This window comes from Dendronephthya gigantea, unplaced genomic scaffold (assembly GCF_004324835.1).
Source record: "Dendronephthya gigantea isolate DGI-Jeju-01 unplaced genomic scaffold, DenGig_1.0 000023F, whole genome shotgun sequence".
NCBI classification, from domain to species: domain Eukaryota; kingdom Metazoa; phylum Cnidaria; class Anthozoa; order Malacalcyonacea; family Nephtheidae; genus Dendronephthya; species Dendronephthya gigantea.
The window spans coordinates 1,500,982-1,645,160 of record NW_021163033.1 but is presented as its reverse complement, the minus strand read 5'-3'; the positions used below and the strand labels follow the sequence as shown (position 1 = coordinate 1,645,160).

The following is a 144,179-nucleotide window of genomic DNA, read 5'->3' as shown; positions in this document are numbered from 1 at the left end:
AATATGAAGATTCACTAATGATCGGGCAGTGTGTGTGTGTTAAGAGTCCTTCTTCCCAAGTTCCTAATTAAACTTGTCTGAAAACTTCTAGTCGAATATCAGGAGCATCACGTTCACATTTGCCTTAGTCTCGTATATCACCACATGAATTGATCGTAAAGTTTTCTTCCACATTACGAACATTGTAACATGGCCTGTTGTTAAGTATTTCATTCGTTTTTATGTTTCAATTTTACTAAACGCAAAGATAAAGAAAATTACAAAAAAGTTATACAAACCCTCAATTAGCACAGCTATATTGTAGGCGGGAAGTTTAAGATTATACAATTACTTAATGGTTTCCGTGTTTGGATGGCCTGATCCAAACACGCGGGGATGTTGCTCGAGTTAATATGAATTTCGGGTCGGGAAATTATGGAGAAAGAACAAAAAATTACACTCCAAAAATAGTACTAATATAGCAGACGCGAATTTAAATTTCATTAACTCGTCTTGAACTCGCGCATGCGCATGAACCATGTCCCAAAATGCCTAATTTTCAGGCAGAAATATTGCGCGCCGGCTCGAAGATTAACAGTTGTCAACTGCTCCTCAACATTGTTGAGCTTTTGTCTCACACAGAGACTGAAAGCAGCTTTCCTATTAGTTGCAAGGATCGAGCTAAGTGCATTACTCTTCGAATACATCCATGCTGTCGTATGATGATATCGTGTAGTCAACAAACAAGAGCATCACGTTCAACTTTACTTAAGTCTAGTATATTACCAGAAAATCCGATCGCTTATTTAGTTCTTTCCCACTATTTAAATGGTGTTTTCATATTCAGTATTTTATGGCTTCCATACTTCGTCATCCTTTGGTTTAACTGTGTCTACAAATTATTTGAAGGCTATTAGGAATTTATTGTATTCAGCACCTGTCCATATCGACTTCTCATTGCAAAGTTTTTTCCGAAAGATAATACAATTTGCGGCTCAGGATTGACCTCAATGGTGTTAAAACAACTGCCTATATCAGATACAGAATTGATAAAAAATAAATCTTCTGGAAGTTTTGAGTGAAAGGCCCATATCGGGATAGTAATTCTGTTTCATTTAGTTGTTTTATCACATCTAAAGAGCAGTTACTTAAAATGACGCTGCCACGCAGCTCCCTGGTTATCGTGGAACGTGTCTTACAAAACTTTATAATTATCCTCCAAGACACCAATTCTTAGAGTCGCGGTCAGTATATAATTCCTTCTGATAATCCATTAATGAACTGATGATCTTTCAAGTCGAATTGAGATCCTTTGACACAGGGGCGGATCTAGGATTTTTCGCACGTTAGTCAAAACTGAAGTACTGAACCCGAAATTTATACAAAAATTATACGCGAAAAGTACATGGGTACTTTAAAAATGTTTAAATGTTTACTGAGACTTCAATTTTGGTAGCAGAACACGTGTGTCGAAATAACGGGCAATAATAGGAAATTACATCCATGGAATAAAATTATAAAAACATGAATGCGGTCATTTTTTAGCCTGAATAATATTCATAACTGTTACAACATAAGCTAGTATTGCTCCAAGCTATGCTACATGCCAAATATTATGTGCTTAAGTGCCGCTTACTAATGAATGAGCCAGACTCCCGCAAAGAAAAGGCAAGCCAATGAGGAACCAGTATTAGCGCTTCACCAGCCAATCGGAAACGCCTAAATATCGCAGATGAGTCAGACCCCCGCAAAGATGAGACAAACTCTTTCTAAGCCAATCAAATGCCTAGTATCAGAAGCCGATGAGCCAAAATTCAAGCGGGCATCCGCTATTATGACTCATTTACCGAGGGCTCAAAAGTCAGTGACCAGGCAACTGCACGAAGCTTAATAACTTTTAACTGGACTGTTATTTTATCGCGTGACTATTTTCGCTTACTGGGGCTGGTTGTTCGAAAGGCGTTTATAGCTTAAACGGTGGATAAGTTCAAAATGGAAAACAAAATTATCTATTTATTGAACAACTGAGCTGAAATCAGGGGCGGATCGAGCATATTCTCTGACCGGTGCATCGTCCTGAGTCTCGCATAAATAGGGGGGTCCGGGGCATTCTCCCCCGGGAAATTTTGAAATCTAGGACCCCGCAAATGCGATTTCCTGCGTTTTGAGCGAATAGTTTGCAAAAAATACACGAATAAAATGAAGAAAAAAACCACTGTTATTTCGCACAAACAGTCAACCACACACGGACAAACAGCATGCTCTTATCTGGATTTCATCACCACCGATCTCAGCGACAACCACGAATCACGAGTTCACCTCACACAATCTCCACTCATTACCACGAGGTATGCTTGGAGCATGATGAGACATAACTACAGTTTTGAACGAAAAACAAACGAAAGGGACTTGTCCGGAATGGCAATAACGGGCATTCATTCTGGCCATAGCATTCCACACATATCCACATTGCACCAAGGTTTTGCAAAATAAACAAACAAACAGATTCGTACCATATTAAAATTATAATTTTCAAACCATAACAATTTACATTCCACAATTCCTATTACAGACTCACTTCAACTGTTATAAATAAAAAATCTTCAACCTTGCAACATTGCCAATCATCTCACTTTCAAAAAGCACCTAACAACATTTGGAATAACAATTTTTTACTAAAACAATGCATAAAACTCCTGTTTATTAAAGAGCTCAGTGCTAGTAAGGTCTCTCCAATGCTGGTGAGGTCTCTCCATAAATAACAAAGATCCTCTTTGCCACAAAGTAACTTGGAACAAGCCCTATATAGACAAGTTCCATTGCCTTTGGTCCTAAATGCATAAAAATGCATTATATATTATACGCCATCATAAAATTCTAAGGATTAAGATCATTTAAGGAACATGCACAATTTAAATTATCTGCAATATTTTTTAATTATTAACAAGATCAAAAACACATATAATAGTTTGAACATAAACCTTCTACAGTAATTATGATATTGTTTTAAAAAGGCATAAGTTTAATAATATTACCTAAAGGACATAAGTTGTTCTAATGTTCATTTATATACTGTATGGTCCTTGACAATAAATTTATAATCACCGTGTACAAAGGACAAGTCAATTATTGTCAAATGTCAATATTGCTACAACCTTCTGGGTTCTTACCATGATATAATTCTATTGCAAAATATTAATATGAATTTAATATTGATATTATGCAATTGAGAATGACAATTTATAACTTTGCCATTCTAAGCATAATAAATAGAGTGTTAGTTGTTATAATTAACAGCAATATATATTTAATCATAGTATATATTTTTGTTTATTTAATGCTTTTGAGTAATATCTAATGTAACTAGATTTGAGCAGCTGCAAGCCTGTGGCTGTGCCTAGAACTAAAAATATGCCACACTGTTGACTGCCCTCTACATATATCAGAATATGAATCATATCATATATACAACAATATAATATATATACAACTACATACAGCTTAATAGTTAATAGACAATAGTTAATACTATATAATATAAAGCTATTGTTGGGCCAATGTTGGCAAAATTAGAATATTATTCTTTACTTATTATCATTACTGCAATAAATAGTCAATAATACTAGGATACCAAAATAACCAAACTACCCAAGTACTGACAGTAATGTAAACAAATACTCACTTTAGACTCACTCTAGAGCTCGGTGTTACCCACGCTGTCACGTTTCGGTGATATGCTTCGGAATATAATTCACTGGCAATATCTCTTTCAACTTTGCCAACTTTAAAGGGATTCGAAACCTTCGATTTCGACAGGGGAGTGGAAACTTTCATTTCAGCACCACGCCGTACTGCCTCAATATCGGACAGCTTATTGTGTTCAAGCAAAGAGCAAAGATCGCACTCATTTGCATCGACATTTGCATCAACATTTGCATATCTTCACTTGCCGCCATGATACAGCATGGCAATGACAAAATACGACGTCACAGTGGCTGAGATGCACCGGTGCGTGTGCCCACGGTCTCAAATTTTTGGCGAGATGCACCGGTCAGCAGCTTAAAAACGGCCCCAAAACAATAGATTTGTGATGTCACAGTGGCTGGCTAGCGATGCACCGGTGCATCAACCGATGCATCGCTAGCCACTGTGACGTGACCACAGATAGCTCACTGACCTCTATACATATTTATGCATATATATTATGAGATATATCCACTGGATATATCCCGCGTCAGATTTCCCCAGATATTCTTGGCGCGACATTTCAAACGCTTTTATGTTATTATGCGATTTTTTGACGGCGGCAGCTACTGCCCAAAGAGTAGGCGTTGTTAAAAAGCAGGCTATATTCGCCGATTTTTTCTCGCAAAAAGATTTAGATATTATTTAAAAACTATTTTGGCGCACCTATCATTTAGTTTCGCTATAGTTTGAAAGTTTTATTTTTCAGAAGGTTTGAGAAATCTGACCGATGCATTCGCATCGGATGCACCGGTCTAGATCCGCCCCTGGCTGAAATATTTCGATGTAAATAGTTTAATTGTCAATGGAAGTACATATTAATGCATAAGATGCAGGTTCACTCATTCACAAGTGTTTTTAGACTTTGGCTTATCCACCGTTTAAGCTAACGCATTTCGAACAACCGGCCCCTGAAGTTTTAAATATTTCGCATGACTCATCTCACAACCCCAAGATTCGCCCCTGCTTTGACAATTAATCTTGCTTCAACATTTTGCATGCCATTTTGCAAACATCGTGCTAATTTTAATAACTAGGAATACACAGAACAAGATGGCTTATTTTTAGGAACACGTGCATGTTATAGCAACCCATGCAGAGAGGGATATTAAAGGTTAAGAGGGCTTTCGTTAGAGCTACACAAGATCAAACGCACTCCTTCTGAAATGAAGTCATATAGATATTAATGGTGAATGAAACACTGAAAGGTTATTCAACAAGAAAATTTCAATTAAAAATGATGAGAGATCCATAATTTCTGCAACTATTTTATTGTATAATGACCTTATCATAATTATATGTTTTTGATTAATCCATGAATATATACACACATTATATATAGGTATTGTTGTGAGTTTTTCATCAAGGGATCACACCTTATCAATGGGCATATATCAATAAAAATGCATGCATAGGTTCTGTTTAAAAGTCAGTTTCATTAACGGTCGTCGGTCTACACGTTATCAATACGCACTCGTTCACCGTCCAATGTTTCCTTATAGATGAAGTATTGAAGTTTCAATTGCATGTTATTTCTAGTCTAGAGCCATATTTGATTAGGATCGAGGTCGTTAAAATGCTAAATATCAAAGAAACTTTTTAAAGTATAAATTAATATTTCTACAATAAAGTTATTTTCGGGCGAATGTTAACTACAAATTTCTTAATTCTTTAGCAGACCAAGTCGTCAATCTACAAGAACAACGCGTGTCATTTTACTGTACACAGTAACCGCTTGATTTTCTTGTGGCTTCATTCCGACTGGAACAACGCTTCCAAAATGCCAGCATTTTTTTTATCAAATATCCCATATATAAGAGGATTTATTGCATGCGATCCAGCGATGCGCACAACAATGAACAGTTGGTAAACCCAATTTGGAAATTTCACACGAAAATTAGTATCATTTGGATGAAGAACAGTATAAATCACTGTACTTACTCCGAAACAAAGAACGGTCCCAAGACAAACAAGAAAAGTTCGTCGATTTTGAACATATCTGCTTCTTACTGCGTTTGAATACACACGCTTCATGTGTTTGTTTTGTTTGATGAGAGCTCGACCAATTTTATAATAAACCACGGCCATAAAGACTGTTGGGAACAAAAAAAAAACATACTTTATAACCGAAAGAGAAATACAAAAACCAGGCATTATGGATGATTATGAGACAACCTGGTACGAGTGCTCCATAGCATGCGACCAGGCCAAGAATGTAGCCCAAACCACAGACAATTTTCAATTTTCTTCTGCTGATGGCAGGTTTCAAGGGTGAACAGTAGCGCGATAACGAAAAACTGCAATGATCAACATCATGTATATTCCTGCGACAAGAAAAGCATCACGTATACCGAAGACCAGGCAATATGCGTTGGAATAACTTACAACCAACCGACCTAGAACGTTAATGTAATATAACAAATGCACAACACAGTATACCAGATCACAGATCGCGAGGTGTATGACAATAAAGTAATAATTGTTCTTTAACAATTTCTTTTGTCGCAATATGGAGATGATGACCAAAATGTTGCCGAGAATTCCAAATGCAAGAACTGAAATATAGCAATACGCGAAGATAACCCATTCTTCTGTCTTCCCATCGCCCTTTGAAGATATGTGAATTTTGACTTTCGTTCTTAATATAAATAATTCAAAACAAAACTGACAGCTCGTTTACGACAGTTCTTTTTCATAACAAACTCAACAAATGACGAATGCAATAATTTTAACACGATATATGAAAAAATACCAGATGTGTTCCACCAATGAGAACCAAAACACGTAAAAATACTCAAATTCAAGAGCATTTAAGTTACTACTCTATTAATGCCTGCATGTTGTAAATATTCATGAACAGGTGAATCATGCGCAATTGCTGAACTTGTGTCATAGGTGTTTCAGGCATCAAAGGTTTTCTGCCACACATTCAACTATACATATGCATGTAACTACATCGTTAAATAAAGATTTTTTGTGTAAATATTTTCAATATGAAGATTCACTAATGATCGGGCAGTGTTTGTGCGTGTTAAGAGTCCTTCTTATCAAGTTCTTAAACTTGTCTGAAAACTTCCAGTCGAATATCAGGAGCATCACGTTCACATTTGCCTTAGTCTCGTATATCACCACATGAATTGATCGTAAAGTTCTCTTCCACATTATGAACATTGTAACATGGCCTGTTGTTAACTATTTCATTCGTTTTTATGTTTCAATTTTATTGAATGCAAGGAAAAAGAAAATTGAGTTTGAAAATTAACAGTTTTCAAAACTGCTCCTCAACATGTTGAGCTTTTGTCTCGCACAGAGACTGAAAACAGCTTTCCTATTAGTTGCAAGGATCGAGTTAAGTGCATTACTCTTCGAATACATCATTGCTGTCGTATGATGATATCGTGTAGTCAACAAACAAGAGCGTCACGTTGAACTTTACTTCAGTGTTGTATATTACCAGAAAATCCGATCGCTTATTTAGTTCTTTTCCACTATTTACATGGTTTTTTCATGTTCAGTATTTTATAGCTTCCATACCTTGTCATCATGCTTGCATGGGGTTTGACTGGGTCTACCTATTTGATATTTGAACACTAATAGGAATTTATTCTATTCAGCACCTGTTCATATCGGCCTCTTATTGAAATGTTTTTGCGAAAAATAATACAATTTCAGGCTCAGGATTGACCTCTAAATATTTAGGTCCTATCTTGCCTCACAAAACTTCCCTTGAATGGTGTTAAGACAACTGCCGGAGATATAGAATTGATAAAAAAGAAATATTCTTGACGTTTTGAGTGAAAGGCCCATATCGGGGTAGTAATTCTGTTTTATTTAGTTGTTTTGTCACATCTGAAGAGCAGTTTCTTAATAAAGGCGCTGCCACGCGGCTCCTTGGTTATCATGGGACGTGTCTTACAAACGTTATATCCTCCAAGACACCAATTCTTAGATTCGCAGTTAGAATATAATTCCTTCTGATAATCCATTAATGAAACGACCTTCCAAGTCGAATAGGGATCTTATTACAATTAATCTTGCTTCAACATTTCTTTGTGGGCCATTGTGCAAACATCGTGCTAATTTTAATAACTAGGAACACGCAGAACAAGATGGCTTATTTTTAGGAACACATGCATGTTATAGCAACCCAACGAGAGGAATTAAAGGTTAACAGGACTTTCGTCAGAGCTACGCAAGATCAAAACGCACTTCTTCTGGAATGAAGTCTGAGATAAATGGCAGGGAAACATTGAAAGGTTATTCGTACAAGAAAATGTCAAAAATCATAAGAGATCCATAATTTCTGCAACTATTTTATTGTATAACAAGCTTATCATAATTATATATTTTGGATTACTTCCATCACAATATACACACGATTATATAGCTAGGTATTGTTGTAAGTTTTTTAACAGGGGACCACACGTTATCAATGAGCATATATCTATTATAACTGCATGTATAGGTTCCGTTTAAAAGTTTTCATTAACGGTCTACATGTTATCAATAAGCACTCGTTCACCGTCCAATATTTCTTTATAGATCAAGACAATTCTACTTTTTTTAATTGTTATTTTTAGAGCCACATCTGATCAAGAGATCGTTAAAATGCTAAACTTTTAAAAATCTTTTAAAAGCATAAATTAATGTTTTTACAATAAAGTAATTTTCTTGCGTATGTTTACTACAAGTTTCTTAATTCTTTGGCAGACCACGTCGTCAATCTACAAGAACAACGCGTGTCATTTTACTGTACACAGTAACCGCTTGATTTTCTTGTGGTTTCATTTCCGACTGGAACAACGTTTCCAAAATGCCAACAATTTTTTGTCAAATATCCCATATATAAGAGGATTTATTGCATGCGATCCAGCGATGCGCAGAACATAAAACAGATTAACAACGTTAGCTGGTAAAGGATGACCACCAATAATTCCCATTTGAAGAAAAACAGTATAGGGCACGGTACTAACTCCGAAACAAAGAACGGTCCCGAGACAAACAAGAAAAGTTCTTCGATTTTGAACATATCTGCTTCTTACTGCGTTTGAACACACACGCTTCATGTGTTTGTTTTGTTTAATGAGAGCTCGACCAATTTTAAAATAAACCACGGCCATAAAGATTGTTGGAAACAAAAAAAGACATGCGAAGTAACCGCTATGGAAATACCTAAACCAGGCGGCATCGCGGTCGAAGACTCTGAAACAATCTAGTACGTGTAATCCATAGCCTACGATCAGGCCAAGAATGTAACCCAAACCACAGACAATTTTCAATTTTCTTCTGCTGATGTCTGGTTTCAAGGGATGAACGGTAGCGCGATAACGAAGAACAGCGATGACCAACATCATGTATATTCCTGCGAAAAGAAAGACTAGAAGTATACCTAAGACCAGGCAATATGCTTTGGAATAAATAACCGCGCGAACTAGAAAGTTAATGTGATGTAGGAAATCCATAGCACACCATCCCAGATCACAGATCGCGAGCTGTAAAACAATAAAGTAGTAGTTTTTCTTTAACAATTTATTTTGTCGTAATATGGAGATGATAACCAAAATGTTGCCGAGAATTCCAAATGCAAGAACTGAAATATAGCAATATACGAGGATATCCGCCCATTCTGGGTTCCCCATCGCTCTTTGAAGATATGTGAATTTTGACTTTCGTTCTTAACATAAACAATTCAAAACAAAACTAACAGCTCGTTTACGACAGTTCTTTCTCATAACAAACTGAACGCGACAAATGGCAAATGGAAAAATTTTAACACGATTTTTGAAAAATACCAGATGTGTTCCACCAATGAGAACTAAAACACGTAAGTATGGTCGACGATTTTATGCAAAATACTCAAATTCAAGAGTATTTAAGTTACTACTCTATTAATGCCTGCATGTTGTAAATATTCATGAAAAGGTGAATCATGCGCAACGCTGAACTTGTGTCATAGATGTTTCAGGCATCAAAGGTTTGCTTCCACACATTCAACTATACATATGTATGTAACTACATCGTTAAATAAAGATTTTTTGTGTAAATATTTTCAATATGAAGATTCACTAATGATCGGGCAGTGTTTGTGTGTGTTAAGAGTCCTTCTTCCCAAGTTCCTAATTAAACTTGTCTGAAAACTTCTAGTCGAATATCAGGAGCATCACGTTCACATTTGCCTTAGTCTCGTATATCACCACATGAATTGATCGTAAAGTTCTCTTCCACATTATGAACATTGTAACATGGCCTGTTGTTAACTATTTCATTCGTTTTTATGTTTCAATTTTATTGAATGCAAGGAAAAAGAAAATTGAGTTTGAAAATTAACAGTTTTCAAAACTGCTCCTCAACATTGTTGAGCTTTTGTCTCGCACAGAGACTGAAAACAGCTTTCCTATTAGTTGCAAGGATCGAGTTAAGTGCATTACTCTTCGAATACATCATTGCTGTCGTATGATGATATCGTGTAGTCAACAAACAAGAGCGTCACGTTGAACTTTACTTCAGTGTTGTATATTACCAGAAAATCCGATCGCTTATTTAGTTCTTTTCCACTATTTACATGGTTTTTTCATGTTCAGTATTTTATAGCTTCCATACCTTGTCATCATGCTTGCATGGGGTTTGACTGGGTCTACCTATTTGATATTTGAACACTAATAGGAATTTATTCTATTCAGCACCTGTTCATATCGGCCTCTTATTGAAATGTTTTTGCGAAAAATAATACAATTTCAGGCTCAGGATTGACCTCTAAATATTTAGGTCCTATCTTGCCTCACAAAACTTCCCTTGAATGGTGTTAAGACAACTGCCGGAGATATAGAATTGATAAAAAAGAAATATTCTTGACGTTTTGAGTGAAAGGCCCATATCGGGGTAGTAATTCTGTTTTATTTAGTTGTTTTATCACATCTGAAGAGCAGTTTCTTAATAAAGGCGCTGCCACGCGGCTCCTTGGTTATCATGGGACGTGTCTTACAAACGTTATATCCTCCAAGACACCAATTCTTAGATTCGCAGTTAGAATATAATTCCTTCTGATAATCCATTAATGAAACGACCTTCCAAGTCGAATAGGGATCTTATTACAATTAATCTTGCTTCAACATTTCTTTGTGGGCCATTGTGCAAACATCGTGCTAATTTTAATAACTAGGAACACGCAGAACAAGATGGCTTATTTTTAGGAACACATGCATGTTATAGCAACCCAACGAGAGGAATTAAAGGTTAACAGGACTTTCGTCAGAGCTACGCAAGATCAAAACGCACTTCTTCTGGAATGAAGTCTGAGATAAATGGCAGGGAAACATTGAAAGGTTATTCGTACAAGAAAATGTCAAAAATCATAAGAGATCCATAATTTCTGCAACTATTTTATTGTATAACAAGCTTATCATAATTATATATTTTGGATTACTTCCATCACAATATACACACGATTATATAGCTAGGTATTGTTGTAAGTTTTTTAACAGGGGACCACACGTTATCAATGAGCATATATCTATTATAACTGCATGTATAGGTTCCGTTTAAAAGTTTTCATTAACGGTCTACATGTTATCAATAAGCACTCGTTCACCGTCCAATATTTCTTTATAGATCAAGACAATTCTACTTTTTTTAATTGTTATTTTTAGAGCCACATCTGATCAAGAGATCGTTAAAATGCTAAACTTTTAAAAATCTTTTAAAAGCATAAATTAATGTTTTTACAATAAAGTAATTTTCTTGCGTATGTTTACTACAAGTTTCTTAATTCTTTGGCAGACCACGTCATCAATCTACAAGAACAACGCGTGTCATTTTACTGTACACAGTAACCGCTTGATTTTCTTGTGGTTTCATTTCCGACTGGAACAACGTTTCCAAAATGCCAACAATTTTTGTCAAATATCCCATATATAAGAGGATTTATTGCATGCGATCCAGCGATGCGCAGAACATAAAACAGATTAACAACGTTAGCTGGTAAAGGATGACCACCAATAATTCCCATTTGAAGAAAAACAGTATAGGGCACGGTACTAACTCCGAAACAAAGAACGGTCCCGAGACAAACAAGAAAAGTTCTTCGATTTTGAACATATCTGCTTCTTACTGCGTTTGAACACACACGCTTCATGTGTTTGTTTTGTTTAATGAGAGCTCGACCAATTTTAAAATAAACCACGGCCATAAAGATTGTTGGAAACAAAAAAAGACATGCGAAGTAACCGCTATGGAAATACCTAAACCAGGCGGCATCGCGGTCGAAGACTCTGAAACAATCTAGTACGTGTAATCCATAGCCTACGATCAGGCCAAGAATGTAACCCAAACCACAGACAATTTTCAATTTTCTTCTGCTGATGTCTGGTTTCAAGGGATGAACGGTAGCGCGATAACGAAGAACAGCGATGACCAACATCATGTATATTCCTGCGAAAAGAAAGACTAGAAGTATACCTAAGACCAGGCAATATGCTTTGGAATAAATAACCGCGCGAACTAGAAAGTTAATGTGATGTAGGAAATCCATAGCACACCATCCCAGATCACAGATCGCGAGCTGTAAAACAATAAAGTAGTAGTTTTTCTTTAACAATTTATTTTGTCGTAATATGGAGATGATAACCAAAATGTTGCCGAGAATTCCAAATGCAAGAACTGAAATATAGCAATATACGAGGATATCCGCCCATTCTGGGTTCCCCATCGCTCTTTGAAGATATGTGAATTTTGACTTTCGTTCTTAACATAAACAATTCAAAACAAAACTAACAGCTCGTTTACGACAGTTCTTTCTCATAACAAACTGAACGCGACAAATGGCAAATGGAAAAATTTTAACACGATTTTTGAAAAATACCAGATGTGTTCCACCAATGAGAACTAAAACACGTAAGTATGGTCGACGATTTTATGCAAAATACTCAAATTCAAGAGTATTTAAGTTACTACTCTATTAATGCCTGCATGTTGTAAATATTCATGAAAAGGTGAATCATGCGCAACGCTGAACTTGTGTCATAGATGTTTCAGGCATCAAAGGTTTGCTTCCACACATTCAACTATACATATGTATGTAACTACATCGTTAAATAAAGATTTTTTGTGTAAATATTTTCAATATGAAGATTCACTAATGATCGGGCAGTGTTTGTGTGTGTTAAGAGTCCTTCTTCCCAAGTTCCTAATTAAACTTGTCTGAAAACTTCTAGTCGAATATCAGGAGCATCACGTTCACATTTGCCTTAGTCTCGTATATCACCACATGAATTGATCGTAAAGTTCTCTTCCACATTATGAACATTGTAACATGGCCTGTTGTTAACTATTTCATTCGTTTTTATGTTTCAATTTTATTGAATGCAAGGAAAAAGAAAATTGAGTTTGAAAATTAACAGTTTTCAAAACTGCTCCTCAACATTGTTGAGCTTTTGTCTCGCACAGAGACTGAAAACAGCTTTCCTATTAGTTGCAAGGATCGAGTTAAGTGCATTACTCTTCGAATACATCATTGCTGTCGTATGATGATATCGTGTAGTCAACAAACAAGAGCGTCACGTTGAACTTTACTTCAGTGTTGTATATTACCAGAAAATCCGATCGCTTATTTAGTTCTTTTCCACTATTTACATGGTTTTTTCATGTTCAGTATTTTATAGCTTCCATACCTTGTCATCATGCTTGCATGGGGTTTGACTGGGTCTACCTATTTGATATTTGAACACTAATAGGAATTTATTCTATTCAGCACCTGTTCATATCGGCCTCTTATTGAAATGTTTTTGCGAAAAATAATACAATTTCAGGCTCAGGATTGACCTCTAAATATTTAGGTCCTATCTTGCCTCACAAAACTTCCCTTGAATGGTGTTAAGACAACTGCCGGAGATATAGAATTGATAAAAAAGAAATATTCTTGACGTTTTGAGTGAAAGGCCCATATCGGGGTAGTAATTCTGTTTTATTTAGTTGTTTTATCACATCTGAAGAGCAGTTTCTTAATAAAGGCGCTGCCACGCGGCTCCTTGGTTATCATGGGACGTGTCTTACAAACGTTATATCCTCCAAGACACCAATTCTTAGATTCGCAGTTAGAATATAATTCCTTCTGATAATCCATTAATGAAACGACCTTCCAAGTCGAATAGGGATCTTATTACAATTAATCTTGCTTCAACATTTCTTTGTGGGCCATTGTGCAAACATCGTGCTAATTTTAATAACTAGGAACACGCAGAACAAGATGGCTTATTTTTAGGAACACATGCATGTTATAGCAACCCAACGAGAGGAATTAAAGGTTAACAGGACTTTCGTCAGAGCTACGCAAGATCAAAACGCACTTCTTCTGGAATGAAGTCTGAGATAAATGGCAGGGAAACATTGAAAGGTTATTCGTACAAGAAAATGTCAAAAATCATAAGAGATCCATAATTTCTGCAACTATTTTATTGTATAACAAGCTTATCATAATTATATATTTTGGATTACTTCCATCACAATATACACACGATTATATAGCTAGGTATTGTTGTAAGTTTTTTAACAGGGGACCACACGTTATCAATGAGCATATATCTATTATAACTGCATGTATAGGTTCCGTTTAAAAGTTTTCATTAACGGTCTACATGTTATCAATAAGCACTCGTTCACCGTCCAATATTTCTTTATAGATCAAGACAATTCTACTTTTTTTAATTGTTATTTTTAGAGCCACATCTGATCAAGAGATCGTTAAAATGCTAAACTTTTAAAAATCTTTTAAAAGCATAAATTAATGTTTTTACAATAAAGTAATTTTCTTGCGTATGTTTACTACAAGTTTCTTAATTCTTTGGCAGACCACGTCATCAATCTACAAGAACAACGCGTGTCATTTTACTGTACACAGTAACCGCTTGATTTTCTTGTGGTTTCATTTCCGACTGGAACAACGTTTCCAAAATGCCAACAATTTTTTGTCAAATATCCCATATATAAGAGGATTTATTGCATGCGATCCAGCGATGCGCAGAACATAAAACAGATTAACAACGTTAGCTGGTAAAGGATGACCACCAATAATTCCCATTTGAAGAAAAACAGTATAGGGCACGGTACTAACTCCGAAACAAAGAACGGTCCCGAGACAAACAAGAAAAGTTCTTCGATTTTGAACATATCTGCTTCTTACTGCGTTTGAACACACACGCTTCATGTGTTTGTTTTGTTTAATGAGAGCTCGACCAATTTTAAAATAAACCACGGCCATAAAGATTGTTGGAAACAAAAAAAGACATGCGAAGTAACCGCTATGGAAATACCTAAACCAGGCGGCATCGCGGTCGAAGACTCTGAAACAATCTAGTACGTGTAATCCATAGCCTACGATCAGGCCAAGAATGTAACCCAAACCACAGACAATTTTCAATTTTCTTCTGCTGATGTCTGGTTTCAAGGGATGAACGGTAGCGCGATAACGAAGAACAGCGATGACCAACATCATGTATATTCCTGCGAAAAGAAAGACTAGAAGTATACCTAAGACCAGGCAATATGCTTTGGAATAAATAACCGCGCGAACTAGAAAGTTAATGTGATGTAGGAAATCCATAGCACACCATCCCAGATCACAGATCGCGAGCTGTAAAACAATAAAGTAGTAGTTTTTCTTTAACAATTTATTTTGTCGTAATATGGAGATGATAACCAAAATGTTGCCGAGAATTCCAAATGCAAGAACTGAAATATAGCAATATACGAGGATATCCGCCCATTCTGGGTTCCCCATCGCTCTTTGAAGATATGTGAATTTTGACTTTCGTTCTTAACATAAACAATTCAAAACAAAACTAACAGCTCGTTTACGACAGTTCTTTCTCATAACAAACTGAACGCGACAAATGGCAAATGGAAAAATTTTAACACGATTTTTGAAAAATACCAGATGTGTTCCACCAATGAGAACTAAAACACGTAAGTATGGTCGACGATTTTATGCAAAATACTCAAATTCAAGAGTATTTAAGTTACTACTCTATTAATGCCTGCATGTTGTAAATATTCATGAAAAGGTGAATCATGCGCAACGCTGAACTTGTGTCATAGATGTTTCAGGCATCAAAGGTTTGCTTCCACACATTCAACTATACATATGTATGTAACTACATCGTTAAATAAAGATTTTTTGTGTAAATATTTTCAATATGAAGATTCACTAATGATCGGGCAGTGTTTGTGTGTGTTAAGAGTCCTTCTTCCCAAGTTCCTAATTAAACTTGTCTGAAAACTTCTAGTCGAATATCAGGAGCATCACGTTCACATTTGCCTTAGTCTCGTATATCACCACATGAATTGATCGTAAAGTTTCTCTTCCACATTACGAACATTGTAACATGGCCTGTTGTTAAGTATTTCATTCGTTTTTATGTTTCAATTTTACTAAACGCAAAGATAAAGAAAATTACAAAAAAGTTATACAAACCCTCAATTAGCACAGCTATATTGTAGGCGGGAAGTTTAAGATTATACAATTACTTAATGGTTTCCGTGTTTGGATGGCCTGATCCAAACACGCGGGGATGTTGCTCGAGTTAATATGAATTTCGGGTCGGGAAATTATGGAGAAAGAACAAAAAATTACACTCCAAAAATAGTACTAATATAGCAGACGCGAATTTAAATTTCATTAACTCGTCTTGAACTCGCGCATGCGCATGAACCATGTCCCAAAATGCCTAATTTTCAGGCAGAAATATTGCGCGCCGGCTCGAAGATTAACAGTTGTCAACTGCTCCTCAACATTGTTGAGCTTTTGTCTCACACAGAGACTGAAAGCAGCTTTCCTATTAGTTGCAAGGATCGAGCTAAGTGCATTACTCTTCGAATACATCCATGCTGTCGTATGATGATATCGTGTAGTCAACAAACAAGAGCATCACGTTCAACTTTACTTAAGTCTAGTATATTACCAGAAAATCCGATCGCTTATTTAGTTCTTTCCCACTATTTAAATGGTGTTTTCATATTCAGTATTTTATGGCTTCCATACTTCGTCATCCTTTGGTTTAACTGTGTCTACAAATTATTTGAAGGCTATTAGGAATTTATTGTATTCAGCACCTGTCCATATCGACTTCTCATTGCAAAGTTTTTTCCGAAAGATAATACAATTTGCGGCTCAGGATTGACCTCAATGGTGTTAAAACAACTGCCTATATCAGATACAGAATTGATAAAAAATAAATCTTCTGGAAGTTTTGAGTGAAAGGCCCATATCGGGATAGTAATTCTGTTTCATTTAGTTGTTTTATCACATCTAAAGAGCAGTTACTTAAAATGACGCTGCCACGCAGCTCCCTGGTTATCGTGGAACGTGTCTTACAAAACTTTATAATTATCCTCCAAGACACCAATTCTTAGAGTCGCGGTCAGTATATAATTCCTTCTGATAATCCATTAATGAACTGATGATCTTTCAAGTCGAATTGAGATCCTTTGACACAGGGGCGGATCTAGGATTTTTCGCACGTTAGTCAAAACTGAAGTACTGAACCCGAAATTTATACAAAATTATACGCGAAAAGTACATGGGTACTTTAAAAATGTTTAAATGTTTACTGAGACTTCAATTTGGTAGCAGAACACGTGTGTCGAAATAACGGGCAATAATAGGAAATTACATCCATGGAATAAAATTATAAAAACATGAATGCGGTCATTTTTAGCCTGAATAATATTCATAACTGTTACAACATAAGCTAGTATTGCTCCAAGCTATGCTACATGCCAAATATTATGTGCTTAAGTGCCGCTTACTAATGAATGAGCCAGACTCCCGCAAAGAAAAGGCAAGCCAATGAGGAACCAGTATTAGCGCTTCACCAGCCAATCGGAAACGCCTAATATCGCAGATGAGTCAGACCCCCGCAAAGATGAGACAAACTCTTTCTAAGCCAATCAAATGCCTAGTATCAGAAGCCGATGAGCCAAAATTCAAGCGGGCATCCGCTATTATGACTCATTTACCGAGGGCTCAAAAGTCAGTGACCAGGCAACTGCACGAAGCTTAATAACTTTTAACTGGACTGTTATTTTATCGCGTGACTATTTTCGCTTACTGGGGCTGGTTGTTCGAAAGGCGTTTATAGCTTAAACGGTGGATAAGTTCAAAATGGAAAACAAAATTATCTATTTATTGAACAACTGAGCTGAAATCAGGGGCGGATCGAGCATATTCTCTGACCGGTGCATCGTCCTGAGTCTCGCATAAATAGGGGGGTCCGGGGGCATTCTCCCCCGGGAAATTTTGAAATCTAGGACCCCGCAAATGCGATTTCCTGCGTTTTGAGCGAATAGTTTGCAAAAAATACACGAATAAAATGAAGAAAAAAACCACTGTTATTTCGCACAAACAGTCAACCACACACGGACAAACAGCATGCTCTTATCTGGATTTCATCACCACCGATCTCAGCGACAACCACGAATCACGAGTTCACCTCACACAATCTCCACTCATTACCACGAGGTATGCTTGGAGCATGATGAGACATAACTACAGTTTTGAACGAAAAACAAACGAAAGGGACTTGTCCGGAATGGCAATAACGGGCATTCATTCTGGCCATAGCATTCCACACATATCCACATTGCACCAAGGTTTTGCAAAATAAACAAACAAACAGATTCGTACCATATTAAAATTATAATTTTCAAACCATAACAATTTACATTCCACAATTCCTATTACAGACTCACTTCAACTGTTATAAATAAAAAATCTTCAACCTTGCAACATTGCCAATCATCTCACTTTCAAAAAGCACCTAACAACATTTGGAATAACAATTTTTTACTAAAACAATGCATAAAACTCCTGTTTATTAAAGAGCTCAGTGCTAGTAAGGTCTCTCCAATGCTGGTGAGGTCTCTCCATAAATAACAAAGATCCTCTTTGCCACAAAGTAACTTGGAACAAGCCCTATATAGACAAGTTCCATTGCCTTTGGTCCTAAATGCATAAAAAGCATTATATTATACGCCATCATAAAATTCTAAGGATTAAGATCATTTAAGGAACATGCACAATTTAAATTATCTGCAATATTTTTTAATTATTAACAAGATCAAAAACACATATAATAGTTTGAACATAAACCTTCTACAGTAATTATGATATTGTTTTAAAAAGGCATAAGTTTAATAATATTACCTAAAGGACATAAGTTGTTCTAATGTTCATTTATATACTGTATGGTCCTTGACAATAAATTTATAATCACCGTGTACAAAGGACAAGTCAATTATTGTCAAATGTCAATATTGCTACAACCTTCTGGGTTCTTACCATGATATAATTCTATTGCAAAATATTAATGAATTTAATATTGATATTATGCAATTGAGAATGACAATTTATAACTTTGCCATTCTAAGCATAATAAATAGAGTGTTAGTTGTTATAATTAACAGCAATATATATTTAATCATAGTATATATTTTTGTTTATTTAATGCTTTTGAGTAATATCTAATGTAACTAGATTTGAGCAGCTGCAAGCCTGTGGCTGTGCCTAGAACTAAAAATATGCCACACTGTTGACTGCCCTCTACATATATCAGAATATGAATCATATCATATATACAACAATATAATATATATACAACTACATACAGCTTAATAGTTAATAGACAATAGTTAATACTATATAATATAAAGCTATTGTTGGGCCAATGTTGGCAAAATTAGAATATTATTCTTTACTTATTATCATTACTGCAATAAATAGTCAATAATACTAGGATACCAAAATAACCAAACTACCCAAGTACTGACAGTAATGTAAACAAATACTCACTTTAGACTCACTCTAGAGCTCGGTGTTACCCACGCTGTCACGTTTCGGTGATATGCTTCGGAATATAATTCACTGGCAATATCTCTTTCAACTTTGCCAACTTTAAAGGGATTCGAAACCTTCGATTTCGACAGGGGAGTGGAAACTTTCATTTCAGCACCACGCCGTACTGCCTCAATATCGGACAGCTTATTGTGTTCAAGCAAAGAGCAAAGATCGCACTCATTTGCATCGACATTTGCATCAACATTTGCATATCTTCACTTGCCGCCATGATACAGCATGGCAATGACAAAATACGACGTCACAGTGGCTGAGATGCACCGGTGCGTGTGCCCACGGTCTCAAATTTTTGGCGAGATGCACCGGTCAGCAGCTTAAAAACGGCCCCAAAACAATAGATTTGTGATGTCACAGTGGCTGGCTAGCGATGCACCGGTGCATCAACCGATGCATCGCTAGCCACTGTGACGTGACCACAGATAGCTCACTGACCTCTATACATATTTATGCATATATATTATGAGATATCCACTGGATATATCCCGCGTCAGATTTCCCCAGATATTCTTGGCGCGACATTTCAAACGCTTTTATGTTATTATGCGATTTTTTGACGGCGGCAGCTACTGCCCAAAGAGTAGGCGTTGTTAAAAAGCAGGCTATATTCGCCGATTTTTTCTCGCAAAAAGATTTAGATATTATTTAAAACTATTTTGGCGCACCTATCATTTAGTTTCGCTATAGTTTGAAAGTTTTATATTTTCAGAAGGTTTGAGAAATCTGACCGATGCATTCGCATCGGATGCACCGGTCTAGATCCGCCCCTGGCTGAAATATTTCGATGTAAATAGTTTAATTGTCAATGGAAGTACATATTAAATGCATAAGATGCAGGTTCACTCATTCACAAGTGTTTTTAGACTTTGGCTTATCCACCGTTTAAGCTAAACGCATTTCGAACAACCGGCCCCTGAAGTTTAAATATTTCGCATGACTCATCTCACAACCCCAAGATTCGCCCCTGCTTTGACAATTAATCTTGCTTCAACATTTTGCATGCCATTTTGCAAACATCGTGCTAATTTTAATAACTAGGAATACACAGAACAAGATGGCTTATTTTTAGGAACACGTGCATGTTATAGCAACCCATGCAGAGAGGGATATTAAAGGTTAAGAGGGCTTTCGTTAGAGCTACACAAGATCAAAACGCACTCCTTCTGAAATGAAGTCATATAGATATTAATGGTGAATGAAACACTGAAAGGTTATTCAACAAGAAAATTTCAATTAAAAATGATGAGAGATCCATAATTTCTGCAACTATTTTATTGTATAATGACCTTATCATAATTATATGTTTTTGATTAAATCCATGAATATATACACACCATTATATATAGGTATTGTTGTGAGTTTTTCATCAAGGGATCACACCTTATCAATGGGCATATATCAATAAAAATGCATGCATAGGTTCTGTTTAAAAGTCAGTTTCATTAACGGTCGTCGGTCTACACGTTATCAATACGCACTCGTTCACCGTCCAATGTTTCCTTATAGATGAAGTATTGAAGTTTCAATTGCATGTTATTTCTAGTCTAGAGCCATATTTGATTAGGATCGAGGTCGTTAAAATGCTAAATATCAAAGAAACTTTTTAAAAGTATAAATTAATATTTCTACAATAAAGTTATTTTCGGGCGAATGTTAACTACAAATTTCTTAATTCTTTAGCAGACCAAGTCGTCAATCTACAAGAACAACGCGTGTCATTTTACTGTACACAGTAACCGCTTGATTTTCTTGTGGCTTCATTTCCGACTGGAACAACGCTTCCAAAATGCCAGCATTTTTTTATCAAATCCCATATATAAGAGGATTTATTGCATGCGATCCAGCGATGCGCACAACAATGAACAGTTGGTAAACCCAATTTGGAAATTTCACACGAAAAATTAGTATCATTGGATGAAGAACAGTATAAATCACTGTACTTACTCCGAAACAAAGAACGGTCCCAAGACAAACAAGAAAAGTTCGTCGATTTTGAACATATCTGCTTCTTACTGCGTTTGAATACACACGCTTCATGTGTTTGTTTTGTTTGATGAGAGCTCGACCAATTTTATAATAAACCACGGCCATAAAGACTGTTGGGAACAAAAAAAAACATACTTTATAACCGAAAGAGAAATACAAAAACCAGGCATTATGGATGATTATGAGACAACCTGGTACGAGTGCTCCATAGCATGCGACCAGGCCAAGAATGTAGCCCAAACCACAGACAATTTTCAATTTTCTTCTGCTGATGGCAGGTTTCAAGGGATGAACAGTAGCGCGATAACGAAAAACTGCAATGATCAACATCATGTATATTCCTGCGACAAGAAAAGCATCACGTATACCGAAGACCAGGCAATATGCGTTGGAATAACTTACAACCAACCGACCTAGAACGTTAATGTAATATAACAAATGCACAACACAGTATACCAGATCACAGATCGCGAGGTGTATGACAATAAAGTAATAATTGTTCTTTAACAATTTCTTTTGTCGCAATATGGAGATGATGACCAAAATGTTGCCGAGAATTCCAAATGCAAGAACTGAAATATAGCAATACGCGAAGATAACCCATTCTGTCTTCCCCATCGCCCTTTGAAGATATGTGAATTTTGACTTTCGTTCTTAATATAAATAATTCAAAACAAAACTGACAGCTCGTTTACGACAGTTCTTTTTCATAACAAACTCAACAAATGACGAATGCAATAATTTTAACACGATATATGAAAAAACCAGATGTGTTCCACCAATGAGAACCAAAACACGTAAAAAACTCAAATTCAAGAGCATTTAAGTTACTACTCTATTAATGCCTGCATGTTGTAAATATTCATGAACAGGTGAATCATGCGCAATTGCTGAACTTGTGTCATAGGTGTTTCAGGCATCAAAGGTTTTCTGCCACACATTCAACTATACATATGCATGTAACTACATCGTTAAATAAAGATTTTTTGTGTAAATATTTTCAATATGAAGATTCACTAATGATCGGGCAGTGTTTGTGCGTGTTAAGAGTCCTTCTTATCAAGTTCTTAAACTTGTCTGAAAACTTCCAGTCGAATATCAGGAGCATCACGTTCACATTTGCCTTAGTCTCGTATATCACCACATGAATTGATCGTAAAGTTCTCTTCCACATTATGAACATTGTAACATGGCCTGTTGTTAACTATTTCATTCGTTTTTATGTTTCAATTTTATTGAATGCAAGGAAAAAGAAAATTGAGTTTGAAAATTAACAGTTTTCAAAACTGCTCCTCAACATGTTGAGCTTTTGTCTCGCACAGAGACTGAAAACAGCTTTCCTATTAGTTGCAAGGATCGAGTTAAGTGCATTACTCTTCGAATACATCATTGCTGTCGTATGATGATATCGTGTAGTCAACAAACAAGAGCGTCACGTTGAACTTTACTTCAGTGTTGTATATTACCAGAAAATCCGATCGCTTATTTAGTTCTTTTCCACTATTTACATGGTTTTTTCATGTTCAGTATTTTATAGCTTCCATACCTTGTCATCATGCTTGCATGGGGTTTGACTGGGTCTACCTATTTGATATTTGAACACTAATAGGAATTTATTCTATTCAGCACCTGTTCATATCGGCCTCTTATTGAAATGTTTTTGCGAAAAATAATACAATTTCAGGCTCAGGATTGACCTCTAAATATTTAGGTCCTATCTTGCCTCACAAAACTTCCCTTGAATGGTGTTAAGACAACTGCCGGAGATATAGAATTGATAAAAAAGAAATATTCTTGACGTTTTGAGTGAAAGGCCCATATCGGGGTAGTAATTCTGTTTTATTTAGTTGTTTTGTCACATCTGAAGAGCAGTTTCTTAATAAAGGCGCTGCCACGCGGCTCCTTGGTTATCATGGGACGTGTCTTACAAACGTTATATCCTCCAAGACACCAATTCTTAGATTCGCAGTTAGAATATAATTCCTTCTGATAATCCATTAATGAAACGACCTTCCAAGTCGAATAGGGATCTTATTACAATTAATCTTGCTTCAACATTTCTTTGTGGGCCATTGTGCAAACATCGTGCTAATTTTAATAACTAGGAACACGCAGAACAAGATGGCTTATTTTTAGGAACACATGCATGTTATAGCAACCCAACGAGAGGAATTAAAGGTTAACAGGACTTTCGTCAGAGCTACGCAAGATCAAAACGCACTTCTTCTGGAATGAAGTCTGAGATAAATGGCAGGGAAACATTGAAAGGTTATTCGTACAAGAAAATGTCAAAAATCATAAGAGATCCATAATTTCTGCAACTATTTTATTGTATAACAAGCTTATCATAATTATATATTTTGGATTACTTCCATCACAATACACACGATTATATAGCTAGGTATTGTTGTAAGTTTTTTAACAGGGGACCACACGTTATCAATGAGCATATATCTATTATAACTGCATGTATAGGTTCCGTTTAAAAGTTTTCATTAACGGTCTACATGTTATCAATAAGCACTCGTTCACCGTCCAATATTTCTTTATAGATCAAGACAATTCTACTTTTTTTAATTGTTATTTTTAGAGCCACATCTGATCAAGAGATCGTTAAAATGCTAAACTTTTAAAAATCTTTTAAAAGCATAAATTAATGTTTTTACAATAAAGTAATTTTCTTGCGTATGTTTACTACAAGTTTCTTAATTCTTTGGCAGACCACGTCGTCAATCTACAAGAACAACGCGTGTCATTTTACTGTACACAGTAACCGCTTGATTTTCTTGTGGTTTCATTTCCGACTGGAACAACGTTTCCAAAATGCCAACAATTTTTTGTCAAATATCCCATATATAAGAGGATTTATTGCATGCGATCCAGCGATGCGCAGAACATAAAACAGATTAACAACGTTAGCTGGTAAAGGATGACCACCAATAATTCCCATTTGAAGAAAAACAGTATAGGGCACGGTACTAACTCCGAAACAAAGAACGGTCCCGAGACAAACAAGAAAAGTTCTTCGATTTTGAACATATCTGCTTCTTACTGCGTTTGAACACACACGCTTCATGTGTTTGTTTTGTTTAATGAGAGCTCGACCAATTTTAAAATAAACCACGGCCATAAAGATTGTTGGAAACAAAAAAAACATGCGAAGTAACCGCTATGGAAATACCTAAACCAGGCGGCATCGCGGTCGAAGACTCTGAAACAATCTAGTACGTGTAATCCATAGCCTACGATCAGGCCAAGAATGTAACCCAAACCACAGACAATTTTCAATTTTCTTCTGCTGATGTCTGGTTTCAAGGGATGAACGGTAGCGCGATAACGAAGAACAGCGATGACCAACATCATGTATATTCCTGCGAAAAGAAAGACTAGAAGTATACCTAAGACCAGGCAATATGCTTTGGAATAAATAACCGCGCGAACTAGAAAGTTAATGTGATGTAGGAAATCCATAGCACACCATCCCAGATCACAGATCGCGAGCTGTAAAACAATAAAGTAGTAGTTTTTCTTTAACAATTTATTTTGTCGTAATATGGAGATGATAACCAAAATGTTGCCGAGAATTCCAAATGCAAGAACTGAAATATAGCAATATACGAGGATATCCGCCCATTCTGGGTTCCCCATCGCTCTTTGAAGATATGTGAATTTTGACTTTCGTTCTTAACATAAACAATTCAAAACAAAACTAACAGCTCGTTTACGACAGTTCTTTCTCATAACAAACTGAACGCGACAAATGGCAAATGGAAAAATTTTAACACGATTTTTGAAAAATACCAGATGTGTTCCACCAATGAGAACTAAAACACGTAAGTATGGTCGACGATTTTATGCAAAATACTCAAATTCAAGAGTATTTAAGTTACTACTCTATTAATGCCTGCATGTTGTAAATATTCATGAAAAGGTGAATCATGCGCAACGCTGAACTTGTGTCATAGATGTTTCAGGCATCAAAGGTTTGCTTCCACACATTCAACTATACATATGTATGTAACTACATCGTTAAATAAAGATTTTTTGTGTAAATATTTTCAATATGAAGATTCACTAATGATCGGGCAGTGTTTGTGTGTGTTAAGAGTCCTTCTTCCCAAGTTCCTAATTAAACTTGTCTGAAAACTTCTAGTCGAATATCAGGAGCATCACGTTCACATTTGCCTTAGTCTCGTATATCACCACATGAATTGATCGTAAAGTTCTCTTCCACATTATGAACATTGTAACATGGCCTGTTGTTAACTATTTCATTCGTTTTTATGTTTCAATTTTATTGAATGCAAGGAAAAAGAAAATTGAGTTTGAAAATTAACAGTTTTCAAAACTGCTCCTCAACATTGTTGAGCTTTTGTCTCGCACAGAGACTGAAAACAGCTTTCCTATTAGTTGCAAGGATCGAGTTAAGTGCATTACTCTTCGAATACATCATTGCTGTCGTATGATGATATCGTGTAGTCAACAAACAAGAGCGTCACGTTGAACTTTACTTCAGTGTTGTATATTACCAGAAAATCCGATCGCTTATTTAGTTCTTTTCCACTATTTACATGGTTTTTTCATGTTCAGTATTTTATAGCTTCCATACCTTGTCATCATGCTTGCATGGGGTTTGACTGGGTCTACCTATTTGATATTTGAACACTAATAGGAATTTATTCTATTCAGCACCTGTTCATATCGGCCTCTTATTGAAATGTTTTTGCGAAAAATAATACAATTTCAGGCTCAGGATTGACCTCTAAATATTTAGGTCCTATCTTGCCTCACAAAACTTCCCTTGAATGGTGTTAAGACAACTGCCGGAGATATAGAATTGATAAAAAAGAAATATTCTTGACGTTTTGAGTGAAAGGCCCATATCGGGGTAGTAATTCTGTTTTATTTAGTTGTTTTATCACATCTGAAGAGCAGTTTCTTAATAAAGGCGCTGCCACGCGGCTCCTTGGTTATCATGGGACGTGTCTTACAAACGTTATATCCTCCAAGACACCAATTCTTAGATTCGCAGTTAGAATATAATTCCTTCTGATAATCCATTAATGAAACGACCTTCCAAGTCGAATAGGGATCTTATTACAATTAATCTTGCTTCAACATTTCTTTGTGGGCCATTGTGCAAACATCGTGCTAATTTTAATAACTAGGAACACGCAGAACAAGATGGCTTATTTTTAGGAACACATGCATGTTATAGCAACCCAACGAGAGGAATTAAAGGTTAACAGGACTTTCGTCAGAGCTACGCAAGATCAAAACGCACTTCTTCTGGAATGAAGTCTGAGATAAATGGCAGGGAAACATTGAAAGGTTATTCGTACAAGAAAATGTCAAAAATCATAAGAGATCCATAATTTCTGCAACTATTTTATTGTATAACAAGCTTATCATAATTATATATTTTGGATTACTTCCATCACAATATACACACGATTATATAGCTAGGTATTGTTGTAAGTTTTTTAACAGGGGACCACACGTTATCAATGAGCATATATCTATTATAACTGCATGTATAGGTTCCGTTTAAAAGTTTTCATTAACGGTCTACATGTTATCAATAAGCACTCGTTCACCGTCCAATATTTCTTTATAGATCAAGACAATTCTACTTTTTTAATTGTTATTTTTAGAGCCACATCTGATCAAGAGATCGTTAAAATGCTAAACTTTTAAAAATCTTTTAAAAGCATAAATTAATGTTTTTACAATAAAGTAATTTTCTTGCGTATGTTTACTACAAGTTTCTTAATTCTTTGGCAGACCACGTCATCAATCTACAAGAACAACGCGTGTCATTTTACTGTACACAGTAACCGCTTGATTTTCTTGTGGTTTCATTTCCGACTGGAACAACGTTTCCAAAATGCCAACAATTTTTGTCAAATATCCCATATATAAGAGGATTTATTGCATGCGATCCAGCGATGCGCAGAACATAAAACAGATTAACAACGTTAGCTGGTAAAGGATGACCACCAATAATTCCCATTTGAAGAAAAACAGTATAGGGCACGGTACTAACTCCGAAACAAAGAACGGTCCCGAGACAAACAAGAAAAGTTCTTCGATTTTGAACATATCTGCTTCTTACTGCGTTTGAACACACACGCTTCATGTGTTTGTTTTGTTTAATGAGAGCTCGACCAATTTTAAAATAAACCACGGCCATAAAGATTGTTGGAAACAAAAAAAGACATGCGAAGTAACCGCTATGGAAATACCTAAACCAGGCGGCATCGCGGTCGAAGACTCTGAAACAATCTAGTACGTGTAATCCATAGCCTACGATCAGGCCAAGAATGTAACCCAAACCACAGACAATTTTCAATTTTCTTCTGCTGATGTCTGGTTTCAAGGGATGAACGGTAGCGCGATAACGAAGAACAGCGATGACCAACATCATGTATATTCCTGCGAAAAGAAAGACTAGAAGTATACCTAAGACCAGGCAATATGCTTTGGAATAAATAACCGCGCGAACTAGAAAGTTAATGTGATGTAGGAAATCCATAGCACACCATCCCAGATCACAGATCGCGAGCTGTAAAACAATAAAGTAGTAGTTTTTCTTTAACAATTTATTTTGTCGTAATATGGAGATGATAACCAAAATGTTGCCGAGAATTCCAAATGCAAGAACTGAAATATAGCAATATACGAGGATATCCGCCCATTCTGGGTTCCCCATCGCTCTTTGAAGATATGTGAATTTTGACTTTCGTTCTTAACATAAACAATTCAAAACAAAACTAACAGCTCGTTTACGACAGTTCTTTCTCATAACAAACTGAACGCGACAAATGGCAAATGGAAAAATTTTAACACGATTTTTGAAAAATACCAGATGTGTTCCACCAATGAGAACTAAAACACGTAAGTATGGTCGACGATTTTATGCAAAATACTCAAATTCAAGAGTATTTAAGTTACTACTCTATTAATGCCTGCATGTTGTAAATATTCATGAAAAGGTGAATCATGCGCAACGCTGAACTTGTGTCATAGATGTTTCAGGCATCAAAGGTTTGCTTCCACACATTCAACTATACATATGTATGTAACTACATCGTTAAATAAAGATTTTTTGTGTAAATATTTTCAATATGAAGATTCACTAATGATCGGGCAGTGTTTGTGTGTGTTAAGAGTCCTTCTTCCCAAGTTCCTAATTAAACTTGTCTGAAAACTTCTAGTCGAATATCAGGAGCATCACGTTCACATTTGCCTTAGTCTCGTATATCACCACATGAATTGATCGTAAAGTTCTCTTCCACATTATGAACATTGTAACATGGCCTGTTGTTAACTATTTCATTCGTTTTTATGTTTCAATTTTATTGAATGCAAGGAAAAAGAAAATTGAGTTTGAAAATTAACAGTTTTCAAAACTGCTCCTCAACATTGTTGAGCTTTTGTCTCGCACAGAGACTGAAAACAGCTTTCCTATTAGTTGCAAGGATCGAGTTAAGTGCATTACTCTTCGAATACATCATTGCTGTCGTATGATGATATCGTGTAGTCAACAAACAAGAGCGTCACGTTGAACTTTACTTCAGTGTTGTATATTACCAGAAAATCCGATCGCTTATTTAGTTCTTTTCCACTATTTACATGGTTTTTTCATGTTCAGTATTTTTAGCTTCCATACCTTGTCATCATGCTTGCATGGGGTTTGACTGGGTCTACCTATTTGATATTTGAACACTAATAGGAATTTATTCTATTCAGCACCTGTTCATATCGGCCTCTTATTGAAATGTTTTTGCGAAAAATAATACAATTTCAGGCTCAGGATTGACCTCTAAATATTTAGGTCCTATCTTGCCTCACAAAACTTCCCTTGAATGGTGTTAAGACAACTGCCGGAGATATAGAATTGATAAAAAAGAAATATTCTTGACGTTTTGAGTGAAAGGCCCATATCGGGGTAGTAATTCTGTTTTATTTAGTTGTTTTATCACATCTGAAGAGCAGTTTCTTAATAAAGGCGCTGCCACGCGGCTCCTTGGTTATCATGGGACGTGTCTTACAAACGTTATATCCTCCAAGACACCAATTCTTAGATTCGCAGTTAGAATATAATTCCTTCTGATAATCCATTAATGAAACGACCTTCCAAGTCGAATAGGGATCTTATTACAATTAATCTTGCTTCAACATTTCTTTGTGGGCCATTGTGCAAACATCGTGCTAATTTTAATAACTAGGAACACGCAGAACAAGATGGCTTATTTTTAGGAACACATGCATGTTATAGCAACCCAACGAGAGGAATTAAAGGTTAACAGGACTTTCGTCAGAGCTACGCAAGATCAAAACGCACTTCTTCTGGAATGAAGTCTGAGATAAATGGCAGGGAAACATTGAAAGGTTATTCGTACAAGAAAATGTCAAAAATCATAAGAGATCCATAATTTCTGCAACTATTTTATTGTATAACAAGCTTATCATAATTATATATTTTGGATTACTTCCATCACAATATACACACGATTATATAGCTAGGTATTGTTGTAAGTTTTTTAACAGGGGACCACACGTTATCAATGAGCATATATCTATTATAACTGCATGTATAGGTTCCGTTTAAAAGTTTTCATTAACGGTCTACATGTTATCAATAAGCACTCGTTCACCGTCCAATATTTCTTTATAGATCAAGACAATTCTACTTTTTTTAATTGTTATTTTTAGAGCCACATCTGATCAAGAGATCGTTAAAATGCTAAACTTTTAAAAATCTTTTAAAAGCATAAATTAATGTTTTTACAATAAAGTAATTTTCTTGCGTATGTTTACTACAAGTTTCTTAATTCTTTGGCAGACCACGTCATCAATCTACAAGAACAACGCGTGTCATTTTACTGTACACAGTAACCGCTTGATTTTCTTGTGGTTTCATTTCCGACTGGAACAACGTTTCCAAAATGCCAACAATTTTTTGTCAAATATCCCATATATAAGAGGATTTATTGCATGCGATCCAGCGATGCGCAGAACATAAAACAGATTAACAACGTTAGCTGGTAAAGGATGACCACCAATAATTCCCATTTGAAGAAAAACAGTATAGGGCACGGTACTAACTCCGAAACAAAGAACGGTCCCGAGACAAACAAGAAAAGTTCTTCGATTTTGAACATATCTGCTTCTTACTGCGTTTGAACACACACGCTTCATGTGTTTGTTTTGTTTAATGAGAGCTCGACCAATTTTAAAATAAACCACGGCCATAAAGATTGTTGGAAACAAAAAAAGACATGCGAAGTAACCGCTATGGAAATACCTAAACCAGGCGGCATCGCGGTCGAAGACTCTGAAACAATCTAGTACGTGTAATCCATAGCCTACGATCAGGCCAAGAATGTAACCCAAACCACAGACAATTTTCAATTTTCTTCTGCTGATGTCTGGTTTCAAGGGATGAACGGTAGCGCGATAACGAAGAACAGCGATGACCAACATCATGTATATTCCTGCGAAAAGAAAGACTAGAAGTATACCTAAGACCAGGCAATATGCTTTGGAATAAATAACCGCGCGAACTAGAAAGTTAATGTGATGTAGGAAATCCATAGCACACCATCCCAGATCACAGATCGCGAGCTGTAAAACAATAAAGTAGTAGTTTTTCTTTAACAATTTATTTTGTCGTAATATGGAGATGATAACCAAAATGTTGCCGAGAATTCCAAATGCAAGAACTGAAATATAGCAATATACGAGGATATCCGCCCATTCTGGGTTCCCCATCGCTCTTTTGAAGATATGTGAATTTTGACTTTCGTTCTTAACATAAACAATTCAAAACAAAACTAACAGCTCGTTTACGACAGTTCTTTCTCATAACAAACTGAACGCGACAAATGGCAAATGGAAAAATTTTAACACGATTTTTGAAAAATACCAGATGTGTTCCACCAATGAGAACTAAAACACGTAAGTATGGTCGACGATTTTATGCAAAATACTCAAATTCAAGAGTATTTAAGTTACTACTCTATTAATGCCTGCATTTGTAAATATTCATGAAAGGTGAATCATGCGCAACGCTGAACTTGTGTCATAGATGTTTCAGGCATCAAAGGTTTGCTTCCACACATTCAACTATACATATGTATGTAACTACATCGTTAAATAAAGATTTTTTGTGTAAATATTTTCAATATGAGATTCACTAATGATCGGGCAGTGTTGTGTGTGTTAAGAGTCCTTCTTCCCAAGTTCTAATTAAACTTGTCTGAAAACTTCTAGTCGAATATCAGAAGCATCACGTTCACATTTGCCTTAGTCTCGTATATCACCACATGAATTGATCGTAAAGTTTTCTTCCACATTACGAACATTGTAACATGGCCTGTTGTTAAGTATTTCATTCGTTTTTATGTTTCAATTTTACTAAACGCAAAGATAAAGAAAATTACAAAAAAGTTATACAAACCCTCAATTAGCACAGCTATATTGTAGGCGGGAAGTTTAAGATTATACAATTACTTAATGGTTTCCGTGTTTGGATGGCCTGATCCAAACACGCGGGGATGTTGCTCGAGTTAATATGAATTTCGGGTCGGGAAATTATGGAGAAAGAACAAAAAATTACACTCCAAAAATAGTACTAATATAGCAGACGCGAATTTAAATTTCATTAACTCGTCTTGAACTCGCGCATGCGCATGAACCATGTCCCAAAATGCCTAATTTTCAGGCAGAAATATTGCGCGCCGGCTCGAAGATTAACAGTTGTCAACTGCTCCTCAACATTGTTGAGCTTTTGTCTCACACAGAGACTGAAAGCAGCTTTCCTATTAGTTGCAAGGATCGAGCTAAGTGCATTACTCTTCGAATACATCCATGCTGTCGTATGATGATATCGTGTAGTCAACAAACAAGAGCATCACGTTCAACTTTACTTAAGTCTAGTATATTACCAGAAAATCCGATCGCTTATTTAGTTCTTTCCCACTATTTAAATGGTGTTTTCATATTCAGTATTTTATGGCTTCCATACTTCGTCATCCTTTGGTTTAACTGTGTCTACAAATTATTTGAAGGCTATTAGGAATTTATTGTATTCAGCACCTGTCCATATCGACTTCTCATTGCAAAGTTTTTTCCGAAAGATAATACAATTTGCGGCTCAGGATTGACCTCAATGGTGTTAAAACAACTGCCTATATCAGATACAGAATTGATAAAAAATAAATCTTCTGGAAGTTTTGAGTGAAAGGCCCATATCGGGATAGTAATTCTGTTTCATTTAGTTGTTTTATCACATCTAAAGAGCAGTTACTTAAAATGACGCTGCCACGCAGCTCCCTGGTTATCGTGGAACGTGTCTTACAAAACTTTATAATTATCCTCCAAGACACCAATTCTTAGAGTCGCGGTCAGTATATAATTCCTTCTGATAATCCATTAATGAACTGATGATCTTTCAAGTCGAATTGAGATCCTTTGACACAGGGGCGGATCTAGGATTTTCGCACGTTAGTCAAAACTGAAGTACTGAACCCGAAATTTATACAAAAAATACGCGAAAAGTACATGGGTACTTTAAAAATGTTTAAATGTTTACTGAGACTTCAATTTGGTAGCAGAACACGTGTGTCGAAATAACGGGCAATAATAGGAAATTACATCCATGGAATAAAATTATAAAAACATGAATGCGGTCATTTTTTAGCCTGAATAATATTCATAACTGTTACAACATAAGCTAGTATTGCTCCAAGCTATGCTACATGCCAAATATTATGTGCTTAAGTGCCGCTTACTAATGAATGAGCCAGACTCCCGCAAAGAAAAGGCAAGCCAATGAGGAACCAGTATTAGCGCTTCACCAGCCAATCGGAAACGCCTAAATATCGCAGATGAGTCAGACCCCCGCAAAGATGAGACAAACTCTTTCTAAGCCAATCAAATGCCTAGTATCAGAAGCCGATGAGCCAAAATTCAAGCGGGCATCCGCTATTATGACTCATTTACCGAGGGCTCAAAAGTCAGTGACCAGGCAACTGCACGAAGCTTAATAACTTTTAACTGGACTGTTATTTTTATCGCGTGACTATTTTCGCTTACTGGGGCTGGTTGTTCGAAAGGCGTTTATAGCTTAAACGGTGGATAAGTTCAAAATGGAAAACAAAATTATCTATTTATTGAACAACTGAGCTGAAATCAGGGGCGGATCGAGCATATTCTCTGACCGGTGCATCGTCCTGAGTCTCGCATAAATAGGGGGGTCCGGGGCATTCTCCCCCGGGAAATTTTGAAATCTAGGACCCCGCAAATGCGATTTCCTGCGTTTTGAGCGAATAGTTTGCAAAAAACACGAATAAAATGAAGAAAAAAACCACTGTTATTTCGCACAAACAGTCAACCACACACGGACAAACAGCATGCTCTTATCTGGATTTCATCACCACCGATCTCAGCGACAACCACGAATCACGAGTTCACCTCACACAATCTCCACTCATTACCACGAGGTATGCTTGGAGCATGATGAGACATAACTACAGTTTTGAACGAAAAACAAACGAAAGGGACTTGTCCGGAATGGCAATAACGGGCATTCATTCTGGCCATAGCATTCCACACATATCCACATTGCACCAAGGTTTTGCAAAATAAACAAACAAACAGATTCGTACCATATTAAAATTATAATTTTCAAACCATAACAATTTACATTCCACAATTCCTATTACAGACTCACTTCAACTGTTATAAATAAAAAATCTTCAACCTTGCAACATTGCCAATCATCTCACTTTCAAAAAGCACCTAACAACATTTGGAATAACAATTTTTTACTAAAACAATGCATAAAACTCCTGTTTATTAAAGAGCTCAGTGCTAGTAAGGTCTCTCCAATGCTGGTGAGGTCTCTCCATAAATAACAAAGATCCTCTTTGCCACAAAGTAACTTGGAACAAGCCCTATATAGACAAGTTCCATTGCCTTTGGTCCTAAATGCATAAAAATGCATTATATATTATACGCCATCATAAAATTCTAAGGATTAAGATCATTTAAGGAACATGCACAATTTAAATTATCTGCAATATTTTTTAATTATTAACAAGATCAAAAACACATATAATAGTTTGAACATAAACCTTCTACAGTAATTAATATTGTTTTAAAAAGGCATAAGTTTAATAATATTACCTAAAGGACATAAGTTGTTCTAATGTTCATTTATATACTGTATGGTCCTTGACAATAAATTTATAATCACCGTGTACAAAGGACAAGTCAATTATTGTCAAATGTCAATATTGCTACAACCTTCTGGGTTCTTACCATGATATAATTCTATTGCAAAATATTAATATGAATTTAATATTGATATTATGCAATTGAGAATGACAATTTATAACTTTGCCATTCTAAGCATAATAAATAGAGTGTTAGTTGTTATAATTAACAGCAATATATATTTAATCATAGTATATATTTTTGTTTATTTAATGCTTTTGAGTAATATCTAATGTAACTAGATTTGAGCAGCTGCAAGCCTGTGGCTGTGCCTAGAACTAAAAATATGCCACACTGTTGACTGCCCTCTACATATATCAGAATATGAATCATATCATATATACAACAATATAATATATACAACTACATACAGCTTAATAGTTAATAGACAATAGTTAATACTATATAATATAAAGCTATTGTTGGGCCAATGTTGGCAAAATTAGAATATTATTCTTTACTTATTATCATTACTGCAATAAATAGTCAATAATACTAGGATACCAAAATAACCAAACTACCCAAGTACTGACAGTAATGTAAACAAATACTCACTTTAGACTCACTCTAGAGCTCGGTGTTACCCACGCTGTCACGTTTCGGTGATATGCTTCGGAATATAATTCACTGGCAATATCTCTTTCAACTTTGCCAACTTTAAAGGGATTCGAAACCTTCGATTTCGACAGGGGAGTGGAAACTTTCATTTCAGCACCACGCCGTACTGCCTCAATATCGGACAGCTTATTGTGTTCAAGCAAAGAGCAAAGATCGCACTCATTTGCATCGACATTTGCATCAACATTTGCATATCTTCACTTGCCGCCATGATACAGCATGGCAATGACAAAATACGACGTCACAGTGGCTGAGATGCACCGGTGCGTGTGCCCACGGTCTCAAATTTTTGGCGAGATGCACCGGTCAGCAGCTTAAAAACGGCCCCAAAACAATAGATTTGTGATGTCACAGTGGCTGGCTAGCGATGCACCGGTGCATCAACCGATGCATCGCTAGCCACTGTGACGTGACCACAGATAGCTCACTGACCTCTATACATATTTATGCATATATATTATGAGATATATCCACTGGATATATCCCGCGTCAGATTTCCCCAGATATTCTTGGCGCGACATTTCAAACGCTTTTATGTTATTATGCGATTTTTTGACGGCGGCAGCTACTGCCCAAAGAGTAGGCGTTGTTAAAAAGCAGGCTATATTCGCCGATTTTTTCTCGCAAAAAGATTTAGATATTATTTAAAACTATTTTGGCGCACCTATCATTTAGTTTCGCTATAGTTTGAAAGTTTTATATTTTCAGAAGGTTTGAGAAATCTGACCGATGCATTCGCATCGGATGCACCGGTCTAGATCCGCCCCTGGCTGAAATATTTCGATGTAAATAGTTTAATTGTCAATGGAAGTACATATTAAATGCATAAGATGCAGGTTCACTCATTCACAAGTGTTTTTAGACTTTGGCTTATCCACCGTTTAAGCTAAACGCATTTCGAACAACCGGCCCCTGAAGTTTAAATATTTCGCATGACTCATCTCACAACCCCAAGATTCGCCCCTGCTTTGACAATTAATCTTGCTTCAACATTTTGCATGCCATTTTGCAAACATCGTGCTAATTTTAATAACTAGGAATACACAGAACAAGATGGCTTATTTTTAGGAACACGTGCATGTTATAGCAACCCATGCAGAGAGGGATATTAAAGGTTAAGAGGGCTTTCGTTAGAGCTACACAAGATCAAAACGCACTCCTTCTGAAATGAAGTCATATAGATATTAATGGTGAATGAAACACTGAAAGGTTATTCAACAAGAAAATTTCAATTAAAAATGATGAGAGATCCATAATTTCTGCAACTATTTTATTGTATAATGACCTTATCATAATTATATGTTTTTGATTAAATCCATGAATATATACACACCATTATATATAGGTATTGTTGTGAGTTTTTCATCAAGGGATCACACCTTATCAATGGGCATATATCAATAAAAATGCATGCATAGGTTCTGTTTAAAAGTCAGTTTCATTAACGGTCGTCGGTCTACACGTTATCAATACGCACTCGTTCACCGTCCAATGTTTCCTTATAGATGAAGTATTGAAGTTTCAATTGCATGTTATTTCTAGTCTAGAGCCATATTTGATTAGGATCGAGGTCGTTAAAATGCTAAATATCAAAGAAACTTTTTAAAAGTATAAATTAATATTTCTACAATAAAGTTATTTTCGGGCGAATGTTAACTACAAATTTCTTAATTCTTTAGCAGACCAAGTCGTCAATCTACAAGAACAACGCGTGTCATTTTACTGTACACAGTAACCGCTTGATTTTCTTGTGGCTTCATTTCCGACTGGAACAACGCTTCCAAAATGCCAGCATTTTTTTATCAAATATCCCATATATAAGAGGATTTATTGCATGCGATCCAGCGATGCGCACAACAATGAACAGTTGGTAAACCCAATTTGGAAATTTCACACGAAAAATTAGTATCATTGGATGAAGAACAGTATAAATCACTGTACTTACTCCGAAACAAAGAACGGTCCCAAGACAAACAAGAAAAGTTCGTCGATTTTGAACATATCTGCTTCTTACTGCGTTTGAATACACACGCTTCATGTGTTTGTTTTGTTTGATGAGAGCTCGACCAATTTTATAATAAACCACGGCCATAAAGACTGTTGGGAACAAAAAAAAACATACTTTATAACCGAAAGAGAAATACAAAAAAGGCATTATGGATGATTATGAGACAACCTGGTACGAGTGCTCCATAGCATGCGACCAGGCCAAGAATGTAGCCCAAACCACAGACAATTTTCAATTTTCTTCTGCTGATGGCAGGTTTCAAGGGATGAACAGTAGCGCGATAACGAAAAACTGCAATGATCAACATCATGTATATTCCTGCGACAAGAAAAGCATCACGTATACCGAAGACCAGGCAATATGCGTTGGAATAACTTACAACCAACCGACCTAGAACGTTAATGTAATATAACAAATGCACAACACAGTATACCAGATCACAGATCGCGAGGTGTATGACAATAAAGTAATAATTGTTCTTTAACAATTTCTTTTGTCGCAATATGGAGATGATGACCAAAATGTTGCCGAGAATTCCAAATGCAAGAACTGAAATATAGCAATACGCGAAGATAACCCATTCTGTCTTCCCCATCGCCCTTTGAAGATATGTGAATTTTGACTTTCGTTCTTAATATAAATAATTCAAAACAAAACTGACAGCTCGTTTACGACAGTTCTTTTTCATAACAAACTCAACAAATGACGAATGCAATAATTTTAACACGATATATGAAAAAATACCAGATGTGTTCCACCAATGAGAACCAAAACACGTAAAAATACTCAAATTCAAGAGCATTTAAGTTACTACTCTATTAATGCCTGCATGTTGTAAATATTCATGAACAGGTGAATCATGCGCAATTGCTGAACTTGTGTCATAGGTGTTTCAGGCATCAAAGGTTTTCTGCCACACATTCAACTATACATATGCATGTAACTACATCGTTAAATAAAGATTTTTTGTGTAAATATTTTCAATATGAAGATTCACTAATGATCGGGCAGTGTTTGTGCGTGTTAAGAGTCCTTCTTATCAAGTTCTTAAACTTGTCTGAAAACTTCCAGTCGAATATCAGGAGCATCACGTTCACATTTGCCTTAGTCTCGTATATCACCACATGAATTGATCGTAAAGTTCTCTTCCACATTATGAACATTGTAACATGGCCTGTTGTTAACTATTTCATTCGTTTTTATGTTTCAATTTTATTGAATGCAAGGAAAAAGAAAATTGAGTTTGAAAATTAACAGTTTTCAAAACTGCTCCTCAACAATGTTGAGCTTTTGTCTCGCACAGAGACTGAAAACAGCTTTCCTATTAGTTGCAAGGATCGAGTTAAGTGCATTACTCTTCGAATACATCATTGCTGTCGTATGATGATATCGTGTAGTCAACAAACAAGAGCGTCACGTTGAACTTTACTTCAGTGTTGTATATTACCAGAAAATCCGATCGCTTATTTAGTTCTTTTCCACTATTTACATGGTTTTTTCATGTTCAGTATTTTATAGCTTCCATACCTTGTCATCATGCTTGCATGGGGTTTTTGACTGGGTCTACCTATTTGATATTTGAACACTAATAGGAATTTTATTCTATTCAGCACCTGTTCATATCGGCCTCTTATTGAAATGTTTTTTGCGAAAAATAATACAATTTTCAGGCTCAGGATTGACCTCTAAATATTTAGGTCCTATCTTGGCCTCACAAAACTTCCCTTGAATGGTGTTAAGACAACTGCCGGAGATATAGAATTGATAAAAAAGAAATATTCTTGACGTTTTGAGTGAAAGGCCCATATCGGGGTAGTTAATTCTGTTTTATTTAGTTGTTTGGTCACATCTGAAGAGCAGTTTCTTTAATAAAGGCGCTGCCAGCGGCTCCTTGGTTATCATGGGACGTGTCTTACAAACGTATATCCTCCAAGACACCAATTCTTAGATTCGCAGTTAGAATATAATTCCTTCTGATAATCCATTAATGAAACGACCTTCCAAGTCGAATAGGGATCTTATTACAATTAATCTTGCTTCAACATTTCTTTGTGGGCCATTGTGCAAACATCGTGCTAATTTTAATAACTAGGAACACGCAGAACAAGATGGCTTATTTTTAGGAACACATGCATGTTATAGCAACCCAACGAGAGGAATTAAAGGTTAACAGGACTTTCGTCAGAGCTACGCAAGATCAAAACGCACTTCTTCTGGAATGAAGTCTGAGATAAATGGCAGGGAAACATTGAAAGGTTATTCGTACAAGAAAATGTCAAAAATCATAAGAGATCCATAATTTCTGCAACTATTTTTTGTATAACAAGCTTATCATAATTATATATTTTGGATTACTTCCATCACATATACACACGATTATATAGCTAGGTATTGTTGTAAGTTTTTTAACAGGGGACCACACGTTATCAATGAGCATATATCTATTATAACTGCATGTATAGGTTCCGTTTAAAAGTTTTCATTAACGGTCTACATGTTATCAATAAGCACTCGTTCACCGTCCAATATTTCTTTATAGATCAAGACAATTCTACTTTTTTTAATTGTTATTTTTAGAGCCACATCTGATCAAGAGATCGTTAAAATGCTAAACTTTTAAAAATCTTTTAAAAGCATAAATTAATGTTTTTACAATAAAGTAATTTTCTTGCGTATGTTTACTACAAGTTTCTTAATTCTTTGGCAGACCACGTCGTCAATCTACAAGAACAACGCGTGTCATTTTACTGTACACAGTAACCGCTTGATTTTCTTGTGGTTTCATTTCCGACTGGAACAACGTTTCCAAAATGCCAACAATTTTTTGTCAAATATCCCATATATAAGAGGATTTATTGCATGCGATCCAGCGATGCGCAGAACATAAAACAGATTAACAACGTTAGCTGGTAAAGGATGACCACCAATAATTCCCATTTGAAGAAAAACAGTATAGGGCACGGTACTAACTCCGAAACAAAGAACGGTCCCGAGACAAACAAGAAAAGTTCTTCGATTTTGAACATATCTGCTTCTTACTGCGTTTGAACACACACGCTTCATGTGTTTGTTTTGTTTAATGAGAGCTCGACCAATTTTAAAATAAACCACGGCCATAAAGATTGTTGGAAACAAAAAAAGACATGCGAAGTAACCGCTATGGAAATACCTAAACCAGGCGGCATCGCGGTCGAAGACTCTGAAACAATCTAGTACGTGTAATCCATAGCCTACGATCAGGCCAAGAATGTAACCCAAACCACAGACAATTTTCAATTTTCTTCTGCTGATGTCTGGTTTCAAGGGATGAACGGTAGCGCGATAACGAAGAACAGCGATGACCAACATCATGTATATTCCTGCGAAAAGAAAGACTAGAAGTATACCTAAGACCAGGCAATATGCTTTGGAATAAATAACCGCGCGAACTAGAAAGTTAATGTGATGTAGGAAATCCATAGCACACCATCCCAGATCACAGATCGCGAGCTGTAAAAACAATAAAGTAGTAGTTTTTCTTTAACAATTTATTTTGTCGTAATATGGAGATGATAACCAAAATGTTGCCGAGAATTCCAAATGCAAGAACTGAAATATAGCAATATACGAGGATATCCGCCCATTCTGGGTTCCCCATCGCTCTTTGAAGATATGTGAATTTTGACTTTCGTTCTTAACATAAACAATTCAAAACAAAACTAACAGCTCGTTTACGACAGTTCTTTCTCATAACAAACTGAACGCGACAAATGGCAAATGGAAAAATTTTAACACGATTTTTGAAAAATACCAGATGTGTTCCACCAATGAGAACTAAAACACGTAAGTATGGTCGACGATTTTATGCAAAATACTCAAATTCAAGAGTATTTAAGTTACTACTCTATTAATGCCTGCATGTTGTAAATATTCATGAAAAGGTGAATCATGCGCAACGCTGAACTTGTGTCATAGATGTTTCAGGCATCAAAGGTTTGCTTCCACACATTCAACTATACATATGTATGTAACTACATCGTTAAATAAAGATTTTTTGTGTAAATATTTTCAATATGAAGATTCACTAATGATCGGGCAGTGTTTGTGTGTGTTAAGAGTCCTTCTTCCCAAGTTCCTAATTAAACTTGTCTGAAAACTTCTAGTCGAATATCAGGAGCATCACGTTCACATTTGCCTTAGTCTCGTATATCACCACATGAATTGATCGTAAAGTTCTCTTCCACATTATGAACATTGTAACATGGCCTGTTGTTAACTATTTCATTCGTTTTTATGTTTCAATTTTATTGAATGCAAGGAAAAAGAAAATTGAGTTTGAAAATTAACAGTTTTCAAAACTGCTCCTCAACATTGTTGAGCTTTTGTCTCGCACAGAGACTGAAAACAGCTTTCCTATTAGTTGCAAGGATCGAGTTAAGTGCATTACTCTTCGAATACATCATTGCTGTCGTATGATGATATCGTGTAGTCAACAAACAAGAGCGTCACGTTGAACTTTACTTCAGTGTTGTTATTACCAGAAAATCCGATCGCTTATTTAGTTCTTTTCCACTATTTACATGGTTTTTTCATGTTCAGTATTTTATAGCTTCCATACCTTGTCATCATGCTTGCATGGGGTTTGACTGGGTCTACCTATTTGATATTTGAACACTAATAGGAATTTATTCTATTCAGCACCTGTTCATATCGGCCTCTTATTGAAATGTTTTTGCGAAAAATAATACAATTTCAGGCTCAGGATTGACCTCTAAATATTTAGGTCCTATCTTGCCTCACAAAACTTCCCTTGAATGGTGTTAAGACAACTGCCGGAGATATAGAATTGATAAAAAAGAAATATTCTTGACGTTTTGAGTGAAAGGCCCATATCGGGGTAGTAATTCTGTTTTATTTAGTTGTTTTCACATCTGAAGAGCAGTTTCTTAATAAAGGCGCTGCCACGCGGCTCCTTGGTTATCATGGGACGTGTCTTACAAACGTTATATCCTCCAAGACACCAATTCTTAGATTCGCAGTTAGAATATAATTCCTTCTGATAATCCATTAATGAAACGACCTTCCAAGTCGAATAGGGATCTTATTACAATTAATCTTGCTTCAACATTTCTTTGTGGGGCCATTGTGCAAACATCGTGCTAATTTTAATAACTAGGAACACGCAGAACAAGATGGCTTATTTTTAGGAACACATGCATGTTATAGCAACCCAACGAGAGGAATTAAAGGTTAACAGGACTTTCGTCAGAGCTACGCAAGATCAAAACGCACTTCTTCTGGAATGAAGTCTGAGATAAATGGCAGGGAAACATTGAAAGGTTATTCGTACAAGAAAATGTCAAAAATCATAAGAGATCCATAATTTCTGCAACTATTTTATTGTATAACAAGCTTATCATAATTATATATTTTGGATTACTTCCATCACAATTACACACGATTATATAGCTAGGTATTGTTGTAAGTTTTTAACAGGGGACCACACGTTATCAATGAGCATATATCTATTATAACTGCATGTATAGGTTCCGTTTAAAAGTTTTCATTAACGGTCTACATGTTATCAATAAGCACTCGTTCACCGTCCAATATTTCTTTATAGATCAAGACAATTCTACTTTTTTTAATTGTTATTTTTAGAGCCACATCTGATCAAGAGATCGTTAAAATGCTAAACTTTTAAAAATCTTTTAAAAGCATAAATTAATGTTTTTACAATAAAGTAATTTTCTTGCGTATGTTTACTACAAGTTTCTTAATTCTTTGGCAGACCACGTCGTCAATCTACAAGAACAACGCGTGTCATTTTACTGTACACAGTAACCGCTTGATTTTCTTGTGGTTTCATTTCCGACTGGAACAACGTTTCCAAAATGCCAACAATTTTTTGTCAAATATCCCATATATAAGAGGATTTATTGCATGCGATCCAGCGATGCGCAGAACATAAAACAGATTAACAACGTTAGCTGGTAAAGGATGACCACCAATAATTCCCATTTGAAGAAAAACAGTATAGGGCACGGTACTAACTCCGAAACAAAGAACGGTCCCGAGACAAACAAGAAAAGTTCTTCGATTTTGAACATATCTGCTTCTTACTGCGTTTGAACACACACGCTTCATGTGTTTGTTTTGTTTAATGAGAGCTCGACCAATTTTAAAATAAACCACGGCCATAAAGATTGTTGGAAACAAAAAAAGACATGCGAAGTAACCGCTATGGAAATACCTAAACCAGGCGGCATCGCGGTCGAAGACTCTGAAACAATCTAGTACGTGTAATCCATAGCCTACGATCAGGCCAAGAATGTAACCCAAACCACAGACAATTTTCAATTTTCTTCTGCTGATGTCTGGTTTCAAGGGATGAACGGTAGCGCGATAACGAAGAACAGCGATGACCAACATCATGTATATTCCTGCGAAAAGAAAGACTAGAAGTATACCTAAGACCAGGCAATATGCTTTGGAATAAATAACCGCGCGAACTAGAAAGTTAATGTGATGTAGGAAATCCATAGCACACCATCCCAGATCACAGATCGCGAGCTGTAAAACAATAAAGTAGTAGTTTTTCTTTAACAATTTATTTTGTCGTAATATGGAGATGATAACCAAAATGTTGCCGAGAATTCCAAATGCAAGAACTGAAATATAGCAATATACGAGGATATCCGCCCATTCTGGGTTCCCCATCGCTCTTTGAAGATATGTGAATTTTGACTTTCGTTCTTAACATAAACAATTCAAAACAAAACTAACAGCTCGTTTACGACAGTTCTTTCTCATAACAAACTGAACGCGACAAATGGCAAATGGAAAAATTTTAACACGATTTTTGAAAAATACCAGATGTGTTCCACCAATGAGAACTAAAACACGTAAGTATGGTCGACGATTTTATGCAAAATACTCAAATTCAAGAGTATTTAAGTTACTACTCTATTAATGCCTGCATGTTGTAAATATTCATGAAAAGGTGAATCATGCGCAACGCTGAACTTGTGTCATAGATGTTTCAGGCATCAAAGGTTTGCTTCCACACATTCAACTATACATATGTATGTAACTACATCGTTAAATAAAGATTTTTTGTGTAAATATTTTCAATATGAAGATTCACTAATGATCGGGCAGTGTTTGTGTGTGTTAAGAGTCCTTCTTCCCAAGTTCCTAATTAAACTTGTCTGAAAACTTCTAGTCGAATATCAGGAGCATCACGTTCACATTTGCCTTAGTCTCGTATATCACCACATGAATTGATCGTAAAGTTCTCTTCCACATTATGAACATTGTAACATGGCCTGTTGTTAACTATTTCATTCGTTTTTATGTTTCAATTTTATTGAATGCAAGGAAAAAGAAAATTGAGTTTGAAAATTAACAGTTTTCAAAACTGCTCCTCAACATTGTTGAGCTTTTGTCTCGCACAGAGACTGAAAACAGCTTTCCTATTAGTTGCAAGGATCGAGTTAGTGCATTACTCTTCGAAATACATCATTGCTGTCGTATGATGATATCGTGTAGTCAACAAACAAGAGCGTCACGTTGAACTTTACTTCAGTGTTGTATATTACCAGAAAATCCGATCGCTTATTTAGTTCTTTTCCACTATTTACATGGTTTTTTCATGTTCAGTATTTTATAGCTTCCATACCTTGTCATCATGCTTGCATGGGGTTTGACTGGGTCTACCTATTTGATATTTGAACACTAATAGGAATTTATTCTATTCAGCACCTGTTCATATCGGCCTCTTATTGAAATGTTTTTGCGAAAAATAATACAATTTCAGGCTCAGGATTGACCTCTTAAATATTTAGGTCCTATCTTGCCTCACAAAACTTCCCTTGAATGGTGTTAAGACAACTGCCGGAGATATAGAATTGATAAAAAAGAAATATTCTTGACGTTTTGAGTGAAAGGCCCATATCGGGGTAGTAATTCTGTTTTATTTAGTTGTTTTATCACATCTGAAGAGCAGTTTCTTAATAAAGGCGCTGCCACGCGGCTCCTTGGTTATCATGGGACGTGTCTTACAAACGTTATATCCTCCAAGACACCAATTCTTAGATTCGCAGTTAGAATATAATTCCTTCTGATAATCCATTAATGAAACGACCTTCCAAGTCGAATAGGGATCTTATTACAATTAATCTTGCTTCAACATTTCTTTGTGGGCCATTGTGCAAACATCGTGCTAATTTTAATAACTAGGAACACGCAGAACAAGATGGCTTATTTTTAGGAACACATGCATGTTATAGCAACCCAACGAGAGGAATTAAAGGTTAACAGGACTTTCGTCAGAGCTACGCAAGATCAAAACGCACTTCTTCTGGAATGAAGTCTGAGATAAATGGCAGGGAAACATTGAAAGGTTATTCGTACAAGAAAATGTCAAAAATCATAAGAGATCCATAATTTCTGCAACTATTTTATTGTATAACAAGCTTATCATAATTATATATTTTGGATTACTTCCATCACAATATACACACGATTATATAGCTAGGTATTGTTGTAAGTTTTTTAACAGGGGACCACACGTTATCAATGAGCATATATCTATTATAACTGCATGTATAGGTTCCGTTTAAAAGTTTTCATTAACGGTCTACATGTTATCAATAAGCACTCGTTCACCGTCCAATATTTCTTTATAGATCAAGACAATTCTACTTTTTTTAATTGTTATTTTTAGAGCCACATCTGATCAAGAGATCGTTAAAATGCTAAACTTTTAAAAATCTTTTAAAAGCATAAATTAATGTTTTTACAATAAAGTAATTTTCTTGCGTATGTTTACTACAAGTTTCTTAATTCTTTGGCAGACCACGTCATCAATCTACAAGAACAACGCGTGTCATTTTACTGTACACAGTAACCGCATTTTCTTGTGGTTTCATTTCCGACTGGAACAACGTTTCCAAAATGCCAACAATTTTTTGTCAAATATCCCATATATAAGAGGATTTATTGCATGCGATCCAGCGATGCGCAGAACATAAAACAGATTAACAACGTTAGCTGGTAAAGGATGACCACCAATAATTCCCATTTGAAGAAAAACAGTATAGGGCACGGTACTAACTCCGAAACAAAGAACGGTCCCGAGACAAACAAGAAAAGTTCTTCGATTTTGAACATATCTGCTTCTTACTGCGTTTGAACACACACGCTTCATGTGTTTGTTTTGTTTAATGAGAGCTCGACCAATTTTAAAATAAACCACGGCCATAAAGATTGTTGGAAACAAAAAAAGACATGCGAAGTAACCGCTATGGAAATACCTAAACCAGGCGGCATCGCGGTCGAAGACTCTGAAACAATCTAGTACGTGTAATCCATAGCCTACGATCAGGCCAAGAATGTAACCCAAACCACAGACAATTTTCAATTTTCTTCTGCTGATGTCTGGTTTCAAGGGATGAACGGTAGCGCGATAACGAAGAACAGCGATGACCAACATCATGTATATTCCTGCGAAAAGAAAGACTAGAAGTATACCTAAGACCAGGCAATATGCTTTGGAATAAATAACCGCGCGAACTAGAAAGTTAATGTGATGTAGGAAATCCATAGCACACCATCCCAGATCACAGATCGCGAGCTGTAAAACAATAAAGTAGTAGTTTTTCTTTAACAATTTATTTTGTCGTAATATGGAGATGATAACCAAAATGTTGCCGAGAATTCCAAATGCAAGAACTGAAATATAGCAATATACGAGGATATCCGCCCATTCTGGGTTCCCCATCGCTCTTTGAAGATATGTGAATTTTGACTTTCGTTCTTAACATAAACAATTCAAAACAAACTAACAGCTCGTTTACGACAGTTCTTTCTCATAACAAACTGAACGCGACAAATGGCAAATGGAAAAATTTTAACACGATTTTTGAAAAATACCAGATCCACCAATGAGAACTAAAACACGTAAGTATGGTCGACGATTTTATGCAAAATACTCAAATTCAAGAGTATTTAAGTTACTACTCTATTAATGCCTGCATGTTGTAAATATTCATGAAAAGGTGAATCATGCGCAACGCTGAACTTGTGTCATAGATGTTTCAGGCATCAAAGGTTTGCTTCCACACATTCAACTATACATATGTATGTAACTACATCGTTAAATAAAGATTTTTTGTGTAAATATTTTCAATATGAAGATTCACTAATGATCGGGCAGTGTTTGTGTGTGTTAAGAGTCCTTCTTCCCAAGTTCCTAATTAAACTTGTCTGAAAACTTCTAGTCGAATATCAGGAGCATCACGTTCACATTTGCCTTAGTCTCGTATATCACCACATGAATTGATCGTAAAGTTCTCTCCCACATTACGAACATTGTAACATGTCCTGTTGTTAACTATTTCATTCGTTTTTATGTTTCAATTTTATTAAATGCAAGGAAAAAGAAAATTGGGCTTGAAGATTAACAGTTGTCAAAACTGCTCCTCAACATTGTTGAGCTTTTGGCTCGCACAGAGACTGAAAACAGCTTTCCTATTAGTTGCAAGGATCGAGTTAAGTGCATTACTCTTCGAATACATCATTGCTGTCGTATGATGATATCGTGTAGTCAACAAACAAGAGCGTCACGTTGAACTTTACTTCAGTGTGGTATATTACCAGAAAATCCGATCGCTTATTTAGTTCTTTTCCACTATTTACATGGTTTTTTCATGTTCAGTATTTTATAGCTTCCATACCTTGTCATCATGCTTGCATGGGGTTTGACTGGGTCTACCTATTTGATATTTGAACACTAATAGGAATTTATTCTATTCAGCACCTGTTCATATCGGCCTCTTATTGAAATGTTTTTGCGAAAAATAATACAATTTCAGGCTCAGGATTGACCTCTAAATATTTAGGTCCTATCTTGCCTCACAAAACTTCCCTTGAATGGTGTTAAGACAACTGCCGGAGATATAGAATTGATAAAAAATAAATATTCTTGAAGTTTTGAGTGAAAGGCCCATATCGGGGTAGTAATTCTGTTTTATTTAGTTGTTTTATCACATCTGAAGAGCAGTTTCTTAATAAAGGCGCTGCCACGCGAATCCTTGGTTATCATGGGACGTGTCTTACAAACGTTATATCCTCCAAGACACCAATTCTTAGATTCGCAGTTAGAATATAATTCCTTCTGATAATCCATTAATGAAACGACCTTCCAAGTCGAATAGGGATTTTATTACAATTAATCTTGCTTCAACATTTCTTTGTGGGCCATTGTGCAAACATCGTGCTAATTTTAATAACTAGGAACACGCAGAACAAGATGGCTTATTTTTAGGAACACATGCATGTTATAGCAACCCAACGAGAGGAATTAAAGGTTAACAGGACTTTCGTCAGAGCTACGCAAGATCAAAACGCATTTCTTTTGGAATGAAGTCTGAGATAAATGGCAGGGAAACATTGAAAGGTTATTCGTACAAGAAAATGTCAAAAATCATAAGAGATCCATAATTTCTGCAACTATTTTATTGTCAATAAGCTTATCATAATTATATGTTTTCAATTACTTCCATCACAATATACACACGATTATATAGGTATTGTTGTAAGTTTTTTATCAGGGGACCACACGTTATCAATGAGCATATATCTATTATAACTGCATGTATAGGTTCCGTTTAAAAGTTTTCATTAACTGTCTACACGTTATCAATAAGCACTCGTTCACCGTCCAATATTTCCTTATAGATCAAGACAATTCTACTTTTTTTAATTGTTATTTTTAGAGCCACATCTGATCAAGAGATCGTTAAAATGCTAAACTTTTAAAAAATCTTTTAAAAGCATAAATTAATGTTTCTAAAATAAAGTAATTTTCTTGCGTATATGTCTACTATACAAGCTTCTTAATTCTTTGGCAGACCACGTCGTCAATCTACAAGAACTACGCGTGTCATTTTACTGTACACAGTAACCGCTTCATTTTTTTGTGGTTTCATTTCCGACTGGAACAACGTTTCCAAAATGCCAGCAATTTTTTTATCAAATATTCCATATATAAGAGGATTCATTGCATGCGATCCAGCAAGGCGCAGAACATGAAAAAGATAATAAAACCAAACTTGAAATTTCATACGAAAAATTAGACGGATTGGATATAATAAAAAGTATAAGCCACAGTACTAACTCCGAAACAAAGAACAGTCCCGAGACAAACAAGAAAAGTTCGTCGATTTTGAACATATCTTCTTCTTACCGCGTTTGAACACACACGCTTCATGTGTTTGTTTTGTTTCATGAGAGCTCGAGCAATCTTGTAATAAACCACGGCCATAAAAACTGTTGAGAACAAAAAAAGACATTCTAGGTAACCGACATATAAATACAAAATCCAGGCATCGTCGAAGACTCTGAGACAACCTGGTGCGCGTGTTCCATAGCCTACAATGCAGCCAAGAATGTAGCCGAAACCACAGACAATTTTCAATTTTCTTCTGCTGATGTCAGGTTTAAGGGGATGAACAGTAGCGCGATAACGAAGAACTGCAATGATCAACATCATGTATATTCCTGCGACAAGAAAGACTGGAAAAATACTTACGACCAGGCAATATGCGTTGGAATAATTATTAACCAATCGAACTAGAGTGTCAATGTGATATAAGAAATGTATAACACAGCATACCAGATCACAGATCGCGAGGTGTAAAACAATAAAGTAGTAGTTGTTCTTTAACAATTTTTTTTGTCTCAATATGGAGATGATGACCAAAATGTTGCCGAGAATTCCAAATGCAAGAACTGAAATATAGCAATATGCGAAAATATCCCTTCGTGTCTTCCCCATCGCTCTTTGAAGATATGTGAATTTTGACTTTCGTTCTTAATATAAAAAAAAGTTTAAAAACAAAACTGGCGGCTTTTTTACGACAGTTCTTTCTCATAACAAAGGCAACAAATGGCGAATGCAATAATTTCAACACGATATACGACAAAATAGCAGATGTGTTCCACCATTGAGAATCAAAACACGTAAGGAAAATACTTAAATTCAAGCGCATTTAAATTACTACAAATTACTATTAATGCCTGCATGTTGTAAATATTCATGAACAGGTGAATCATGCGTAATCGCTGAACTTGTGTCATAGGTGTTTCAGGTATTAAAGGTTTCCTAGCACACATTCAACTACAAATATACATCGTTAAATAAAGATTTTTTGTGCAAAGATTTTCAATATGAAGATTCACTAATGATCGGGCAGTGTTTGTGTGTGTTAAGAGTCCTTCTTCCCAAGTTCTTAAACTTGTCTGAAAACTTCTAGTCCAATATCAGTAGCATCACGTTCACATTTGCCTTAGTCTCGTATATAACCACATAAACTGATCATAAGGTTCTCTTCTACATTACGAACACGATAACATGCCCTTTTGTTAACTATTTCATTCGTTTTTTAACCTCGTCAGCTATCAATCTACCTTTTCAAATTTATCTTATAATTATGCTGTATGACCTGTCAATATACATTTCTTGAGCTTATTGAGGAGAGAGGTTTTTGGGACAATAATTCGTTAATTATTCCTAATGTGAAGTTTAAAATGTGACCGCGTGATATTTGAAATATTTTCTCATGTGCAACAACATTAAGCTTCTAGCGACGGCCCTTTGTCAAAACTGCATGCTGCTCAATATTGTTGAGCTTTTGTCAGGCTGAAAGCAGTTTTCCTATTGGTTTCAAGGATCGAGCTAAGCGCATTGCTCTTCGAATGCATCCAGTGGCGTTGCCAGCTTGATAAGTGGGGGGGAACATATTCGTATATTCGTGTTTTACATTATTCATTTCTTTTCAAATTGATTGTTTTAACGGTCTGTGAACATGAATATATGAATATGTCCACACCATCGATATTGGCGACGCCACTGAATGCATCCATGCTGTCGTAAGTTAGCAAGTGACTTCGTATGTTAAGTTTGTGGAGAACTTCAACTGGGAAGTCACCGAATTTCGGTGCATTAGTTAAATAGATAGCGGCAAAAACAATAGAAAAAAGTTAATTTGTGATTTTAACACGAAGATGAAACCGAATTTTCTTTTCCCAATTTATGAATATTGCATGCAAACGTTTTTTCGTTATGTAAACAACGCATTGCCGTTCACAAGTGACCGCCGACCTTTCTTCTTGCCGGCGCCACATCAGTAAAGCCAAAGTTCTTATATACTTGTCTATATTTCCAGGGCTTTGATATATTTAGCACCAAAAATTAGCACACACATTTTAAACACTACTGAAGCTTTATATCTACTTTTTATTCCAGAAAAAAATTTTCAACGATATGATAAAACATTATAATACCCATATGCCTATTTTTAGGTAAAACGATCATTTAAAAGTGATGAAACCTTGTCATGAATAAAAAAGATCAACTCCAACACTTGATTTTTCAAGCTCAATACGTTTATCGATCAAAGTTTCGTTTTAGTTTCTTCGCAAGTTGCTTTCCTGATTTTATATTATTCTACGAATTGAGGATCTTCGATATTGTTTTATTGTCACGCAAGCGATTTTTGCTTCGAATTTCAGTGCAATTTTATTCATTTGATAGATGCGATCGAGTAGATATTATACGGGTATTAAAACCAGGGTACTTATATACACAGTGTTGTCAAGACATATCATAACTAGTTACTCGTTTGCATCTGTCAAAGGACGAACATCGCACTCTGATCGCAGCACAAATTGCATAAGTGTAAGCAGCACAAATTGAACCGAATCTTCAGCTTCTTCAAGGTCCGTACAATTTATTTTTGATTTTTTGGTCAGATTTTCTGCTTTTAATAGAGGCAAACGAAGGAATAATTATGATCACCCTGATCTATAATTTGCCGTTGAATAACCTATTAGGAATTCATCCTATTCTGCACCTGTCCATATTTGGGTTCTCAATGGACATGCACGTTTCCGATTGTTTTATAATAGAGCCACATCTGATCAGGAGGTCGTTAAAACGACCATTTCTTATACAAATCTTTAAAAGTACAAATTATAGAGTTTCTACAAAAAAGGAATTTTCATGCCAATATTTATATTACAAGTTTCTTCATTTTCAAGCGGGACACGTCGTCATTCTGCGAGACTAACAACTTTTCATCTTTGTACGCAGTGACCATTTGATCAGTTTCTTGTGCTTTTCATTTCTGATTAGAGCAAAGTTTCCAAAATCTCAGCATTTTTTTGTCAAATATCCCATATATAAGAGGATTTATTGCATGCGATCCAGTAATGCGCAGAACATAAAACAGAAAAAAAACCTGAACTGGGAGACTTTGATCACCAATAATTGTCATTGGATAATAAACAGTAAAGGGCACTGTACTAACTCCGAAACAAAGAACGGTCCCGAGACAAACAAGAAACGTTCGTCGATTTTGAACATATCTGCTTCTTACTGCGTTGGAACACACACGCTTCATGTGTTTGTTTTGTTTCATGAGAGCTCGACTAATCTTGTAATAAACCACGGCCATAAAGACTGTTGGGAACAGAAAAAGACATGCTAAGTAACCGATGTATAAATACAAAAACGGGACACCGTCAAAGACTCTGAGACAACCTAGTACGCGTGCTCCATAACCTGTTATGAAGCCAAGAATGTAGCCCAAAGCACAAACAATTCTCAATTTCCTTCTGCTGATGGCAGGTTTCAAGGGATGAACAGTAGCACGATAACGAAGAACAGCAATGATTATCATCATGTACATCCCTGACACAGAAAAAGCGTGACATATACGGGTGACCAGGCAAGATGCGTTGGTATAATAAACCGCCGGAACTAGAATGTTAATAGCCTCAAAGAAATTTATAACACAGTATACCAGATCACAGATCGCGAGGTGTAAAACAAGAAAGTAGTAGTTGTTCTTCAACAGTCTCCTTTGTCTAAATATGGAGATGATAACCAAAATGTTGCCGAGAATTCCAAATGCCACAGCTGAAGAATAGCAATATACATAGATATCCCATCCTGTCTTTCCCATTTCTCTTATGAAGATATGCAATTTTTGCTTTTCGTTGCTAGTATAAAAAAATTCAAAACAAAACTGACAGCTCGTAACGATAGTTCTTTCTCATAACAAACACAACAAATGGCAAATGCAATAATTTTTAACACGATATAATTATGAACAAATACCAGATGTGTTCCACCAATGAGAAGCAAAAGACGTAAGGGTGGCCGACGATTTTATGGAAAATATTCAAACTCAAGAGCATTTAAGGGCCGTTTACATGGCGCGAGTTATCCCGGCCAGGCGATTTAAAAAGCGCATCACATCAAGCGCTTAACGTGATTAGTCGTTCATTATTATACAGTCTTTAGGCTACATCCCCTAGCAGGAATAACTCGCTCCATGAAAACAGGCCCTAAGTTACTACTCTTTTATATAATATATCTTTTGTAAATATTCATGAACAGGTGAATCATGCGTGATCGCTGAACTTGTGTGATAGGTATTTGAATCATCAAAGGTTTGCTACCACAAATTCAACTACATATGTATAAGCACATCGTTAAAATAATAAAGATTTTTTGTGTAAAGATTTTCAATACTAGTGGAGATTCACTAATGATCGGGCAGTGTTTGTATGTGTTAAGAGTCCTTCTTCCCAAGTTCTTAAACTTGTCTGAAAACGTCTAGTCGAATATCAGGAGCATCACGTTCACATTTGCCTTAGTCTCGTATATCACCACATGAACTGATCGTAAAGTTCTCTTCTACATTACGAACATTGTAACATGTCCTGTTATTAACTATTCCATTCGTTTTTTAATCTCGTCAGCTATCAATCTACCTTTTTAAATTTATCTTATATGCTGCTGCATCACATGTCAATATCTATTTCTTGAGCTTATTGGGAAGAGAGGTTTTTGTGACAATAATTCGTTAATTATTCCAAATGTGAAGTTTAAAATGTGAAGTTTAAAATTATTCCAAATGTGAAGTTCACAATGTGACCGCGTGATATTTGACCTTGCTCATGTACAGCACGTTGAATTGCTTTTAATATTCTACGATCAGTATGAGACTTACTATTGAGGCTTAATTCTATTTAGTACCAGTCCATTTTAAAATAATATACACAAGTATTATTAAATTACGAAATCATTTTAAAATTATCGATGCTTCAATCTATTTGGCATTACCTCCATCAATCGCTGAATTTTGGGTCGAGAAATGATGGAGAAGAAAAAAAATTATATTTCAAATATAGTTTTAAAATAGCAGACACAAATTAAAATTTTAGATCTAGCTAATCGCAAGTTTGTTAGTTACCAGTTTTAACTCATCTTGAACTCGCGCACGCGCATAATTGACAAAAACGCCTAACCTCCATCACACAAACGCGGACAACTTCAAATTGCATTTACATTCTCGGGTAAAATGCCTAATTTCCAGACATAATTAGTGCCGTCGCACGGCGCCTGTTAACAGTTGTCAAAACCGGGCCGTCCCTGGAAGCGTAATTGAGGGTGTATATTCATATATTCATGTTTGAACAACCGTAAAAACAATAGCTAACATAAGAAATCAGTCAGGCATAAGACGAATATATGAATAAGCACCCCCCCCCAATTAAACTTCTAGCGACAACCCTGTGTCAAAACTGCTGCTTAACATTGTTGAGCTTTTGTCTCACAAAGAGGCTGAAAGCAGCTTTCCCATTGGTTGCAAGGATCGAGCTAAGCGCATTACTCTTCGAATACATCATTGCTGTCGTATGTTAGCAGGTGACTTCGTATGTTAAGTTTGTGGAGAACTTCAACTGAGAAGTCACCGAATTTCGGCGCATTAGTTAAAAAGTTTAGCGACAAAGATCATAGAAAAGAGTTAATTTGTGATTTTAACATGAACATGAAACCGAATTTTCTCTGCCCAATTTATCATTATTGCATGCTATGTTTTTCCTTATGTAAACAACGCATTGGGGTTCACAAGAGACCGCCGACCTTATTTCTTGCCGGCGCCACTTCAGTGAAGCTCTTATATACTTTTCTCATATCTTGAAGTCAACAAACAAGAGCATCACGTTCAAATTTACTTAAGTGTTGTATATTACCAGAAAAAGCGATTGTTTAATTCAGTTCTCTTTCACTATTAACATGATCTATTAATATTCAGTATTTTAAGGGTTCCATACTTTGTCATCATGCGGTTTAACTGTGTCTACCTTTTTGATATTTGAACACTATTAGGAATTTATTCTATTCAGCACCTGTCAATATCGGCTTCTCATTACAAAGTTTTTTTTGCGAAAAATAATATAATTTGAGGCTCAGGGTTGCCTTTAAATATTTAGGTCCTGTATCTTGCTTCAAAAACTTAACTTCAATAGTGTTAAAACAACTGTCTAAGATATAGAATTGATAAAAAAATTAAATATCCTCGAAGTTTGAGCGAACAGCCCGTATCGGCAGAGTAATTCAGTTTTCATTATTTATTATATATCACAACTGAAAAGCAGTTACTTAAAGACACTGCCACGTGGCTATCTGGTTATCGCGGAAATTGTCTTACAAAACGTTATATCTTCCAAGGCACCAATTCTTAGATTCGCAGTCAGAATATAATTCCTTCTGATAATCCATTAATGAAATTACCTTACAAGTCGAATTGGGATTTTTTGACAATTAATCTTGCTTCAACATTTCTTTGTGGGCCATTTTGCAAACATCGTGCTAATTTTAATAACTAGGAACACGCAGGACAAGATGGCTTATTTTTAGGAACACATGCATGTTATAGCAACCCAGAGAGGAAAATTAAAGGTTAAGAGAGCTTTCGTCAGAGCTTCACAAGATCAAAACGCACTTTTACTTGAATGAAGTCTCAGATAAATGGCATGGAAACATTGAAAGGTTATTCGTAAAAAAAAATTTCAAAAATCATAAGAGAAAAACCATAAGTTCTGCGACTATTTTATTGTATAATAACCTTATCATAATTATATGTTTTTGGACTAATTCCATGACAATATACACACATCATATAGGTATTGTTGTAAATTTTTCACCAGTGGACCACACGTTATCAATACTCGTCTACTGTCCCAGTGTTTCTCATGCATCATGTAGTTTCTTCTATTGTAGTGTTATTGTATCATAAACCCTACGGAACAAACCGTCATTAACAGATATAGATAAAATAACAATTCCTTCTGAGATGGGATGCATGTTTCGAAAATCAAATCAATGATCATAAATGTCTATTGTAACTGCATACATACATAGATAGGTCCTGTTTAAAACACGCTTCATGTTTGTTTTGTTTGATGAGAGCTCGATCAATTTTACAATAGACAACAGCCATTAAGACCGTTGGGAACTATGTCTATATATTTTACCAGAAAATTATCCAGTGCAATTCCACTATTCAATTGTCCTTCCTCTCACATTCCGTAGATTTATGCATGGGTTCCATACTTTGTTTTAATGATCGTGGTTTAACTAATTCTATCTATTTACAATTTGAACACTATATTAGGAATTTATCCTATTCTTCACCTGTCCATATCGGCTTCTCAATGGACATGCTCTTTTGCGATTGTTTTTTAACAGACCACATCTGATCAGGAGGTCGTTAAAATGACCATTTCTTATACAAATCTTTAAAAGTACAAATTATAGAGTTTCTACAAAAAAGTAATTTTCATGCCAATGTTTATACCACAAGTTTCTTTATTTTCAAGCGGAGCACGTCGTCATTCTGCAAAGACTAACAACTTTTCATCTTTGTACGCATTGACCTTTTGATTTTCTTGTTCTTTTCATTTCCGACAAGAGCAAAGTTTCCAAAATTTCAACATTCTTTTATCAAATATCCCATATATAAGAGGATTTATTGCATGCGATCTAGCAATGCGTAAAACAAAAAACAAATAACCAACCTGAACTGGGAGATATTGACCATGAAAAATTTCCATTGGATTATAGACAGTATAAAACACGGTACTTACTCCGAAACAAAGAACGGTCCCGAGACAAACCGGCAAGAAAAGTTCGTCGATTTCGAACATATCTGCTTCTTACTGCGTTTGAACACACAAGCTTCATGCGTTTGTTTTGTTACATGAGAGCTCGACCAATCTTGTAATAAACCACGGCCATAAAGACTGTTGGGAGAAAGAAAAAAAGACATACGAAGTAACCGAAATAGAAATACAAATACCAGGCATCGTCTAAGTCTATGAGACAAACTACTACGCGTAATCCATAGCCTGCGATCAGGCCAAGCATGTAGCCAAAACCACAGACAATTTTTAATTTCCCTCTGCTGATGGCAGGTTTCAATGGATGAACAGTAGCGCGATAACGAAGAACAGCAATGACCAACATCATGTAGACTCCAGCGAAAATAAAGACTGGAAGTATACCTAAGACCAGGCAAAATGCGTAGGAAAAATTCTCAACCAACCGAACTAGAATGTCAATGTAATATAAGAAATCCATAACACAAAATCCCAGATCACAGATCGCGAGGTGTAAAACAATAAAGCAGTAGTTGTTCTTTAACAATTTCTTTTGTCTCAATATGGAGATGATAACCAAAACGTTGCCGAGAATTCCAAATGCAAGAACTGAAATATAGCAATATACGAAGATATCCCATTCTGTCTTCCCCATCGCTCTTTGAAGATATGTAAATTTTGACTTTCGTTCTTAACATAAACAATTCAAGACAAAACTGACAGCTCGTTTACGACAGTTCTTTCTCCTAACAAACGCAACAAATGACGAATGCAATAATTTTAACACGATATATGAAAAAATCGATATATGAACAAATACCAGATGTGTTCCACCAATGAGAACTAAAACACGTAAGTATGGTCGACGATTTTATGCAAAATACTCAAATTCAAGAGCATTTAAGTTACTACTCTATTAATGCCTGCATGTCGTAAATATTCATGAACAGGTAAATCATGCGCAATCGCTGAACTTGTGTCATAGATGTTTCAGGCATCAAAGGTTTGTTGCCACACATTCAACTACATATGTATGTTACCACATCATTAAATAAAGATGTTTTGTATAAAGATTTTCAAAATGAAGATTCACTAATGATCGGGCAGTCTTTGTGTGTGTTAAGAGTCCTTCTTTCCAAGTTCTTAAACTTGTCTGAGGACTTCTAGTCGAATATCAGAAGCATCACGTTCACATTTGCCTTAGTCTCGTATATCATCACATGAATTGATCGTAAGGTTCTCTTCCACATTACGAACATGGTAACATGGCCTGTTTCCGGCGTTTTTAATCTTGTCACGTTGAATTGCCTTTAAACTTCTATGATCAGTGTGAGGCTTACTATTGAGGCTTAATTCTATTTAGTATATACCAGTCCATTTTAAACTAAGGCTATACCAATATTATTAAATTACGAAAACATTTTAAAATTATCGAGGCTTCAATCTATTTAGCATTACTCCCATGGATCGCTGAATTTCGGGTCGAGAAATGATGGAAAGAGAACAGAAAAATTATATTTCAAAAATAGTTTTAAAATAGCAGACGCAAATTAATATTTTAGATCTATATAGCTAATCGCAAGTTTGTTAGTTACCAGCTTTAACCCGTCTTGAACTTGCGCATGCGCATAACTGACAAAAACGCCTAACGTCCAACACACAATGGCGAACAAAGTCCCAAACTGCCTAATTTCCAGGCAGAGTTAGTGCCAGGGCGCTTATATATAAGGCGGCGCAACGCGTTGATGTTGCGTTGATCGACGTGTGATGCGGAAAAAAACTGGCTCAAGCAGGGGTTTTGAAGAATTCGAAATTTTTTGATAATTTTGCGTGATGTTTTATATCGCCGATATTTTATTGAAAAATTCCTCGTTATAGTTTTTAATTATTTCGTAAACTATGAAATGATGCCAACGAACTTTCTGGATGTTATTTTGTGTTGGAAATGTGGTTAAATATGGAGATATTAGCGAAAACAACATGGTGTTGTGATGGCTTCAATGGAATGAAATTTTGAAATTGGGAGCTGAGCTAAATTCCTAAAGTCTTAACCATGATTTTACGGTAAGTAAAAAGCTTTTTATACAGGGTGTATCAAAAAAAATGTCCCAAATGTAAAAATTCCGTTTTTCAGGATATTTTGCAGAATTTGGCAAATTTTTGTGTTCCTAGAGATAGTTAAGATTTATCTGGTTAACCTAGGCCAAGTTTGGTTTTTCATTAACAAAATTATGTTACCGGGGGGGTAGTTCCTTTCCACTGATATTGAGAGGGCTTGCGCGCGAAAATGTGAAGCTGAAATTGAGATATTATTTAGCTGTCTAAAAGTAGGAAAGCTTTTTAATAAACTGTCAAAGTTTCAGGAAAAATAATGCATACTGGGAGCAACGCGCGACGCCTAAAGGTGACAAATATTTCATTGCGCGCAGTGGATTAAATGCATCGTTGATTTTAGCGTGACCGATCTCATACAGGGTGGGCAAATGAATAAATTAAAGCGAGAAACTGAACACAAAAACAAAGCGATTTATTCGTGATGTTAATCCTCAGCATGTCCACCATTTCATTCTAAGCAAACTTCGGCTTGTCTGAGCATACTAAACACTGAACAGCGAACCATTTGTCTGTCCATTCGCCTAGATTTGCCGGTGGTAGCGTATAGGCGATTTGCAAGAAAGAATTTCGAACGAAGTGGATAATTTGAGGCAGGACAGACAAATGTGGTTCGCCGTTCAGTGTTTACCATGCTCAGACGAGCCGCAGTTTGCTTAGAAAGAAATGGTGGAAATGTTGAGGATTAACATCAAGAATAAAAATCTTGTTATTAAATCGCTTCGTCTTCTTGTTCAGTTTCTCGCTTTAATTTATTCATTTGCCCAGCCTTGCATGAGATCGGTCACGCTAAATTCAACGATGCATTTAATCCACTGCGCGCAATTAAATATTTGTCACTTTTAGGGGTCGCGCGTTGCTCCCAGTTTGCATTATTTTTCCTGAAACTTTGACAGTTTATTAAAAAGCTTTCCTACTTTTAGACAGCTAAATAATATCTTAATTTCCGCTTCACATTTTCGCGCGCAAGCCCTCTCAATATCAGTGGAAAGGAATTACCCCCCCGGTAACATAATTTTGTTAACGAAAAACCAAACTTGGCCTAGGTATACCAGATAAGTCTTAACTATCTCTAGGAACACAAAAAATTGCCAAATTCTGCAAAATATCCAGAAAAACGGAAATTTTACATTTGGGACATTTTTTTTGATACACCCTGTATTATGTTTATATCATGAAAATTAAAAAAAAATCGAAGTTGATAATTTACTGGTAAATGATGCCTGAATATGACCTTTTTAAAGCTCAGCTTTTCGTTAGGATATTGTTTATTTTTTTGTTTATTTTTTCTATATGGCAGCCAGGAAAACATGAAAAAAATTCTATTTAGTCCGATTTACACATTTAACGTGGTCCGAACGGCTGAAGATTTCTGCAATCAAATTGCAGAAAAGCGCAAAATACGATTTCGAAATCGAAGCCCATGAAGAAGGAGAATAAATAGAGATTACTTCATGGTTGGCGAGTGCGTACGATTTTTATGCACGAGTTGTGAAGGATCGCAATACGAACGAGTGAGCGCAGCGAACGAGTGAGTTTGCGATCCTTCGCAACGAGTGCATAATAAAAATCGTACAAACGAGCCAACCATGAAGTAATTTGTTTATTAAATGTGTATAGAGATCAATTTGATAACGACACGCTTTTGATATACAAAAACACAGCGAGCAACAAGATCGAAACTTTATGCATGAAAACATATTTATTACCGTTTAGTTTCTTTGTAATTTTGTTAATAGAAGTTAGACATTCTTTCCGAAAGATTTGAGATGTGCTGAATGTAAAAATATCTTGAATATGAGAATTATGTTTTGAGTCTCACTCCTATATTTCGACGCCATCTTGAAAGAAAATGTAAACAAATTGCCGCCACAATGACATACGACAATTTTTCACGTGTGAAGAATATCGTACGTCCAATCAAAAGCCGTGTATGGCATTTTTTCACACGTGAAAAACATCGTACGTCCAATCAAATTGCATGAAATTAATTTACACAGTCAAATACGATTTTTATTTCATCATTCTGCTGTGCATAGATCTCTATACACATATAATAAAGTATTTTCTGCACGGCGAATTTAGTTTGTGGGGCATAAGATTTAAATTCAATCGAACACAAGAAATAGCAAATTCAATAATTTTAACACGATATATCAGGACATAGCAGATGCATTCGATGTATGTGGAGCATAAGATTTATATTCAAGAAGAAGCACTGACCAAAACACATAAGGACAAGTGTCAAAGTAAACGATGTCATGAAAAATATGCAAATTGAAACTGTCTTTAAGTTATTCTTTACTTTTTCCTGTTTGAAATATTCAGGTAAATCAATAAACAGGTGCACCATGCTTGATCGCTGAACTTGTGTTAGCCGTTTTAAAAAAGGCTTTAAAAAGTAATAGTTTCTACCACACATTTAACGATATGCAACTAAATTTGTACATCATTATAGCAATTATTCTATATTCAGCACCTGTCCATAACCATACGCCTACATTGAGGGCCTTTGAGGGGACATTGAGGGCCTTTGAGGGGACATTGTGGGCCTTTGAGGGGACATTGTGGGCCTTTGAGGGACATTGTGGGCCTTTGAGGGGCCATTGTGGGCCTTTGAGGGGCCATTATGGGCCATTTGGAAACATCGTGCTAATTTTAATATCTAGAAACAAGCAAACCAAGATGACTTATTTTCAGGAACACATGCATGTTATAGCAACCGAAGAGGGCTTCCGTCAGAGCTACACAAGATCAAAACGCACTCCTTTAGGAATGAAGTCTAAGGTATATGGAGTGGAAACACTGAAGAGTTACGTCATAATTTCTGCAACTTTTTTATTGTATAACAACGTTATCATAATTATTATATGTTTTTATACTAATTTCATACCATTATATCTAGCCATTGTTGCAAATTTTTCATTAGATGGCCACGCGTTATCAATACTCGTCTCCTATATGTATATCTAGTGTTTCTCGTGCAATGTATAGTTTCTTCTATTCTTTTGAAAGTCAAGTCAATGATCATATATTCATTATAACCGTTGTATAAGTCCCAATAAAAAGTTTTCAATTATATAATTATATGGGGTGAATGTTATCAATAAGCGCTTGTATTTATATTATATATATATATATATATATATATATATATATATATATATAATATATATATATAATATATATATAATTATATATATATATATTATCATGTTCTCATTTTCCTACTGGGAATTCTTTTCCAAAATACGAGGGACTTTTTGTCGAATATTCCATAAATTAGAGGATTCACTGAAACCGAGCCCGCCGCACGCAAAAGATGACCAAACAAAAAAATCCAATTTTCTTTTGATGGCGAATGTTGGTCATCAAAGAAGTGCCACAGCACATTCAAGGAAAGTGGAAAAATGCTGATTCCATAACAAAGAACAGTCAAAAGACAAACAAGAAAGGTTCGTCTGTTTTGAATATGTCTTCTTCTTGATGTGTTTGAAGGACATACGTGTTTTATGTGTCTATTTTGCTGGACGAGTGCCTGACCAATTTTATAATAAATTCCAGACATGGATATCATTGGTATGAAATAGAAAAAGAAGACTTTGTAGCCGTAAAAGGACTTGACGTAAATACCTCGGACATTGTTTAACTGCATGAAGCATCTTGGTATGCTTGCCCCATAGCCTGCAATCAAGCCAAGAATGTAGCCAAAACTACACACAACCTTCAATTTCCTTCGAATGATGGCAGGTTTCAAGGGATGAAGAGTAGCGCGATAACGAAGCGCAGCGATGATCATCATCGTGTATATTCCTGCGACACCAAATATTGCACCCAGCTCTCTTACAAGACAATATGCGATGGAATAGTGAAATGTCTCGACAAAGTAAAGATTAATGTCATCAAGGAAAGTCAAAACCAGGACTCCCAGATCACAGATCGCGAGGTGTAGAACAGAGAAGTAGTAATTGTTCTTCAACAGCTTCTTTTGTCGTAATATGGAAATTACTAGAAATACATGCATGCAGCAACCCCTCGCCTCGGTTAAGCGAAATTAGTTAAGCATAGGGATGGTAACATGATAGTTGGTAAATTTTGTGTGGGTTGGGATGTTCGGAGGGTACTTGGTATTGTTGGTATGTGAGAAGAGAAGTATGGAAATATATTTCTGGAAGCGGAAGCACTGTAGTCATAGCAACCATAGGTAGCCCAATGCGCTGCATTACGTACGCCACTCGGGTCACGTATATAGTATATAATAATATAAGGTTGGCAAGAATATTTTATTTTCAATATACATCGTTTAAATATGATCAAAATTTTAACATCTATTCTATAAAATACGCCAAAAAAATAACAGCCCCTAAGTGTAGGGTAGTTTTACTAAATTTGTACGTCGTTTTTTGCAATGAAACGCGATTAAAAAATGAAAATATGCCAAAAGTTTGTTGAAATTTGCCGTGTCCCGATGCGGGATGCCTGTTGCCGTGCAAAAACATCAATTTGAAAACTCGTATACGCGATCCTATTGGTCATCACAAAACGTTCAAAGCTGCATGACCAATAGGATCGCGTATACGAGTTTTCAAATTGATGTTTTTGCACGGCAACAGGCATCCCGCATCGGGACACGGCAAATTCAACAAACTTTTGGCATATTTTCATTTTTTAATCGCGTTTCATTGCAAAAAACGACGTACAAATTTAGTAAAACTACCCTACACTTAGGGGCTGTTATTTTTTTGGCGTATTTTATAGAATAGATGTTAAAATTTTGATCATATTTAAACGATGTATATTGAAAATAAAATATTCTTGCCAACCTTATATTATTATATACTATATACGTCACCCGAGTGACGTACGTAATGAGCGCATTGGGCTACCTATGTAGCAACTCGCAACCAAAATCCCAACGGCCGTATATTTTCAAAGAATCAAAGTTTACCCTCATATTTTTGTGAAAAAAAGGCAAAAATACGACAAGATCATAACAATTTTTTGGAAGTTAAGTTACTCATCTATAGTCAGTGTTATGGTAAATTATTTTAATTATTAATTACCATGAAATATAACATCAGAAGTCTCATACGACTTCCGAAGTTTTATGTTTACGCCTCGACTGGTTTTTGCACGCAAATATTTTGAAAAAACTGAGTTTATAAATGAAATTATAATGTCGTCAATCACATAACACATTCAGATTTGTAGTGAAATACGTTTGAGAATACTAAAGTTGTGTTTACCACAAAAGAATGACTTTTATACCTGTGCCAGGTCTTATTTTCAATTGTAAAATCTTCCGACTTCATCATACACGTTGAAATTGGTCGAAAATTTAGTCTTTTTTTTGTTAAACCGTAAAAAATCCTGACCATATTCGAGTTTCCCTCTAATGTAATTAAAAATATATATATATTCCATATTTAATTATGAAAATATAAATAATATGAAAATATATTTATAAGTTTCTTCAAAATTTTGCGAAATGTTACAAATATTTATCTTGACCAATCAAGAGCTAAGTAGTTTACACTGGCGCATGCGCATAACGTGGAAGACCGTCCATGGCGTGAGGTCCATTGCATAATGGCGGACAACTTTGATTTTGCCTTTTTATATCCTGGGTGTAAATATCCGAGCGGAATTAGTACCCTCGCACGGTGCTCCGCACCGGCTCGGGGATAACCAAAATATTACCGAGAATGCCAAATGCAAAAACTAAAATCAAACAGCATCTGAACGCATCATATGTTGTATTGTTCATTGTTTCTTAAACCTTGTTTCTTCCGTTGCGAATATTTAACAATTTAGAATGAAACGGGCATCATTCGTCTCCCTCAATGATGATTTACGTACGATTGAAGATCAAAATACCAATATGTACTTCAATAAGGCAAGTAAAATACATCCATAGCTGTAAATTTACATAACTACAAATTGAAAAATATTTATTAAAATATCGTGGCATGTTTAACATTGCATAGAGCTCTCAGCCATCGAGGGTGAAAGCAGCTTTCCTATTGGTGCGCTCCGTTCGAATACATCCATGCCTACTTATGCTAGCCTGCAGGTGGGTTTGTACACATGTTCAGCAGGTGGAGAACTCCAACTAAAATAGTCGCCGTATTTGCTGCTGAAAGCTTATATAACTCAGGGCTTAGCATTAGCTACATAAAGATTGACGGAAAGTATGGAAAAAGTTCATTTGTGATCTAGAAATAAACATGAAACCGTATTTTTTACGCCTAGATCATAAATATTGCATGCAAATATATGTTTTCGAAATACGACTGAGTAATACGCGACCGGTCCGACCATTTTGGCCGCTTAATCGAAAGCGCCCCGAGTTTTGCCACTCAATATGAGTTTGAATTTTTAGAATACGGGCGTTAGTAAAACTTTGTACTATAATAATGTGGGTAACAACTGGCTAAAACGAACAGTTTTTGATGTTTCAGCCTCAATGCCTTGGTCAGCACATGCACTGTATTGCGAACTGAACGAAACCGTTGTGTTGAATCGACAAAGCATTTTGTCTGCAAAGCGTCGAGTCTTGATCGAAGTAACTAGAACAAAATAAATCATCACAGCTAGAAAGATTTTACTTAAATTAGTGCAGATGCAACGTTTGGCTGCGAAATTTTGTAAAATACGGAAAATATAGCCATGCGAAGTTGGCAAATTTTGTATACTTTTGTATTACGTGCGGAAATGTGTAACTAAATTAGTTACAAACTTCCGGTCGTAATACAAAAGTGTACAAAAATCGACAACTTCGCATGGCTATATTTTCCGCAATTTACAACAACACGCACCGAAACTTTGCATTTGTACTAATTTAAGTAAGATCTTTCAGAAAATGTCCTTTTTATCGCCGAGGTATAAGAAATTAGTCTAAAGCGCAAGTCGTCCATTCATTACCAATATCGGCTTTCAACTTTCAACCAAGTCAAATTGAATTTTTTTAAAAATTAACCTTAGCTTCACATTCTTGTGAGGCTTTTTTTAAACATCCTGCTTGTTTGCAAAACTGGGAAACCGGTAGAGTAAATTGACTCGCACGACTCGTTTCAGAGGAGTGGAACAAATGTTATAAGAGGCCAAGAAGAAGAAGAAGAAGAAGAAGAGGCGAGGCTCCGTTAGAGCTATGTATAGGACCACAACGCACTCCTTCCGGAATGCATTCTTAGATAAATGCGGAAACACTGAAGAATTATTGTTGCAAGAAGATGTTAAGAAAATGGCATTAAAATGGCATGAAGCCATAATTTTTACAACTATTTTATTGCATATTATTCTCATCATTAATATACTTTGTGCGAATAATTGTATGATCATATAGCCGCATATAGACTTTACATACGTATATTGTTGTAAAGTTTCCATTAAGGCGAATTTTCATTCAGTGCAAAATGTCGCGTGATCGATTTTTTGCGATCGCTTTTTTTTTAAATGTGTTCATTCAAGCTCATCTAAAGGGATTAGCTCGGCTTGACTGTTTGTATTTCAAAAGAAAGCTGAATGGAAATCCGCCTTTAGAGAGTACTTTTTTTGGTAGCTCATTTCAATTAGGCTTTGCCCTGTTGGGCCCCCATTCATTGTGTAAATATTCTTCTATTTATGGTGAAGAAACTGCATGTTACATTCAAAGAACTTCACGTTATCGGTGCTCGTCAATTCGTTTGTGCAAGGACGACGGATGATCGTTAAGTGACTGGAGGCTAATATTCATATTAATCAAATATTCACGTTTAGCATTATTAGGTCCTTTTGAAATTGACTGTTTTTATCGTCCTTGTGTGTTCCAAGGACTATATTTTTACTTCTATTGTCAATTGATTCATTAACTCCCAAGCGCCTCACGCTAACAGCATCAGTAATATAGCTTTTTCTCCTGCATCTCATGCAGGTTTTTGAAATTATAATACATATTTTAAACTATATTAACCATGATATTCGCCCTTTCTTTTACATATTTCTTAAATAAGTAAATTTTGTTGTTTCTACAATGAATTCATTTTCTTACAAATGTATATACTATAATCTTGTCTTCTTATATAACTCCATTCATGTATACATGTCTCCTCGGAAGAACTGCTTGATTTGTTTCGTGATTTTTTAATTCACACAGGAGCAAAGTTTCCAAACGGCAGCGATTTCATATCAAGTATATGCCGTAGAAGAGGATTTAAGAATGTGCAGAGTGCGCAGAATATTACCCAGATAAAAATAACAAAGTGTAACCCTGATGTGAATAATAGAAATTCAAAAGAAAACCTTAATTGAAATGGAAACAGGATCACGTTTGTTTCTGTGTTTTTTTCATGTTCTTATTCTCCTGCTCCGGATACTTTTCCAAAATACGAGGGACTTTTTGTCGAATATTCCATAAATTAGAGGATTCACTGAGACCGAGCCCGCGACACGGAAAAAATGACCAAACAAAAAAATCCAGTTTTCTTTTGATGGTGAATGTTGCTCATCAAAGAAGTGCCACAGCACATTCAAGGAAAGTGGAAAAATGCTGATTCCATAACAAAGAACAGTCAAAAGACAAACAAGAAAGGTTCGTCTGTTTTGAATATTATGTCTTCTTCTTACTGCGTTTGAAGAATATACGTGTTTTATGTGTCTATTTTGGTGGACGAGTGCCTGACCAATTTTATAATAAATTATTGACATGGATATCATTGGTATGAAATAGAAAAAGAATACTTTGTAGCCGTAAAAGGACTTGACGTAAATACCTCGGACACTGTTTAACTGCATTAAGCATCTTGGCATGCTTGCCCCATAGCCTGCAATCAAGCCAAGAATGTAGCCCAAACCACAAACAATTTTCAATTTCCTTCGACTGATGGCAGGTTTCAAGGGATGAAGAGTAGCGCGAAAACGAAGCGCGGCGATGATCATCATCGTGTATATTCCTGCGACACCAAATATTGCATCCAGATCTCTTACAAGACAATACGCGATGGAATAGTGAAATGTCTCGACAAAGTAAAGATTAATGTCATCAAGGAAAGTCAAAACCAGGACTCCCAGATCACAGATCGCGAGGTGTAGAACAGAGAAGTAATAATTGTTCTTGAACAGCTTCTTCTGTCGTGATATGGAAATTATAACCAAAATATTACCGAGCATTCCAAATGCAAAAACTAAAATCAAAGAGCATCTGAACGCATCATATATGATATATGTTGTGTTGTTCATGGTTTATTTGAAGATGCTTAAATTTTGATCACCGTTGTGAATATCATCAGGCTAACGGATAAATTTTGCGTCAAACGGACAAATTTGTTTACGCTTCCTCGCGTTGCCGATAAGTGATTCATATCAAATTTAGATAGGGTTTTCCGGAATCGACTTTCCTATTGGTGCGCTCCGTTCGAATACATCCATGCCTACTTATGTTAGTCTGCAGGTGGGTTCGTACACATGTTCAGCAGGTGGAGAATTTCAACTAAAATAGTCGCCGTATTCGCTGCTGAAAGCTCATATAACTCAGGGCTACATAAAGATTGCAAATTTTGCGTCAAACGGACAAATCGGTTTACGCTTCCTCGCGTTGCTGATAAGTTATTCATATTAAAATTCAATTCATTTGTACTTCAAAGATAGAAAATCGATAAATATAACAATCGAATTAAACAATAATGTTCAACGTTGTAGAATTTCGTTTCCGAGGAAAAAGGGTTTCCATCTTGACATATGTGAGCAGGTGAAGGTTTTACTCTGAGAGACGAAGATAATCGTTGATCTTGGGTGCTAAGCTCAAGTCACGCATATACTTTGGGTGGGAATTAGGAGTGACTAGTCAGTCCTGTAGATTGGCGGAAAAGATCAAATGGAACAAGCTGGAATGTTATCTTATAAGCAATGTCCAATGAAACCAAAATTTGCTTGGCAAATTCATAAACATCGTATGCCATTGTATTCGCCATGTGTTTTATATCAGCCATGTCTCCGTAGAAAAGATATACAGGGTGTCCTAAAAAGGGTTCGTCTCAAAAGAAGCCGCTCTCAGTTGTTGTTGATTCCCTCCTGAGGTCGGGAACCTGAATAAGTGACCGACAAAGCAGGCGAGTTAAAAAGTAAAATGTTCTTGTTTATGATGTGATATGATTATATTCTGATATGATTGAAAGTAAAACAATGGACCGTGCCTTTCAACATGTCCCCTGTTTCGTTGCATCATTGCACGTGGTTTCTTGCGTTGAGTTTGCAATTTAATATGATTTTATATTTTGCTGTTCGGTTTATAGACGCAAATCTATTAGAAAACCTGAACGTATATTCCTTGCGTCGTTGCATGGGCGTTTTGTTCCAGATGGTTGCAGCTGTTATCGGTGGGAGAGGTCTTTCACGCAAGTGGTTTGTATAATTGTAATATACGTTGTTGCCGGGAGACAAAGATAAAGTACAGTGAGTAGGTTATTGTTATAAATTTTATATTTAGTTATTTAACATAATTTTGTGTAAAGGACGTTTAAGATCTGATTACTGTCAAAGTACAATTGCTGTTTCGCAACTTGTTTTGAAATACTGTACTTCAAAAACCTAGCTTTACATTTTGTTGAAGAACCAACAGACACACGAAAATTAGGCATGTTCTTAAACCGCCGTAATTTTTTCATTTTTTCGCATTGTGCGTCTTATATGCTCCCTTCGATTTAACTATTTTATTCCACAAGTTACGATGCAAGGTCAAGGACGAATAAATTATCGAAAATTAGAACCATGGGGCGGGTTGTTCGAAAAGCGTTTAACACGATGGATAAGGTAAAAATGGAAAACAAAATTATCAGTATTTATTGTATTGAACGAAATGCTGAAATGTTTCGATATAAATAATTTAATTTTCAATTGAAGAACATATTTAATGCATAAGATATAGTTTCAGTCATTCACAAAATGTATATAAGATTGATTTTAAACTTTGGCTTATCCACCGTTTAAGCTAAACGCCGTACGAACAACCGGCCCCTGGAGTGAGAGTTATCTCGGCAAAATATCTCTGCACAACGAAGATAACAAGACCTGCAACGGTTTACTTTAAAATTCAGTGAACAGTAAACTTCACAAGAAATTTCCTTACTTCTTGCCGGCGCCACTTCAGTCAAGCCAATTTAAAGCCCTTATTTACTTGTCTGATATCTTGAATCTAATAAACTCAAGATCATCACGTTCAATTTTGCTTAAGTCTTGTATATTACCAGAAAAAGCGATCGTTTCATTCAGTTCTCTTCCACTATTGTAATACATTGTCTTAATTTTCATATTCAGTATTTTATTGGTTCCATACTTCGTCATAATGGGGTTTAACTGTGTGGACCTATTTGACATTTGAACGCTATTAGGAATTCATTCTACTCAGCACCTGTCCATATTGGCTTCTCATTGCAAAATTGTTTACGAAAAATAATATAATTTGAGGCTGACGATTGACTTCAAAATATTTGCGTCCTATCTTCTCTGACAAAAACTTCCCTTCAATGGTGTTAAAAAAATTGCCTGAGATTGCCTGAGATTTTGATAAAAAAATTAAATATCTCGATTTTTATCCCGCATCGGGATAGTAATTCTTTTTTCATTAGTTGTTATATAATTATTATCACATCTAATCAGCAGTTGCTTAAAGACGCTGCCACGCGGCTCCCTGGTTATCGTGCAATGTGTCTTACAAAACGTTATATCCCCCAAGACACCAATTTTTACATTCGCAGTCAGTATATAATTCCTTTTGATAATCCATTAATGAAACGACCTTTCAATTCGAATTGGGATACTGGTCTACTGTCCCAGTGTTTCTCATGCATCATGTATAGTTTCTTCCATTGTAGTGTTATTGTATCATAAACCCCGCAGAAGCAACCGTCATTAACAGAAATAGATAAAATGGTTATTTCTTCTGGGATGTGATGCATGTTTTGTAAATCAAATCAATGATCATAATCTATTGTAACTGCATACATACATAGATAGGTTGTGCATGTTTAAAAGTTTCATTAACGGTCCGCTCCTTATCAATACGCACTCGTCCACCGTCGAATGTTTCCTGATAAAGTAATTTAAAGTAATTTTCTTGCGAATGTTTACTACAAATTTCTTAATTCTTCCACAGACCAAGTCGTCAATCTACAAGAACAACGGGTGTCATTTTACTGTACACAGTAACCGCTTGATTTTCTTTTAGTTTCATTTGCGACTAGAACAACCTTTCCAAAATGCCAGCATTTTTTTATCAAATATCCCATATATAAGAGGATTTATTGCATGCCATCCAGCGATGTGCACAACACGAGACAGATAGTAAAACCAAACTGGAAATTCCATATCAAAAAATAGTCGCATTGGATTATAAACAGTAAAAAGCACAGTACTTACTCCGAAACAAAGAACGGTCCCGAGACAAACAAGAAAAGTTCGTCGATTTCGAATATATCTGCTTCTTACTGCGTTTGAACACACACGCTTCATGTGTTTGTTTTGTTTCATGAGAGCTCGACTAATCTTGTAATAAACCACGGCCATAAAGAGTGTTGGGGACAAAAAAAGACATGCTACGAAACCGAAATATGAATACCAAAACCAGGCATCGTCGAAGACTCTGAGACAAACTGGTACGCGTGATCCATAACTTGCGATCAGGCCAAGAATGTAGCCCAAACCACAGACAATTTTCAATTTCCTTCTGCTGATGGCAGGTTTCAAGGGATGAACAGTGGCGCGATAACGAAGAACTGCAATGATCAACATCATATATATTCCTGCGACAAGAAAGCCGTGAACTGTACCGAAGACCAGGCAATATGCGTTGGAATGATTAACCGCCCGAACTAGAACGTTAATGTGATCTAAGAAATATATAACACACAATCCTAGATCACAGATAGAGAGGTGTAAAACAAGAAAGTAGTAGTTGTTCTTTAACAATTTCTTTTGTCTCAATATTGAGATGATGACCAAAATGTTGCCCAGAATTCCAAATGCAGCAACTGAAATATAGCAATATGCGAAGATATCCCTTCCTATCTTCCCCATCGCTCTTTGAAGATATGTGAATTTTGACTTTCGTTTTTAATATAAACAATTCAAAACAAAACTGACAGCTTTTTTACGACAGTCCTTTCACATAACATACGCGACAAATGGCGAATGCAATAATTTTATCGGGATATACGAAAAATACCAGATGTGTTCCACCAATGAGAACCAAAACACGTAACAATTTTATGCAAAATATTCAAATTTTGCCACACATTCAACTAAATATGTATGTAACTACATCGTTGAATAAATATTTTTGTGTAAAGATTTCTAATATGAAGATTTACTAATGATCGGGCAGTGTTTGTGCGTGTTAAGACTCCGTTATTCCCAAGCTCCTATATAGTAACAAGCAATAACAATAAGTAATAACAGAAACATATTATTTAGTATATTACTCCCGTCAATCGGTGAATTTTGGACCGAGAAATATAGAGATCAAAAATTAAATTTCAAAACTATTTTGAAATAGCAGACGAAAATTAAAATTTAGACTTAGCTAAACGCAAGTTTGTTACCAGCTTTAACTCGTCTTGAACTCGCGCAAGCGCATAACTAAAAAAGCGCCAAAAAGTCCATCACACAATGGCGGACTTCAACTAAGAAAGTCGGTGAATTTCGGCGCATTAGTTAAATAGATTAGCGGCAAAAGCCATAGAAAAAAGTTAATTTGTGATTTTAACATGAACATGAAACCAATTTTCTTTGCCCAATTTATCATTATTGCATGCTATGTTTTTCCTTATGTAAACGGCGTTCACAAGTGATCGACCGCCGACCTTACTTCCGTAGTTAAGCCAAAGCTCTTATATACTTGGCTGATATCTAGAAGTCAATAAACAAGAGCATCACGTTTACTTAAGTCTTGTATATTACCAGAAAAACCGATCGCTTAATTCAGTTCTCTTCCACTATTATACTACATTGTCTCAATTTTCATATTCAGTATTTTATGGCTTCCATACTTCCTCATCCTGGGGTTTAACTGTGTCTACCTATTTGATATTTGAACGCTATTAGGAATTTATTCTATTTAGCAGCTGTCCATATCGACTTCTCATTGCAAAATTGTTTGCGAAAAATAATATAATTTGAGGCTCACGATTGACCTCTAAATATTTGAGGCCTCGATCTTGTCTCACAAAACTTCCCTTCAATCGTGTTAAGACAAGTGCCTAAGATGTAGAATTTATAAAAAATAAATATTCTCGACGTTTTAAGCGAAAGGCCCCTATCGGGAGAGTAATTCTGTTTTAATCAGTTGTTATTATCATATCTCATGAGCAGTTACTTCAAGACGCTGCCACGCGGCTCCCTCGTTATCGTGGAACGTGTCTTACAAAACATATATACTCCAAGACACCAATTCTTAGATTCTCAGTATATAATTCCTTCAGATAATTCATTAATGAAACGACCTTTCAAGTCGAATTAGAATCCTTTGACAATTAATCTTACTTCATCATTTTTTTGCGGGCCATTTTGCAGACATCGTGCTAATTTTAATAATTAGGAACACGCAGAACAAGATGGCTTGTTTTTAAGAACACATGCAGGTTATAGCAACCCAGAGAGGGAAATTAAAGGTTAAGGAGGCTTCCGTCAGAGCACAGTCGGAGCTACATATAAGATCAAAACGCAAAGTCTTAGACAAATGGCATAGAAGTACTGAAGGGTTATTCGTGCAAGAAAATGTCAAAAATCATTTTGATTTACCGATTTACCAATATTGCATGCTTATGTTTTCGTTATTTAAACAACGCATTGGCGTTCACAAGTGACCGCCGACCCTTACTCCTTGCCGGCGCCACTTCAGTCAAGCCAAGGCTCTTAACAAGCCTCCTCGTACAAATGACTGAGATTCCCTTCACGACTGACCTGCGCCTTACGAAAATTCTAGACCGATTTAACAATAGCGTCTTCAACAATTTCGATGGTGCGTCGATTAAGCGCCAAATTTGAAAATTATTAGTGCGGCGCTCATTCGGGGGCGGCGCTCAATCGAATAAATGCGGTACTGTCAAAGTAGAATTGCTGTTTCGCGACTTGTTTTGAAATACTGTGTTTCAAAAACCGAGCTTTACATATTGTTGATGAACCAACAGAGGCACGCGAATATGGGGCACGAAAATTAGAACCTTGGGGTGGGTTGTTCGAAAGGCGTTTAGCACGATGGATAAGTCAAAAATGGAAAACAAAATTATCAGTATTTATTTTATTGAACCAACTGCTGAAATGTTTCGATATAAATAATTTAATTTTCAATTGAAGAACAGATTTAATGCATAAGATATAGTTTCAGTCATTCACAAAATGTATATAAGATTGATTTTAAACTTTGGCTTATCCACCGTTTAAGCTAAACGCCGTACGAACAACCGGCCCCTGGAGTGAGAGTTATCTCGGCAAAATATCTCTGCACAACGAAGATAACAAGACCTGCATGCTACGGTTTACTTTAGAATTCAGTGAACAGCGAACCGATTCTTCTCGAGCACTGACATCTGAGGCGACTCAGTTTCTCAGTTTGCTTGCAATTATTAGCATGCATTTAGTTCAATAATGTTTATAAATTATTACAGTTAATAATATTCAGGAACGGCCGTTATACCGCAATGCGTTTCAACTGTTTACAAATCTCGTTTACACTATAGTTTAAGGGGTTATTCACATGAGCCCGCTTATTGTTGTTACGACTACACGACTTCCAGGATCATGTTATAATTATACACATTTTAACACCTCAAAGTCATCTCACCCTAAATAGGCCGTAGGATGAGCATCCAAAAGATGCAATTCCGTTGCACCCCTCGTGGAACTACATAATTTTCACATGAATCAATAGATAAAAACTTACTTTATCAGAATCCGTCGCTCCCCAAGTGAAACAGGTGCACAATTGGGAAAAAAATCCCTCCAAAGTTTGCTATATTCGCGCTTCGAAATATTCGAACCGCCATTGTTTTAGTAGCAAATACGCATGCGCATGTCAGCCATTCAGCCAAACTCGCACTGCGCACGCGCAGACAGGAAAAATGGATTTTCCCTGTGGGTTTTCCCCGATTTCCCGTGTAAAAATAACAAAATAAAATCACGGAATAAAGATCAAACCTTGTAATATTAACGAATAAATACACACACATTAAATATTGTTAAAACACATTGTACATTTTGCTTGCTCATATGCTAAATCACTTCAATTCATTGGCTATTGTTTCAAAATACCGTTTTAACGTATAATTCTACTTATTAACAACTTAATTCAATAAAAAATTGTGAGGTAAAAAACCCACCTGTATCAAACAGGATGGAGAATATATATATACATACAACTCACACAATCAAGAAACAAGTTAAATATTTCGCTTAAATATAGCCTTGGAATGCTATCCCGTTTCTGTAACTCAGTACTTGCACTTTGTTCCCTTTGAATGATAATGCCCCCAGTGATGTGAGTTGTCCCTTTGCCAGATCTAGTTTCTTCTGAGAAATCATCATTATCCCATGCAAGAGTAGTTGGAACATCACTAACAAAGCCTGGAGGAATAGCAGAATCATTGGATATATTCATCTGTGCAAGGGCAGTTTCATGGCACAATACAAATGAGTGTGACATGCAATGTCCAAAGCCACTCAATAGAAAAATCACTGAGGCTGAACCTGTCAGTTGTCTAAGTGCCATGGCAAGTGCTATGCTCTTGGGTGTAGGATTCCTTCCCCCAGATGCTAAATTCAGAAGGTCTTGTACAATTAATGTTAGTTTGGCATTGTTCTTGCCCTCAATTGGCACGTACTCACTTAAAGTTGGCTCTGAAGAGAATCCACAAGTCCAAGCCGAGACATTAAAAAGTTCACATGGAACCACTTTTTGCACATTATCCATTGTCAAATCAGATGCCAATGGTGGCCAACGAAGATTCAGTTTTGGTATATCTTGGACCTTTTGGCGAAGAATCAATGCAGCATTGTATAGAATTTGTAACTCATTGACTCTCGAATTTTCCTCAGTTTCTGTGTTGGAATTCAGATCATCATCATCAATGGTACCGGTGTAGCTCTCTTCATCAAAGTCTTCATCGTTGTTTTCTGACTTGTTTGACATATGTTCCTCAACCAATTCGGAAGAATCCAAATTTTCCACATATACAATCTCACTAACATTTCTCATTTTCGGTACTTAGAACACAAGTTGGGGATAACTTTTCATCAGTTGTTGCTTGAGTTTAAAAGCTCTATATTTAGATGCATCCACATTCTCGGTGTCCTTAGCAATGACAACAAATTTCTCCAGCAAATCTTTCATATACCTTATTTGCTTATTTGCAATGACCTCAGTCTCGATTACTTTCTTACAGAAGACATCATAAGACTTCTCGTACACTGATGTAGATCTTTCAATCTCCAATTGCTTCTTTGTCTCTCTGGTGAGAAATTTTGTATAATTGCAGTAGCAAACTTTGTGATAGGGGACTTCCAGTGCTACACAGTCTTTCCCCCGGATTTGCACAAGTATCCGTTCATCATTCTTTCTCTCGGCAGCTGTACGTAGAAGACCAGCATCAATTATTTCTGCCAACATGAGTGGGGTTCTTTTTCTCTTCTTAGTTACCTGGTGTGAACAAAACTATTAAACTAAATATCTGCTAATAACACAGTTGGATGTTTGTAGCATTAAAAACTATTTTACCCTAAATAAACTTAATTGACCACAATTCAAGATATTTTAAAACCAAACTCGAGAATGCTGTGCTACTAGTACACATTGCACTATTGCACTAGTATAATTATATCTATCAAAATGACCATACCTTGTCTAGTGAGGACCAAGAGGCGTCTCTTCCACAAACAATACATATCTCTGGACTCGTTTCTTTTAGGCAAGGTCTTATTAACGCCTGCGACTGATTGGCGTGTAATTTTTCGTCTTGGTTCTATTGGTTCCACTTCCACATGTAGTTCTTCGGTAGAAGTTACAGTTTTAGAGCTAGTTCCTTCTCCTTTTTCTTCTTTTCGCTGTTGTCTACGGATATTCTCTTCATCAGAAAATCTCTTCCAGCATTTCATACGATGGTACCATTCTAAGTTAATGCTGTCAGGGTTCTTCTCCTGTTCTCCATGTATGAATTGACAGATCCGTCATCGATGTTCTCGTACGATTTCTTAGCTATTTCAGCTTGTTGACATTTAAGTTTGGCCCATTTAGACCTACACTCAAGACATTTCTTAAGCCCTTGGCGTGTAACTTTGCAAAGTTGCTCCGTAACGCCAACAAAATGAATAAAACATGAGGATATTCGAGTTTTATAAATATTTTCAGCCATGATTGTTTTGCATAACTAAGCGTGTTTCCACTTTGAAGCATGTGTGTGCTTATGCGCGTGCGCAGTGCGAGTTTGGCTGACAAGCGCATGCGTATTTGCTACTAAAACAATGGCGGTTCGAATATTTCGAAGCGCGAATATATAAAACTTTGGAGGGATTGTTCTCCCAATTGTGCACCTGTTTCGCTTGGGGAACAACGGATTCTGATAAAGTAAATTTTTATCTATTGATTCATGTGAAAATTATGTAGTTCCACGAGGGGTGCAACGGAATCCGTTTTCTAAGCATCTTTTGGATGCTCATCCTACGGCCTAAAACCTCTTCGTTAAACCTCTGCTATTAAAGCGGGCCATGTAAACAGCCCGTAAACTGAGCATAAAACGTCTTATCGGATCAAAATGAAGCTGTGATTTTTTACATGATTACCATCCCCAAAACTTAAAACGTTATCTACTAAATATTATATGTTTTCCCCACTGAGAATTCCCCAGCAAAATTAGCCCTCAAAACTATAAGCCTTCGCTTGTTTATTTGCATTATTATATTGCGACTTCTCAACCTCGTGGTAGAATAAATTTACTCCGCCGGTCGCGAATTTACGCTCGTTCACAACAAAATTTAGAGCTTCCTACCTTGCATCGTCGCTAAATTCATACTTAGGAACATCCACACAGACATTTAACTGATTTAAGTGCTGTTCAAGCAAGTCAAAATCCAGTTTTAACAAAAACATTATTGCAAGCAAAGCCTGCATTGTTCAATGTTTTGTTTCTTCGCCGTGAGAAGACAAATTTGAGCGGGGAAAGAATTGACCAATCACAAAGCAATGTTTCATACCTCACGAAATAAATTTGCATATTTATGCCTGCTCTTCTCAATAGAGGTAGGGGAGGTGGGGGTGGGCCATGGGAACAAATTTAAAGTATTTAAACAGTTAAAGCTAGTTCAATATGTATAGATTGTCTTTTCAAAACATTAATTCAGTTATTTAATTCAGTTTGTAACCGTCGTTATGAAATCGTCATGATCCATGGTCCAAAGGCTAACGTCCAGGTTACAACATGCTCTTAATCAACAACGGGGTAAAATAGCAATTTACTTTGTATGCATGCCATGTATGCCGGTTTTTGAAAATCAAATCGATAAACATAGATTCTGTTTAAACGTTTTCATTGATGGGCTAAAACGTTATCAATACGTACTCATCTGCGGTTCAATCACTTCAATGTTTCCGTTTAGATAAAGTTTTTTTTGTACTATTATTCTACGTTTTCTACATCTCATCACGAGGTATTTAAAGTACCAAAATTTTTAGAGTACAAAATAGTGTTTGTACAATAGAGTGATAAAGTTTTTTAATTCGTAAAAGGGCCACGGTGTCCATCGCCAAGAACAACGCCTTGTCGTTTTGCCGTACACATTAGCTAAGTGCTTGATTTTCTTGTGGTTTCATTTCCGACTAGAACAACGTTTCCAAAATGCCAGTAATTTTTTATCAAATATCTCATAAATAAGAGGATTTATTGCGATCCAGCAATGCGCACAATAAGACCCAATAAGATAAGCAAATCATGGCCATGGGTTTCTCTATTCTATCACTTCTTAATGCTAATTGGTAAAAAATCCGTTTCTAAGCATCTTTTGGATGCTCATCCTACGGCCTAACGCTCTTTCGGGAAATTACGTAGTGTGTTCTTAAACCAGTATATTTTTTTGGACCTCAAAGTATATACGACAATCGACATGCCTCAAAAGGAGACTGAAACGGCTACGCATATATTTTCCTCTCTTGTCAATCACACTGTTGACATTCAAAATTGATTTGTAATATGCCTGCCGTTGTAATATGAACCGCACACAAATCCTGTAATCCGAGCCGCTTACAATTAAACAGTGCTCTTAATACTTGTCTGTTTACAAAGCGTTGGCAAGGACGTAACGAAGGGAAAATTGGCAAAATTCGTGACATTTATCAGGTAATCTAACGTGAATGAACTTCATTAAACGAACTGTATTCAACCTAGACGCCATTGTGGCTAGCTGTGAGTTCTGACGCCATCTTTCTTCAATGATATCGGTCTATTGTATGTCGTCGACAATTTGTAAACGTGCTGCCACTGGCAATACTGACGGCAAATGTCGAAGGCGAATATACAATGGCAAATATTCATTCGACTATGTTAACCTGCCATTGGCAGACGTCGAAGATAACCCGTCAAGGAATTGTTCAGAAGCAGCCAAGAATCCAGAGGAAAGAAAAAATGCATGGCGAAGGGAATTCACTGAAAAATTAGGGATTTCTATTCTTAACAAGGAAATTCACGAGCGGCTTAAAACCACCGAAAAAGCACAACTAGACTGGCTAACGCCGTGCTTTACAACCCTAAGCGATGAACCGAATTTGTCGATGCAGCGACGCTGTTTTTGCGAGTCAATTGGGCCAAGATTTTGCGAGGTTTGTCGACGAAAGGTGAATAAAGATCTGAGCAATAGAATACCAAGGATGATATGCGATTTGAGGAACTCTGATGACGAGGTATCTTTGCTGGAAAGGGCGGAATACTTCGTGACGCCTGAGCCAAAGTTCAGTAGACATCTTAAGCAAGCAACGAGTTTTTATCGAGCTGGGGGGTATAACAGTTCACAAGAAGATCGAACAGCTCCAAACACGGACGAAGATCAATATTTATCCACTAAACACCATCGAAAACATGTATCGTCCCGGGCGTCCAGCTATTCATCCCTGAGTTCCAACAATTCGGGAGATTCGAACGAGGTGCCTCAAAATAGTCCAAATATATCCCCAGTTATCCACGAACTACCAATCCTAAATACCTCGAATTGTTTTTCTGCTGTTAAATCTGATCATCAGCCTGTACTTACCCCCAGCAATATCAACTTACCTTCGTTACTACCAGCAGTGAAACGTGATGTAGATATCCACGATGATACTGTGAAATCCCCTGACATCCTTGTAATCGATGAACATATGCTTGCGGATACCCCTCAATCACCTGAGCTAACACCAACTGAAGCTGATATCACCTATGATTCACAAATTTTTCATATCACCCATGAGCTACGGAGTATACATGAACTCAAAGCCGAATCATGTTCCCCCAACAACACCGAAAATCAAAATGTGTTCCCAGTTATACACGAACATCCCTCAAACAAATTTGATGATGAGGAAAATTCTGCTCCACAAAGTGGAAACGTGTTAAGTTCATCAACCATTTCTCAGTCAGACAGAAGTTCAAAATCGCTCAAAAATGATACAAAACATACTCCAAGCACTGTCCTATGTGACGAATCTAATGCATTACCAAAGTTACCTGATCCTGTTGAACCAGTTCTACTGGAATTGAAGTGCATAAATTTTAGCATATATGATTATGATTGCGAATTGGATAAATGAATGTAGGTAAGCTTGCCTGTTTGGTTTTGTCGTGGAACTGAATAGTTCAGGGAGGACGTAATCTGTTAATTTATACATCATATTTGAACTTGTTTTATTAATAGTTTAATTAAATCCCTGTTTTGACACTCCGTGTTCATATTACTGAGGTGAATATATAAGTAATTCTATAGGTAACTATCTCGACTGTAGTGACACTAGTTAATACCCCTCTCTCCCTTCAACTCAAACTAAAGGTCTTCATTATCACATTAACTTTCAGGGAACAAGGAACTTTGAATTCCCTGCCTCGTTCCAGCCCCCTCCCCCCCATACTCCTATAATTAGGCCACGTGCGTAACTGTAGAGGTGGTTCAAGCCAACTTGATATGGCCAATTCATTTAGACATAATAGCTATACAGAAACAACTCATTTTTCCACACAATTCTCAAGTGATTTCTGATGTCTGCTGAGTTGCGTTGACTGACTGAAGCTCTTTCCGCATTTTCGACATTTGAATGGCCGTTCTCCCGTGTGCGTCCTGATATGATTACTGAGTGTCGTTGAGCCGCTGAACGTGCGCCCGCAGTATCCGCATTTGAACGGCTTGTCACTGACGTGATCGACCACGTGACCCCGAAGCTCATCAGGATTCGAAAACGAGGCTGTGCATTGACCGCATTGGAAAGGCTTCTCGGGCGTTTTATCGCAGACATGCATTTGTAACGCTATACGCTGACTGAATGTCTGTTCACATTGACCACATCGCCAAATATGCGTCTCGTTGAACGAACTTAAGCCAAAATATTCGCTTGCTTGTACCTCGCCAATCTAAACAGATTAACCGATTGATTGATCAATCGATTGATTGATGAATCGATTGATTGATTGATCAATGATGGAATTGGAGGATTGCTTGATTGATTTGTTTTAAATTGCTCCCTTCAGCGAATTTCATTTTGTTAGCATCACAATGCAAAATTGCCAATTTTTTTGGACATTTACCTGATCAATCTTTTCCATCTCTGTACGTCGGTAACCTTTTTCGTAACCATGGATAGCTGAAAAGATCGAAAAAAAGAGTTTTTAATACTTTTTTCCGCGATTCGATTATTATCTATCTCATGCGCAGGATCATGTACGACTAATTGAGCTGTGCGATTACATATTTTCGCTTCGAAAGGCGTTTGGACAGGATAAAATGAAGTCGTGGCATTGCTTCAAAATCATAAGAGCGATTCGGGAATAATATTTTACCTGGCACCATGGGTGGAACAGCTTCAGTACCAGCCATGGATATTCGCTCTATATCCATGCTGTCAGAATATCTATCGTCATACCACACCAACAGTTCCGTGTACGGCACGATATCTCTAAATGCACGGTAGTACAGATTTCCAGCGTATTGAAACACAGTCATGTTCTGTTCCTCTTTATGTCGGGCGCACTGAATCATGCTCATCCAGTTTGAAAATTTCGCATCGTTGCCATCGACATAATGACTAAGCTTGCCATCTTTGTAGATCTACAGGAGGGCGAATTTTCAATAATAATTTCACTTTATCGCACAAGAACTATATATAATCAGTACATATAGTCTACAATTATAGACGCTTATACCTCCCACATGTGTCCATTGTCCCGGTCGGCAGTTAGTTCCTCGGGTCTAACCACCTCTCCCTCGAAAGGTCCGATCCAAGTTCCAACTGGGATGAATCTCGAACAATACACGCCAAAACTACTCCCGGGTATGGTGGATACGCAGGGAAACATCCCGGGGGGATATTTTACATCTTTGATTTCTTTAACTCCTTCTGTAACAGAAAGAGACACACACAATGATAGTGCACCAGGTCTTTGTTAACGTTGTTCGTCGGGTAACATAATCATTTCAACTATACATAGCTGAGTACTAAGAATTTGGCAGCGGGCAACAATTTTTCACTTATTGGCGGAAAACATTGCATTTGTTTAAAGTCATGTGACTACGAATGAGCCAATCACATTTAAGATACACAGCACCTATATAACAAACATTTTTACTGTAGCAGTTTATCAATTTGTTTACCTTTCAATGGCTGAACAAGCTTTGAACTTCTTCCGTACAGATAAAATTCTAGCAGTTGAGATGAAAACATTTCATCTTCGCGGTCATTTCGAGGTCGCTTTGGCGAGCCGGCGGCATTGTCGTTGATGCTTGGTGATTGAACTGATGGCGAGCATGCAGATTTTGGAGAATGCCGTTTTCTTTTCTAAAACAGAAAGATAAATATGTCGACATCAAGCTTTTGCATTCGTGAAGACTAAAAACTGAAATCTCTGTAGCGCTTCCAATCGTTCTTGAACATCGAGCGAAATTTGTCTTTTCTTTCTTGAATGCAAAATAATCTCAACCAGTTTATGTGAAGGATTTTCGCGTTCTAGTGATATAGTGATATACAAGAATGTTTCCTGGGACAGTATACGATACTCTTCTAAATGGTAAATAATAATTGGGAAAGTGTGAACTCTGTTCGTTTGTACATTTAAATAGCTAAGTGTCAGTAATAATGCTATTCGCATTCATGTTGTGAAGTAGTTTCTGAATTGCATTCAAACGTAGAAATTAGTATTCAAGTCAACATTATTAGCCGTGGGTATTAGGTTGGTATTTTATAGCTGTGGGTATTAGGTTGATATATGCGTGGATGACAAATTTTGGACATCGTCCAAATCTCCGCTGAGATAGCGGGTTTCTAGGATCTTAAGAACATAACAAACATGGAATAATTGAAAAATACTTCAAAGGAACTTAAGTTTACGTGGATAGTTTTGTCTGCTCTATTTGAAGATACGTGATGGAATTTGGTGTCAAATATAAGGCTCTATTAATTAGGCCTGTAATGACCAGGTAACTTTGCGTCTCCTTGATGAAACAACACTTGTTTTTACAGATAGCTTTCTATATGTTATTGTAATCACTCCACATTTCACAATATAGGCTAGAAACGTTACATACATGAAAGCAATTTAAAATGGACATGCACAGCTATATCAAATAAACCCGGATATCCTGAATATTAAAACAAAACAAGCAACTATATTTATAATATGAATCGTTAACAAGGATTTAGGAAAAGCTTTCTCGATACTAACCTCATCTCGTTTGCACTCCATCGTTATGAAACACAAAACACGACAGGCTATTCAGCTAGTGATGTCTTTCCGACACAGGCAAGTATTGCATGTGTAAACACAAAGTTTCAGCCGTCAGTAACGCCGACTTGCAAAAAACACCTAAATGTTTAAAAACAAACGGCACGTTTTGTTTTTTCGGCGTACTGTGTTTTGGTTAAAAAACTATTAACTACCTGCCGCAGAAAAAACAACCGCCAAAATTGACCTGCAAAAACATAATTTCTTTACGTTTGTCGCAAAACAAAAACTATACAAAGAATTATACACTCTGATGAATGATTTCAAATGACACATCGAAATTACTTAGTCTTAACGGGCGAAAATCACGGTCGGTGACATTTACGTAAAGTTTGGAGAAATGGCTGTAAATTGGGTTATTTAAAAGAAGATTCACTGAGAATGTTTGTATTCCTCCAACGCAGACATAGCGCGCAAACTTAGATGTGCGTTTATTGTTGGGCAAATTCTTAATGAGTTATCGCGTCCTATTGATATTTATATCACTCGCTCGTGCATAGAACGTAATACGATTGTCCAACGCTAAACCAAATTTATAGCGGTGGTAACTGACTAAGTGTAGTGTATTACATGGCAAATACACTTAAATTCGGTGTCTTTATAAGACGCGCGGATGTTCGCTTAAATCAGCTCAGTGGCGTTGCCAGCCTGACAACTTTGTCCTGCTATGTAAATTTCGAGTTATAATTATTCATGCATGTCTTTAGAAATTTGTTGATTTCACAGTCAATGAACACCAAATATTAGCATTGCGGGACAAATCGTCAGGATAGCTACGCCACTGAATCACTGGGCATTTGTTTGCCTAAAAAGGCTCGTCGAATATCATAAAATTATGATATTTGATTGATATGATAAAATATTTAATAGATATAATAATTTTGTAAAAATAAGACATTTCATAGCCATAGGTCGATTTCAAGATGTAGAGAATGTTTCGACTGCGAAATGTTTTCATGTTTTCTTTCAGAATTTGGAAAAAAAAAGCTCGATTTTAATTTGCTAAATCGTTTACGAAATATTTGCATATCTTCATATGAATTGAAATCAGTCAAGTTAAACGAATTCATTGATTATAAAGCTTAGCAAATTCCGGCTTTCTTCGCAAGTGGAAGTTCATGCTAAGTTTTTCAACTCAGTGTTTAACCTGATTGCTTAAAGCTCAATATATTTCGCAAAGAAATGTGTAAATATTTCACTACAAGAAGAATAATACTAATTTGATGTGATTGGGTAAAATATATACTATATGTGAGTATAAATACGTGTAAACTTTCTTAATTCCGGCTGTTTAAACAGTAAACTCTCCTAGAGTTGATGACATTAACTTGTAGTTTTGAATACTATCTCTCAAATATCATCTTAACTTGCATGATATTTTGTTTAGGTTAAGATTAGGAATGATAAACAATTCTTTCTCTTCTTGGTAGACAGTAGCCAGCCTGTCGATTTGTCCCGCTATGCTAATATTTTGCTGTTCACTGGCTGTGAAAACAATAGATTTCTAAAGACTAATTATAATAACTCGAAATTTACATAGCGGGACAAAATCGTCAGGCTGGCTACGCCACTGTTGGTAGATGCATGCAGCTAGACCTAACAAATCCAACGAAATAGCGAAATTATATATGATAAATTGACTGTGATAAATAGACAGCGGGTCTGAGCGGGGATGCCCGGCCACACATCATGTGCTAATTGACTAAAGCCGGTTTTCCACTAGGCGAAATTTTTGGCTCGATTTTCTTTTTAATCGTGAAAATCCGCTGCAGATTCCCCTCACCGGTCACAATTGAATAGAAAATCTAGCGAAAAATTTCCTTTGATCGAAAAATTCCACCTAGTGGAAAACCACCCATATGCATTTATATAAAGATGTTATAGAAGTATTTATTCATAAGAATACAGGATGATAGCGTCTATAAAGACGCCAAAAACGAACCCTTTCGTGTACCGAACATAATGTTAATGTCTCTTACATATCCCGTCTTAAACGCTTGTGGGATATTACATATATCTATTCCTTTTATTTAATGATTTTAATTGTACTATCGTAAAAAATCTATTGCAATCGAACACATATTTAAAGAGCCGAGTTAAGATTGTATTCCCCGATTTACAATTTATATCTATTCCTATATCGTTAACTAGACAACCAAACGTCTATTTAAGTAATGTTCCAATGTTTTTTTGTATAGTCGTAAACATTTTTTTCACTGCTCATTAATAAATCACGACCAAATTATTGACGGCATGTTTTGGCGAATAACGCACAAAAAATTCCTCTCATTTTTATCTATCGACAAAGCTTTTGTGCCATCCTTCTGGAAGAATTTTCAAATTTCGTTGTCGAGGTGAAAAAAATCAGGAAATTTAAGTCTGAATGCCGTAAAACGAGTTCGCGTGACAGCAAGGAGGAACTGTACATTCGGTTGGGTTATAAATTATGAATAGACTAACATTGATTTTGGTTAAACAAAGTCTATAATTATACCTGAATGCGTGCTATGTACCGATATACGCATGAAGTTTGCTAGTGCATAAAGAAATTTTGATACAGTTCAGTTCAGTTCAATTCAGTTCAGTGCAATCCAGTTCAGTTCAGTTCAGTTCAGTTCAGTTCAGTTCAGTTCAGTTCAGTTCAATTCAGTTCAGTTCAGTTCAGATTCGATAGCTATACTTTCATAAATATTTAATAAGGGTAAAAAACAATTTCATTACAGTTGCAAAATTTGCTTGTTATCAGGTGCCGCCATGCATTGTTTATGCACGCTCCAAATGCGAAAATACTATCGTTTTCAGTCAAAACAAGGCCGTAAAATATCATGAAGAGAGCAAAGAGCTCAATATATAACTAGAAGACAGTATGGTCGAGCGAAATTTCATTTTGAATTTTCGCTTTACCAAAAAAAGGCGAATTAAAATAAACTATTCGATATTTATTATTGGCATAAAGTTGCGAGATTACAAAGTTTGTTTGGAAGATAGAATACTGAAATTTAAAAAAATATGCACCCTTAATAAAATTATACACCCGTAGAACAACAAGCTAAAAACATGAAAATCAAGACTAAATTTTCTATTCGTTATTGTTATAGATCTTCTAGACTCTAATGGATAACGACGCCATATTTAATCACAATGTATTATGGTCCACTATGCAGATGAAAGTAAATGCGTAGTTGTTGGTCATACAAGCATTGGTGAGTGTTTTTTTAGTACGGAACCCGTACGACTTAAACAACTGTCTGTCAGCTTATATACGGCAACAACAACACAGAGCAAACAATTACCTGACCACAATTGACTACTATACTAAGATGGCTTAGAAACAGTCTACTTTATTGAAATCTTTAGAAAAATCTCATTTTGATGAAAAAACCCCGCAGTTTAATTACAATCAGCTACTTTGAGAGCAGCTAAATTTACAAAAAAATCAAGGCATTCAAGCGGGTTTTTTCACCAAAGGTTCTCCACCGTTGAATCATTTATTCATGATTGGAATAATCATCACCATCCCCGATAGGCGGCTGTGCTTCCTGTCCAGGTTTTCGCTCGAAAGTACTGTATGCTGGATTCTCGAAGTGCTGGATACGACTTAATTGCAGCGTCTCGGTACCACCCGATGTGTCGTATAGAGGATTCGCAGAAATCTGCAACTCGTCCTCATTCTCATCGAAGCCATATATGGGATTCATTTCTCCGCCCCCATTGGTCGAGACGTGATCACGAGACAAGCCGTCACGATAATGTTTGTCGCCCTCTTCCGGTAAATTCACGTCAACGTATCGCTCGCAATTTCGCGAAGTTTTCTGAGCGTTCAGCCGCCGAGATTTTTTGGCGTAGCAAACGTAAAGCACGACAAATACTAACATGGCCGCACCTAAACCACCAAGCAAGTAAATCGACCACCGGGGTAATACGCTTGAATGGTTAGGACTATACAAATTTCCTAGACTTGCATTTTGACTTTTACATTTCAGTTCTTCTACATTCTTGACGGTCGGGCAGAGGTAGTTTCTAAAGCGGAAATTGTTGGATGTATAGTATGCATATAGTTCGAGCTTCCCGGAGCAATTCATACTTCGATGAAGAGAACAAATGAACCCGGTTCTAGAGAGAGCCTTCTTTCCAACTCTGGCGATCATGGACACTGAGATGTTCCGAGCGTTGATAGTAACATCGTCCAGAATGCTCACATCACTCAAATTGTAATCGCCTTCCTGGTTGAAACTTTTGGCGTATGTATACCAAACTTGAATAACCTTTTTCAGCCAATCTTCGAGTTCGATTCTCATCGCGGCGATGACTTCAACGTCGTGGATGCTGACCCCTCCTTCTTTTAAAATTTTCAGTAGATCCTTATCAAAGTACAGCTTGATCAAGTTTTCACCGCCAAAGCAATCGTCGCTGCTTTCTGGGACTTCTTCTTCGTTGGAGTTTCCATTTTCACGCCCTTCCGATTCCTTTCTACGAGTTTTCCCCTCGTTGGAATTTAATGGCCACGGGACATAAATCTGTTCATCCGGGCATTTGTCTTCGTTTTCTCCCACAAAACGCTCGCATCGCGAGCCCATGTAGCCCGCATTGCATTTGCACTCATACGATCCTAAAGAAGAAATATTAACAATAGGATATTGATGTCCATGCGTTCGTTCATTAGACTTCAGCGAAGGCTTCCAGTAATACTTTTGTGAACAACGTGCTAAACAACTGGCCTAAAATAGACAAAAACACTTCTCGGCGTTCCGTTTTAATATTATATTAATCGACCTGGCGAAGGTCCTTAGTTCGAAACGTCAAGAAGTGTCCATTTCAGGCAGATGTTATGTGTATGGTTGTTACGCTTCTCCTTGCCCGTAGTTTGACTAAATTGCCCAAATTCTATTAAAAATATTAATACAGATTAATACATTCAGTCCTCAATTAAGACTGAAGGCCTACCGATATGATCGATGCATTCACCGTACGGATGACAAGGTTGAGAAAGACAATCGTCGATGTTTGTTTCACAAAGCCAATCCGTGAATCCTCTATCGCAATCACACGTTATGTTATTAATCCCGTCTGTACACGTGCTATGTCCTTCATTACAACTGTAATTGAAGTTCCCTGCTTCGCATTCATTAATATTATGGCCGCAACGAGTACCATTATACCCGGCCGGGCAATTGCAACTGAAAGTCAAAACATGATCGTGACACGTTGCATCGTTTATACAAGCATCACACCGCTTTGCACCCCGTTCACACGCAAGGCATTCCGTTGCGTTTCGTTCGCACGCAAGACACTCCGTTCCCTTCTTCTCGCAGGCAAGACAGGCGGATTTATTTACATGATCACAGGCAGGACAAATCGTTACATCTTCACCTTCGCAATATTCAGAACTCAAGCAATCATCGATGTTGATGCATTTGTATCCGTCTCCTTCGAAGCCGTCCAGACATGCGCACGAGTATGTGAAGCCATCAATCCTACCACAACTTGCGTTTACACTGCAGTTGTTCACCGGGAGACATGGATCGACTCTGGAGACGTGGACAAAAACACTACCATTGAACGACTTCGGCGGTTCGCCATTGTCCGAAACTTGAACTAACACTGTGTAACTCGAACTGATATCATAATTTCGGAATGGCTTACTCAATATCAGGTATGATTTATGCAATTCAAATTTACGTTGCTTTACTCCGAATTTAGTCAAAATCGGAGGATCGAAGGTGACGTTATACGGTTCCTTGACAATCTCAAAAGGAGTTCCGCTCGATATCAAAGTGTATTCCAGCACTTGCCACTTCTCTGGGTTATTGCAGACCAGTTCGCTGATGTTCGTACCTACTTTCGCAGTTTCTTTGAATGTGATGTCCCCAGGACTTAAATGAATCTCATTCGCGCCTTCGTTAACTTCGTTCACGGTGATATTGAGATTCTTGGTCAATGATAACCTTGGCTGGCCGTCGTCTGTTGCTTTGATTGATACATTTATGAAAGGAGAATCCAGTTTTTCGTAGTCAAGTTTTGCTTTTGAGATCACCTTCAAACTCGCGTTCCTTGTAACCTTAAATAAACATTGGATTATGGTTCTCATTACCAAAACACGGAAACAGAAGTTCATCTTTTGTGATTTGATTTGGAACCTATCTTCGGCTCAGAAAACTAAATTATGTCATTTTGTTCTATTAGCTATTCCATGAGTAAAATTTACATCGATTTCAACTCTTAAGTTCGTACCTATCCTCAGTTTGAACAGCCAAACCGAAAACACCCTTACAACTTACATTGAATGTCTCTTCAAATTGCCCGATGACTTGGAATGAACAAGTTTGCTCACGATCAGGATCTTCGCACATCAAATCTCCGAGTGAATAACCAACATAAGCGATCTCGTCCACAGCGAATGTGCCGTTTAAGTACAAATTAACGGGCGCCTCATTTACATCTGTTATAATGATTGTGAATGTTTCTGACCTCGATAATGGTGGATCACCGCTGTCCGAGCAGTTCACTTTTACTAAACCAAAAAAAACAAATAATTTAGTTTCAAACAGGATTCCATAAGAGGCTTTTACTTTTATTCTAGCAACGTTTCGAACGGTTAACGGTCCGTCTTCAGGCTATACCACTTGTTAAATGTTGACGTGTCCATTGTTTAATAAGTTGTATAGCCTGAAGACGGACAGTTAAACTGTTCGAAAAGCTAAAATAAAAGTAGAATGATAGAGATATATAGTATTCTTACAAATTTGCAAATGTAGAGCTTTCTTACTTTAAAACTTACTTGAAATCGTACTGTTTCTTTCATGATTAATTACCGAGCCTTTCTTCACACAAAGAGACCAGTTCTGATCAGGTGTTTCATCCATGATAAATAACTCTGAATCTTCAACAACACAAATGTGGGTCTGGCCAATATCATCATCGAGGACCTCGAATACGATAGCAGTCTTTCCTTGTGTGTTCTCGTCCAGTGATAAGTTCGACAGATTTCTGATTTCGTAGGGTTCGTCGTTCACATCGAGTATTTTCACTGTTATATTTTCCTAAAACAGCCATAGAATTCTATAAAACGGGCTTTCCATCAAAAATCTGGTCAGTGAGCGAAAAAGGTTTGAGAAAGCGAGTTTTTAAGGGGAATTTCTTCGACATGCTGTAATGTCGCAGGTGTCGTGTTTTATACCTGGATAGACATCGTTGGATTTCCATTGTCAGTGGATCGAACGAGAATTACAATTTCAGCTTGTATTTCAAAGTCCAAGCGATCTGATTCTTTCACTAGCAGCTTGCCTTCGCTGATGCGAAATGTTACTGGAATACACAAAGATCTCACATTAATTACAGTTGAACTGTTGTAATAGAGAGAAAGTTATTAGATTCGATGTTAAGAGTTCAAAGACTCAACTTACAGTTATAGTCAAGCAAGGTGTAGTTGTGAGTGTCGTGTTGATCAGGGTCATCTGTTATAAAGTTTCCAACAACAGTGCCATTTATGGCGTTTTCATTCACTCCCGACGAATTGAATCTCATGGCGACTGGTTTGTCGTTCATATCAAGAATCTGAAAAAGGATTAAATTAAACATACTAATAATTAATCTTTGTTTTGATCGATATACTTGTATTAACTGAAGGATTTGTAAACAGGCTTGGCGACGGTTGCATGGGAGTAAATACCTTAATTTTAAATTGTTTGGTTTGGTTCAGAGATGGTATCCCATCATCCTTGGCGACGACGCTAATCGAATAACTATTCTTCTCTTCATAATCGAAAACTGCTGATGTCAGCAAGCTGTTACCGTTGATGAAAAATTTGGACGAGTCCCCACTTTTGTCGGTAAATTCGAACCGTATTTTCTGCAAAACAGAAATTAAATTGAAAATTTCGTCGATCTAATCGACGTAGTGCAACATCTGAATAAAAATTGGCGAGAGTACGAACGTCTTTAGCGTCCTGGTCCAAAGCAACCAGGGTGCCGACCAATGTTAGGTTCGGCTGATTTTCTTGAACGGATTCACCATTTAATATCGTTAGATTGTAAGGTGCTTCGTTGACGTCTGTTAAGAGAACTCGAAACGATCGATAGATGTAAAAAGTTGAATTGCTAGTTTGAGTGCAGTTGACCTGAAGGAACAAAGAAAATTAAAATAAAATATAAATAAAACAAAAATATAAACATCACACCTTAATGAATTTAACGAGGATATTGGGTGAATATTTTGTGTGATTTAATCATTAGCGACAATAATACTAAAATCCCCATACAGCCTAGTTTGCATTCGGTTGTAATAAAACAACTAAATACATGGCCAGATGCATGGAACTTAAACTTGATTGATAGACATTTTGTGAATGTTTACCTTCACAGAAAATTCCGACTGTGTTTCGAAATCTAAGTCAGCTTTTGACACAACCAATTGTATTTGTGATACCTAAAAAGATGACGGTGCATGAATAGCTTAATACATTTTTTCTTCTATCTTTCTTGCGTTTGTTTCGGCGGTGTGCAGTAAAATTGGCACAAATACGGAAATTTTAGCCTGGCACAAATATGGAAATTTCAAACCAACGTACTTTGAAAGGAACGTTGTTTACAACGTGACAAGTGTAAAAATGTTTTTCTTCATTGACGTTGTCGGGATCTGAAACATTAAGATTTCCTACCAACGAATCCACGGCGCTGTTCTCTTCTATCTGTAATACGTATTCATTTTAGTTTGAAAATAATATTGCAATAATTAAAATTAAATGACAAAATACCATAAAACTTGCCATATTCTACATGAAGTACCATGTACCGATCAACTTAAAACTATGTACCTTGCCGTACATGTATTAAACTATATACCAACTACAGTATATACCATAGTATACCATATGCTATATATCATATAACAATATACCTTGAAGCTAGATTTACGCTACGTGCACGATCATGAAATTTTTTGCCGCGTATTCGCTGCACTAGTAGACTCTTTTTATATTCACCGGTGACACGGTTTATATCTTTTAATTATTATTCGCGAACATCACGCGAGACCACACGCGAAGAAAAAATGGCGGGAGCAGTGTTGTTGTTTGCGTGAAATCAAGAAATGGCCGATTTTGACGAGGAAACAAACCATATTCTCGACAAGACAGACACAGAAAACACAAAAAAGTTGAAGTAATCTTAAAATATGTTCGACGGTAATTTATCTTACGCCTTGTGTCAGTACATTTACCGGTTTTTAGAAATATTTTTACGAAGCGTTGCCAATTGTATGTGTGGCTATTAAATTTACAAGCTTAGAATATTTTTTTGGTATAATATATCATTTCGGGAAATATTTCGTCGAGTTCCTGTCACTCTGGGTGCATAAATGATAAGTACAGCTATAGAGTGTCTTACCAAATAGAAAGATATAACATAATACGTTAAAAACGTTTTTTGTGCTTGCATGAGCACAAGTATTATTATAATACTCCCTTCAATACCTTGTTCTTATCAAGCGTGAGGTCATTTGGTGCTTCGTTGACATCGAGGACATCGAGGGTAAACGTTTTGTTAAAGGTGAATTGTGGATACCCGTTGTCTTCAGTCATGATCTCCAATTTGAACCCCGTAACAGCCTCGTAATCGATATAAGAAGCGACTGTTAGCTTTCCTGATATTGGATCTAACTTGAATGCTTTTTGATAACCAGAAATACTAAAGAGAGAAGATTTTAAAATTTACTTTTCCCAAATGATGTGTAAAATATAAAAACAGTCTTTATAAAAACAGTCTTACATGTTTGATCTAGGGCCAAAAGCAGTGATGCTCTTTATGAAATATCGATGTGTTTGACTGACGTCTTGATCCACTGCAGTGAATACTGTAACAGATGAGCCGAGGTCACTGTTTTCAAAAACAGCTAACGGTACGCTTATCGAAATATCGGTCGGGCGGTCATTAGTGTCCTTTATGGTAATTCTAAAGTCCTGAGTTAAATTCAGACCTAGAGAAAAGACGTAAGAAGTCATTGCTTGTTGCCTGTTCAACGGCTATTTTACCATAATTTTGGGATCTTTGGCTTTATGGCATATCCTGTGTTGCAGGGCTTCAGACTCAGAGTACTAAATAGGAAGTCAAAGAGATAAGAACATAATTTAATTTTTTTTCCAATCATGTCTTCTTTTGAACCCTTCACCACTGAGCTTGGAGGACGTTCGCCAAGGAGGACGCTGCTTGTCCGTTTAGCAAGGCTGACTTCAATTTTATGAAGATCAACTTTGCCACTAAGATTACTTTGAAATCTTTATTAATGTCAAATCTTACCTCCTTGATCAACAGTGTTAATTACTAAATGCCACAAGCTTCTGCTCTCGTAATCCAAACTTGAGTACGTCTTGAGTTGACTTCCATTAATATAAAACATATTTTCCTCGCTTGCTGATACCAAGAAATACTTGAACGACTGGGCTTTATCCGGGTCTATGGTATTTAATTCCCCTACGAGCAAAGGACCCCCGTTTTCTGAAACCACCTTGTTCGACAGCTTTATCTGTTCTGGCCTTTCATTGATGTCGAGAACTTGAATGTCGAATGATTTTTGTATAGTCAAAGGCTTCGAACCAGAATCGAGGCATCTTATTATAATACCGTGTGTAGTTGATTGTTCGTAGTTAAGGTCGCCCGAGGAGACTAGTAACGAGTTTTGGATATTAAAGCGATCTTGGGCCGAGTCGACGAGTTGGCATTTGTGCGTCTGCCAGACACCCTTTGTTCCGCGGTTGTCAGGGTCGTCAATGGTGATATTAGCGACCAGAGTTCCGCTTTGGCTGTTTTCATTGATGGTTAAACCGCTGAGAATGATATTACTGGGAGGTTCATTCACGTCTTCGACCTAATAGAGAAAATATCAATATAATAAATATATGCGTTATGACTTTGTTTGAGGACAGTGCATGTTTTCGATTGGCCAATAAGCCAGTAGGCCAATCGGCATTCATCTAGCCTACCCGACAGCCATCTCCTTCCCTTCTGCCTGCCAATTTAAAGGTGATGCCTTCAATTAACATGATTACGACATACCTCAATAGTTAAGTTCTGTTTGACACTCTTCGGAGGGTAGCCGTTATCTGTAGACATGATTACAATCCTAAATTCCTGTTTCTCTTCATAATTTAGATTCGCTCCCTGTGACGTATACAGCTTGTTTCCTTTTATGGTAAACCTCGTACTTCCTTTGAGAGTGTAGACGTGAGACTGGGAAACATCTTCATCTGTAGTCACCAGCTCACCGATCAGTTTATTGTTCGCGTTCTCCCTTACCCGACCGGTCAAAGAACCCTGTATGGTCACATTTTCCGGTTGGTCATTTCTATCCAGCAAAGTGATCGTGAAATTACTGACACGTGAGTGGTTGCCATCTGAGACCTCGACAATTATTTCATGGGAGGGTATGTCTTCGTAGTTTAGATGACCACTGACCACAAGTTTGCATGTACATATTGTTTTAATATTTAGGTTTGAAGTGTCATTATGGCAGCTTATGGTACTTGTATCAACAGAAAAACGCCCACCTGGACGAACAGAAAAACATGTTTAGCAAGTCGTGCTAATTTCGGCAGAACAAGAAGAAAAACAAGCGGAGAGAAGTATAGAGGTAAGGGGAGGGGAGTACGAGGGGTAAAACTCGGGGCAAGTAATGAGCGGTGGGCGTGAGAGTAGGAAAAAATGAAGAGAATGAAGGTGAAGGAATAGGGAAAAGTAGGGAAAAAAGTAGAGAAAAGTCTACCAGCGTCATCATTCAGTGTGTACATCAAATTCTGTCCAGCGTCATGATCTAGAGAAACCAAAGTTCCCACAACCGTGTCCATTGCAGAATTTTCGTTAATCGTCGCGTGGTCGTCGGAATACGATTGTTGACCGTCAGTTGACGTTAAACTTGTGTTCACCGGAGCTTCGTTAACATTCTTGATGATGATCGTGAATTTCTTTTTCATCTGAAAAAAGGTCGCGATAATTTGTATGGAAAAATTATCAAATGCATCACAAACCATGTTTGCAGCAACGTTCGCAAAGAAATATTCGTTTTGAATTTTTCAAGAATTATTTTTTCGCCACACTTTTTGCACACTTCAGCTTTTTGAGGAAGAGTTAAAAATAAATCTCGAAAAAAATGACTCAACTATTGCGGGCTAAATATGTAATTGTAAATATTATCCTTCCACTAGGGTTTATAACTGTCAGTTTAATTCTTCAGTTAATTTATACACTTGCTTTCTATTCTAAGTTTAAAAGTTGTGTGTAGTTCTCAGTGTAAACTCGCACTTTCTTCATATTTTAAACTACTACATCATGAGTACTAGCTACAGTTCAAATACACTCCCTCTTACCGATTTTGGAGGAACACCATTGTCTGTTACCTTCACAGTAACATGCACAGTGCTGGATTTCTCGTGGTCTACGGGCTTTGCTACGTGCAATCGACCGTTTGTCTCGACCCCGAACAGACCCCGACCTCCCTGCACTAAAGTATAGCTCATCGAGTTCTTGTCCTCGTCGGAGGCCGTGAAATAGCCGACGGTAGTATTCAATACGACATTCTCTTTTACCCAATACTTTGACAGCGCCAGATCACGTGGTTGATCGTTGACGTCATCAAGGGTTATATTAATTCCCATCGTTAATTGCTGCGGAGGCGTCCCGTCATCCGTCGCGCGTACAAGTATTGTGTAAAAGTTGTCCGCGCCTTCGTAATTCAGGAGACAACTTTTCCCGCCATGCAGCAGGCAGCCAGTGTTTGAGATGGCTACCCTGATTTCGGAGTTGTTAACCAGTTTGAATCTACCAAAAGCGCTGTCTAGTAAAGTAAATTGATGAACTTGGCCAAAGTCTTCATCGGTTGCACGAAGTTTACCAACCAGCTGTCCTTCATCGGAATTTTCTTTGATATTCTTGGGTGAGAGATTAATATTTGATGGACGCTCGTTCACGTCTAGAATCAGAAGAAAGAATATTGTCCATTTGGAAATGGCAATTAACCCTAGCGGTTGTATTTTAAGGCAATCTGTACGAGATTATGAATCAAGACTCTCATATTCAGAGTGTTGTTTACTGACCTTGTACTGAAATGACAAAACTGCGCTTGACACTCAAGGGAGGTGTTCCAGTATCACGAGACTCGATGGTAATGTTCCACAATGATGCAACTTCATAATCCAAGGTTCGCGTGGTGATCAAAGTGTCGTTATGGTGAATTTGGAACGGTAAATCTACGCCTGGATCTGCGATTAGCTGATATTGGAAACTCTGTCTGGTACTGACGATGTTATTGTCTGGATCGATCGTGGAGATTGTGGCTAAAATACAGAATGCTGAATTCAATCCAAGGCTTAAAAAAGGAGGTAAAATCAGAGAAAAATAATTGACAGAATAGCATGACGAATCGGTATAATAAGACATTGATAAAGACTGGCAATCAAAATTAAGGACCTCATTGCCTGAGGTCTAAAAGTATAAGGCCCAATAAGGAATGCTACACTTGACTGTAACAGTTTTTCAGTGAGTTGAATATTACAGGGCTTAGTACAGAAATTGAAAAAGATGAGTTTTATAATTTTTTCTCCAGTCTCAACGGAGTAAATCAGACCTGTAAATGGTCACAGGACATTGAATATGGGTGCGGAAAAAAGAAGAAAGACGAAAAGAACGAAGTATAGACATTGCAATCATTCACTTTATGAAGGAAAACAAGCACTTACCAATGACAGCTTTGTCGCGATTCTCCAGAACCGTCAAACCTGACAGAACAATGTCACTTGGCGCTTCGTTAATGTCCCTTACAATCGCAGTAAAATCTTGAACAAGTTTCAACGTAGGAGACCCACTATCTGTGCACTCTATGGAAACATTGTAAATAAAAGGTGTTGTTTCATAATCAAACGCCATGCTGCTCACCAAACGCCCAGAATCGATCTTAAACTTATTGTGATTAGCCACGACGCATTGATGGGTTTGTCTTGGGGTGACGATGTTATCGGGATCATTGACAGTGACGTTGGATATCACAGTCCCGGGGGGTGAGTTTTCAAATATTTCTGTACTTGAAAGCTCAATGAGCGTTGGTGCTTCGTTAACGTCCGCCACAAGGATCGTAAAATTTCGCGAAATCCCATATGCTGGTTCTCCATTATCAACTGATGTCACTGTGAGAATGTACTTCGATTTTTTCTCATAGTTCAAATATCTCCCTTGGCTAACATAGATTCGCGTTCCGTTCACCTGAAACAACCCTGCGTAATCATCCAGCAAATCATATTTCCACTGCTGTGAACCATCTTCGTCGCTCGTTTGCAGTTTCCCAACTAACGCCCCGTCGGAGTTTTCGGGGACAACCGCTGACACACCTCCCCCCAGAGTGATGCTCGTGGGCGCATCATTGGAGTCCAATACATTGATGACAAATTTTTGCACAGAGAATAACCCGAAATTGTCTGTAACACGCACAGTTATCGAACGAACAGCATTTAACTCATAGTTCAGGGGTTTAGATAGCAACAGTCCTGTCGTACATCTTGTTTTGTTCTGGTCTTTTAAAATTGATTGGCAAATCGCAGCCGAAGAGCCCAACGAGAATTCACCTTGGGAATCATCGTCCAGTGAAAACTTGAGATCTTGATTTGCGTCCGTGTCTATAGCTAGCAACGTTCCCACAAGGCTTCCGGTTGTTGTGTTTTCAAACACTTCTGGAGCCTGGGCCCCTGTAAATTTCACTGCAATGGGAGCCTCGTTAATGTTAAGAACTTCTATAGTGAAGTTTTCTGCCAGCTGTAAAAGAAGCAATGGATTAAACGGAGTACAAAGTACAAACTCAAAGTACTGCATCAAAGTTCTTGTGAACTGATACGCAGAGTGCATCAAACAAAATCAACTGATCTTTTGTATATAATCTAATCGATCTATTTGTTGACATATACCATCTCGGGGGCGATCTATATCTTGTTTTAAAGCTTGTTGCTTTTTTCCCTTCGAAACTAAAGTGCTTCCTTGTAACTTTAGAAAAAGCAATTTTTAAAAATCATGCCTTTCCCAAACCACTTCATCAAATTTAAAAGGTAATGATGATATACTGAATTGCTAAGCTTTTGATATGAATTTTGCAAACAATAAATCCTGCCACCCTTTTGTTTACTGAAATTCGTATTTTATGCCAGGATTACAGTTTGTTTCTTATAATGAAGTTGAAACCCTTTTGCTTTCAATTGGTTGCTTGGAAAAAACATAAACTTGTTCATTTAAGAATCATCCCTGAACAATTACCTTCAATGCATTATAGCCATTATCCATAACAGCCACCCTAATGACGTGCCTCTTATCAGCTTCGTGGTCGAGTGATTTTGCTGTCACCAACTTATTACCAAGCAAGGCAAATCTCCCTTCATCGGTATCAACCAATGAGAAGCTCAGATTTTGTCCGGTATCCTCGTCATGTGCTGTAAAAGAACCAATCACAGTTCCCAAAGTTGCATTTTCGTATATCGTGTTTTTGTCCAACCTGAGGTCTCTTGGTCTATCGTTGTCATCAGTGATGTAGATGATGAACGTTTGGTCAAAATGTTTTACAGGATTTCCATTATCTGTTGTTCTGATGGAGACGTTAAAGCGTGCTTGAGCCTCATAGTTCAGCCGACATAAGCTACCTCCAAATTGAAGACAAAGTGTGTTTGATACTGCCACCTTTAACGAGAATAAACCAATGTTAAAAGTTCGAGATTCAGACTAAAATTTGTAATTATCTGACTTTCTGAAAATACCTTCACTGAATGTCCTTCAATCTTGAAACGACCGCCAGCAGTATCCAGGAGATTGTACGTATGCCACTGGCCAATATCTTCGTCACTTGTTGCCAGGTTACCAACAACGACATCGACATCACTGTTTTCCCTAATTTGAGCGTTTGATAACTACACAAATAAAAAGAACGGCCGCAGTTTTTTGAAGTTTGCTACAGATCAGAGGGCTTTCGTATAACAATGTTGTTGAACTTTAGATAGACTTTGGTAGCCAACATTGGCCAATTAATATGATTTATCTTGCAGTTTACTATGAATTTAACCGCTCAAAGTGTGGTCCATAAATTTGTTAGAAGCAAGACTTAAGAAAGGGGTGTATTTCTCACCTGGATTGCGAATGGTCGGTCATTGACATTCATAACATCCACCACAAGGCGTTCATCGCGATAGAGTGATGGCTTCCCGCTATCTCGGGCCCGCACTGAAACAGTCCAAGACTTTGAATTCTCGTAATTCAGACTTCTAGTTGTTCTCAATACATTGCCATTGATCACGAAAGGACTGGCCCCAAACGCATTCAGAAAATAGTTAAAGCTCTGTTTTGATTGGTTGTTGGCGTTATCCGGATCTTGCGTGGAAAGAATACCAACTACCACTGATCCGTTATTCTCTTGAATTTGGGAATTCGACAGAGCCACCATTATTGGCGCCTCATTTACATCGTCCACGATTACATCGAAATCAGCTTCCTTTTTTAGCCCATACGGATCGGAACAAAGGACACTAATATTGTGCGAGCTAGCTTGTTCGTAATCGAGGGAGTTTACAGTCTGGATAAGGGAATTCTGACCGTTTTTAAGGACAATCTGGAATTTTCCTTGGGCCGAGTTTGTTAGCAGGCAAACATGAGACTGCTTTTGGGGATAATTACCAGAGTTATCAGGATCTTGGATGGTAAAATTACCAATAACAGTTCCGGAGGGGCTATTCTCCTGGACGTTCGCATTACTGATTGTTACGCTTACAGGAGCTTCGTTTTGATCTATCACGTGAACAATAAATGATTGGGTCGATGACGTCAACGCAGGAGATCCATCATCAGTAGATGTTACCATGACAACATATTTGTGTTTCTGTTCGTAATCTAACGCATCTTTGAGATACAAAAATCGATTTCTTCGAACTTCAAAAATGTCTGAGTTGCTAAGCAGATTATAATGGTGATTCTGGTTTTTATCCTCGTCGGTAGTCACCAGTTCCCCAATGAGCACAGTCCGGCTGTTTTCAACAACGTTAGCTTCCAGACTCCCTGAGATAGTCACATTGCTCGGCCGATCGTTGTTATCAAGAACAGTGATGTTAAACATTCGTACTATGAACTTGCCATGTTGATCTGTTACACGGACAGTGATTTTTAAACTTGTGGTAACTTCATAATTCAATGATCCTTTCACCTTTAATTGAGCTGTACATTTGGTAATGGTCTTTTTCGGGTGTGTACAAGCCGCTGGTGTTACCGCGAAGGACTGGAAAGGATTGATATCCAGAGTGAAAATGAGATTCTGTGAAACTTCATCATCTATAGCTTCTAAGGACCCCACCACTGCATTGACAGTCGCGTTTTCATTGACTTGGGCCTGGTCTCGTGGGAACGACAACTGACCACCTTTGTCAGTAAGATGGACACTGACTGGGGGCTCATGTGCGTTTAATACTTCAATCATAAATGTCTTTTTCATCTTAATAAATAAAGAAAATATGGAAAGGCATTCAGTCGTTAGTTTTCGAAGTATAATCAGTTTAGTGTATAAATGCAACTCGTCTTTAAATAGATATTAGTCCACCCCTATTCCTTTCGAAAAGCAATATGGCGATACCGACCTGTTTCACAGGTGTTCCATCGTCTTTCACAACGGCCGTTATAAAATGATTTGTGTTTGTCTCGTAATCTGTTGCCAAAACTTTTGTCAAGATTCCATCTGAACTCACAGCAAATCGTCCTTGGTCATTGTCAGATAAAGTGTAAGTCAAATGCTGTCCAGAATCTTCGTTGTTCGCTGAAAATCTTCCGATTACAGTTCCTATTTTTGCAGTCTCTTTTACGGTGTTTCCACTTAGGCTCAATTCTCTTGGCTGGTCGTTTACATCGATGAGGTTAATTGTGAAAGTTGCATTTATCGATAAAACTGGGTTCCCGTTATCAGCACTTCGTACAGTGATCTGGTGGCTTGGTTTTGCCTCGTAATTCAGTTTACAAAAATCTCCACCCTTCGCAAGGCAATTGCTATTGCTTATAGCGACCTAAATTATAAGTTTAAAATATGCGTTTCAATTGCAAATGGTAATGGTTTTCTGAGTGTTACTGAGTTTACCTTTTTTAAACTAGGATTGAATTTACTAATACTAGCATGACCAATCTACAATAACAATTTCTGTAAGTTTTCAGACCGCTAGTCTGTTTCAGCGTTTCTGCTTTCAGCGTTTCAGTCTGTTTCAGCGCTGTCTAGTACTTACTGCTTTGCAACCAATTTCTACTAATACTAGCCTGATTAGACGACTTCGTACTGCTTTTAAAACTAACCCAATGTAAGTCATTGTTGTGCTGCCAATCCAACCATTGCTATGGTAGCTAATACTAGCCTGACTACTTCTAGGTATTGCCTACATATGGAGGCAGCTATCTACATTTCTTCCCACCTTAAGAGATCTCCCGTCAATTTTAAAGCGTCCAGCCGCTGAGTCAATCAAAGTGTAAGAATGTGTTTGAGAGTTGTCTTCGTCTGTGGTTGATAACAAGCCCACGACAGCGTCGAGGTCTGAATTTTCTGTTATTTGACGATTTGATAACTGCAACACAAAGTGAAAGATTTGGTGGTAAATTCTTGCCAGGTAAGAACTCAAGCCAAAGAGGCTTGTATTTACCAACTAAAGCTAGGTAATTATCCTACCTGAACAGAGGTTGGTCTTTCGTTGATATCAGTTAAGGTGACTGTTATCACTTGGTTTATAAACAAGGAAGGATTGCCATTGTCTGTGCTTCGAATTTTCAAGTCATATCTATATAACACAGTTTGTATTGTAAACGAAATTCTCATCTTCTCAAAAATATATTACTGTAAAGAGCATTTTAACTAATTTTCATACGCTCTCTCCAGCTGTTGTACCCCACGGTAAAATAAAAAAATCAAAATTCAATACATGATAGGTTTCCTCGTACCGTTTGTTCATCGTCTCATAGTTCAGAATGACAGTAGTGTACAATTTATTTCCTCTGATGGTGAACTTTGCCTCTCCCCCGGATATTAAGGTATACGTGTGTGAATCCCGGGGATTTGGATCCAATGAAGTCAAGGCTCCAACGAGTGTATCACGAGGACTGTTCTCTGAGATGCTGTGAGATCCTGATAGAAGAATCTGAAAAATAATCTTGAAATTTTAGTCCTTTTTAAAACAAAGGGATAACTGTTAATGAATAAAATCGAACATTTTTGCTGAAAGATGGGGTCCGCCACAGTACATTGAATTTTTCTAAAATTTTTGGCAAACTTTTAATTGCGTACAAGCAGCTTTTTAGCAGCTTTGAAAACTGCACTAGTCTAATCCTTGGATTTCCTAAATCAACCAACCAGCAACCGTGATTCAATTCACTTTTTCGACTAGTTTCATAATAGAGTGAAAGGTCATCAAAAGAAATTACCCGCGTGGGTGGATCATTGATTCTCCGACAATATGTTGCAGCTGAAAAGCTCCAAGTGCCAGCCGTCGTACACGTGACACTGCGGACGCCTTTCAAGGCGTAAGTACTGGGGCAGAGTAATGAACATGTAACTGGATACGTAGTTTGGTTTTTAGGACAGGATACAGCGGCGTGTTTGCACGTTGTTCCCAACTGGGTACCTAGAAATTCATTTATGAAATATTAGGTTTAAGGGCTCGAGACCTAGACTTCGATACATGATTCGTAAAGAATACTGAGCCAAATTTAACTTCTTGTTCAATTTAAAATCCATTTTTTTATAATGGATATTATTCCCGTACATTTTTCATGAAACGGGTTTTCCTTTCATATTTGCTGGAAGTTACTATTGGCTTTTCTTCTGCTATAGCGCTTTATCAGCTCTTCGTATTCGTCTATTTAAATTTTGTAACTTTCCTCCGAAAGATTACAGTGCACAATTGTAAGAACATATAAACCTTCTAAAGATGCTGTGATGGGAGCGAAGACACATAATAATATCATAGTTCTAAATGTCTTGTACGAATGTGATCGCCTTCAGTCAGATGTATTATCAACCTCTCTTCTCCAAGTTCAAATCATACCTGGAGCGCAATAATTCAATGTAAGCAACCCACAATCCTTTGCTAAACATTGTTTACTTCCTCTAAGATAGTATCCAGCGTTACATGAACAAACACCATTTCTACATTGATGTTCACAACCATTGTTTGGAGAGCCGCATTGTGTGGATTCCTGGCATGGAAATAAAAAGATTCAGTCTGGATAGTTCTTCAAAACACAGATGGAGGAGCAGTCATTCCATAACAAATACCTTCAGTACTGGACACGAATTTCCATTACATTGTTTGGCTTGCGTGACCACTCTTGTTCTCTTTTTGCTCCCAACTGAACATGTTTGATCACACTTACCCCAAGATGACCACTGTCCGACCTGAGGAAAATGAAGATTTTTGTTAAGATCATTTTTGGGCATAGTTTGTAAATTGAAGATACAGTGACTTGCATCCCCTGTATTATATGTTATATATAATAGGTGTTGGTATAGGATTGGTGCTGAAACGAGATGGTGCTGCATTGCAACCAATGAGATTTGTTTCAGTTACGAGTATGAAGCCCCTTACCGTTCCGCTGACCGTGGCAATAGCTGCAAGACCACGCTTCCTACCTTGCAATCTCTGTTGTTTCTGTAATCAGTACAAGCTTTGTATGTCTCGATCGCTCCACATTTTTTACCGCGGCACACGGGTGATTGAGTAATTTTACGAGTTTTCCGTTGCTTTCCGACACCACAGCCGTTGTCACAAATAGACCACGAGGTCCACGCCCCCATTTGGCAATCTCGATTGATGTACCGCGTACAAACCTTACTTTCGCTCAGTGTTCCACAACTATTTCCACCACAACTTCGATGTCGCTGTACTATGCGAGCTCGGGATGATTTTCCTAAAAGTACCATGACGATTAAACACAATAAACCTGTACGTATTTTGCTGTTGGTAGTTTTTAAAACGTTGACGAGTTAAAACGTTCTCGTGCTGACATTGAGCAGTATGATTTCACTTTATTATTCACGTGTTCTTAAAGGATGTTTGTTTATAACAACAGGATTTATCATATACGTCCTTCTAAATATACACTGAGGTTGCAGAAAGTTCCATCTGCAATAAACGTTTTTCCTACCACAGACAGTAGATATATAGCGTAGGGCGAATTAGTTTTTTTAGTATGTCGTGTTGCAAATAATGGATTATCACAGTAGCCCAAATGAATCACCTACAGTAATATATGCCTCAATCCCTACTTACCCTGTCCACACGTGGAGGAGCATGCTGACCATGCGCTCCAAGAGCTCAGCTGACAGTGAACAGGACAACAGCTATGTACACAGGCTCGACTTTGAAATGTTGTGGGACAAGGTTGACTGCAGTAATTATGACGAATTATCTTTCGAGTGCGCTTCTCTGTCCCCCCGCCACATTTTCCGTTTGTGGCAACACATGCCTGCCACTTTCCCCATGAGCTCATCTAGGAGAAATAATATGAACGGTTTGGTATCTGGTAAAAATCAGAAGAACAAGATCCAAAGATTGTCTACGGATACTTGGAGTTTGAGCTGTATATAACTGATAACATGCTATACTTTTTGAATCTCGACGCATGCGTTTTTCGAACCACACCATTGATTAGTTGGAAAACATCCTGACAGATTGGGCAAAAATGCAAGAACTTACTTGGCATGTTATAGGAATCGGCGTACAGCGTTGGCTGACAGTTTTTAATTTTTGTGTTTGACTGCAAGAGCCACCGCAAGAAGCTGGGGTCGTAATTCGTCTTGACCTCGTCTGGGTACCGCTGTTTTTCCCACAACCACCTGTGAAAGAAATATTCAGTGATTGATAATAAAAGGCAGTACTAATTAAGGCGATATTTTTACTGCTCGCTTTCTAATTATCTAGGGTTGGAAAAATATTTCATAACTAAAACTTGCATACGCAGGATTATTAAACCTGAACTGGAATGTCAGATCCTCTGGTAGGAACTGAACTTACGCCCCTGATTTCAGGGGAGTACCTTTACCACTTGTTACCACTGACCACGGTAAAAATTTAGTAACCTGTCCATTAGCAGTAATAATCAATAAAAGAAGGGCTAGGTCATTATACTTACTAGAAGAACATTTGGTCCAAGCCGACCACGACGAGAGCACGCAATTTCGTGGACAACACGGGCCGGTGCACGGCTGGCTGTCAGTTGTACTTGGGCAGGCATTGCCATTGCACGAACTTGGAGTTGTGATTTTTCTCTTTCGGATCTTTGTTCCACTCCTCTCGCAAGCAGCATTACATCCTCCCCAGGGTCCCCAATTGCCCACGACACAGTTGACCGGACAACAACTGAATCGAGAGAAAAGTGGGAAAACAAAATCAATTAACAACTGAAGAAGAGAAAAACACATTTCAGTCCAAGAATATTTTTAGGTCAGTCACCTTTCCCTTTTATAACCTCACTATGGATACAATATTTAGCTACAAATACAGTGAATATTCATGAAATTGAACGGGACAGTCGAAAAGGTTAGTTACAACTAGAAAATAACATATTTTAAGTGAGTGTCAAGACCATAGCAGAGATACGATTTACACACTGGGCAACAAAGCCGGACATGACTTGGGTAATCTTGGGGAACTATAGGGATTGTGTAAACAGCCCCTTAAAGACTTAAAATATCAAATTAATATAATTATTTGAGCACTATGGCGCTATTCCAATACTTTTTTATGAGGATTTAGTTTGAAAAATTTTAGGGAGTTTACCATCTACGACGCAGTTAGCTCGACGTCGCTACTCTTGAAATAAGTTTCAGGAAATTAATAATGCGCTGCTATGACTTTGAAATAATCATACAAACGTTTCAATTAGCTGATATTGCAGTTTCATATATACAGTTTCATGTCACATTGCAGCTGCTTTCATGTCGTCCAGAAGCCGTGAAATTTCCTCACTTGAAGGCGTCGTGAGAGTGGCAAAACTATTGTCTTGCGTGTGGTGTTTCCTTGTTTTGCAAGCACGTCGTCGAGCTGGCCACCTCGTGAGTCTTAAACCCCCTAATACCGATCAAGATGCAAATAGCAGAGCTCACATTAATCGGGCTAAAAAGGATTTTGCAGTCAAGGTTAATCTGTAAATGATGTTATAAACAATTGTTTTTTGGCACAACTTTGTTGACCTTGTAGCAACAATCTCAATAATCCAAGGCAAGTCTGGGCAGGCTCAGGCGTAGATTACGAATCGTGAAAGGAACCATTGAATCAGCGAGGTCCTCATTTATTCACCCAATAATCAGTTTATTGGGTAGGAACCGTCAAGTGCGTGAATTCAGGAATGTCATTGGTAGAAATTGCATAGATATATAAGATATAAAGAAGCTCTTTCACAAAAGGAACGACCCTTTCAAAAACACGAATGTAAATTAATTTTCAGGACAACACTTTTTATTGCCAGGTTTGGATGGCTAACTTTTTTCGGACACATCGAAAAATATTTACAGACCATACAACAGCCAATAGCTTTTTCAAAAGCAGTATGCAGTAATCTTCGCATGGAGTGTTACATGTCTGTGCCCAACTGATGGACTTGGTCACTGGTGATACTGGGACATTCCTTCAGCCATCGGATCGACCAGGGGGGTTACAAGTTCACATTTTCAATTAAGCGCGCTTACCATCCTAGTTTGATTAAGTATACCATAACAAGACGGATATTGAGTGGACTCGTATTTGGTCAAGTTTCCATGACATCCTCAGGATTCGTATCTACCAATCGTATATTCGTTCTTTCGTTATAATAAATATCTTATTACATTTACCATTAAGGTCCATTGGCATGTGTAAAGCAAAAAAACCTTCTTGAAATTCGAGTAGTATTGAGAGGTGATAATGACATTAAAGCTGGCTAAGAATGGGGGAAAATTTTTTAACCTGGCAAGATCGGGCATGAAAGTTTCTTTTGTCCGTAATCAAGTTCTCGACCAGAACTGAAATCTTTAGTAATAAATCTTTTTAGTTTGTTCCAATTATTCAAGGTCAGGTCTAACTGGTTCAAGTCATTTCTAAATAGGCGTGATAGGACACGTTTATGAAACAGAATACGGGCTTGAAACGTGGGTCTTATATCTGCGACCTAAAAATCGTTCACGACCGCCATATGCGTGTTTTTTTCTCTTATGCATGCACCCTACTGCTCTAGCTATTTTGAAAAAGTTGAAGTTGATGTAAAAAGATGAACACGCCTACACTCAGGGACGCATTTCCGCCGCACTTTTAGCGTGAAATGACCTTTTTAATTTCGCGTGTGTTACTATAGCCACATTTATATCTTAAGTCGACCAGCTCTGCCATTTTAAAAACACAGCAAACATGAAAAATAAATAATAAACATGAAAACAATTCAAAAGAACACAACTTTTGTTGTATAGATGACTATATGTCGATGTGTTCACTTGTTTTAGGTCTCCTAAGGAAGCCGGCAAGCTATATTCTAGATATTCTAGTCTGATCTTTGCATGAATGGTTTATATAAAGCATGGTTTATAAAGCATAATCCAGTCACGATAACTATTTAATGAATAAAGAAATGCGATTTTTCGATTGATGCGATGTTTTGAACCATACCTCAACAGCTCTATGGGGTCTATATTTCGATATATTCGACCATGCAAAAGTCGAATATACCGGAATATGACACACTCGACCATGGTCGAATATACCGGAATATGACACACTCGACCATGGTAGAATATACCGGAATAAATAAACGAAACTTTATCGTTCGTTCAAATTTTAATAAGCCTGATTGATTAAAAACCAGCCTTTACGTCGAAGAGCGAACCGAAGCCATTTCTAACTGGGCATGATAGGACACGTTGATGAAATGCAATCCAGAGCTTATACATCCGCATTTTTCGTGCGTTTATGTCGCAACCCGACCAACTCTGCCAATTTTAAATACACTAAACTTAAAAAAGATATTGAAAACATTTCAAAAAACCTGAATTTTTGTTGTATATAGACTACTTGAAGATTTGTGATAGACTTTGAGTGGAAAATACATTTACTTAAAATTAATTTGTTTAAAATAAAAACAAAATTCGTTGCTCGCTAAATACCTGGGGATAAAATTCCAGGACCAAATAATTAAAAATAAATTGATCCTGTCTGCTTGTAAAAAGCTTGAGTTTACAAGTTTTCAGTTCTCTGGTAATTCATTGACCGGGTAAATGGAATGATCAAGCTGTGTAACACGAATGTAAATATTTAATACCACACTTTCTTATCAGGTTCGCATTTTTCCGTACACCTTACATCGAAACGCATTTATGAACCAGACAACAGCCTACCTGCCATCTCCACAGGTTTCCGTCCTGTAACCAGGACAGGGTTTTCCGCCGCACCTCGGGCTTGAAATAATCTTCACCGTTCGCGTCCGTTGTCCATAGCGACAAGTCGCGCTGCAAGCCGACCAACTGTGCCATGAATAGTAGCAATCTATAGGGCAACAGGTATTCGGGCAGGGCGCTGTATCAATGTCTGTATAGGGACAATGTCCTGGGCAAGTCGAGGAGCAGTCAGGCGGGCATGGTCTGTAGCAATATCCCCCGGGACAATATTGTGTCCTGAATCGGTTCTTTGTACCGGAATATCCGCACGATGCTGAACAAGGGCTCCATGTACTCCACTTGCTATAAGTACAATACCAGCTGCAGGGGCCGAATTTGACTGGAGTAACATTGCGACACAAAAGAGTGTAAAATAATACTGCGCCTGCAAGCAGTAGCCGCGAAGGACTCATTTGTTGTATTTGTAAAGAACGCTTTAGAGACAGCGAGGAACTTTTACCAAGAGAAACTCAACTGGAAAATGACACCGAATGCAAAACACCATGCACAAATATTCACAAGACGCTGGGGTATTTTGAAAAAAAGGTAATCTGATTATGATGGACCTTTTCGCATTGTGCTTTTTACCCAAAGCAGTTTGCAGTAATCTTCACAAGTAGTGTGACATCAGTGTACTGTTTTTCCTAACTGGAAAGCTAACTCAAGGAGAGATACTATTGTAGACATTACCTTTTAATTTTCTTGTCTGTGCATGAAACTGAAATCTTTAGTCAATAAAGAAATACAGAAATATTTATATAGAAGTTACTTTAATTTGTGTTTCTTAAAGTCTTCATTAGCGATTCATTAGCTTCATTTTGATATACGTATTATTTATTAAGGGTCTGGATTTTCAACTAAACATTTTCTGAAATCTTCATGTTTCTGAATTATTCCAGTTTCTCACGTTTCTGGTGTGGGACTTTGGTTGACATTCCTCGATGGTTATAGGAATGTCACAGAATGACCACGCCCATCTGTTGGCTTATAGTTCAACCTATAACTCGGTCACATGACCTAACACCGACGTGAGAGCCTTTTATCCAAAGGTGATTTGCCAACACAAATTTTGGGCCGCCAATTTCGAACAGAGCACTTTCACGCGTTTTCAGTATGTTCAAAGAGTATGATTTTTTGACAGATGCCACACTGTTTTTTTATATTGTTTGAAACCTCGAACGCTTGGGGCACGTTTGCACTTGCAATCTTCCTTGTGATTCTCGCGCTTGATATGATCCAGCGAATTAGTAATTATGCTAGGTCTCGTAAAGCAGTGATGTGGAGAGATTGAGAATATTGGCGCTGGTTGCCAATCAGGGTGATTTTTCAAAGGGCAAGATCGGGCATGAAAGTTCCTTTTTTCGTAATCATGTTCTCAATCAGAAATGTAATCTGTAGTACGAACGAAACCTTCTAGTTCGTTTAAATTCTTACAAGCCTGGATTGCCCTATTAAAAAGTAGGCGAGGAGCGAACCGAAGAAATTTCTAAAGAAGCATGATAGGACACGTTGATGAAACGCATTCTGGGGATAGTTGAAGATTTGTGATAGACTTTACGGCTCAAATATATGCATGATTATTGAATGAGTAAGCATTTCTGGTAGAAATTGCTTAAGAAAATTAAAGTGCCCCAGATAAATTAAGAGATTAATTTAAAGTCCCTAAAGATCCACAATCGAGTTTTACTATTGCCAAAAGTCGCGAGCGAAATTGTTTTAATTATCAAAATGAATGGAACTGTTATAATAGTTTCCCCACCTGATCCATTCTTTGAGTTTAGAAAATCACTGACATTTCTTTATTCATAAAATAGTAATCGTGATTAGATTATGCTTTATATAAACCATAGCTTGCTGGCTTTCTTAAGAGAACTAAAACAAGTGAAGTGACACATTGACATATTCAGTGGCGTAGCCAGCCCGACAATTTAGTCATGATATGCTAATATTTTGGTGATCATCGACTGTGAAAACAATGAATTTCTAAAGAAATGAATAATGATAATAACATAAAATTTGCATAGCATGACTAAATCGTCAGGCTGGCTACGCAACTGGACATATTAGAGCCGAAAATCTATACATTAATTTTTAGTTTAATCTAAAACACAAATGCTTTAGCCTTCTTTGTCCTTTGATCATGTTTTTGAGGTAGCCTGAATAGGCGACGTATCGCCTATCGACTTTCCCAAAATGAACCCTTTCAAATTGCACAGAATATCGCGTTGCGTGGAAAATTTATAAAAACTTCCAAACGAACTGAGTATGATAAAAACAAGATTCGTCGCTTGTTTGAATATACCTTGGAATAAAACTCTAGGATCAGATAATTAACAATAAATTTCTTTCGATTCTTGAGTTTACAAGATTTTTGCTTACATTTAGTTATATTTTCTGCTGGTAATTTATCAACGTGGTAATTGAAATTATCAAGCTGAGAGCGAAAGATAATTTGTAACTTTGTGTAACAGGAGTGAAAATATTTAACATTTCTCGTCTGGTTCGCATGCCAAACTTTTTCGGACACCTTACATCGAAGTGTATATATAAACCATCAAATAGCCTACCTGCCATCTCCACAGGTTTCCTTCTGTGCACTAGGACAGGCTTTTCCCTTGCATTGATCTTGTACATTAATCTTTGCAGTTCGCGTGCGTTGTCCATAGCGACAAGTCACGCTGCAAGGGGACCAACTTTTCCAGGAATACTGACAATCTATAGGGCAGCAAGTATTTGGACAAGGCGCTGAATCAATGTCGTCGTAGGGACAATATCCTGGGCAAGTCGAGGAGCAATAAGGCTGGCATGGTCTGTAGCAATATCTCCAACGACAATAATTCTTAAACCTGATTCGTGTTCTGGAACGGGAATTTCCGCACGATGGTGAACAAGAGCTCCATGCACTCCACTTGCTATAAGAACAATACCATTTGCATGAATCAGGTATGCTCTTATGTTTATATGGAATAACATTGCGACAGGAAAAAATATATAATAACACTGTGCCAGTGACTACTAGACGCGAAAGACCCATTTCTTCTTTTGGTGAAGAGCGCTTTACAACGAGGAACTTTCACCAAACAGCACCAGCGAACCTCAATTGGAAAATGACACCGAATGCAAAACACCACGAATATATGATGCTGGATGTATTTAAAAAAATCTGATTATGATGGACTTCTGAATTGTGCTTTTTACCCAAAAGCAGTTTTCAGTAATCTTCACAAGTAGTGTGACATCAGTGTACTGTTTTTTCAGATCTAACAGATGGGCGTGATCATACTATGGCATTTCTATAGCCATTGAGTCAACCTGGGGGATCACGAGTTTAAATTTGCAATTTAGCGCTCTTACAATCTTCCTCTGGTTACTGGGTACAATACTGATACAGATATTGTATCGTATTTGTTTGACTTTCATTCAATCATTAGGTTGAATAGAAATTTTGAATCTAAATCTAAACCTATTAGAAAATGAAACTGATGAATCTCTGTGGAGAATCCAAGACTTTGGGAAAAACACAAAAAAACTGCTATTCGGTAAATATCCGGTATATATTTTTGGCTAAAGACTTAAGTTTTGTATACAGTCAGATAAAATAAAAAGTAATGGGTTCAATCGCATTTCTTCCCAAGCTAGCTTCTCAGTCGACTATAGTTCAAAGCTAGTTAGTCACATGATCCAAGGTGGGGCTCTATGATCAAGGGTAATTTGCCAAGACAAGTTTTTCGAGGCCAAAAATTGCTGTATCGAGGAGAACACTTTTACGTGTTTGTTATATTCAAAGGTAGGACTTTGACAGATAATACACTGTATTGCCTTAAATGTCGAAACTAAAAGAAATGAGTTTACACATAATTTTTAATGATTTTTTCTTTTGGATTGAATCAGTTTTAGAACACTTCCTGGTGGGCGGCGAAGTTCATTTCTGAACCACAGCAAGAATCCAATCACGTCCTTAACTCTAAAATTACGAAAAGCTTATTTAAGAATTAAGCTTACTGTCTTCATTTTGAGGAAAGTCAATCACGCGATAAACTACACTACATGGGGCCAAATTTTTATCCATCACAATTTCGGGGCGTTTTGTATAATCACTGTCAAGCAGTTATTGCTTCAGGCAAAGATTCTTTGTTGCCTTAACGCACGTTTACAGTATGAGTGACTGCAGTGCTTATGTGTCCTTTAGGCTGTAAGCCTGCATGTACAATGCATTATTGAAAACACCGCCTTGTGAACTGGCATAAACTAAAATAGGTTTTATAGGCCAAGTTCCTGCAGGTCTATTGACGTGTCTGAGGCACAAATCATACTTGAAACTCAAGTGATATGGAGAGATGATGGGAACATTAGGGCGGTTGCCAATTGGGCAAGATCGAACATGAAAGATTCTTTTGTCCGTAATATGTTCTTGAGCAGAACTAAAATCTCTTACAGAAATGAAACCTTTTATTTCGTTGCAATTTTTATAGGTTTGGCTTAACTGATTCAAAACCAGTCCTTAGTACTGGTTTAAACGGTAGCCGAGGAGCGAACTGATGCCAATTCTAAACAGTCATGAAAGGACACGTTGATGAAACGCAATTTAAGAGCTTATTTCGTGGCCTAATCCTGGCGACCTAAAAATCTTTTACAAATTATCCTCATGGCATGAGTGCTTTCCTCATGCACCATACTGGGATAGTAATTCACTGAGTGATATGGAGAGATGATGGGGGAGTTAGGGCGGTTGCCAACTTGGCAAGATCGAACATGAAAGTTTCTTTTGTCCGTAATGAAGTTCTCGTCCAGAACTGAATTCTTTTGTACAAATAAAAACCTTTTATTTCGTTCCAATTCTTAATGGTCTGGCTTACCCGATTCAAAACCAGGCTTTAGCTCTGGTTTAAACGGTAGCCGAGGAGCAAACTGATGCCAATTCTAAACAGGCATGATAGGACACGTTGATGAAACGAAATTCCAGGGGCTTATTTCGTGGCCTGATCCTGGCGATCTGAAAATCCTTTACAAATTATCCTCATGAGTGCTTTCCTCATGCACCATACTGCGATAGTAATTCACTGAGTGATATGGAGAGATGATGGGGAGTTAGGGCGGTTGCAAACTTGGCAAGATGGAACATGAAAGTTTCTTTTGTCCGTAATGAAGTTCTCGACCAGAACTAAATTCTTTTGTACAAATGAAACCTTTTATTTTATTTCGTTCCAATTCTTAATGGCCTGGCTTACCTGATTCAAAAACCAAGCTTTAGCTCTGGTTAACACGGAAGCTGAGGAGCAAACTGATGCCAATTCTAAACAGGCATGATGGGACACGTTGATGAAACGCAATCCAAGCGCTTATACGTGGCCTGATCTTGGCAATTTGAAAATCTTTTACAAATTATCCTCATGATTGTTTTTCTCATGCACCATACTGGGATTGCTACATGGAAATAATATTGATTTCACTCCACATCGCAAATCGTGGGGTTAGCTACGATCTAACTACCCAAACTTTCAGTTAAGAGTTTTTTATGCAGCCTGGCTCAGGTAACTTTACTTTGGTGAAACAACACTTCTGAGTTCTGGCTCACAATTAAGTACCTACGAACTACCGTCGTTGCAAAAACGGCCGCCAAGATTGACTTACCTGCACTGCAACATAATTTCTACACGTTTGTTACAAAGAAAAATTATACAAAGCAGCAAAACGTGTACAATTTGATAGTTTTAAATGAAACACTGAAATGTTTTGAGGATTGCAATTTATGGATTGGATAAGTGAAGTTTGGCGAAATGGCTGTAATTTTTGCTACGCTAAGAGGATAAATCAAGAATGTTTTCTTGCAATTCCATGACGTTAAATTTTCTTAAAATTCTTATGTAATTATCCGCCTTTAATTAAGAGGGGTTTGGATATTTAAGAATTTCTATAGTGTCCCTTTTTATAGAAATGTGTAATATGATTGTCAAAAGCTGCCATGAATGCGTTAAGTTTTAGTTCTGTTTAGTTTAGTTTATTTGAGTTAAGTTTATTTCAGTTCAATTCAGTTCAGTTCAATTCAGTTCAGTTTAAATCAAGGATCATTATAAGACATAAGTAGAAAACATTATTCGGTGCTTTTACTGAATTCCTAAACAGTAGAGTAGCCAGCCTGATGATTTATCCTGCTATGCTAATATTTGGTGTTCATTGACAGTGAAAACAATAAATTTCTAAGGAAATGAATAATTATAATAACTCGAAATTTACATAGCAGGACAAAATCGTCAGGCTGGCTACGCCATTGTTCCTAAAATTAAAGCCCAAACTGTTTGCTGGCTGTATTCCTCGTTTTCAAAAAAAGACTTTGCCTTCTAGTAGATAAAATAAACAAAACTTTTTTAGCATTTTTATTTTCAATCATTCAAATACGTTCCTATATTGACTTGTTCGAATATACAGAATGCTAGTGATCAGCATTTACTTTTTACAATTACGTGCAAATTAAAATAAATATTGTCATCCATTTTAAAAGTTATTAAACTCTATTTGTTACAAATACGAATGATTCTATATTTATTGGTATGAATGTAGCTATATTACGAGGGGTTTTTGGAAAATATATATCCATCACAATTTAAAAGCAATTCGTAAACCCACAGACCGAATCAAACTGAACTCAATATTTTAAAAATGTCATTTCCCATTTTCAACTAGTAGCATTATAGCTGTTTGTCAGTCTAGGAATTCACATATGTCAAAGGGAGATCGGCTTCGATCGTATCGTGCGAACAGGACCGAACAGTCTAACGAGCAACTTGAAAGTGTACTGATTAAATACAAAACAATAGCTGGAGACAGTTTGATTAGGTCTCTTCAAATTTTTAAAATTATATACCCTTAACACTATTATACACCCGTAAAATTACAAGATAAAGCCATTGAAATCAAGACTAAATTGTCCTTTCGTTGTTGTAAATAGTTTTTCTAGTCGATATCGACGCCATATTTAATCAAAATGCACTGTGGTCCACTATATGGGTGAAATATATTGATTGGGTCATTATTGGTCGAGATAAAACGATGCAAGACTATTCATACAACTGATACAAGCAGCGGTAGGTGGGTTATAAAACTTCATTTAACTACTATATAGATTCATGTCAACGTTGTTTTTGTAATCGTATGTCAAGGTAATATACAGCAACAACAAAGGGAGAGGTATATTTCACACTAGCCATTTGCCTTATAACAATTATCAGACCACAATGCATTACAATATTATACTAAGACAGCGCCCTTATCCCAGAAATTTTGCTTAATTAATAATATTTGAAAATTTAACTTTGATGTAAGAAAAGCTACACAATTGTATACAATTGACTCTGAGAGTCAACTTTACAAAACGAATGAAGTAGAGAAGCCATTTTTTTCATCAAAGGTTTTACCGTTAATTTATTCAGTCATATAATTGGAATCATCACCATTCCCAACAGGCTTTGCACGCAGTCCTGTCTCACGTTCGAAAGTACTGTACAGCGGATTCTCGAAGTGCTTAGCGTGACCTTGCCGCGGCGTTTCGACGCCACGTAAAGTGCCGATTTGAAACCATTTGCGAATCGTCCTCATTCTCGTCTAAGCCATATATGGGATTCACCTCTCCGTCCGCATTGGTCGAGACGTGATGACGAAACATGACGTCACGATAATGTTCGTCGTCCTCTTCCGGTAATCTCACGTGATTGTACTGCTCGCGACTACGTAACGCTTCCTGGAAGTTAAACCGCTGAGATCTGTCTGCGTAGCAAGCGAACACCAGGACAAGAAGAAAAATTACTCCGCCTATACTCGCTAGCAAGTAAATTGACCACCCGGGTAACGATGCGCTTGAATTATCACCACCATGTAAAGCGTCTAGACTCGATTCTCGAGTTTTGCAATTCAATTTATCCACATTCTTTACGGTCGGACAGAGGTAGTCCGTGAAGCGGAAATCATTGGATGTGTACTTCGGGTAACCGAGCTTCTTGGAGCAATTCAGACTTCGATTAAGAGAACAAATGAAGCCGGTTCTGGAGAGAGGCTTCTTTCCAACTCTGGCGATCATGGACACTGAGATATTCCGAGGGTTGACAGTAACATCGTCCAGAATGCCCACGTCACTCAAATTGTAGTCGCCTTCCTGGTTGAAACTTTTGGCGTATATGTACCAAACTTGAATAACCTTTTTCAGCCAATCTTCGAGTTCGATTCTCATCCCGGCGATGACTTCAACGTCGTGGATGCTGGCCCCTCCTTCTTTCAATTTTTTCAACAGATCCTTACTAAAGTACAGTTTTATCACGTTTTCACCACCAAAACAATCGTCTTTGCTCTCTGGGACTTCTTCTTCGTTGGAGTTTCCACTTTCACGCTCTTCCGATTCCTTTCTACGAGTTTTCCCCTCCTCAGAATCTGATGGCCACGGGACATAAATCTGTTTATCCGGGCATTTGTCTTCGTTTTCTCTCACAAAACGCTCGCATCGCGAGCCCATGTAGCCCGTGTTGCATCTGCACTCATACGATCCTTAAGAAAAAAAAAACAATGGGATATTGACATGGATGTCCATGCACTCCTTTTCTAACAACACCGGGGTTGTTAGAAGACGCCGTCACACTGCTCATTGGTTATAATAAATTTAATGCCTACTTCAATATTATGTATTCAGCACATTAATGCATTCTATTGCCTGTATTCTTGAGAGGGAGATCTTAAACGTTCAATAACTTCCATGCATAGCAGTATTTCCAGTTGAATTGGGGCTTGATTTTCAGTGTTTTACCTTAAATCCTCCCACCTATTCCGAAAGAACTTTCTCATTGACCAGCGATAACAAAATTTATATGCCACACCCAATGAGTGTGAGTGTGAGTGGGTTTTTCGAACACAGACGTATATGCATGCGATAAAAGCCAGGGGCCGGTTGTACGAAAGTTGGATAGCGCTACCCACCGATAGTGATTTTTTCAATCGCTCTGAAATTTCCCGTTCTTCGGTATAATACAGATTAAACCGGAGTATTTTTTATTTGTACGGATTCTTATAATCAATTGTCAGCTTCAAATCAGTCGTTTAATTACATTTCACGCTCTTTCAAGCCGATCACTATCCGATGGATGGCGTGTCCAGTCTCCGTACCCTTGCCCCCTCGTAACCTTGTCCTTAAGACCTACCGATATGATCGATGCATTCACCGTACGGATGACAAGGTTGAGAAGCACAATCGTCGATGTTTGTTTCACAAAGCCAATCCGTGAATCCTCTATCGCAATCACACGTTATGTTATTAATCCCGTCTGTACACGTGCTATGTCCTTCATTACAACTGTAATGGAAGTTCCCTGCTTCGCATTCATTAATATTATGGCCGCAACGAGTACCATTATACCCGGCCGGGCAAGTGCAACTGAAAGTCAAAACATGATCGTGACACGTGGCGTTATTTTCACAAGCGTCACACCGCTTTGCACTCCGTTCGCACGCAAGGCATTCCGTTGCGTTTCGTTCGCACGCAAGACACTCCGTTCCGTTTTGCTCGCAGGCAAGGCACGCTGTTTTATTTACATGATCACAGGCAGGACAAATCGTCACATCATCACCTTCGCAATATTCAGAACTCAAGCAATCGTCAATGTTGCTGCAATTGTATCCGTCTCCTTCGAAGCCGTCCAGACATGCGCACGAGTATGTGAAACCATCAATCCTATCACAACTTGCGTTTACACTGCAGTTGTTTACAGGAAGACATGGATCGATTCTGGAGACGTTGACATGAACACTACCATTGAACGACTTAGGCGGTTCGCCATTGTCCGTAACTTGAACCAACGCCGTGTAATTCGGACTGATATCATAGTTCAAGAATGGCTTACTCAAGATCAGGTATGATTTATACAATTCAAATGAACGTTGTTTTACACCGAGTCTAGTCAAAATCGGAGGATCGAAGGTGGCGTTATACGGTTCCTTGACAATCTCAAAAGGTGTTCCGCTCGATATCAAAGTGTATTCCAGCACTTGCCACTTCTCTGGGTTATTGCAGACTAGTTCGCTGATGTTCGTACCTACTGGCGCAGTTTCTTCGAATGTGATGTTCCCAGGACTTAAATTAATCTCATTCGCGCCTTCATTAACTTCGTTTACGGTGATGTTGAGATTCCTGGTCAATGATAACCTTGGTTGGCCGTCGTCTGTTGCTTTGATTGATACATTTATGAAAGGAGAATCCAGTTTTTCGTAGTCCAGTTTTGCATTTGAGATCACTTGCAAGCCCGCGTTCCGTGTTACCTGAAGAAAAACATTGAAGATAGAGAAGGAAGTCAATTTCAAGAATGCTATTTTTCCTTGTTGAAAAACGCAGACGGAAACCCTCTGAAACTTACATTGAATGTCTCATCAAATTCCCCGATGACTTGGAATGAACAGGTTTGCTCACGATCAGGATCTTCGCACATCAAATCTCCGAGTGAATAACCAACATAAGCGATCTCGTCCACAGCGTATGTGCCGTTTAAGTACAAATTAACGGGCACCTCATTTACATCTCTTATAATGATTGTGAAAGTTTCTGACCTCGATAATGGTGGATCACCGCTGTCCGAGCAGTTCACTTTTACTAAACCAAAAAAAAGAGATCATCGGCAATTGTGCTTAGCAAAACTTTCACTATAGTGATATAGCGGCCAGATAAACGGTTATCGCTCTGAAAGATTAATATGAAATGCAGTAGGCTAGAGATAGCATTACAAAGGTGCGTTGAAATATAGCCTTGTAAAGTTTTTTAATTTTGAGTTCATTTGTATTGTGTGCAGAACATTTGAGTATAGTGCTAAAAATGTAACTATTGGACTTAATGTGGTAATGATTTCTATGTTCACCAAAGTATTCATTGATTGCAGCTATTTCGCCAATCAGGGTAAAAAAATTTCAGTCATGTTAGTTGCCTTTTTGAAAAAAATAATCTGCCATAAATAAATAGACTAGTTGCAATGTGAATAAGTGTTTTCTTTTATTGTAAAACTTACTTGAAATCGTACTGTTTCTTTCATAATTAATTACCGATCCCTTCTTCACACGAAGAGACCAGTTCTGATCAGGTGTTTCATCCAGGAAAAAGAACTCCGAATCTTGAACAAAACAAGTGTGGGTCTGGCCAACATCTTGATCGAGGACCTCAAATACGATAGCAGTCTCCCCTTGTGTGTTTTCGTCCAGTGTTAAGTTCGACAGATTTCTGATTTCGTAGGGTTTGTCGTTTACATCGAGTATTTTCACTGTTATATTTTCCTAAATCAGCGATAGAATTGTAGTCAGAATTTCTATCAACTTCTAGTCAACAAAGAAAATGTACGAGAAAGCGAGTTTCTAAGGAAAATTTTATGGACACACATGCAGAAACAGCCCGTGGTCAAAGAAGAAGAGAATTTTCATCTCAAGTCGTGCAATTAGAAACTTTTAGTTTTTTCCGCCAATTGGGTCGGCAATTAAGCTTCTACCGACGGCCCTAGCTCGTCTGGTGAGCACTAAGGTCTTTTATGACAATGAAGTACACAGCTCTGTATCGACGTTACCTGAATAGACATCGGTGGATTTCCACTGTCAGTTGATCGAACATGAATAACAAATTCAGCTTGTGTTTCGAAATCCAAGCGATCTGATTCTTTCACTAGCAGCTTGTCGCCGCTGATGCGAAATGTCACTGGAATACACAAAGATGTGACATTAGGCTTACAGTTGAACTGCTGTAATAGAAAGTTATTACATTCGATGTTAAGAGTTCAAAGACTCAACTTACAGTTATAGTCGAGCAAGGTATAACTGTGAGTGTCATGTTGATCAGGGTCATCTGTTATGAAGTTTCCAACAACAGTGCCATTTATGGCGTTTTCATTCACTCCCGATGAATTGAATCCCATGGAGACAGGTTTGTCGTTCATATCAAGAATCTAAAATAAAACTTGTTGAATTATCGGTACCAAGTAATATTCTAATCAGGCGATATGATCCACTAAAAAGACTGGGATAACATAGAAATACCTGAATTTCAAATTCTTTTGTTTGGTTCAAAGATGGTGTCCCGTCATCCTTTGCGACAACGCTTATGGAGTAACTACTCTTCTCTTCATAATTGAAAACTGCTGATGTCAGCAAGCTGTTTCCGTTGATGGAAAATTTTGACGAGTCGTCCTCTTTGTCGGAAAATTCGAACGATAATGTCTACAAAACCAAAATACGATATAAACACTTTGAAGACGTGGTCTATACAAATTGCTGTTAAAACTAATGCATTCTTGAACTAATATTGATCGTAAAACGATACCAAGGAAGTTCCTTTTGCGTTTGTATTTACGACGGTTTTAGACGAAAACTATCCTCCACAATAGATGACGCCATATTGCATAATGGTAGGGATATGCAAAATGGGATATTCAACGGCATCATATATGAGTGAACCTTGATGAGTCTCGTTCATCCATGTTGCTATTAAAACCTAGACTGTTTTTGCTTTAACTACAAGAAATGGTTCGGACTTCAGTCACTTCACCGTTAATCAAGCTGTCTATTTTTTCGCCTATTTTTTCCAACATCCGCGATTTTAGCCCAGATTTCTGACAAGGTTTGAACAGATGACCTAAATTTCTTAAAAGCTCTTTGAGCCACATCTACTTGGAAAATGGCGAGAATACTAACGTCATTTTGGTCGTGGTCTTGGGCAACCAGGATGCCGACAAATGTTTCCACAGGTTCATTTTCTGGAATTTCGAAAGTACCATTTACCATCTTCAGGTTGTAAGGTGCTTCGTTGACGTCTGTTATGAAAACTTGAAACAACTGGTAGATGCTAAAAGTCGAATTGCCATTTTCAGTGCAGTTGATCTGAAAAAACAAAGAAAATTGAAAGAAAATATAAAGAAAAACAATAAAATACAGAAATATGATGAAACAAATCATAACGAATATAATAGTCCAAATACACAGACACATCAACAACAAACGGTACACAAACATGTAGAATCTATAGCCTTAATTTTTTTGTGAGTGTTTACCTTCACGGAATAGTCAGACTTAGTTTCGAAATCTAAGTCAGCCTTGGACACAACCAACCGCATTTTTGATACCTAAACAATCGATAATAGATAGCTTAATCTAATTTTTCTCCAGCTTTTTGTTTTCCTCAGCGTAGTGCAGTGTTCTTATGGCAAAAATATGGAAATTATAAACGGACGTACTTTGAAAGGAACGTTGTTTACAACGTGACAAGTGTAAAAATGTTTTTCTTCATTGACGTTGTCGGGATCTGAAACATTGAGATTTCCTACCAACGAATCCACGGCGCTGTTCTCTGCTATCTGTAATACGTATTCATTTTAGTTTGAAAATAATATTGCAAAAATTCATATCAAATAACAAACAATACCATATTAATTTCTATGAACCAAGCAAAATAACATTGGTTACCATGCCATATAGAATATCCTCACAGTACAAAAAAAGTCGCACAGAGGTCTTTTCTTGATGACGAAAATTATGCATCTTTTTGTAGCCAAGAAATATAATCAAGGACTTTGTGAGCATAAGTAACACTGTACACTAATGTATACAATACCTTGTTCTTATCAAGCGTGAGGTCATTTGGTGCTTCGTTGACATCGAGGACATCGAGGGTAAACGTTTTGTTGAAGGTGAATTGTGGATACCCGTTGTCTTCAGTCATGATCTCCAACTTGAACCCCGTAACAGCCTCGTAATCGATATAAGAAGCGACTGTTAGTTTCCCAGATGTTGGATCTAACTTGAGTGCTTTTTCATAACCAGAAATGCTAGAGAAAATATTTTGATATATTAGAGGCGATGTATGGCTATTTTATCATAATTAAAATCCATTTTTTTCAAATCAGACCAATATCACTCTTACATCTTTGAGTTGTAGTCGAAAGCAGTGATCTTCTTAATGAAAAAGCGATGCGTTTGACCAGCGTCTTGATCCACCGCAGTGAATACAGTAACAGATGAGCCCAGGTTACTGTTTTCAGAAATAGCCAGCGGAGTGCTTATCAAAATATCGGTCGGTTGGTCATTGGTGTCCCTTATGGTAATACTGAAGTCTTGAGTTAAATTCAGACCTAGAGAAAATACGAGTATCAATAAACATTGTTTGGCAACTGTGCGATGCCTATGTACTACTTTCAAGGTTTCAGGGTTGTTTCCGTTCCACGTTATTTTAACATGCCCAGATAAATGTGAAGTATAAATAGGAGAAAGAAAAGATCAAGATATAAAATTATTTTGCAAACGAGGTCCTCTGCCATGAATCAAACCCTCTCCTGTTGGGCTACGGAGGATATAGCTTTTGGGTGTAACCTGCAGGCTGCCTTAAATTTTGTTGAAATAAAATTCCCTGTATTACGATTACTTTTTCCCAATAATAGTCAATCTTACCTCCTTGATCAACAGTATTGATTGCTAATTGCCACAAGTTCCTGCTCTCGTAATCCAAACTTGAGTACGTCCTGAGTTGACTTCCATTAATATAAAACATATTCTCCTCGCTTGCTGATACCAAGAAATACTTAAACGACTGCGCTTTATCCGGGTCTATGGTACTTAATTCCCCTACGAGCAAAGGACCCCCGTTTTCTGACACCACCTTGTTCGACAGCTTAATCTGTTCTGGCCTTTCATTGATGTCGAGAACTTGAATGTCGAATGATTTTTGTATAGTTAAAGGCTTCGAACCAGAATCGACGCATCTTATTATAATACCGTGTGTAGTTGATTGTTCGTAGTTTAGGTCGCCCGAAGAGACTAGTAACGAGTTTTCGCTACCGGAGATCTTAAAGCGGTCTTGCGCAGAGTCGACGAGTTGGCATTTGTGCGTCTGCCAGTCACCCTTTGGTCCGCGGTTGTCGGGGTCGTCAATGGTGATATTAGCGACCAGAGTTCCGCTTTGGCTGTTTTCAGCGATGGTTAGACCGCTGAGAATTATATTACTGGGAGGTTCATTCACGTCTTCGACCTAGTAGAGAAAATATAGGAATTAGAAATATTTATAGTCTTTGAAAAAAGTCAGACGTTCTTTGAGGCAAATGGATGTTTTCGATTGGCTAATGAATCAGTCAATTTTGAATGGTCAATAAGCCAGTAGTGGGCCAATCAGCAATATGCTGAGCACGTTATGGTGCCGACTTTTTAGTGAGTTCTATATGAAGCAAGGGGTTGAATTCACAGTTATTAGTGGATAATATCATAGAAATTAGAAACATAGCCGTCTCGCGTTCGTCTTATCAGTATAAGACTGACTCTACAGCCCCTAATTAAACTTTTAACGATGGCCCTGACATTGGGGCTTAAATTTACCGGAGTCATTTCCGGATAGACTTGCATTTTCGCAGAAGGAAAAAACCAAATAACCAACAACCGCTTCATCTAGTTTTTCCGGCAGCCATCACCTCCGCCTGCCAATTTAAAGGCGATGCCTGCAACGTATTACTGCGGAACCTACTGCCTCAACTCACAGGATTACAGCATACCTCAATAGTTAAGTTCTGTTCGATACTCTTCGGAGGGCGACCGTTATCCGTAGACATGATTTCAATCGTAAATTCCTGTTTCTCTTCATAATTTAGATCTGCTCTCTGTGACGTAAACAGCTTGTTTCCTTTTATGGTAAACTTCGTACTTCCTTTCAGAGTGTAGACGTGAGACTGGGAAACATCTTCATCTGTAGTCACCAGTTCACCGATCAGTTTATCGTTCGCGTTCTCCTTTACCCGACCGGTTAACGAACTCTGTATGGTCACATTTTCCGGTTGGTCATTCTTATCCAGCAAAGTGATCGTGAAGTTACTGACACGTGAGTGGTTGCCATCTGAGACTTCGACAATTATTTCATGGGAGGGTATGTCTTCGTAGTTTAGATGACCACTGACCACAAGTTTGCATGTGCATATGGTTTTATTGTCTGAAGTGCCGTTGTGGCAGGTTATGGTACTTGTATCAACCGAAAAACGCCCACCTGGATGAACAGAAAAGCATCTATAGGAAGTCGTGCTGACGTCGGGGAAAAAAGCTGGGGGGTACAGGTCAAGGGGAGGAGCAGAACGAGACGTTGGGGGTCATGCAAGAAGTGGTGGAGGAACTAGAGGTATAGAGACTAAGGGTGGAGTTAGGAAGATGATCTACCTGCGTCATCATCCATTGTGTACGTCAAAATCTGTCCAGCGTCATCATCTAGAGAAACCAAAGTTCCCACTACCGTGTCCTTTGCGGAATTTTCGTTAATCGTCGCGTGGTCGTCGGAATACGATTGTTGACCGTCAGTTGACGTTAAACTTGTGTTCACCGGAGCTTCGTTAACATTCTTGATGATTATCGTAAATTTCTTCTCCATCTGAATTAAAAAAACGGCATAAATTGTATGCTGGAGAAATATCTGTTTTTTTGAAGGAATAAAGAAACCATCATCAAATGCAATTACGTTTTAGATCATGTTATACATATTTCTTGAAATATCGTGAATATTAGTTTGAATTCTGGTTCAGAAATATGTGAAATAGCCTCCTATTATCACAAACAGAACAGATGCCCCCTGTCATCCATTTTAATGATAAATGAACTTCGTACAAACGGGCCCTGGGCTATGAAAAAGACGATTGCAACCAACATCACACTTATTCCTCATTTCACGAAATACCGCTTCTCACTTACCGATTTCGGCGGAACACCGCTGTCCGTTACCCTCACAGTGACATGCGCAATGCTGGATTTCTCGTGGTCTACAGGGTTCGCTACGTACAACCGACCGTTTGTCTCGACCCCAAACAGACCCCGACCTCCCCGCACTAAAGTATAGCTCAGCGAGTTCTTGTCCTCGTCGGAGGCCGTGAAATAGCCGACGGTAGTATTCAATACGACATTCTCTTTTACCCAATACTTTGACAGCGCCAGGTCACGTGGTTGATCGTTGACGTCATCAAGGGTTATGTTAATGCCCATGGTCAGCTGCTGCGGAGGTATCCCGTCATCCGTCGCGCGTACAAGTATTGTGTAAAAGTTTTCCGCACCTTCGTAATTCAGGAGACAACTTTTTCCGCCATGGAGCAAACAGTCGGTGTTTGAGATTGCGACTCTGATTTCGGAGTTGTTAACCAGCTTGAATCTACCAAAAGCGCTGTCTAGTAAAGTAAATTGATGAACTTGGCCAAAGTCTTCATCGGTTGCACTAAGTTTACCAACCAGCCGTCCTTCATCGGAATTTTCTTTGATATTCTTGGGTGAGAGATTAATCTTTGATGGACGCTCGTTCACGTCTAGAATAAGAAAAAAAAAAGTTATTTGCTTAAGCGAATAAACATTTTATTGCTTTCGTGGGGATTATAGGGGCTATTCAAGGATTGTGGGGAACGTGGAATGGGGTTTTTGGTCATATATTCATCGCAATTAAACTTGTACAACCTGTTCATTTTCCCGTGGAATATTGCGACATTTCAGTAAATTTACATATCACGATTCACGTGAATACGTGAGCCTACCGTATAAAAGTGAGCATGAACTGTTAGTTCATGGTCATTGATTTAACATTTCGACTCTCAGCCTGAATATCGCTCATTCATTATTAACAGGTATCGTACCTTTCATTTTATTATTTGTGTTGTAACTATGGATGGTTCAGTACCACAGGTTTTAATTTTTGGACATTCGTTTGTACGTCGTCTGCAGAATGACTTAGATAATGCATTTGATTTACAATATATTACTTGGGGGTTCTCAAGTGAGACGATTCATGTTAAACCACGTATCAGAATTATATGAGGGAGGTACTCAAGTTAGTGGGAAATTCGCCTTCCGACTCCTAACACTTAGAGAGGACAAAATGAAGGTTTATGTGTACGATATGATAAATGTACAGTGAATATGCAAAGGCATTCTCAAGTTGATTTTTGTCCAATCTCGATTATCACATTCAAATAGTCAAAACACGAGATTCTTTCCTTGTCGAAGAACGAGGAACATAGAGGTTGTGCTTTAGGAAAATCTGTGCGAGATTATGAAGCAAGACCCTCGTATTCAGAATATTATCCTGACCTTGTACTGAAATGACAAAACTGCGGTTGACACTCAAGGGAGGCGTTCCAGTATCACGAGACTCGATGGTAATGTTCCACAATGATGCAACTTCATAATCCAAGGCTCGCGTGGTGATCAAACTGTCGGTATCATTAATTTTAAATGGTAAATTCACGCCTGCGATTAGCCGATATGAGAAGCTTTGTCTCATACCGATTTCATTGTCGGGGTCGATCGTGGAGATGGTGGCTAAAATAAAAATGGCCAAAAATCAATGTGAGGCTTTTTTGAAAGAGCGATAAAAAGTTAAACAATTAAATGCATATGACAGAATGGCATGACGACCCGTACAAGTATAAAGACATTGGCAAGGGCTGACAATTTGATGAAGGAACGGTTGTGTGGATAAGTGTAAAAGTAAGACTTTATTGTAACAGTTTTTCTGAAAGCTAATCCGGAATTCTTGACGCTCAAAGGAAAAAACACAAGGAAAGGACTTAACTTACCAATCACAGCTTTGTCGCGATTCTCAAGAACGGTCAAACCTGACAGAACAATATCACTTGGCGCTTCGTTGATGTCTCTGATAGTAACGGTAAAATCTTGAACAAGTTTCAACCTAGGAGACCCACTATCTGTGCACTCTATGGAAACATTGTAAATAAAAGGTGTTGTTTCATAATCGAGGGCCACGCTGCTCACCAAACGCCCAGAATTTATCCTAAACTTATTCTGATTAACCACGACGCATAGATGGATTTGTCTTCGGGAGACGATGTTATCGGGATCATTGACAGTGACGTTAGATATCACAGTCCCGGGGGGCGAGTTTTCAAGTATTTCTGTATTTGAAAATTCAATACTCGTTGGTGCTTCGTTGATGTCCGTCACAAAAATCGTAAAGTTTCGTGAAACGCCGTAAGCTGGTACTCCATTATCAAGTGATTTTACAGTGAGAATATATTTCGATCTTTTCTCGTAGTTCAAATATCTTCCTTGGCTAACATAGATTTTCGTTCCGTTCACCCTGAATAACCCTCCGAAATCATCCATCAAAGAATATATCCAGGTCTGTAGTCTGTCTTCGTCCCTCGTTTCCAGTTCTCCAACTAACGCGCCGTCAAAGTTTTCGGCAACAACCGCTGACACACCTCCCCCCAGACTGATGCTCGTGGGCACATCGTTGGAGTCCAATACTTTGATATCAAATCTCTCCACAGTGAATAACCCGTGGTTGTCTGTAACACGCACAGTTATCGAACGAACAGCATTTATCTCATAATTCAGTGGTTTAGATAGCAACAGTTTTACAGTACACTTCGTTTTGTTCTGATCTTTTGCACTGGATTGGCAAATCGCACCCAAAGACTCCAACGAGAATTCACCTTGGGAATCATCATCTAGTGAAAACTTGAGATCTTGATTTGCGTCGGTGTCTAAGGCTAGCAAGGTTCCCACAATTTTTCCGGTCGTGGTGTTTTCAAACACTTCAGGAGTCTGGGGCCCGGTAAAGTTCACTGTAACGGGAGCCTCGTTGACGTTGAGAACTTCAATTATGAAGTTTCGTGTGAGCTGTAAAAGAAGCGATAAAATTCAAATGAGCTCCATCCTAATAAACAAACTATATCTTGTTTTGTAAAACTTTTTTTTTCACAAGGCAATATTCCATTAGGCAATCTCAATCACTAAAGATAGTATTTTTCGCGAGCTATTTCATCAAATTTTAGATGTTAGCCATCGAACAAAACCTGAATTCTTTGAGAAACACGTGAATTTCGTTAACCAAAAGTTGTTGCTAGGTTCACGGTTTCTTGATCCGTAGACATTTTTGGTTAAAATAAAGTTAAAATAGTTTAGCTTGCAGTTGGCTGATCGTTAAATGCACAGACCTAATCGATATCTTCGATCGATGAATCGATCAAACAATCATCCCTGAAAAATTACCTTCAATGCATTATAGCCATTATCCGTAACAGCCACCCTAATGACGTGGCTCTTATTAGCCTCGTGGTCGAGTGATTTTGCTGTCACCAACTTATTACCAAGCAAGACAAATCTCCCGCCATCGGTATCAATTAATGAGAAGCTCAAATTTTGTCCGGCATCCTCGTCACGTGCTGTAAAAGAACCAATCACAGTTCCCGATGTTGCATTCTCGTATATCTTGTTTTTGTCCAACGTAAGGTCTCTTGGTCTATCGTTGTCATCAGTGAGGTAGATGATGAACGTTTGGTCAAAATGTTTCACAGGATTTCCATTATCTGTTGTTCTGATGGAGATGTTAAAGCTTGCTTGAGCCTCATAGTTCAGCCCACATAAGCTACCTCCAAATTGAAGGCAAAGTGTGTTTGAGATTGCCACCTTTAACGAGAATAAACCAATATTAACAGATCGAGATTAAAATTTGTAAATATTTGACTTTCTGAAAATACCTTCACTGAACGTCCTTCAATCTTGAAACGACCGCCAGCGGTATCCAAGAGTGTGTACGCATGCCTCTGGCCAATATCTTGGTCACTTGTTGCCAGGTTACCAACAACAGCATCGACACCGCTGTTTTCTTTGATTTGAACGTTTGAGAGCTACGCAAAACAAAAACGACCGCCATTTGTAAAGTTTGCTTAAACTTACTATTAATAAGTTTAAGACCTCAAATTAAAGATAGAGGAAATAATGGTCTATGAAAATAATCTGTTTGGGGTTAACTAGTAATTTAACAGCTCAAAACGTGGTCAAGAATTTTGTTAGAAACAAGACTTAATATAGGGGTATTTTCCTCACCTGGATTGCAAATGGTTTATCATTAACATTCAAGACATCCACCACAAGGCGTTCATCGCGATAGAGAGATGGCTTCCCGCTATCTCGGGCCCGCACTGAAACAGTCCAAGACTTTGAATTCTCGTAATTCAGACTTCTAGTTGTTCTCAATACATTGCCATTGATTACGAAAGGACTGGCCCCAAACGCATTCAGAAAATAGTTAAAGCTCTGTTTTGATTGGTTGTTGGCGTTATCCGGATCTTGCGTTGAAAGAATACCAACTACCGCTGATCCGTTATTCTCTGGAATTTGGGAATTCGACAGAGCCACCTTTATTGGCGCCTCATTTACATCGTCCACGATTACATTGGAATCAGCTTCCTTTTTTAGCCCATACGGATCGGAACAAAGGACACTAATATTGTGCGAGATGGCTTGTTCATAATCGAGGGAGTTTACAGCCTGGATGAGGAAATTCTGACCGTTTTTAAGGACAATCTGGAATTTTCCTTGGGCGGAGTTGGTTAGCCGGCAAACGTGAGACTGCCTTTGTGGATAGTTTCCGAAGTTATCAGGATCTTGAATGGTAAAGTTACCAATAACAGTTCCGGAGGGGCTATTCTCCTGGATGTTCGCATTACTGAGAGTTATGCCAACAGGAGCTTCGTTTTGATCGATCACGTGAACAATAAATGATTGGGTCGATGACGTCAACGCGGGAGATCCATCGTCAGTTGATGTTACCATGACAACATATTGGGTTTTTTGTTCGTAATCTAACGCATCTTTGAGATACAAAAATCTATTTCGTCGAACTTCAAAAATATCAGTATTGCTAAGCAGATTATAATGGTGATTCTGATTTTTATCCTCGTCGGTAGTCACCAGTTCCCCAATGAGCGCAGCCCGGCTGTTTTCGACAACGCTAGCTTCCAGATTCCCTGAGATAGTCACATTGCTCGGCCGATCGTTGTTATCAAGAACGGTGATGTTAAACATTCGTACTATGAACTTGCCATGTTGATCTGTTACACGGACAGTGATTTTCAAACTTGGGGTAACTTCGTAATTCAATGATCCTTTCACCTTCAATTGCGCTGTACATTTGGTAATGGTCTTTTTCGGGTGGGTACAAACTGCTGGTGTTACCACGAAGGACTGCAAGGGATTGATGTCCAGAGTGAAAATAAGATTCTGCGAAACTTCATCATCTGTAGCTTCTAAAGACCCCACCACTGCATTGACAGTCGCATTTTCATTGACTTTCCCCTGGTCTCGTGGGAACGATAGCTGACCACCTTTGTCAGTAAGATGGATACTGACTGGGGGCTCGTGGGCGTTTAATACTTCAATCATAAATGTCTTTTTCATCTAAATCAATTAAGGAAATATGGAAAGGCATTCAGTCGTTAGTTTTCGAAGTATAATCAGGTAAGTGTATAAATGCAACTCGTCTTTAAATAGATATTAGTCCACCCCTATTTCTCCCCAAAAGCAATATGGCGATACCGACCTGTTTCACAGGTGTTCCATCGTCTTTCACAACGGCCGTTATAAAATGAGTTGTGTTCGTCTCGTAATCTGTTGCCAAAACTTTTGTCAAGATTCCATCCGAACTCACAGCAAATCGTCCTTGGTCATCGTCAGATAAAGTGTAAGTCAAATGCTGTCCAGAATCTTCGTTCTGCGCTGAAAATCTTCCGATAACAGTTCCTATTTTTGCAGTCTCGTTTACGGTGTTTCCACTTAAGCTCAGTTCTCTTGGCTGGTCGTTTACATCGGTGAGGTTAATTGTGAAAGTTGCGTTTATCGATAAAACTGGGTTCCCGTTATCAGCACTTCGTACAGTGATCTGGTGGCTTGGGTTTGCCTCGTAATTCAGTTTACAAAAATCTCCACCCTTTGCAAGGCAATTACCATTGCTTATAGCGACCTAAATTTTTAAGTATAAAATATGTCATATAAGCAGTTGATCATTGCAGTACTGCTAGTCTAACTGAGTGCTAACTGTTGCTATACAAATCCGAGCCTAACTAGTCCAGTACTTACTGCTTTGCAATGTTTATTTCTCAGAATATCATCAGCCAATCACTGACAGGACGAGTGTCTACTGTTTCAAACCTAACTCCAAACTTGCTACTCTTGCTGCCTGACTAGTTCTACGTCATGGGTTATTCCTTATTCCTCCCTCGCGGGTGGTAGCCACGTATGCAGGCGGTTTTCTCAAGTTTTGCCCACCTTAAGAGATCTTCCGTCAATTTTAAAGCGTCCAGCCGCCGAGTCAATCAAAGTGTAAGAATGTGTTTGAGAGTTGTCTTCGTCTGTGGTTGATAACAAGCCAACGACAGCGTCGAGGTCTGGATTTTCTGCTATTTGACGATTTGATAACTGCAATATAAAGTGAAAAATTACTGTAGTGAATCCACACAGCGAAAATGGTTCTTGAGTTATGACTAAGCCTCGAACGAGTATAGCTGTGTTTCACTCATTGGTTTGAAACTCTTTTTCACCACGGGCCAATTGTATAAAGCCTGGTTAACTTTTAACTGTAGTTAAGGACAGAATTGCCCATTCAGAGTTGTGTATTTCTGAGTTAACTAGGATTTAATCATGCAAAATGTAGCTAAAGAGTTTTCAAGAGTTTTACACAACCGGCCCCAGAGGTTTGCATTTATCAACGAAAACCAGGTAATTATCCTACCTGAACAGAGGTAGGTCTTTCGTTGATATCAGTTAAGGTGACTGTTATCACTTGGTTTATAAACAAGGAAGGATTGCCATTGTCTGTGCTTCGAATTTTCAAGTCATATCTATATAACACAATTGTATTACAAATATTCGGTAGGAAACCAAATAAACAAAATGGGCAGTTCGTAGTTTAGATAATTTTCTTATCTTTGCAAAAAAGGATATTCCTTTAAAAAGCATCAAACAATTAACGAAAAATAAAATCTTCAAGATAATGATAATTTTAATCCAGAATTCAATGCATTATATGCTTCAACGTACCGTTTGTTCATCGTCTCATAGTTCAGAGCGACGGTGGTGTACAATTTATTTCCTCTGATGGTGAACTTTGCCTCTCCCCCGGATATTAAGGTATACGTGTGTGAATCCCGGGGATTTGGATCCAGTGAAGTCAGGACTCCAACGAGTGTGTCACGAGGACTATTCTCGGAAATGCTGCGAGATCCTGATAGAATAATCTAAAGAAGAAATGGCTTTTTTGAAACAAAAGAATACTTGCTGTTGATTAAAAAACCAACACAACTCTAACATTTTCGACACTCTTAAACGAATCCTAGACATTTATTTGACTTTTTAACCAGTTATACAAGCCAGTAAATACGTCGTTAAACAAATTACCCGCGTGGGTGGATCATTGATTCTCCGACAATATGTTGCAGCTGAAGAGCTCCAAGTGCCAGCCGTCGTACACGTGACACTGCGGGCGCCTTGAAGAGCGTAAGTACTGGGGCAGAGTAGCGAACATGTAACTGGATACGTAGTTTGATTTTTAGGACAGGATACAGCGGCGTGTTTGCAGGTTGTTCCCAATCGGGTTCCTAGAAAAAAGACTAGGTTGTAAGGCTTCAGACTTATTATCGAGTCTTCAATCCAAAACTTACACTCGACTTACCATCGAGTTCTCAATCCATGTTTAATTAAATAAAACTGAGACAAATTTGATTTTTGTACACAGTTATAAATATGATCTAAATATGATTTTTGTACACAGTTATAAATATGTTATAAATATGATCTTTGCTATTTTTTATGTTTTCTTGCAGTGGAAATAATTTCCATACAATTCTAATGAAAAGAATTTTCCTTTCGTTCAAATCATACCTGGAGCGCAATAACTCAATGTAAGCAACCCACAATCCTTTGCTAAACATTGTTTACTTCCTCTAAGATAGTATCCAGCGTTACAGGAACAAACACCATTTCTACATTGATGTTCACAGCCATTGTTTGGAGAGCCGCATTGCGTGGATTCCTATTAGGAAAATATAAAAATTCTTGAAAATATACTGTAAAAATTCAGATGAAGGGGCAGTCGTTCCATAAGAAATACCTTCAGTACAGGACACGACCTTCCATTACATTGTTTGGCTTGCGTGACCACTCTTGTTCTATCTTTGTTCCCAACTGAACACGTTTGATCACACTTACCCCACGATGACCAATGTCCGACCTGGGGATGATGAAGACGCAGTTATATATTCTGTAAAGAATTAGCTAGAGCGGATTTGGGATTAATGCTAAGATCTAAAAGATCTACGGTGCGGCAGCTGGGAAAATAAGGTCTCTAAGTCTCTAATATGAAGCCCCTCGCCGTTCCGCTGACCCTTGCAACAGCAGCAAGACCACGCCCCTACCTTGCAATCTCTGTTGTTTCTGTAATCAGTACAGGGTTTGTACGCTTCGATTGGTCCACATTTTCGACCATAGCACAAGGGTTGTTGGACAATCCTACGAGATTTCCGTTGCTTTCCGACACCACAGCCGTTGTCACAAACAGACCACGAGGTCCACGCCCCCATTTGGCAATTTCGGTTGTTATACTGAGTACAACTATTACTTTCGCTCAGAGCTCCGCAACTATTACCACCACAACTTGGAGGTCGCTGTATTGTACGAGTCCGGACCGATTTTCCTAAAGGTACATCGATATTTATACGATTTTTCGAGCTGAATTTTGCTTTTGGTAGACGGTGATAACGTGTTGATAATGTTGTCATAAGGTTAACCAGCAGCATTTTATTTCTCATTAAGTTAATTGCGTCTGAATTTTCTTAACAGATACTTGTTTACAAACATGAGAATTGTCTTTTGCTGGATGTTAATGACGAATGCATGGAGTTGGTAGTGCCGTGTTTGCCTGGTGAGTTTTATTTATCATGTGCGTACTTCTAAATCAACCCGATGGATACGTCAGCCATACGTCTTATCTGGCAAATTATATTGAATTTCGCTCATTTTATTAAAGATCGCAATATTTCCTAATATCCAATACATATCAACTTTTTCCGGCAAAGATTTTTTTACTGCCTTAACAACAGATATCATAAGACTAACCAAAATATCACATAATGTACTACTCAATCCCTACTTACCCTGTCCACACGTGGAGGAGCATGCTGACCACGCGCTCCAAGAGCTTAGCTGACAGTGAACAGGACAACAGCTATGTACACAGGCTCGACTTTGCAATGTTGCGGGACAGGGTAAACTGCAGTAACTAGCACGAGTTATCGTTCGAGTACGCTTCTCTATCCCCCCGCCACACTTGCCGTTTGTAGCAACACATGCCTGCCACTTTCCCCATGAGCTCATCTAGGAGAAATAATATGATATAGGTCAGAAGGATAAAGGTCAGAAGAACAAGATCCTGAGCTGGTTTGCGGACACTTGGAGTTTGAGCTGTATACCGGGTGGCGTGAAATAACCTGTTTGATTGAGTATAACTTCAAAATTAAAGAGCAGTATGCACTAAAATTGTTTTTTATATTCGGTAACGTCTAAATTAAATTTTGATATATAGCATGAAGTTTTTCATGCAATTTTGACCGACATATATATATCGCGGTCTCAATTTAAGTATGCATTTTCGAAAAGTCATAAAAATTAGCTAAAAATGGCATATTGAAGTGTCGCCGATATCTCGAGGAGTACTGAATCAAAATACAGATGGTATATACCAAATTTTAAGTTAGACATTCACGAATCTAACAAAAATTAATTCAGTGTAACAGACGTTTTAGTTTTTGAAGTTATACTCGATCAAACAGCTATTTTTTGCGCCAACCGGTATAAGTGATTACATGCTTTATTTTTAATATCGACGCATGTGTTTGGGTCACACACCACTGACCACACGTATTACACCATGATTGAATAAAAATACAAGAACTATGAACGTACTTGGCATGTTATAGGAATCGGTGTACAGCTTTGACTCTGAGTTAATACTGAACTACAAGTGCCACCGCAGGAAGCTGGCGTTATGATGCGTCTTGACCTCGTCTGTGTACCGCTGTTTGTCTTACAAGTAGCTATAAAAAGGAAAATAATGATGAAATTAATGACATACAAATTTGAGATGACACTTTTACTGTTCCATTTATAACTTAGCGTTTGAAAAACGTTTCTATAACAATAAACTGAATAGGCTTCAGGTGCATGCCCCATGCAGGCGCATGCTTCATGCGAAAAAGTAGAAGCGCATACATACGATTATCGGAACTAAACTGGGAACTCAGATTCTTCGGCAGAAATCAAACCTATATATATATATATATGAGCAGAGCTTTTGCCGCTAGGTTATAGAAAACGTTAAAAATATGTGTATAAATCAGGTGATCTCGCGCTTATATTTTAGTCATTCAGCGTTCAGAAACGGTTTGTCGAAATTCTGCAGTATTTAACGAATTAAATCTTTCGTTATTCTTTTTGGAACCAGTCGTAATTTTGTGATTATGTTTAGGTGTAGGCACTTTAGCTCTGATATAAATTTTAAATTGAGATAAAGTATATTTGAAAACATATTAAGTTGTTTTAACCAAGAAATTTTTATTTCACAACCAGTCACAGTCTTTTCCCGCCATTTCAGATCACCTGGATAATAGCCAACAAAATTCATTTCATACTTACGGGAAGAACATTTGGTCCAGGCCGTCCATTGGGAGAGCACGCAATTTCGTGGACAACACGGACCGGTGCACGGTTGGCTGTCAGTTGTACTTGGGCAGGCATTGCCATTGCACGAACTTCGAGTTGTGATTGGTCTCGTTCGTGTCTTCGTTCCACTCCTCTCGCAAGCAGCATTACATCCTCCCCAGGCTCCCCAGCTGCCCACGCGACAGTTGACCGGACAGCATCTGGATTGAGGGGAAAAATTAGAAGGCGAAATCCATAGGTGTAGAGTTTTGTTTTCTTCTGGGGGGGCTCAAATTTTAGATACATGATATCTAGCTAGCAACACCTTCTGACATTAGATACAGTTAAATATACAATAAATTTCCTCTTGATATATAATTGCATCGGTAGTCATGGTTTATATGGCCGATAGGCGGAGAAAATATTTACCAATGATTATGACCTGTTGTGGGTAGAAAAACTAATGAAAGATAAAATGAATAAGCTGCAATGTATTTTATGATTTTATAACTCGAAAATTCTGTATTTCGCAATTGACCATAACAAAAAAGATGGCGGATGTACATTTTACCAGAATGCAATGCGGTCGGAGATAGTTTAAAAAAGCGAACTGACGTCTTTTAAAGGACAGACATGAAACAGAAAGTTATTTTCTTCGCTGTGTTAAAATTTCACGTCATTAGGAGTTTTTCTTGCCATCTTTTTTCAGTCAATCACTCTTAATGCCCGCAATGCATTCTGGTAAAATGTACATGCCGCCATCTTTTTCGTTACGGTCAATTGCCGAGTTGTTTGATATATTATTATATTCACTATGATAATACCGTTTCATGTGTACGTAAGGATGCCTTTTCAAGGATTCAACATTGCTCTGATGCAAATATTACTTTCTGGAAAATTTCTAGGAAGATTTCTCGGGGGGCTGAGCCCCTCAGCCCCCCCCCCCATACTCTACGCCTATGGCGAAAGCGATAAACAACCGAGGAAGAAAAAGATCAAGGATTCATGGGTAAGAAAACCTTTCCTTCTGAGGTGGATTGTTCGAAAGGCGTTCAGCTTTAACGTTGGATAGATAATTTTGTTTTCTATTCTTGAACTTGTCCGCCGTTTAAGCTTAACGCCTTTCCAACAACCAGCCCCTGGTAGTATTTGCTAATTTTCACCCTTTCCCATATCACTCGCCATGGAAAAAAGGGTTTGCCGAAAATACAATGAATCTTAATGAAGATCAACCAGTCTAGTCAAATAGACCAGTTATTATACTATAGAAAGCAACATCTCACGAGTATAGTGAGACCAACGCATACAGACACGACTTGCCGCCTATATGTTGGTCAAATAAACCCGAGATTCTTAAGCGAGACATGACTTTGGTATATTAAAATACGAGTAAATAACACAATCCTTGCAGCAGTGTTGCAGTCATTCAATAGGATATGCTTTTTTTGTTTACACATTTTAAAATCATCTCGGGCGACTGAGAATCGAGTAAGCAGTTGCTTAAAGTGCTTATTAAACAGCCAACTTATAATGCTTTATTCGGCGATAGATGTCCAGGCAGAATTGACTGTAAAGCACCATTTGACATAAACTTTATCATCAATAAGTGTGATGCACATGATTGGTTAGTTTAGAAACGATTATACAGTTAAACTAGGCTAACTGGGGCATTACTTGGGGTATAGCGATGGGGTATAAATTGATAATCTGTTTATTCAAGGGTCAAAGCTAAGCTATGGTGCAGATCGTCTATCATTTTATCGAAGAGCCTAAACGCAATCTTATATATTAGAAGAAACTGGTGCGCTATTACAATATCTATCTTTTTATTAAGATTTAGTTGATATACAAGATATCAATAGGGGTCGCGTTAATTGGGGTAAACTGAACATGGTTTTGCATTCAAGGTTAAGTGGAGGTATAAACAATCAATTTTACTGGCTCTTAGCCTCACGGGTTGACCTTGTAGCGAGAATACAAATAAATGATTACAAGACAAGGCAGGTCTGGGCAGGATCCAAACGTAAATTATGACTCCGGCTGCTTCCAGGAATTCTAGGCGGTTTTTTTGGAAAGGAAAACACTGGGTCATGCTATTTTTTGCTTACATAATCAGAAACGAAATGACATGATTCTTGCAATGTTTTGAAAAGAACCGAATTTACTGAAATGTTGCAGGCCAAAATCGTATCGGGCCTTGTTGGCATTTTGCCCGATAAACAGTCCAAGCAGGTTCCAGATAACGTCATGGTCCAGTTTCACGCTGTAAAAGTTGGCCTGTGAATGGACCTAATACGTCAGTAAAAATTGCCATAAAATTGCCACAATTACCATTGTAAATAAAGCTTATTTGTCCAGAAAACTGCGCAGTAAAATACGACTCCCTGTGGCCCCAAAAGGTCAGAAAACCCATACTCGAAACCTAGTATACTAGGCACTGAAATAGAGCTATTTGCTTATTATAAACAGTTTACACCTGGGCAGTCCACGAGTCTGGAAAAGTACATGTCTATTCAAATGTATCGTATAGCAACTAGAATGATTATATTCATGCGAGGACATGAAGAGTTGGCGGCTTAAAACCTTTGGCTTTGTCATAAGAACTGGTGTACACATTTGAGCTGAAGATATGTACGTCATTAATGCGTGGTAAAATCTCAAAACACGAATAACAATGTCAATGCCCTTTTCTTCAATTACCCGCGATCTTCGTTACTCCTAAATCATTTTGTGGCACTTCCATCGACATAGGATATACATTCTAAAGAGTTTTTAAGGGTCTTAATTTCAAGTGGAAAGCACACGCAGCTAAAATTCAAAGCCATGCTGAAACAGCTGAGAAAAAGCAAGAATCGAACCTACACCTTGATATAGCCACGCATTTCATACTCTTCCGGTGAAGAAAAATGCTTGATACGCCACAACATTGCCATATATCGCGTTCCATAGAGCATTTAAAAAGGACGCAATTCGGCGAACGATGATTTTTTTCGACGAAATCTTAGAAAGACATGCTTTCGACTTGGTAAATATATTTAGGTATCTAGGAACGTATAATCAATACAACTATTTGAATCAGAAAGTGAAATTGACGTCTGAAGGTGAAGGTGAAGCAGTGTTTGTATAGCTTTGTGTAAAACGAAAATAAATGTTTCAGACAAGGTCTCTTCGAGTTCGCTAGGGTGGCTTTTGCCAGGCACCAAACATCGAAAATTAAAATGAACCAAAGATAAGCCTACCGGCCATTTCCACAGGTTTCAGTTCTGGGACCAGGACAGGATTTTCCGCCGCATTTTTGGCTCGAAATAATCCTCGCATTTCGCGTTCGTTTTCCGTAGCCACAAGTAGCGCTGCACGCGGACCAACTCTGCCAGGAATAGCGACAGTTTATGGGGCAACAGGTATTCGGACACGACGCTGTATCAGTGGTTTTATAGGAGCAGTATCCTCCGCAAGATGCGTAGCTTCTTATGCTCCTGGATCGCTTCTTGGTACCGAAATATCCGCACGATGCTGAACAAGACCCCCATGAGCCCCAGCTATAATATGTGCAATCTCTTCTATAACAACGCGGTGATCTTCGACGTTGACAAGCATTGGAGCACGAAAGAATAGCGTAGAATATAACAGCGCCTGTAAGCACAAGTCGCGAAAGAACCATCTCTTGTATGGTAAAAAAGATTGCTTTTATCACGGCAATTAATGATCTCAGATTTTCTTAGGTCTGTCGTCGGACAAATTTTAACAAAGAACGTCAGTTGAAAAACGACACTTCTGGTAAAGTTCCCTAAATATATACGAAATGCTGGATGCATGCTGGGAAGTGATTATCGGATTATGACGAATGTATTCATTTTGTCTCCTGCTGAAAGCAGTTTCCAGTAACCCGCGCACTTTTGAAAACCCTTTCGAAGCAAAGTGAAACAGCTACGATAAAAGGTGTTGCACGAGTCTACCGTTTTTCCCATGCAGGAGAAAGTGTTGCCATTATTAAGAGCCCATTAGCCACTGAGCCAATTAATCAGAAAACTAGTTCTTAACCGTCCTGTAAGTACGAGGAGAAGCGAGTGTTTCTTTTAGCTAACATGACGTACATGCATGCACGCCGAACACCGATTTTATTGTTTTATTAGTTATTGTTTATCAGTTAAGTAGCCAGCAATTTCACATCACCGTTCAACGGGTTAAATTAATTCAGTTGAATTAACTCCAAATCCGCGTTGAGTTTTGTCTGAAACAACAGCGTAGGTCTGGTTGAAGATAAAATAAATAACCATCCCAAAACGAGACAAAACAAAGCCTGAAATTTGGAAAAATACTATCTCGAAGCGAAGCCTCAAACTGACTTATACCCAGTGACCTCTATATATTGAACTGGAAGGCTAACTTTGATCGAGAAACATGCATGCCATTGAAGTCAGGATGGTTTTTCTTAAGCTATGCATGAGTTGATGCATTTTTGACCTCAAACGTGTAGCTCTTATATTAAAATAAAGCTCATGGAAATTTCTATTCGGTGTGGAGATTTTGAGATTCAGGCAAATGATAAATATTTCCAGTGAAAGCAAAAAACAACCGCCATTTGGTGACCGACAGCGTAATGTATTGTGAACAAAATTATTGCTTGAGGCAAATCTGGCCGGCTTGTCGTTTCATTATAATTGCAATGTTTATATATGACGGGGAACCTGCTGACTACAGTCAGTATGCATATATGTGTTCTAACAGATGTGCCAATGTACCATGCATTATATGAAGTACCCCATCACGAACCGACATAAAATTCAGACAAGTTTAGGCCATGTTTTTGTACCACCAAACCAAACAAAAACTTTATCTCAATTCTCAGCTGATTGTTCTGGTTTAACTGAATTTCGCACTGGACGTGATCAACCTTAGTCCTTATACTTGACCTCTATAAGAACGGCAGTTGTTAAAATAGATTGAACCTTAGTTACCTAAATAAAGACGGTCCCCCTCAATGTTCTGCCGAAGATATTTGTTGAAATGTCGAACCCTCGGGGCACGATTATACACCTGCAGTTTTTCTGTCCCAGAGAACTAGTAATTACATGAAAGATCTATTGCAATGTATGAAATCCGAGAAGCATAGATGATAAAGATTGGTGTCCACTGGGGGAAAATTTTCACTGGGCAGGATCGAACACGAATGTTCATTTCTTCTGTAGTTATAAGTAAATTTATTTCGACCAGAAGTAAATACAATGGAAATATTCCAGTTCGTTGGAATATTGAGGAGCAGTTTACAAGATGTTCACAGCTCGAAATGTGAGACATTTCTACGTTTGAATTTGCTGGAAATATTTAAAGGGAATAAAACTTCGATAATACGATAAGTGCATGATATTTCGCGCTGACATTTGTCGTTAATTTCAGTTTGGGACCGATCGATGACTTACGAATGCAGATTACTAACTGTGGTCACAGAAAATTTGACAGTTTAAACTAAGCCTTATGATAATTTCTTCACTGAAAATCATCCCTTAGACTTAGTTCTTGTTTAAAGAAGCTATTCCTAAATAGACACGATAGTGCACGTTTATGGAATGCAATACGGCTCATAGGCCTGCGTGATCTGAGTGATCCTAAAACCATTTTCAAAAATTGACGATGGGATAAACCCTGCTTGAATATCATGTTCCTAAGCTTCGTTCCAACCGCATTAACCATAGTATTAATTGCTATACCCGAGTCAAGGCATCGTGCAAGCTTTCAAAAGGCGAGCCACATAATTGGGAAAGAACACAACACAGACATGTTGAAATGATTTCATACGACATGCAAAGAACGAACTCAAAGCAAAATAATTCATTCCGGCGATGCGCTTCACAAATCAGGCCTTTAGTTCCTATGCGCGTTTTCCAATGCCTCCTACAGCGAAAGCTAAATATCAGATAAAAACTCGGTAACGATGTATAAAAATTGGAACACGCCTACCGTCCATCCCCGCAAACTGCCTTCTGTGTTCTCGTACTTGGACAAGGCTTTCCACCGCACTTCTCGTTCGAGGTGATCTTCATATATCGCGTGCGCTTACCATGGCCGCAGGTGACGTCGCAAGCCGACCAACTTTGCCACGTATAGCGACAATCTATAGGACAGCAAGTATTCGGACAGGATGCTTGTTCTGAGTATTTGTAGTCGCATCGTCCACCGCATTGAGCAGAACTTCGCAGTGACCTCGTTCGTGTTTTGATGCCTACGTACCCACATTTTGCGGTACAGGCGCCCCACTGCCCCCATTGGGTATAAGTGCAATCTCGCCTGGGGCAAGGGGGAGGAGACCGTCGACGATCGCAGGCGTTTGCACGCGCAATAAAGTAGAAGCATATTGTGGCTGTAGCCAATAATCGCCAGAAACTCATAGTGACTAAAATCTCGCGTTGTGGTAATCTGAGGGAAAATTTGCGATCTAAGAGGCTGTAGGGAAGTGGTGGTTCTCAATAGATCGAGTCTCGATGACACACAATGTCAAGTTCAGCGGGCTATTATTGTACAAAACTTCTTCAAAAGTCCGATATTCAATGGACGCGGGACAGAGCTCTAACAGTCTGAGAAGCGGTAAATCCACCAGGACAAAATTCCTTCAAGGAAAATTACAATCCAAAGATGATAAGATATTTATGCGCCGTAAGC

General features: G+C 37.5%; 5 protein-coding genes across 5 annotated transcripts; all 5 read right to left on the bottom strand.

Moving 5' to 3' along the window:
- Positions 1 to 75,922: 75,922 nt before the first annotated feature.
- LOC114522732 lies at positions 75,923 to 78,289 on the bottom strand. The gene is made up of 4 exons (XM_028543474.1): positions 77,489 to 78,289; positions 76,479 to 77,289; positions 76,011 to 76,217; positions 75,923 to 75,936 (listed from the first exon to the last, which is right to left on the bottom strand). The coding sequence occupies exons 2-4, from the start codon at positions 76,846 to 76,848 to the stop codon at positions 75,923 to 75,925; spliced, it is 591 nt and encodes a 196-aa protein (XP_028399275.1). The 5' UTR covers positions 76,849 to 77,289; positions 77,489 to 78,289.
- Positions 78,290 to 81,541: 3,252 nt separating this feature from the next.
- Positions 81,542 to 84,651, bottom strand: LOC114522531 (putative histone-lysine N-methyltransferase PRDM6). Its single transcript, XM_028543238.1, has 6 exons — positions 84,536 to 84,651; positions 83,469 to 83,652; positions 83,021 to 83,214; positions 82,658 to 82,925; positions 82,406 to 82,461; positions 81,542 to 82,231 (listed from the first exon to the last, which is right to left on the bottom strand). The coding sequence occupies exons 1-6, from the start codon at positions 84,554 to 84,556 to the stop codon at positions 81,830 to 81,832; spliced, it is 1,125 nt and encodes a 374-aa protein (XP_028399039.1). The 5' UTR covers positions 84,557 to 84,651; the 3' UTR covers positions 81,542 to 81,829.
- Positions 84,652 to 88,083: 3,432 nt separating this feature from the next.
- On the bottom strand, positions 88,084 to 103,722 carry LOC114522731 (protocadherin Fat 4-like). The gene is made up of 25 exons (XM_028543473.1): positions 103,568 to 103,722; positions 103,299 to 103,407; positions 103,048 to 103,197; positions 102,232 to 102,651; positions 100,737 to 102,089; positions 100,372 to 100,521; positions 99,878 to 100,294; positions 98,320 to 99,385; positions 97,678 to 97,917; positions 96,952 to 97,553; positions 96,351 to 96,558; positions 95,645 to 96,135; positions 94,889 to 95,456; positions 94,361 to 94,568; positions 94,066 to 94,279; positions 93,163 to 93,282; positions 92,949 to 93,020; positions 92,530 to 92,712; positions 92,265 to 92,444; positions 91,999 to 92,149; positions 91,773 to 91,900; positions 91,374 to 91,635; positions 90,874 to 91,106; positions 89,540 to 90,653; positions 88,084 to 89,204 (listed from the first exon to the last, which is right to left on the bottom strand). Exons 1-25 carry the CDS (start codon positions 103,576 to 103,578, stop codon positions 88,084 to 88,086), a joined length of 9,771 nt encoding a protein of 3,256 aa, XP_028399274.1. The 5' UTR covers positions 103,579 to 103,722.
- A 1,626-nt stretch (positions 103,723 to 105,348) lies between these two features.
- LOC114522729 (spondin-1-like) lies at positions 105,349 to 107,254 on the bottom strand. The gene is made up of 6 exons (XM_028543472.1): positions 107,235 to 107,254; positions 106,757 to 106,983; positions 106,321 to 106,460; positions 105,895 to 106,114; positions 105,458 to 105,532; positions 105,349 to 105,365 (listed from the first exon to the last, which is right to left on the bottom strand). The coding sequence occupies exons 1-6, from the start codon at positions 107,252 to 107,254 to the stop codon at positions 105,349 to 105,351; spliced, it is 699 nt and encodes a 232-aa protein (XP_028399273.1).
- A 9,147-nt stretch (positions 107,255 to 116,401) lies between these two features.
- Positions 116,402 to 143,979, bottom strand: LOC114522728 (protocadherin Fat 4-like). The gene is made up of 33 exons (XM_028543470.1): positions 143,481 to 143,979; positions 137,517 to 137,743; positions 136,788 to 136,918; positions 135,980 to 136,199; positions 135,242 to 135,519; positions 134,938 to 135,057; positions 134,709 to 134,859; positions 134,226 to 134,425; positions 133,869 to 134,065; positions 133,561 to 133,669; positions 133,098 to 133,247; positions 132,373 to 132,792; positions 130,878 to 132,230; positions 130,529 to 130,678; positions 130,041 to 130,457; positions 128,603 to 129,668; positions 128,115 to 128,345; positions 126,738 to 127,339; positions 126,213 to 126,420; positions 125,561 to 126,045; positions 124,470 to 125,046; positions 123,946 to 124,153; positions 123,637 to 123,850; positions 123,260 to 123,379; positions 123,077 to 123,148; positions 122,721 to 122,906; positions 122,067 to 122,246; positions 121,825 to 121,975; positions 121,601 to 121,728; positions 121,055 to 121,316; positions 120,413 to 120,645; positions 119,204 to 120,317; positions 116,402 to 118,556 (listed from the first exon to the last, which is right to left on the bottom strand). The coding sequence occupies exons 1-33, from the start codon at positions 143,906 to 143,908 to the stop codon at positions 117,544 to 117,546; spliced, it is 11,601 nt and encodes a 3,866-aa protein (XP_028399271.1). The 5' UTR covers positions 143,909 to 143,979; the 3' UTR covers positions 116,402 to 117,543.
- Between the last annotated feature and the right edge of the window lie 200 nt (positions 143,980 to 144,179).

What these genes read in the sequence shown, in the direction of transcription:
- LOC114522732 (XM_028543474.1), bottom strand. Translation starts at nt 76,848, where the DNA reads ATGAGAAATGTTAGTGAGATTGTATATGTGGAAAATTTGGATTCTTCC. An exon ending in CTCTTCAGAGCCAACTTTAA is followed by an intron (nt 76,218 to 76,478) that starts GTGAGTACGTGC and finishes CTATTCCTCCAG; the next exon opens with GCTTTGTTAGTGATGTTCCA.
- LOC114522531 (XM_028543238.1), bottom strand. Translation starts at nt 84,556, where the DNA reads ATGGAGTGCAAACGAGATGAG. An exon ending in TGGAGTGCAAACGAGATGAG is followed by an intron (nt 83,653 to 84,535) that starts GTTAGTATCGAG and finishes TTTCTGTTTTAG; the next exon opens with AAAAGAAAACGGCATTCTCC. An exon ending in AGATGGAAAAGATTGATCAG is followed by an intron (nt 82,232 to 82,405) that starts GTAAATGTCCAA and finishes TAATCTGTTTAG; the next exon opens with ATTGGCGAGGTACAAGCAAG.
- LOC114522731 (XM_028543473.1), bottom strand. An exon ending in TTGACGGGAGATCTCTTAAG is followed by an intron (nt 102,652 to 103,047) that starts GTGGGAAGAAAT and finishes CTTATAATTTAG; the next exon opens with GTCGCTATAAGCAATAGCAA. An exon ending in AGTCGGAATTTTCTGTGAAG is followed by an intron (nt 92,713 to 92,948) that starts GTAAACATTCAC and finishes TTGTTCCTTCAG; the next exon opens with GTCAACTGCACTCAAACTAG.
- LOC114522729 (XM_028543472.1), bottom strand. Translation starts at nt 107,254, where the DNA reads ATGTCCGGCTTTGTTGCCCA. An exon ending in TTGGACCAAATGTTCTTCTA is followed by an intron (nt 106,461 to 106,756) that starts GTAAGTATAATG and finishes TTTCTTTCACAG; the next exon opens with GTGGTTGTGGGAAAAACAGC. An exon ending in CGATTCCTATAACATGCCAA is followed by an intron (nt 106,115 to 106,320) that starts GTAAGTTCTTGC and finishes TATTTCTCCTAG; the next exon opens with ATGAGCTCATGGGGAAAGTG.
- LOC114522728 (XM_028543470.1), bottom strand. Translation starts at nt 143,908, where the DNA reads ATGAGTTTCTGGCGATTATTGGCTACAGCCACAATATGCTTCTACTTT. An exon ending in AAAGACCTACCTCTGTTCAG is followed by an intron (nt 133,248 to 133,560) that starts GTAGGATAATTA and finishes TTTATATTGCAG; the next exon opens with TTATCAAATCGTCAAATAGC. An exon ending in TAAACAACGTTCCTTTCAAA is followed by an intron (nt 123,149 to 123,259) that starts GTACGTCCGTTT and finishes TCGATTGTTTAG; the next exon opens with GTATCAAAAATGCGGTTGGT.